The 144,179-nt window shown below is 42.4% G+C and overlaps 6 protein-coding genes across 6 annotated transcripts in view; 3 read left to right on the top strand and 3 right to left on the bottom strand.

Moving 5' to 3' along the window:
* The window catches only part of LOC311129017 (F-box-like/WD repeat-containing protein TBL1X), a 28,308-nt gene extending 6,211 nt beyond the window's left edge, over window positions 1-22,097 (top strand). Inside the window, exons 2-15 of the mRNA XM_084161265.1 lie at window positions 8,469-8,802; window positions 9,184-9,329; window positions 9,730-9,949; window positions 10,981-11,113; window positions 13,350-13,491; window positions 13,624-13,687; window positions 13,796-13,893; window positions 15,395-15,455; window positions 15,566-15,687; window positions 15,884-15,958; window positions 16,099-16,220; window positions 17,325-17,490; window positions 17,662-17,763; window positions 19,966-22,097. Of these exons, the coding sequence (XP_084017391.1) occupies window positions 8,745-8,802; window positions 9,184-9,329; window positions 9,730-9,949; window positions 10,981-11,113; window positions 13,350-13,491; window positions 13,624-13,687; window positions 13,796-13,893; window positions 15,395-15,455; window positions 15,566-15,687; window positions 15,884-15,958; window positions 16,099-16,220; window positions 17,325-17,490; window positions 17,662-17,763; window positions 19,966-19,992 (1,536 nt within the window). The 5' untranslated portion in view covers window positions 8,469-8,744 and the 3' untranslated portion in view covers window positions 19,993-22,097. The remainder of the gene's footprint in view (window positions 1-8,468; window positions 8,803-9,183; window positions 9,330-9,729; window positions 9,950-10,980; window positions 11,114-13,349; window positions 13,492-13,623; window positions 13,688-13,795; window positions 13,894-15,394; window positions 15,456-15,565; window positions 15,688-15,883; window positions 15,959-16,098; window positions 16,221-17,324; window positions 17,491-17,661; window positions 17,764-19,965) is intronic.
* A 234-nt stretch (window positions 22,098-22,331) lies between these two features.
* LOC311128865 (G-protein coupled receptor 143-like) lies at window positions 22,332-35,428 on the bottom strand (the record flags this gene model as incomplete). The annotated part of the gene is made up of 9 exons (XM_084161085.1): window positions 22,332-23,360; window positions 29,082-29,349; window positions 29,505-29,622; window positions 30,194-30,302; window positions 30,622-30,731; window positions 31,247-31,339; window positions 31,872-31,966; window positions 34,286-34,395; window positions 35,170-35,428. The coding sequence occupies 9 exons, from the start codon at window positions 35,426-35,428 to the stop codon at window positions 23,308-23,310; spliced, it is 1,215 nt and encodes a 404-aa protein (XP_084017211.1). The 3' UTR covers window positions 22,332-23,307.
* Window positions 35,429-37,284: 1,856 nt separating this feature from the next.
* LOC311129016 (ankyrin repeat and SOCS box protein 9-like) lies at window positions 37,285-45,364 on the top strand. Its single transcript, XM_084161264.1, has 7 exons — window positions 37,285-37,572; window positions 37,690-37,769; window positions 38,162-38,269; window positions 43,342-43,492; window positions 43,945-44,079; window positions 44,338-44,529; window positions 44,793-45,364. The coding sequence occupies exons 1-7, from the start codon at window positions 37,479-37,481 to the stop codon at window positions 44,942-44,944; spliced, it is 912 nt and encodes a 303-aa protein (XP_084017390.1). The 5' UTR covers window positions 37,285-37,478; the 3' UTR covers window positions 44,945-45,364.
* Window positions 45,365-51,222: 5,858 nt separating this feature from the next.
* LOC311129775 (motile sperm domain-containing protein 2-like) lies at window positions 51,223-79,222 on the bottom strand. The gene is made up of 15 exons (XM_084162214.1): window positions 78,703-79,222; window positions 78,538-78,595; window positions 77,637-77,789; window positions 76,292-76,378; window positions 75,956-76,110; window positions 74,171-74,231; window positions 73,892-73,930; window positions 72,179-72,303; window positions 71,413-71,583; window positions 65,657-65,778; window positions 58,652-58,745; window positions 58,424-58,520; window positions 57,540-57,669; window positions 57,176-57,284; window positions 51,223-51,849 (listed from the first exon to the last, which is right to left on the bottom strand). Exons 1-15 carry the CDS (start codon window positions 78,733-78,735, stop codon window positions 51,706-51,708), a joined length of 1,578 nt encoding a protein of 525 aa, XP_084018340.1. The 5' UTR covers window positions 78,736-79,222; the 3' UTR covers window positions 51,223-51,705.
* A 118-nt stretch (window positions 79,223-79,340) lies between these two features.
* LOC311129599 (Fanconi anemia group B protein-like) lies at window positions 79,341-94,790 on the top strand. The gene is made up of 9 exons (XM_084161940.1): window positions 79,341-79,616; window positions 79,843-80,839; window positions 80,914-81,069; window positions 81,220-81,312; window positions 81,500-81,628; window positions 81,761-81,924; window positions 87,803-88,206; window positions 88,442-88,682; window positions 90,550-94,790. The coding sequence occupies exons 2-9, from the start codon at window positions 79,910-79,912 to the stop codon at window positions 90,950-90,952; spliced, it is 2,520 nt and encodes an 839-aa protein (XP_084018066.1). The 5' UTR covers window positions 79,341-79,616; window positions 79,843-79,909; the 3' UTR covers window positions 90,953-94,790.
* A 9,265-nt stretch (window positions 94,791-104,055) lies between these two features.
* Window positions 104,056-115,783, bottom strand: LOC311129129 (glycine receptor subunit alpha-2-like; the record flags this gene model as incomplete). Its single annotated transcript, XM_084161421.1, has 9 exons — window positions 104,056-104,337; window positions 105,184-105,333; window positions 106,423-106,637; window positions 106,767-106,910; window positions 107,016-107,098; window positions 108,333-108,556; window positions 109,891-109,958; window positions 114,931-115,058; window positions 115,716-115,783. The coding sequence occupies 9 exons, from the start codon at window positions 115,781-115,783 to the stop codon at window positions 104,056-104,058; spliced, it is 1,362 nt and encodes a 453-aa protein (XP_084017547.1).
* Between the last annotated feature and the right edge of the window lie 28,396 nt (window positions 115,784-144,179).

The raw sequence follows: 144,179 nt of genomic DNA, 5'->3' as shown, positions 1-144,179 counted from the left end.
TAGATCCACACAGCCTGTATAAAGGATAATAGTGATGGGGGTAAAATGTATACACTAGAGTATCACAATATTATTTTTGACGCTATTATATAGATTATATGACTCCAAGTATGGAATCTCCCCCCCAAAAAATATTGAATTGCAATAAAATCCCAGTGTCGAATCGCAATACATATAGAATCGTGAGAATTGAAATACATATCCAGGCTCTGTCGTAGCCGGCCGCGACCGGGAGACCCATGGGACGGCGCACAATTGGCCCAGCGTCGTCCAGGGTAGGGGAGGGAATGGCTGGCAGGGATGTAGCTCAGTTGGTAGAGCATGGCGTTTGCAACGCCAGGGTTGTGGGTTCGATTCCCACGGGGGTATGAAAAAAATACTCACTACCTGTAAGTCGCTCTGGATAAGAGCGTCTGCTAAATGACTAAAATGTAAATGTAAATGTATATCATATCAGCATCTAAGTATCAGGAGATCCCTGGCAATTCCTAGCCCTAGAGATTAAAATTACAAGGTCTATTCCACAGCGCTGTAATTTCCCTGGCGGTTCTGCTGTCAGAACCATTCTACGATTCTCGTTCTCCCTCGGTTGCTCTGGTAAATGCCAAGAGTCTAAAAATATTGTCACCGGTAGACCTATACTATGCAAAGCAGTTGATTTTTTGTGTAGCGGATCATAGGTCATGCTCATAATGATAAGTCATGATGAATCCCTTCAATTAGCCTAAGTATCTGTCTCTATCCCATGTGTTCTCCAGGGAGCTACAGAATAAAGGCTATAGATAACTCAGGGATAGGGTTGCAAAGCGAGGGTATTTTACTGAAAACTTGCGAAGTTGATGAGTAAACTACTAGAATTTTGTGGCTCGTTTGGGTACTTCAGATTATCACGTGTCTAATCTCTGGCCCTCTCTCTGGCCTTATCACATGTAAAATATATGAAATAATTGAATAAGATTTAAAAAATTGAATGACAAAGCTGTCAAACATTATCCTAATAATAAACCATCAATTTAGTGAATACCATTGGTGTTTAAAGAAGGATTTTTAAGCTTTGAGACAATTGAGACATGGATTGTGTATGTGTGCCATTCAGAGGGTGAATGGGCAGGACAAAATATTTAAGTGCCTTTTAAACGGTGTATGGTAGGTGCCAGGCGCACCGGTTTGAGTGTGTCAAGAACTGCAACGCTGCTGGGTTTTTCATGCTGAACAGTTTCCCGTGTGTATCAAGAATGGTCCACCACCCAAAGGACATACAGCCAACTTGACACAACTGTGGGAAGCATTGGAGTCAACGGGGGCCAGCATCCCCATGGAACGCTTTCAACACCTTGTAGAGTCCATGGCCCGACGAATTGAGGCTGTTCTGAAGGCAGAAGGGGGTGCAACTCAATATTAGGAAGGTGTTCCTAATGTTTGATATACTCAGTTTTTATAATCATAATAAAAATGTTGACCAAACTCAATCTTTGGCATAAATGCTGCAATGACTGTTGTCAGTAAGTCACCTCTATCCAGGTAGGCAGGCTGAAGCAGGTGTGGGAGAAGTGGTTTCCCCTAGAGACAGTAGTGCTACCATCCCCCAGTCCCCACAGTTTCCCTCCTAGCCCACACCGCCTGTCGTTCAGTGAGTCATTGAGAAAGGCAGACAATAATGCACAAGTACTTGTTGTGACTACCTGATTGTGGCATCATTAGTTATCCTCCATCCCCCTCCTCCCTCCCTCTCTCTCCCTTCCACCAATGGTCAGGCGAGACTGCAGCCCAACCAAAGGCGGGTTTTACTCAGCAGAGCTGTTCAAGAGAAAATGGCTGCTGTTTCCAGGTCTTGTTTGCACATCTGTCAGGAGGTGACTGCACAGGAGAAAATGGGGTCCTCGGCATGTTGGGGTAGAATGTGCCTTCCTCTCTTTTTTGTAAACCTCTTTTTTTTTCTACATCAAACACTTTCAAAACCTAAACACAAACTCTACAGCCAGGCATTTTTCTTAGCTTTACTGTCTGTGTTTTATCTCTGAATACTTTGATGGCATGTTGTCTTCTAGCTTATGTCATGACTTATTTTTTACTTTTACACTTAATTTCTCTTCATATTGAACACGTTGTTGTGGTTGATAAGAAATGTATGTAAATAAGAAAGGATCCATTTGTAATTTGCTAGGGTTTTTTGTGTTTTTTCTGCAATGTTTGGATGTGGTTGTTTTGTATTTATTCTCTATATCCAATCAGTAGATGTTAATAATAGACTTCTCTAATCTGAGAGAGCATATTGCTCTGTATTTGAGTTTCACACCACAAACCATCCGCATCTATTTTAAGGGTAGACAGCAAAAATCTGCATTTGCGACTCAGGTTTTTCTGTATTACATCCACCCATGGTGACCTTATCATGAAGACTTATCGCAGCTTCCCTGCTTGTGGGTTGTCTGTTTGTTAGATCTAGGAGTATAGTTAAAGCAGTTCATATTTTTACAGTATGAATTTAAGTGGCTGCCAGTTCTGTTTGCAGTGCTCCAGAGTGCTTATCTACCATCAGTTGACCCTTCCCCAAATTTGAAACCTCACAGTTGGAGGGGGTAAGGAAAATCTGACCTTAGATCAACGTGCTGGAACGACTGGACGTGTTTGTGGAAACACCAGATTAAATACAGTTTTGAATGGGCTGGAACACTCATGAAATGCTTGTATGACAGCAACTACATTTTGGTTTGAGTCCTGAGATCCTTTTGGTTAAGCCATTTTACCTGCTGCAATGTGTTTGTATTTACGTGGACATTCAACCTGATGTGGTGCTTATTCCAATGACTTTCTGATTATTTTTTTCTTCAAACAATGCAAAAATACAAACGACAGCATATAGACTCACACAAACATCAACAACATCACACCTGCCCAGAATCACCTGCTCACACCCCTATCTCCACCGCCCGCATCGGTCTCTCCGCCACATGGTGTCAAACTGCACCATTTTGTTTCTCTCTGTCACACACGCACTTTCAACATTTAGATAATAAAGCATTTGACCTTTCCATTGTGTTAACGATGGAGGATTGGTTGATTTCCAGTTAAGTATATGTTTTTTTCAAGATGATTGACATGAAAAGTATCGTCCAACCCATCGGGTATCTCACTGCACCCTCATATGCCATGTCTTGAAATATGCAGACAGACGGAATAAAAGTACATTTACATTGTAATACTTCTGACAGCCAACTTTCTAACTCTGCCCATAACTTTTGGACTTTATAGAATTCCCAGATGGGATGGATTATTGAGTCATTGTTAGTTTTACACATAAGACATGACTCAGTTATTGTATAATACATTCTATACATTAGTTAAACTGGATTAAGCGTACATTTTAGTTAACCGTAATCTCATTAGTTATGTTCCAACATTCCCTCTCATCTTGTGCCAATATCAGTTATTTGTAAGTCTTTGTTCCAATAGTTTATATTTTTTTTCTAAGAGATTGTCAGTTGGATAGGCTCTCTGCAAGGTTTTGTATGTCTTACCTATCATATGAATATCCTTTTCTGACTCAAATAGGATTCCCTCAAGATTGCTCTGATGGACCAATTTATCAGTGAATTCTGAAAAGCTATCCAAGGATTGTTATTTTCCAATTAGTTTCTAATGACTCAGGCAGTTACTATAGCATTTGGTTCATAGCAACTACCAATTAATTGGACGTCCAGTTAAATTTAAATTGTGTTGTACTTTGACCACAGCTTCAGGCATAACACTCAGTTACAACCTAAACACCGTAGCCTGAGTGAATGGCTAGATGGTTGCTGCTGGTGTACTTTGACAGTAAAGTAATCACCTTAACTGTGCAGTAAACATGCTAATGATTTCCCTAATGAGTCACAGGGCTGACCACCGCTGGGAAGCTCATCACTGCCCAGTGGGATGTCCATTTGTCTTCTACTGCAGTGTGTCAGTCAACTCCTGGGATATGCTATGGAGGCTATATGCAACTGCTTGGGAACGCTGTGAATGCGCACATCAAGCTAGGACAACAATTTGGAACAAGACAAATAATGAATTTGAAATGGATCTGATGAATGTTACTACATTATGAATTTTGTACATACCCGATGTACACTTATTACAACCAGTTATGTTGCTTACTGGCTGTTTATGCTGTAATACCAACATTTTACATCTGCACTCAATAGATTTGTTGTATTAGAAAAATAATGATTTTTATAAAGAAATCCTAAAGGAAATATGTTTTCCTCTGCTGTTGTTTAAGATGTATATCCATTTATTAGTAATGTGTAGTGAATGATGCAAGGGGTTACCATGATGATATAGTCTGATTAACCATGATGATATAGTCTGATTAACCATGATGATATAGTCTGATTAACCATGATGATATGAGGGATGTGTCTGTCTTGAACTGGACACTGTCAACCTCACGTTGGGGTCTAACTCACTGGCTGTTGATGTGTGTGTCTAGTCTACAGTTAAAGGAGAAGTTCACTTTTTTTTACAACCAAATCTGTATTTTGGATGTAAATGACATGTTATACCCCAACACATGAAATTGTGTCATTCCGAACTTTATCCGCAACGTCATATTTGTGCGACACTAGCTGTTTCCTATACAGAGCTGTGCAGGCTGGGGGTGTCCGTATATTATACGGACACACCCGTCCTGCACAGCTGCGTAGGGGAAATGGCTCAAGTCACACAAAATGGAATATAACATTGCGGATAAAGTTCAGAATGACACAATTTAATGTGTACAACATCTAAAGGCCTACATCACTATACTTAGAGCGTGTTCGTTTCCAAAGCACGTTTGTTTTTGTTGCTTTTGTTCATTTGCTATTTTAGCCCCCATACTGCAGAACAATGATGAGGAAGTCAATCGCTGGTTGGGGTAAGTTTCTCAAAAACAAGTGTCTGTTCACCTCTATGACGTGCCATGTAAAAAGTAAACTTCTCTTTTAATGTCCATTCATCCTCGGGAATAAACTGTCTCATGCAATCTCTTAGGAGAGCATTGGAAAGCAATCTTGACTGGTGGGATGTAGGGTTCTATGATGTCAAAGGATAAATGTAATCCTTATCCTACATGTGGTATTAGAGCCCTGAAGCATATGGGCATTTCCATGTAAAAAGCCCTATGAGCACTAACGTGAAGTTCATAGGAGCACATAAAATTTGGTGTAAAATTAAAGGCATATATACATTTTTCAACCATGTTCCATCCTACAAATTAGGAATAAGCAAAGTCTTTGATTTCTGGTCAAACATGGTAAAAGGGGTCTTAGAAGACATCTGTCAGGAAAAAGTCTTAAAAAGTATTAGAAAGACACGACAAGTAAAAGTAGACCTACCAATTAGATAGTGTTTTTACTGATAACAATTTGGTTTATAATTTATTCAGTGATTAAAACATGTAATTCTGTTACCAAATCGGTAACAGAATTACACCAAAAATCTGTAACAGAATGACTGTAACTGAACTGGCTACAGTGGCAAACCACAGTTGGATCAGCTGCTTCTCTCCTCCCTTCCACTAGCATACTGTTATGTTAAGCTCATAACAGTTTTCTTTCTATTTCTTCTCCCAGCTCTTACTGACACCTACCCATGAGCCCCCTCTCTTTCCATTTACTGTAACCAGCCCTCTCACCCACTGAGCACCGACCAACACCCGACGTCTATGGACATTGAAAAGTAGTTGAAATATGGTCAGTCCAATCTGCACCAATCATAGATGTCTGTTTCACAAGTTTGGACAGCACAATGCAGTGAAGTACAGTAAAGAAAAGTATTATAGGTCAGTACAATATAGTACTGTACTGTACAGTAGAGTTTAGTACAGTACAGCACACTAGAGTACAGTATAATTTACTATTGTACTGAACTATACTCTACTGGACTGAACTCTACTCTATTGTACATGATGTGCTGTACTTTGCTGTGCTGAACTCTACTGTGCTGTGATGTCCAAACTTGTGAAACATAGACATATGTGATTGGTGCGGACCGGACCAACCAAATTGGTCTTGTTTGGGGGCGGAGCTCATTCGAATAATGGCCAGAGTGTAGAATAATACCCAAACATGCAAAGGAGGATATTAAAATGTTTTACCTTTGTGTACCTATTAAGGATACATCACCATGAAGAGAATGAAATTCATAATTCTGCATTTCTGTGTAGTACATATCAGGGACCCATGATGTCATTCTGTTACCATCCCTCTTACTGGGTGTTCATCCACTTCACTTACTGTAGTTCAATAACCAAAATAGATTTTCTCAAACTCAAGGTGTAATCATAGCTGACACCCCATTTTTTCTGCAGAAATCTTTTAATCTTCAGAGTAGATTGCCTATGTAGATTATGTGTACCGAAAGATTACATTAGGGCGGCAGATATATTCTTCCAATGATACTGTATCATAGCTGATACTCAAGTCAGTTTACATGGAATTATGATACCCAACGGATAACATTTGCACATACGCACAAAAAGCTTATTTCTCTCAAATGTTGTGCACAAAAAATCCCTGTTAGTGAGCATTTCTCCTTTGCCAAGATAATCCATCCACCTGACAGGTGTGGCATATCAAGCAGCTGATTAAACAGCATGATCATTACACAGGTGCACCTTGTGCTGGGGACAAAAGGCCACTCTAAAATGTGCAGATGTCTCAACTTTTGAGAGAGCGTGCAATTGACATGGTGACTGCAGGACTGTCCTACAGAATGTAATTTTAATTTCTCTACCATTGATTCTCACACCAGTTCCAAATCATAGCACCATCTCTTTTTGTTGGAGGAAAATTAATGTGAACATTCACACTTAGCCAATATTGGGGGTTATTTCATTTGAGCGCTGCAAGTCTGCTGTGCGGTGCAATAAAGCCAGAGAGTCCATGTGAAAGAGTATCCAAAGGTGAAGATGTGTGTTATTCATGTTGGGTAACATGTTCGACCCAGCTGGCACAGGGCCCACTGGTAATTGGGACAACACTATTCTCTGTGTATTTTGCCGCCGGTTCCTGCTTGTTGCTATGCTACCAAAGGGGGACTCTTCAGAGTGAGTTGAGCTCTGTGAGTGGTGTGGTATGGAGGTTAGAGAGGACTGCATTTCTTACTGACTGTCTCTCTACTCTGTATCTGGTCTGGAAAGAAGCTTGTCCCTCTTGTCCAGTTCTACCCCTCAGGCTAGACTGAAAGTACAAAATATAACAATGGCCATGATTCAGCATTCTAAAGGTTAGGTTTAGGATCAAGTTAGTGTATTGTTAATCTCTGAGGAAGTCTTAACCGTTTTAGTGGGGGTGTTAAAGGTTTATGATGGATAACTGGCAGTTTTTGAAGAGGTAGAGAAGTTTTCCAATGGTTGGCTTCAAATGTTGAATATGATTGGCGCTGCCAACATACATTGTAAAATGCTTCCCATTTATGGTTGTCTACATGGTATTGACTACATTATGTGTGGTATATCTAATATGTGTTGTCTGCTTTGCCTTCAGTTTGAGATTCAGCTTTACTCTTAAACAGACACATGGGCTTTGATACAAAATAATTTTTAACTGGTTGTACCTTCAGTTTCAGGATTTTCTCTCTCAATTATAAAAGTAAAGTTCCAGTCTCTCACTTTCGTATTTCCTACCCTATTATGCATAATATACTGTGTACTGCCAATTAATTCATATATTGTTAATGATTAATCATTCCATTGTAGCAAAGTGCTCATTAGCCTGAAGGCTAGCTCATCAGGGGGAACAATAACTAAATTGCTGTGATTCTAAATGTCTCTGTTTTTATGTTTCTCTTCAGCTCCCAGTAGTTTTGAAAGAATACCAAATTGAAATGTTCATGTAGGCACCAATAAACAGTGTTTTCGGAGAAAGCGATAATGATCTGAAAGTCCCACAACTTTACCAGTAATTATCCCTACGCAGTGTGCTGAGCTCTCCTCTGCAGTACTAGATAGTGACAGTAGGCATTCAATGGCCTGTGATGCGTTATTAGGCTTCTATCCATCTAGATCAGTGGCCAGGTCACTAATGGAATTGGACGCCGCAGTCGTGTCACAGTACAGAGATGAGGGAATACTTGGCCTGTGCAGTGGAGATGGATTCGCTGGCTAAGTGACCCAGTCATTGACATTCTCAGTGGGTCGAACAGTGCAGCCAATGGGCAAACGGGGCCCACACTAATGGAGGGAGTTAGTTGGGTTTTCCTGTGTGTGTGTGTGTGTGTGTTTGCGCTTCTAACCATGGACAGAGACAGATTTATGGTCTTGCTTTATCTCTGTATGTGAGGACACAGTAGCTGTCAAGTCATTTGAATATGTTGATTGGGGACCTACGAAACTACGGTAATCTACATTGTCCCACTTGTTGGGAAGCTTGTTGTCTTCTGAAATGATGTAGCTAGCTGTGTAATGAATCTAAAACTCAATGTCTTCCTCTCTCTCTCTTCCCTAGAGTGGGCCCATCTTTACTACATACAGTACCTCCTCCATCGAGGTGGGCTAAGATACAGTACCTCCTCCATCGAGGTGGGCTAAGATACAGTACCTCCTCCATCGAGGTGGGCTAAGATACAGTACCTCCTCCATCGAGGTGGGCTAAGATACTGTACCTCCTCCATCGAGGTGGGCTAAGATACTGTACCTCCTCCATCGAGGTGGGATAAGATACAGTACCTCCTCCATCGAGGTGGGATAAGATACAGTACCTCCTCCATCGAGGTGGGCTAAGATGAGTATAACCAGTGATGAAGTGAACTTCTTGGTCTACAGATATCTTCAGGAGTCAGGTATGTATGACTGCCAACCTCCTTGGCACACACTGTCTGTCTGTCTCTCATGCCATTCACGCTAACCTAATTTTCACAGGATGAATGAATTATTGAGTTCCTAGCCGCTCTATTTTATTACTCTTTTGTTGGGGCTTTCTTTGAAGCCAGTCATTGGAGAAACGCATGATAGCTCTGGCATTACAAAATGTATCCCGCTGACAAAGTATACTTGGTACGGATAATTGACTCGTTTTGCTGTCTGTGTTCACTTGTATTTTTTTGATAGCATAACATTGACCTAAAAAGTGTAGGAATGTCTGTAGATATGTTTGTGTAGGAGTGAGAGGTTTGTGTTGCAGGGTCTCTGATGTTGTCATTGTACTGACTGTTCGTTTCCAGGTTTCTCCCACTCAGCGTTCACCTTTGGAATCGAGAGCCACATCAGCCAGTCCAACATCAATGGAACACTAGTGCCCCCTGCTGCCCTCATTTCCATCCTGCAGAAAGGCCTCCAGTATGTGGAGGCAGAGATAAGCATCAATGAGGTGAGCCCAGGGGCTCCAGTCCAGGCTGCTGCCTTGGGTCACATTCATTAGTGCATACCGTAGCAAAACGTTTTGCAACAGAACACGAAAACGAGTGTTTTTTATTTATTTATTGTAAAAGTCCACATAGTCCCTCCCTGTTTCAATCAGTTTTCTATCGTTTGGTGCCTAGAGAATATGACCGTGGACTACCACTGTCAGAACAAACACACACTCTCCATATAAATCAATGAGGTTATATAAGACTGCCTTCACTAATACAGTGAAGTAAGTTGATCAAAATCATAAATCAGTAACGATACCAAAATCAATACACTATTGTACTTGGTAAATGAAAACAAATGAAATCCAGTTAATGAAATAGGGTGTAACCATGGCATGTTTGGTGTTATGTTGGCAGGATGGCACAGTGTTTGATGGGCGGCCCATCGAGTCTCTGTCACTCATCGACGCGGTGATGCCGGACGTGGTACAGACGCGGCAGCAGGCCTTCCGCGACAAGCTAGCCCAGCAACAGGCGGCCTGCACCATGGCAGTCGTCACTGCTAGCAACCAATTTAACGCACCAAAGAACGGAGAGGCCACCGTGAATGGGGAGGAGAACGGAACACACATTATCTGTAAGAATTACCTCCTCTCTAACTGAGCCATTTAGCTATTGCTAGCTGGCATTTTCGTGCTGTAATTTAGCAAATTATATCTATCAATTTTTCCTACATTATCTTGATACTTACTATGTGAGACAGCTGAATCTACATAAACTGGCAAACCCAAGCATCATCAACATCACATTGGTTTATTCGAGCACAGTGTTTAGTACAGTTTTAAGTGTGTGTGTGTGTGTGTGTGTGTGTGTTGGGGGGTTACTTCAGAGCAGTGTGGTTTTCACTGAATGTGAGGTCATTAGTGACATGACATTGAGTGTTTGTGAATTTGACCCTGCCTGCATTTACCTTTATTGTGCCTCCCTAACTGTTCAGATGCTTATAGAGTTCAGCCAGTGAAACCAGAGAGGTGTGGGTCAGGTGACGCATTAGACTAGGGAGAAACAGATAGCGGATGTTTGTGTCAGCCGATCCCACTGGAGTTTAAGTCTAATGTGTGGGTGGGTGGCAGAACATCAGGAAAGACTATCTTAGTGTAAATAATGATTACTTATCTGAACAGACAGGGATGCTGCAGCAAAAATAAGTCTGGAAGAAAAACACATTTAATCAATACTGCTGGCAGGATATGAAGATGATTACTGGATTAGCTCTTAGCTGGTTGAGCTTTGACCCTGCACAGATTGCTCCCTCTGCTTCTATTGGGTCAACAAGTATGTTTGATGCGGTAAATGAACATCTTAGATAACAGTTATTTAAAACTGTTTTTTGACTGTAATGTTTTAGAACTAGCCTAATTGAAATTCTCTGATTTTGAATGGTTATGATTTTGAAAGGTGAGAGGTTAAACACCTCAAATATTTGTCAGAAACGCACTTAATAGAGGGAAACAGTCCTGATAGTTTATGTTTTTGAAGCTGAATATGGCTCTGGATTAGAAGGAAATGGAACCATATTTTCAGTCTATGTGATCTCCTGAGTAGTACAGTAGGTACTGGGAGTTGTGTATGTGTCTGTAACAGAGTGTGGGTGTGATCTGATTACAGATAACCACAGTGAGCCCATGGAGATGGATCTGGATGTGGAGATCCCAGCCAGCAAGGCTACGGTCCTCAGAGGCCATGAGTCAGAGGTGTTCATCTGTGCCTGGAACCCTGTCAGCGACCTTCTGGCCTCAGGGTGAGTCTCACTGGGATTTTCTTCTAACTTATGGCCTATTTATTTATTTATTTATTTATATATATATATATATATATACACACACACACACTCACACACTACCGATCAAAAGTTTTAGAGCACCTACTCATTCAATGGTTTTTCTTTATTTTTACTATTTTCTACATTGTAGAATATGAAATAACACATATGGAATCATGTAGTAACCAAAAAAGTGTTAAACAAATCAAAATATATTTTATATTTGAGATTCTTCAAATAGCCACTCTTTGCCTTGATGACAGCTTTGCACACTATTGGCATTGTCTCAACCAGCTTCATGAGGTAGTCACCTGGAATGACATTTGAATTAACAGGTGTGCCGCCTTAAAAGTGAATTTGTGGAATTTCTTTCCTTCTTAATGCGTTTCAGCCAATCAGTTGTGTTGTGACAAGGTAGGGGTGGTATACAGAAGATAGCCCTATTTGGTAAAGACCAAGTCCTTATTATGGCAAGAACAGCTCAAATAAGCAAAGAGAAATGACAGTCCATCATTACTTTAGGTCAGTCAATACGGAAAATGTCAAGAACTTTTAAAGTTTCTTCAAGTGCAGTCGCAAAAACCATAAAGCACTATGATGAAAACTGGCTCTCATGAGGACCGCCACAGTCTGGAATAATCTAATTAATTCAGGGCTTGTAAAATTATACCTACACTAAATATAAGCCTTCAACCATAAGACCCACTCATTATTTAATTATTTTATCAAAATAGTTTAACCTGCTTTTTTGCAATAATCACTGATCTGGCTTTCAAGTTTGTCTATGAAAATGTAACCAGAACCATAAAAATTAGCACAGGTCTCATAAACAATCTTTCAAGCCCACTGCTAGTGAATAGCCAGCTAATCTTTATATTTAAAGTCTAGCATACTTGGATCTTTTTGCTTGCTATCAAGGTAGAACAGTTGAACTGTTATGAATACACCCTCCTGTCTGTCTCCAACTGTTTGAAGAACATAGCCTGTTCACTTTGTTTAGATGTTGAAATTAAGTGGCCTACCTGGATAAAAAATATGCTTATTTCTCAGAATGAGAACGAGTTGCCAATTCCTTATACAAATGTATCTTTTTATGCTCATTGCACATTTCTAAAACAGACTAGACAGCTAGCATGTAACAGTCTAAGGCTAAAATACTGCTAACAGTACGTGGTACCGCAATGCGACAAACTGAGCATTTATTTTCCAAAATCATGTTAATTGATACTCCCGTCGAGTAGGGTCCACTCTGTTCTACATTTTGTGAGTTAAGATATAAAAAGAGTACCGTTACAAAGGTTAAGTTCTTTCTATTACAGTAAAATAATGTCTCAATGTGGTTCTGTGTCCGTATGACCAATTTGTCGGACCAAACCTCAAATGCAGTGGTGTAAAGTACTTAAGTAGGACAGAAAAATTGTCCAATTCACGCACTTATCAAGAGAACATCCCTGGTCATCCCTACTGCCTCTGATCTAGCAGACTCACTAAACACACGTTTCGTTTGTCAATTATGTCCGAGTGTTGGAGTGTGCACCTGGCTATCCGTAAAAAAAATATATATAAAAAGAAAATGGTGCCGTCTGGTTTACTTAATATAAGGAATTTGAAATGATTTTTACTTTTGATACTTAAGTATATTTAAAACCAAATACTTTGACTTTTACTCAAGTAGTATTTTACTGGGTGACTTTCATTTTCTATTAAGGTATCTTTACTTTTACTCAAGTATGACAATTGGCTACTTTTTCCACCACTGCTCAAATGCAAATAGCGAGTTGAAACTGTGTGTTGTCGTAGAGGAAGAAGTTATCTTTTGTCTCTTTGTTGTTGTGAGTGGCAGGGGGAGGGGCTTGGTGTCTGTGTGCTAGTGGGAAGATGCACAGTGCATACAGCACAGAAGGAGCAAAAGAGACATGACCAAAAAGACATACACTCATAAAAAACGACAAAAATAATAATACTTGATTCTAGCGATACAGGCATTTAGAACATCGCGCTAAAACATACATTTGAATTAATTCGAATGAATTTCATATATCGCCCAGCCCTAGGTGAGTGTTATGAGCGGGGTGAGGGTGGTTTAACAGGGCTGGGTCAGTGCTGGGTTTAGCTTCTCTGGGACTTGGGAGGATAAAGCGACACACACACACACCGCCTCACACACTATGTATTTACTTTTTCTTCTATATTCTACGTGTGTGTGTGTGTCCAGGTCGGGAGACTCGACAGCCCGGATCTGGAACCTTATTGAGAACAGTAACAGCAGCTCCACCCAGCTGGTGCTCAGACACTGCATCAGGGAGGGAGGCCAGGACGTCCCCAGCAACAAAGACGTCACCTCACTAGACTGGAATGTGAGTTCTCAGTGGTCCATTCCATCCACGTCTACTGTATCTATTCTCACTTGACTGAAATGGTCTGGAACAGAACATTAGAAGCTGTCTACACTGAGGACAGTTAACTAACAGTTCTGTTTTACCCCACAGAGCGATGGGACACTCTTAGCAACAGGATCCTATGATGGATTTGCAAGGATATGGACAAAAGATGGTACGCCGAGTTTTGTTGCATTTTAATTCAATTATATTACAGTGCCCAATGCCCATTCTGATTCATATTGTTATCTATGCAGATACATTAAACTCTTGTCTTTCACAGGTAATCTGGCGAGCACCTTGGGCCAACATAAAGGGCCCATATTTGCGCTGAAGTGGAACAAGAAAGGAAACTGTATCCTCAGTGCTGGTGTAGATAAGGTATTTTTGATTGAATGCATCATGTCACTCATGTAGCAATCAATTAATATTCATTCAAGAATGCTGACAGAATGTTTTTGTATACCGCCCAACAATGTTCCCTCTAATTTTTTTTGGGCTCTGAGCAAATTTCAGGTCTGATGAGCGCAAACTTGAACGTTGTGAAAATTCTGTGCAACTTCCGGCGTGCGTTTACTGTGAACACTGAGGCTGTATCCTCTTTCATTTACTGTTTTAACAGTGGCCAAGTAGGCTACTGTGGCTATTTGATCATAATGTGGTCCTCTGTAGCTCAGCTGGTAGAGCACGGCGCTTGTAATGCCAGGGTAGTGGGTTCGATCCCCGGGACCACCCATACACAAAAATGTATGCACGCATGACTGTAAGTCGCTTTGGATAAAAGCGTCTGCTAAATGGCATATTATTATTATTATTATTATTATTATTATTATTACCAGAGTGGCCTACCATAAAAAACAATGGAGAAAATGCATCACATAACATTCAGCCTACAGTAGCAGCCAATGTGTGGTGTTCAATGTAGGCCTACATTCATGAGACCTTTGAAAAAAACATGCAGGGCTTGACATTAACCTGTTTATCCCACTTGTCCTTCAGACAAGGAGTTGACAGAACATTTAGTTGTGTTGTTTGATGCATTATTATTCCCATACCAATATTACAGAGAATCAGACAAATGATGCTAACCTCTGGCTACTGGCTACTTAGCTTATTCAAGCCTGTCTCAAAATACAACACTGCCCCTTTAAGACAGAAAAAAAGCTCTTTGCCTGACTCGCTTTTCAAAGATGGCTAGAAATGGTCACACTTTGTGCTCTTGTAGGAAGCAATCACTCCCACATTTCTGACTACAAATGAGCTATAACTGGGCTAATAACTCACCAACCAGCAAAGAATATGAACAAATGTGCACACGTTGTTACATGCAGCTCTCGCTTTGATCTCAAAACAAGCGCATAATAATCGCGACCGCTTATGCTGTAAAACAGCCCAGTTCAAAGCGAATGGTACAAATCCATATATGGCAATGGTCTATTTGCATATAGGCCTACTGCAGCTCTGATTGGTTATGGCGCACCGGTCTGTGTAGAGTATGGGCCTGAGTCATGCCTATCAATGCAATAGAATCCTACTCAGATGCGCTCTGCCTACAACAAAAGCACTTGCATAGTTCGTTTTTCATACTAAGTCTTGCGTGGTTCGTTTTTATTTTCGGTATGTTGCATTGAAAGTGGCTAATATCGAGTTGATTCGATCACAATTCCCACAGTAAAGGGAAACGTTGATAGTGTTAACTAACAGGGAAAACTCTAGAAAGTGTAGTGAAGTTCAATCTCGTGCTTCTCTGCGTGGGCTGATATTTCTTCTGCGCAGCAGTCAGTCCCGGCGGAGCTACGTGCTCAGCTTAGAGGGAACATTGCTCCCTAATTGTCAAGAGTTTGTACTGTGTATTTGCTATGTATCTATTGTCATTTTCCAGACGACAATCATTTGGGATGCACACACAGGAGAGGCTAAGCAGCAGTTCCCCTTCCACTCAGGTAAGCCCCCTGTGTCCCGAACAGAAAGATGTAGGACTTCAGCTTCCCGGCTGATGTGAGTTAACCCTTTGCTAACCCTCCTGTCCCTGTGTGTTGCCTCCTACCCCCAGCTCCAGCCCTGGACGTGGACTGGCAGAACAACACAACGTTTGCCTCCTGCAGCACAGACATGTGCATCCACGTGTGTCGACTGGGCAGCGACCGGCCGCTCAAGACCTTCCAGGGCCACACGGTAAACAGACAGCGTCTACATCTTACACTACTGAGGACATAGTCACACTTAGGAATTCTCTACTGAATGTATTTGCCCCAACTTCTGAAGTTCTGTAAAGTAAACAGGATTATGGTGTGACTAGTGGAAGGAAGAGCAGAATGTCTTCTGTTGGTTCTCTACAAGTCTACGTGATATCTGCCAATGTGTGTTTCAGAATGAAGTCAACGCTATTAAGTGGGACCCGTCAGGGATGCTACTAGCCTCCTGCTCTGATGACATGACTTTAAAGGTAAGGCCAGTGCTTCTACTTCAGGCAAGATTCTGGACACACAATGAATTCCACCTCTTTCCTATGACCATGATCTATATGTCAATATAAGAATGTAATGATTACACGGTGTGTTTAAAGTGTGCTGTGCTCTTCCCCAGATCTGGAGTATGAAGCAGGATTCATGTGTCCATGACCTCCAAGCCCACAGTAAAGAGATCTACACAATCAAGTGGAGCCCCACCGGCACCAGCAACTCCAACTCCAACATCATGCTGGCTAGGTGGGACACACACACACACACACAGCCCATAAGCTTGTTCTGGGACAACGTTGTGATTTATTAGTTGAAAATGGGCAGTGTGTGTGCCAGTGAAGGGGTCTCTTGTCAAAAAGTGTCCCAGACATCCTCCCGGGTCTAGTAACTGTCAGTGGCCCAGGGACATAAAGCCTATGACCCAAACATGCATGCATGTTACAGTTCAAATACCACCGGTATTTACAACCTCTACTGGCATCCCCTGGGATGGGCCTATATTTCACTCTGGATGTAAAACTGCCATTAGTGCTATGACTTGTGAGGAACTTGATAGTTATGAGGTAAATGTGGCTTTTGTACACCGAGATGTCCCCTGTAGCTCAGTTGGTAGAGCATGGCGCTTGCAACGCCAGGGTTGTGGGTTCGTTTCCCACGGGGGGCCAGTATGAAAATGTATGCACTCACTAACTGTAAGTCACTCTGGATAAGAGCGTCTGCTAAATGACTAAAATGTAAAAATGAGATACAGCACCTGTCTGATCCTGTGATTTATTCAGTTCTTTCCCAACTTCTTTTTAAATTTAGTTTTAATCTCCATATTTTGCTGTGTCTTTGTAAAGTGAGATTTGCAACCTAGCCAGATTGACTTACACTACCTAATAATACCATTTTGATGAGAAAGTGTTAATGAACGTCTTCTTCTCTTTTCATTAACACTTGCTTTCAACCGTGTCTCTCCTTTTGTGGTGACAGATGTTCACACCATCACCATGTCACTGATCCTACAAAATCACACGTCTTGTTTTGGCTCTGTGGATCAGCATTTTGAATGAGAGTTTGTGTCGAGCACCAAAGCAAACTTATTGACATGTTTCTTACATTTCATATCCTTCTTTCCATGTAGTGTTGTTGTCAACCTAAGGCTGGAAAAACTACCTTGTTGCTACTTTGTCATAAAGGTGTTAAATCGCCTGTCAAACCCTGTAAATTACCATTAGTATGGAAAGATCAATGATAGCTTGTTGATATGAACATAAACTTAAACAAAGTTTTCATATATTTCAGTTACAGTACGTCTTTGCATGTAGTAGATGGAGAACTGACCATGTGCTATGCTGTACCCCTTAGTGCCTCGTTTGACTCGACGGTGCGTCTGTGGGACGTGGAGCGAGGTGTGTGTATCCACACCCTGACTAAACACCAGGAGCCCGTCTACAGTGTGGCCTTCAGCCCCGACGGGAAGCACCTGGCCAGCGGCTCCTTCGACAAGTGTGTCCACATCTGGAACACCATGGTGAGTCACCCAGGCGGTCATAACAGTTTACAACAGTTAGTTAGTTGGTCATGGAAAACCCCTGGCCCCAATGCATGACCCAGACAATGAGATCAGTGATGTTGTAAGATCGAGCAAGCAACTATGGCCATCTAGCAGTCCTCACCAGAGTTGGTTGTGTTGTGGTTGCAGACTGGAGCCTTGGTGCATAGCTACAGGGGGACCGGAGGGATTTTCGAGGTGTGCTGGAACAGCACAGGAGACAAAGTTGGTGCTAGTGCTTCAGATGGATCGGTAAGTTGTCATATTTTAGTTGAATAGGATTATCATTTGTGTTTCAAGCTGTATATCATTTGTAATGATCTGTTTTCTTTCATTTATGCAAGTATTGTCTATCACACATTTTTGCATGTTAAAGGGATACTTTGAGATTTTGGCAATGAGTCCCTTTATCTACTTCTCCAGTCAGATGAACTTGCGGATACCATTTATATGTCTCTGTGTCCAGTATGAAGGAAGGTAGAGGTAGTTTCGTGAGCCAATGCTAACTAGCGTTAGTGCAATTACTGGAAGTCTATGAGCATCTACTAGTATGCTAGCAGATACCCATAGACTTCCAGTCATTGCGCTAACGGTAGTTAGCAATTGCGCTAGTGCTAGTTAGCAATTCCTTCAAACTGCACGCAGAGACATAAAAATGGTATCCACAAGTTAATCTGACTGGGGAAGTAGATAAAGGGCCTCATTGGCAAAATCCCAAAGTATCCCTTTAAACCAAAGTCATAAAAAGCAAAGCCCCTAATGCTTTAGTTTTCGGGACCAATGCTTTCAGAAGTGCATGGAGAGGAACCAAAATATTCAGAAGCATAATATGTACAGTGAGGGGAAAAAAGTATTTGATCCCCTGCTGATTTTGTACGTTTGCCCACTGACAAAGAAATGATCAGTCTATCATTTTAATGGTAGGTTTATTTGAACAGTGAGAGACAGAATAACAAAAAAATTATCCAGAAAAACGCATGTCAGAAATGTTATAAATTGATTTGCATTTTAATGAGGGAAATAAGTATTTGACCCCCTCTCAATCAGAAATATTTCTGGCTCCCAGGTGTCTTTTATACAGGTAACGAGCTGAGATTAGGAGCACACTCTTAAAGGGAGTGCTCCTAATCTCAGCTTGTTACCTGTATAAAAGACACCTGTCCACAGAAGCAATCAATCAATCAGATTCCAAACTCTCCACCATGGCCAAGACCAAAGAGCTCTCCAAGGATGTCAGGGACAAGATTGTAGACCTACACAAGGCTGGAATGGGCTACAAGACCATCGCCAAGCAGCTTGGTGAGAAGGTGACAACAGTTGGTGCGATTATTCGCAAATGGAAGAAACGCAAAATAACTGTAAATCTCCCTCGGCCTGGGGCTCCATGCAAGATCTCACCTCGTGGAGTTGTAATGATCATGAGAACGGTGAGGAATCCGCCCAGAACTACACGGGAGGATCTTGTCAATGATCTCAAGGCAGCTGGGACCATAGTCACCAAGAAAACAATTGGTAACACACTACGCCGTGAAGGACCGAAATCCTGCAGCGCCCGCAGGGTCCCCCTGCTCAAGAAAGCACATATACAGGGCCGTCTGAAGTTTGCCAATGAACATCTGAATGATTCAGAGGAGAACTGGGTGAAAGTGTTGTGGTCAGATGAGACCAAAATCGAGCTCTTTGGCATCAACTCAACTCGCCTTGTTTGGAGGAGGAGGAATGCTGCCTATGACCCCAAGAACACCATCCCCACCGTCAAACATGGAGGTGGAAACATTATGCTTTGGGGGTGTTTTTCTGCTAAGGGGACAGGAAGACTTCACCGCATCAAAGGGACGATGGACAGGGCCATGTACCGTCAAATCTTGGGTGAGAACCTCCTATCCCTCAGCCAGGGCATTGAAAATGGGTCGTAGATGGGTATTCCAGCATGACAATGACCCAAAACACACGGCCAAGGCAACAAAGGAGTGGCTCAAGAAGAAGCACATTAAGGTCCTGGAGTGGCCTAGCCAGTCTCCAGATCTTAATCCCATAGAAAATCTGTGGAGGGAGCTGAAGGTTCGAGTTGCCAAACGTCAGCCTCGAAACCTGCAAAGAGGAGTGGAACAAAATCCCTCCTGAGATGTGTGCAAACCTGGTGGCCAACTACAAGAAACGTCGGACCTCTGTGATTGCCAACAAGGGTTTTGCCACCAAGTACTAAGTCATGTTTTGCAGAGGGGTCAAATACTTATTTCCCTCATTAAAATGCAGATCAATTTATAAAATGTTTGACATGCGTTTTTCTGGATTTTGTTGTTGTTATTCTGTCTCTCACTGTTCAAATAAACCTACCATTAAAATTATAGACTGATCATGTCTTTGTCAGTGGGCAAACGTACAAAATCAGCAGGGGATCAAATACTTTTTTTCCCTCACTGTATTATTAATCATGTTATCTTTGCCCTCCAGGTATGTGTTCTTGATCTCAGAAAATAGCATCCTGGCAGTGACTTTGAAGATGGACCCTGGAATGTGCGGCAAAAATGCCTTCAGCCATCAGCAAACACACTCTCATAGCTCAAAGCAGGCCTGACAACGTGGAGGAAATCCCCATAGGGCGGACACAGGAGACCTTTTAACTACCACAACCTACTTAATGGCAGAGGCAATCCTCAGTTTGTGGATTTGTCTCCTGTTTGAGACCACAAAGAACATTTGCTGGGTGAATCAATTTACAGGACTGGACTTAATCCAGTTTATTTTGTTCAGCCATGTTTTAAGAGGTGCCTAAAGAGGAAGTGAAATCATGACCTCCTTCGTGGCCAGCGGCCCTGCTGTTATCTGAATAGGGTCTGAATCATGAGGAAGAGGGTTTGTACAGGGAGAGGTGTGAGGAGATACAGACCAGTGTTTTGGGTGTGTTTGACATCAAATTGTGAGAGAAAGGTTGTGTTTTAGAATTTATCTAAGCACATGTTAGTCCTATGGTGTCCTGAGTTGAGAAACTATATGGGAGACATGAGGAGAGTGACATTGTTAGTGCTGCACTGGCATTCTCAAATGATGTGATGTTTAAATTGTCCTCTGTGGAGAATGGTTCCTGTTTAAAGAGCAGATTTTTCACAAATTGACTTCTGAAAGTCAGAGTAAAAAAAAAGGTGCCGCTATGAGGTAGTTCTGTGCTCGCATTTTAATAACATCAAGGTTAAAAAAAATCAATAAACTGCCAAGTTGAACTTCTCTAAGTTTGAATGACATTTAATTCACTTTTTTTTAAAGATGCAAAAAGCGTGGTTTATAAGCATATATTCTCCCTTCTGGATGTACATTTAATGAATGTAAAGATATGTAAATTAGAAAAATACACAGACTTATATACTGTGTATATATGTTTATATACAGTACACTTTAACGTCATCTTCTAGACGCTCAATACTGGCTAAAGCGATCACATTTTCTTTGCTGATACTCAGTTCCAAGACCCTGACTCAATTTAATGCATGTCAGATAGATTTTTCTTTTGGCGCCATATGTTATTTTATAATGGCAATTATTTGTGTATCAGGTTGGTGTGTCAAGTCAGGTGGCGCTGAGGTGGACTGTAGTCATTTCACTGATGGCTCTTTACACTTTAAGCCATGGAGATCAGTGCCTCAACGTAACTGTGTGGACCATGGGTAATGATTAACGGGATAAAGATGGGATGTTACATTCTGTATGCTCTACCTGATTTGTCGTGGTTACCCCTGGCTCAGGTCTGGGATGTGAAACAGGACCTGTCTGTATTCAGCCCTAATGACAACCATTGAAATGGAAATCAGAACAGACAGAGAGCATGCTGACTGACCAGGAGAAGGATGCTGTGAACATTTGTATTATGTTGTCTTAATGTTGCTTTAGTAGCAAAGTGTCATCACTAGTCATCTACTGAGCTTTTCTAACAGTACTCCTCTGTTTGGCAGCGTGATCCTTCTGGTGGAAACCCAGGTTACATGCTGACTGATCAACCAGGCTCTGATTGGTCAAGTGGAAGTCCTGCTGTAGCTTCTAAGCTGTGATTGGTTGAGTTGGGTTGAGGTCCCGATGTTGCCACCGCCTGATCTAATTGGTCAGATTGGACTTATTATTTGACTTGCCTGTATGATGGATTTAGCTTTAATTGTGTGCAGTATGTCTACTTGTACTTATCGTGGTCAAACGTGACAGTCTTTTCAAACTAACAAGCCACCACTTTGAGAATGCCTTTTTTTCTGGTCCCTTCTCTTTCTTTCAGTCAAGCTCATTTTTAGAGCACTTTTTCAGAACGTAGGCTCAGCTTTTGTTTGGATTTGTGCTGAAAGAGGAAGGCCAGCATTTTTTCATTTTAATTTTTTAATAATCGGGCGTTTATGTTTTTTGCTGAGAGCCAATATTGTCTGTGTCAGACTGAGAATCGGGCTGTGGTTGGTGGCCATCTTGACATGTTGAGAAGCCCAGTGTGGAATAAAGTGCTGTGACTGACAGCGATCTCTCTCCCACCCCAGTCTAGGGTATGGTCATCTGTTTCCAAGACTAAACAATGAAGTCACACTCAATGTCTCTAATAAATCACCATATTTTGATATGAGAAAACACAGTGTCCGTTTCTTGTATCGTTGGGTTCTTGTCACTTGTGCAGCAGAATGTATAGCATTATTATGATCATGTACATAATGGTGAAGTAGACAGTGTGTTAGTGTAGCACTGTAGGAGATATTTCATGTTATCATTTAGCTCATGATACATTAGCAAACTTGAAATGACAATGTACTGAAGCCCTGCTTCAATTTGGGTTAAAGATAACGCCACAAAACCTCAACAATTGCTCAATGTTTAATACTGTATAAAATAGTACAATGTAAAAAATGTAACGTTCAAAACCCTAACTACAAATTGTTTGCCTCTAAACAGCATCTCGGGTAAGATATTCCCATTATTTTATGCTTTTTGGCGCTAGTTATGTGAACAAGGCATATGGGCATCTATACATGCTTCTGCAGTAATTAAAGCACAGTTAAAGGGCAGTAAATACAGATGTAAGATTAATTTGAGCCAGTTTGCTACAGCAGGAATATAATCCTGCAGCAACAGGAAATGTGAAATCTGTGGATTATAATTAATGGACATTTTTGTAGGGCTCTGTAGATTTTTCGTAAGGGAAAATCAAGTCTGAAGTGCAAATTACAAACTTCAGAAGTCTTTTTAAACCTCAAATACACTACGTTTAAACTTTCCCCCTCCAACAGGGTTATAAAATTAAGTAGGTTATATTGACTATCTGAACTGAACATGAGACACAGTGAGGTAGCCTTGGGGACTATTCCATTACTGTACAGGTGATAGTTCAATAATGTAACACCACACTGTCTTTTAGCAAATTGTGATTAAGAGGGCTGTGTGTGTTCAGTGCTGAGGCAAATTAACTGGCAAACCCTTTGGGTCCAGTCACGTATGGACACGGGGGAAATGAGGAGCAGACTGGCGACCAAATGTGTCATGTTCTGTGATAACATCCAACATTTGTGCTACAGTAATTAAATGGCAATTCTTAAGAGCGAAAGAACTGAAATGGTACAGGTAGACAGATCATTTTTAACACTGCTGGTGGATCTAAAGAGTTGTCTATGAGTTGAATGTTTTCAAACAGAGGACAGGGACAGGGTCTAAAACTCAGTGAGGGAGAAACAAAAACAAGGTGCAGGAGAGTGGAGGCTGGCAGCAGGTGATGCAGCAGCTTGTAACTCCTAGTGCCTTGCAGAACTTCCCAACGATTATCCATCTGCGTCTATATCCTCAGTCTTGGTGCTCAGTGGAAATGTGGATTTCAATTGTACTAGACTCTGAACCTAGCAAGACAAAATAGGGGATAAGGGAGATGACTGTGTTAAGGGGGTACATACAGTATATCCCTTCTCTTACACTTCAAATCAAAGTGCCTAAAATAAACACAAGTCCTCTGCTGCTGCTCTCTCTTCATTCAAGGCATGCACAACACCTTCATACAAATAGCATATCTGGCATATGTTTAAAATGATTGACAAATGTATTTTGGGAATTTTTGAATAGTTTAGACAAGACTGAAATTCAAATATATGTTTGAATCCTCTTGTTAAAGAAAACAAGGCCAACAATTTTCACCTCTATATTGAAACTTAATTCCCATGAGATAGAAGATCCTTGAAAGTCATAATGATTAACTTTTTTTTGTTGATTTTATAAATATGCAGGGCCATATTCATGAACAAGAAACACTAAAGCCTTGATAATTTATTTTTCTTAAGGGGTTTTTATTAAAAAGTAAGGATGACTGTCAGGGATCCTGAACATCAATCAAAAACATTCAATATCGGTGTACATCTTGAAATTGTGCACACAAACAACTCACTAAATCTGTTTAAATATTAGAAGATTTTAAATATTTGACATTATGGACTTAAAATATACAGCAGCACATCCCTGTTCAATACATGTTCTACTATACCACAAAAACAGAACAGTGCCTTCAGAAAGTATTCATACCCCTTGACTTATTCCACATTTTGAAATGTTACAGCCTGAATTCAAAATGGATTAAATATGTTTTTTCTCGCCCATCTACACACAATAGCCCATAATGACAAAGTGAAAACATGTTTTTACACTAGAAACACTATACAGTGCATTTGGAAAGTATTCAGACCCCTTGACTTTCTCCACATTTTGTTACGTTACAGCCTTATTCTAAAATGGTTTAAATAAAAATATATCCTCAATCTACACACAATACCCCTTAATGACAAAGCGAAAACAGGTTTTTTTTTTTTTTTGCAAATGTATTAAACACAAAAAACAGATACCTTACTTGTATTCAGACCCTTTGCTATGAGACTCGAAACTGAGCTCAGGAGCATCCTGTTTCCATGTATCATCCTTCAGATGTTTCTACAACTTGATTGGAGTCAACCTGTGGTAAATTCAATTTATTGGACATGATTTGGAAAGGTCGAAGGAATTGTCCATAGAGCTCCGAGACAGGATTGTGTCGGGGCACAGGAAGGGTACCAAAAAATGTCTGCAGCATTGAAGGTCCTCAAGAACACAGTGGCCTCCATCATTCTTAAATGGAATAAGTTTGGAACCACCAAGACTCTTCCTAGAGCTGGCCGCTCGGCCAAACTGAGCAATCGGGGGAGAAGGGCCTTGGTCAGGGAAGTGACCAAGAACCCGATGGTCACTCTGACAGCGCTCCAGAGTTTCTCTGTGGAGATGGGAGAACCTTCCAGAAGGACAACCATCTCTGCAGCTCTCCATCAATCAGGCCTTTATGGTAGAGTGGCCAGACGGAAGCTACTCCTTAGCAAATGGCACGACAGCCCTCTTGGAGTTTGCCAAAAGGCACCTTAAGGACTCTCAGACCATGCGAAAGAAGATTCTCTGGTCTGATGAAACCAAGATTGAACTCTTTGGCCTGAATGTCAAGTGTCACGTCTGGAGGAAACCTGGCACCATCCCTACGGTGAAGCATGGTGTTGGCAGCATCATGCTGTGGATATGTTTTTCAGCGGCAGGAACTGGGAGTCGAGTCAGGATCGAGGGAAAGATGAACGGAACAAAGTACAGAGAGATCTTTGATGAAAACCTGCTCCAGAGTGCTCAGGCCTCAGACTGGGGTGAAGATTCACCTTCCAACAGGACAATGACGCTAAGCACACAGCAAAGACAATGCAGGAGTTGCTTTGGGACAAGTCTCTGAACGTCCTTGAGTGGCCCAGCCAGAGCCCGGACTTGAAGCCGATCAAACATCTCAGGAGAGACCTAAAAATAGCTGTGCAGCGACTCTCCCCATCCATCCTGACAGAGCTTGAGAGGATCTGCAAAGAAGAATGGGAGAAACTCCCCAAATACAGGTGTGCCAAGAGATGGTTATAGCGCAGCTGGTGCTGACGAAGAAGACTAGCTCTTAGGAAACTTTGCAGTATTTTGTTTTTTTAATGTATTATTTTTTTACATTATTAGCTCAGAAAGTGTTTTGCATCATTACATACAGCCGGGAAAAACTATTGGATATCAGAGCGGCGGTAACTCACCAGCATTAAGACCAGGAATACAACTTTCCCGAAGCAGATCCTTTGTTTGCTCTCCCCAGGCAACTGAACTGATTCCAGCGGCTGACCCAAAACGTCGCCGGCGGAGGAGAGGCACTCGGAGCGGCCTGCTGGTTCGACTTAGGAGGCGCAAACACCACCCACCGCTTCCAAGTATTCTACTCGCTAATGTTCAGTCTTTGGTTAACAAGCTCAACGAACTACGGGAAAGGATTTCTTTCCAGAGCGACATCAAGGCCTGTAACATACTCTGTTTCACGGAAACATGGCTCTCTGGATATTCTGTTGAAATTGGTCCAGTCAGATGGGTTCTCAGTTCATCGCGCAGACAGGAATAAATATCTCTCCGGGAAGCAGAAGGGCGGAGGTGTTTTTCATGATTAACGACTCATGGTGTAATTGTAGTAACATACAGGAACTAGAGTCCTTCTGTTCACCCGACCTAGAATATCTCACAATCAAATACCGACCGTATTCTCTCCCAAGATAATTTTATTTGGTTATAGTCACGGCCGTGTATATCCCCCCCTCAAGCCGATACCGCGACGGCCCTCAAAGAACTTCACTGGACCTTATGCAAACTGGAAACCACATATCCTGAGGCTGCATTTATTGTAGTCGGGGATTTTAACAAAGCAAATTTGAGGACTAGGCTGCCGAAGTTCTATCAACATATCGACTGTTGTACTCGCGCTGCTAAAGTCCTCGACCATTGCTATTCGAACTTCCGGGATGGTTATAAGGCCCTCCCCCGCCCTCCTTTCAGCAAATCTGACCACGACTCCATTTAGCTTCTCCCTTCCTATAGGCAGAAACTCAAAACAGGAAGTACCCGTGCTAAGGACTATTCAACGCTGGTCTGACCAATCGGAATCCACGCTTCAAGATTGTTTTGATCACGCGGACTGGGATATGTTCCGGGTAGCTTCCGAAAATAATTTTGACGTATACACTGTAACGGTGACTGAGTTTATCAGGAAGTGTATAGGTGATGTTGTGCCCACTGTGACTATTAAAACCTACCCTAACCAGAAACCGTGGATAGACGGAAGCATTCGCGCAAATCTGAAAGCGCGAACCACCGCATTCAACCATGGCAAGGTGACTGGGAATATGGCAGAATACAAACAGTGTAGCTACTCACTCCGCAAGGCAATTCAACTGGCAAAACATCAGTATAGAGACAAAGTGGAGTCGCAATTCAACGGCTCAGACACGAGACGTATGTGGCAGGTTCTACAGACAATCACGGACTACAAAAAGAAAACCAGCCACGTCGCCGACACCGACGTCTCGCTTCCAGACAAGCTAAACACCTTCTTTGCCCGCTTTGAGGATAACACAGTGCCAGTGATGAGGCCCACTACGAAGGACTGTGGCCTCTCCTTCTCTGTAGCCGACTTGATTAAGACATTTAAGCACATTAAACCCCGCAAGGCTGCCGGCCCAGACGGCATCCCTAGCCGCGTCCTCAGAGCATGCGCAGACCAGCTGGCTGGTGTGTTTATGGACATATTCAATCTCTCCCTTTCCCAGTCTGCTGTTCCCACATGCTTCAAGATGGCCACCATTGTTTCTGTACCCAAGAAAGCAAAGGTAACTGAACTAAATGACTATCGCCTTGTAGCACTCACCTCTGTCATCATGAAGTGCTTTGAGAGACTACTCAAGGATCATATCACCTCTACCTTACCTGTCACCCTAGACCCACTTCAATTTGCTTACCGCCCCAATAGATCCACAGACGATGCAATCGCCATCACACTGCCCTATCCCATCTGGACAAGAGGAATACCTATGTAAGAATGCTGTTCATTGACTATAGCTCAGCATTCAACACCATAGTACCCTCCAAGCTCATCAGTAAGCTCGAGGCCCTGGGTCTGAACCCCGCCCTGTGCAACTGGGTCCTGGACTTCCTGACGGGCCGCCCCCCAGGTGGTGAAGGTAGGAAACAACATCACTTCGCTGATCCTCAACACTTGGGCCCCACAAGGGTGCGTGCTCAGCCCCCTCCTGTACTCCCTGTTCACCCATGACTGCGTGGCCAAGCACACCTCCAACTCAATCATCAAGTTTGCAGACGACACAACAGTAGTAGGCTTGATTACCAACAATGACGAGACCGCCTACAGGGAGGAGGTGAGGGCTTTGGGAGTGTAGTGCCAGGAAAATAACCTCGCACTCAACATCAACAAAACAAAGGAGATGATTGTGGACTTCAGGAAACAGCAGAGGGTGCACCCCCCTATCCACATCGACGGGACCGCAGTGGAGAAGGTGGAAAGCTTGATCCCCTCCCTTCGGAGTCTGGGCCGCAGGGCAGTATTCCAACATGATAACGACCCCAAACACACCTCCAAGACGACCACTGCCTTGCTAAAGAAGCTGAGGGTAAAGGTGATCGACTGGCCAAGCATGTCTCCAGACCTAAACCCTATTGAGCATCTGTGGGGCATCCTCAAACAGAAGGTGGAGGAGTGCAAGGTCTCTAACATCCACCAGCTCCGTGATGTCGTCATGGAGGAGTGGAAGAGGACTCCAGTGGCAACCTGTGAAGCTCTGGTGAACTCTATGCCCAAGAGGGTTGAGGCAGTGCTGAAAAATGATGGCGGCCACACAAAATATTGACACTTTGGGCCCAATTTGGACATTTTCACTTAGGAGTGTACTCACTTTTGTTGCCAGCGATTTAGACATTAATGGCTGTGTGTTGTGTTATTTTGAGGGGACAGCAAATGTACACTTATACTAGCTGTACACTCTACTTTACATTGTAGCAAAGTGTCATTTCTTCAGTGTTGTCAAATGAAAAGATATACTCAAATATTTATAAAAATGTGAGGGATGTACTCACATTTGTGAGATACTGTATGTATATATTCTTAAATCCCATTCCTCACTAGTTGTGTGTATTGGGTATATGTTGTGAAATTGTTAGATATTACTTGTTAGATATTACTGCACTGTCGGAGCTAGAAGCACAAACATTTTGCTACACCCGCTATAACATCTGCTAAACTCGTGTATGTGAGAAATACAATTTGATTTTGATTTAGCGTCATACCCAATAAGACTCGAGGCTGTAATCACTGCCAAAGGTGCTTCAACAAAGTACCTAGTAAAGGGTATTTCAGTTTTTTATTTGTAATACATTTGCAAAAACTTCTAAAAACCTGTTTTTGCTTTGTCATTAGGGGGTATTGTGTGTAGATCGAATAAGGAAGGGAACCTTTGCCTGGTGAGTGAGGCACATTCCCTATGAGTCTGAAGCCATCTATGACTTGATCTTGACATGATCTAAAACCAAACCTACGGTGGTATAATATGAAACGCACCAACAGCAGCTTTATTGGCAGCACCATGCACTGTAGAATCTAGATGATAATGATGACCAGTGTGGGTATTACAGGTTTCACCAGCCCTGATACGCTGGGGAGTTACTATTGGCATTTTCCCCGCTCGTCCACATATGCCCATTACCTTCTGATAGGACGCTGATGGTGTCTGAGGACGGCTGCCCATTGCCCTTGATGTTCTTGCCGGTCATGTTCTTGGCCTCCTGGATGTGGCTCTGGTAGAGCAGGGTGGAGCCCACGATGGGGTTGTAGCCCCCCACGTTAGCCGCCGAGGTGGAGGCTGAGTCCCAGGCCAGCTCCCTTCTCCTCTGCAGGCTGCAGTCCACGTCGAAGCCCGTCCAGCCATGGAAGGCCAACGTGTTGAGGAAGCCTGACATGGGGTTCAGGATTCCCTGGAAACAGTAGAACACAGAGACCCTCAGATATGAACAAACCTGAGCCTTCAGTGTAACACACTAACATTGGTGCTGGACAAGTTTGCTACACAAACAAAAGCTTTTGGCCAAGATTGAATCCATTTTCATTATAGTAAACAAAGTGAACCCACCATGATAAACCATGTGATGAGGGCTGTGTTTCGTATATTCTTCAGGTCACCGTCTTTTATGTCCATCTGCATCTCCAGGTAAAACAGCAGGCTCTCATTGATGATGTTGGGAAGCCAGCTGAAAAGTGGGAATCATGATACAGGTATTGTACATTAATGTCAGGAAAGCATACTGAACGTCAATACTTTTTAAAGGGATTTGTCAACAGATCTATTGTCGATTAGAGAATGAGTAGTGGTCTGATACTCGTTAAATGTTGAACATGGAGGAAACCTCTTCTACTGAGGCTTATTTTGTATTATGCAAATGAGTTTTGCCAGTTATTCCATTTGGAAACTTGGGTCTTCATAATGTTCTGAAAGTGTTTTTTAGAAATACATGGATTTACACTACAGCATTATAAGTATGACCTCTCTGAGGAAGGTCATGGGCTTTATGAAAGACGGTCAGGAAGGACAGTTGCCTTAATCAAATTTAAGGTGACTTTGTTGCCAAGAGCTGTAATATAGATTCCTCCATAACCATTTAACTTGCCATTAAGCTATTTGCATGCTGTTTGGCTAACAATACAACAGAACACAACACAACAGAACACAATACGACAGAACACAATACGACAGAACCAAGGAGAAACTGTATAGACTGCATACTGTGTATACCACAATGAAATGCAATATTCTGGTCTTACCAAATAAAGAAGACCAGCATGATTTTGAAGAAGCGTATTTTTATCTCTGTTCCCAGGCGTCTCTCGTTTTCTGTGTAGATCCCTTGTCGTCCCTTCAATAATGCTGTCACTGAATGGAAAATACAAATGTTCACTTTTTACTTTCTTTCTATTTTTATGATCATCACAAAACATTTATTTTGAAAAATAATAGCTATGAAAGATTAAACCGTTTAGAGATAAAATCACATTTCTGTAGGCCTTTACAGTTCAACAATAGAGCTGTTAGTATTTATCTCTGTATGGAATATCTGATATGAGTGTGCTGGGCCCTGGTCAAAAGTAGTGCACTAAATAAGAAATAGGGTGCCATTTGGGAAGCATCTTGCTTGTCCAGGGCTCTGTATCATAAAGAGCTAGCTGGGGCTGGAGGGGCAGGGTGAACTGACCTGCAGACACAGTCCTGGCGAACAGTGTAGGGTTGACTATAAGCACCAGCAGTAGAGGAGCGTAGGTAGTGATGTAGTGAGGAATGGCATGCTGCAGGCCATTCTCACAGCTGCAACACGAGAGAGCACACTGAGAGAAACGCACTACACATCACACGACCATGCACGTATCCTCCATGCAGGGAGGAAGGATCACAGGAGAAGCAGTACAGAGAGATGTTGGGTTTGCACACCACAATCCTCAGTTATTTAACTACAATATGGCAATTGACTGCCAGCACTGCACAGGTCTTGGAATGCACAGAAAACTGGTCTAACATCAAGGACAAAAGCGAAACATTGTGTTATTCACTGTATTCTCACTGCACAGAAAATAACAACCCACACCAGTTAGCACAATATCATACATTCCTTATCATCATGTATCCTGAGACAACGCTCACTCATCCCAGTATGTTGACAGTCAGCAGTAAAGTAAACAGTCACAAGTCTACATTTTCAGTGCATTTCACGACAACACAAACGTGATGTAACAGACACAGCCAACCCACTGGGCATGACATTGAACCAACGTGAAATAGACGTTGAATTGACGCCTGTGCCCAGTGGGAAGCTGTTGACATACCTGGAGATGGATGGGTAGTAAAGCATAGCCACACCCTCCACACACAGCAACACGGCCAGACCCCATGTGATCATGTGATAGAGGATGATGGTACTGATGGAACAACAAGACACACATCAAATGTCATCAGCCAGGCAGAGCTTTCAACAGACACACACATAGTATACTGCACACAATATTTCACTGATTACATATGAGATACACAGTAAAGCCCTGAGATAAGTGGTATCAGAATTGAAGAGCAGATGTACACATCCGCTGCCTAATGGAAGTGGCATATCATTAGGCCTGTATTAATAATTCAACACAATATTTGTTTTTGCACTACATCAGAGGCTGTGGTACTTTTCCCCAACTGGAAAGACAGGAGTTTTATATTGAGGAGTTGTAGCTATATTATATTGAAAGACTACAGATTGATGATAGCGCACATCAGAGGCTGTAGTACTTTCCCCCAACTGGAGATATAGTCAAGTGTTTTATGTCTACACTATATTGAGAGAAAACAGATTTGATATAGAAGTGATATAGCAATTTGTAAGTCGCTCTGGATAAGAGCGTCTGCTAAATGACGTAAATGTAAATAGCAGAATGTGATAGATAGCAGGAGGAGAGTATAGTCTACCTGATTCCTGCAGATCTTTTGACCACCAGGAAGACGTCCACAGCGTAACAGAAGGTCCACCAGAAGGATGCACTGAAGAACAGCTGGATCCACATCTGGGGAACACAAAACCAGACTCAACATCAGAACAACACACTATATATAAACAATACTTCAACAAGCATCATACATGATTATAAACAGAGTATAGAATCTCTCCTGAATAAGTAACTTGATGTAACTAATGTAGGTATAATCTATTTTATTTCAAATATGCCTATGTACAGTTGAAGTCGGAAGTTTACATAAACCTTAGCCAAATACATTTAAACTCAGTTTTTCACAATTCCTGACATTTAATCCTAGTAAAGATTCCCTGTCTTAGGTCAGTTAGGATAACCACTATATTTTAAGAATGTGAAATGTCAGAATAATAGTGGGTCAGAAGTTTACATACACTCAATTAGTATTTGGTAGCATTGCCTTTAAATTTTTTAACTTGGGTCAAACGTTTTGGGTAGCCTTCCACAAGCTTCCCACAATAAGTTGGGTGAATTTTGGCCCATTCCTCCTGACAGAGCTGGTGTAACTGAGTCAGGTTTGTAGGCCTCCTTGCTCACAGACGCTTTTTCAGTTCTGCCCACACATTTTCTATAGGATTGAGGTCAGGGCTTTGTGATGGCCAATCCAATACCTTGACTTTGTTGTCCTTAAGCCATTTTGCCAGAACTTTGGAAGTATGCTTGGGGTCATTGTCCATTTGGAAGACCATTTGCGACCAAGCTTTAACTTCCTGACTGATGTCTTGAGATGTTGCTTCAATATATCCATAATCTTCCTTCCTCATGATGCCATCTATTTTGTGAAGTGCACCAGTCCCTCCTGCAGCAAAGCACCCCCACAGCATGATGTTGCCACCCCCGTGCTTCACGGTTGGGATGGTGTTATTCGGCTTGCAAGCCACCCCCTTTTTTTCTACAAACATAACGATGGTCATTATGGCCAAACAGTTTTATTTTTGTTTCATCAGACCAGAGGACATTTCTCAAAAAAGTACGATCTTTGTCCCCATGTGCAGTTGCAAACCGTAGTCTGGCTTCTTTATGGCAGTTTTGGAGCAGTGGCTTCTTCCTTGCTGAGCGACCTTTCAGGTTATGTCGATATAGGACTAATTTTACTGTGGATATAGATACTTTTGTACCTGTTTCCTCCAGCATCTTCACAAGGTCCTTTGCTGTTGTTCTGGGATTGATTTGCACTTTTCACACCAAAGTACGTTCATCTCTAGGAGACAGAATGTGTCTCCTTCCTGAGCGGTATGACGGCTGCGTGGTCCCATGGTGTTTATACTTGCAACTATTGTTTGTACAGATGAACGTGGTACCTTCAGGCGTTTGGAAATTTCTCCCAAGGATGAACCAGACTTGTGGAGGTCTACAATTTTTTTTCTGAGGTCTTGGCTGATTTCTTTTGATTTTCTCATGATGTCAAGCAAAGAGGCACTGAGTTTGAAGGTAGGCCTTGAAATACATCCACAGGTACACCTCCAATTGACTCAAATTATGTCAATTAGCCTATCAGAAGCTTCTAAAGCCATGACATCATTTTTTGGAATTTTCCAAGCTGTTTAAAGGCACAGTCAACTTAGTGTATGTAAACTTCTGACCTACTGGAATTGTGATACAGTGAATTATAAGTGAAATAATCTGTCTGTAAACAATTGTTGGAAAGATCACTTGTGTCATTCACAAAGTAGATGTCCTAACCGACTTGCCAAAACTATAGTTTGTTAACAAGAAATGTGTGGAGTGGTTGAAAAACGAGTTTTAATGACTCCAACATAAGTGTATGTAAACTTCCGACTTCAACTGTATTCTTGACCATCTCTGCAAGTGTCTGTCAGTGTGTTCAAGCCCGAAAACTGGATCAAGGTTGTTAAATGCTCCCTGCAGAGTAATTTACTTATTCAGGGAATTTCACATGCTCTAAATAAAGGTGTTGGTTCAACACGCCTGACTCTCCTCAACACACTCTGCTGTGTGCAGTGAGATGGTTGTTATAACTCCTTTAAGCTTTAGGTATGAAGGAAGTTAGAGGTAGTTTCGCGAGCCAATGCTAACTAGCGTTAGCACAATGACTGGAAGTCTATGGGTATCTGCTAGCATGCTACCTCTAACTTCCTTCATACTGGACAGAGACATAAAAATGGTATCCACATTTTCATCTGACTCTGGGGAAGTAGATAAAGGGCCTCATTGCCAAAATCCCGAAGTATCCCTTTTACCACCATTTTGTCATGCGAGTGACTGTTTCAAATGTAAGATCATATCGCCTGCTAGCCTGTTACTCCCAGTACTGTATATTTGTTTCCTCTGCCAGGTCAGACGGTTTTCTTGGTCAGGTCACATGGTCAGGAAAACATCTATCATACATACTGCACTGCCGACACAGAACACCTCTGGCCACACGTCGCTGTTGTTGGCCACATTGATCCCTCTGACAAGGTTGGGCAGGCCCAGCCAGATGGATGACCTCACTATGATACCTGGAGGAGACAAACACAACAAGACCTCTCAAAACATCTGACCATCTTATAAAGATCTGTTTTACAGGGCTCCTGACTGTATGGATGTCAATGAGTATCCATTGATGATACACTGAATAGACCTAAAAGAAGTGAAGGGTCAAACAAATGCAACATGGCTCAGATCATAGAAATAAAATAGAAGGGCCATAATAAATAAAACATCTGTCTATTAAACAGTCATTTTTGTGAGGTGCAAAGTCAATGGAATTCATCATTGCATCAATCACACCTTACAGGGTGTTATAATGTTCAATCATTACTGGTTTCAATTAACACTGGAAACACATAATAAAGCTGTTGCTCATTTGGCTCAGGTGTTATTATACACTTTGTTAATGTGGTTCTGTCATGGAATCCTTTTTATTGCGGTTACATGTGTAATGCAAATACTAGAGGCCTCAGTTGATGGTTTATAAGGGCTTTTCTGCTTCCTGCATCTGTTAGGGCTGCCCTGCTGCACTGTGCTATGACGCTTGATTGATTGATGTCTCATTGTGTCGACTTTCATGTGAGACCTATTAGCCTACAAATTGAGCAATATGCCTATTGCATAACTTGTGTTTCACTAGCTACAATATCTGGTTCCATTGTCATAGGCAATCTAAAATTGTACAGTAAAGTAGGGTGACACAATTACAAACTTGGTGTATGCCTACAACTTTGATTAAATTCTCCATCGTTTAGACAGTGACGCGTAAGGTGTTGACGAAATGTAACGGGACGTAGCCTTACCTGCACATCCCAGTATATCACATATGCTGATGATAAACAATATTCTCGACGAAGACGCTGGCTTTGGAAGAGGGTACTGTCCAATGCGTCTGTAACCCCTACGTTTGGGCAACATTTGTAAAATGGAAAATATCAAACTTAAACTTGCGCTACCGATGCAAATGGCGCCAAAGAAGAGGGGCTGAAAAGTAATGACAAATTCGGTCGATGCGTCTCGGTTTGGGCAGCAGAACGTCTCCAGCCTTGGGGATGCCATCATGGACTCGATGGAAAGAAGCAGGCTACGGTGTCAGGGGAGAAAATTAAGGAAAATTCATTAATTTAGTCCGTGGCATGAGCTCTGTTTCAAGTGAAAATCACGGGTTGAATCATCATGTGCTTCTATTTAATCCTTCCAGTCAGGGCTTAACTGCCCCACATTGTTAAGAGCCGACATAAGAATGTTGTAAAAAGGCGTAGGTTACATTTAGTTCAGTTCAATTTTTCCACTAAATTGTCCATGCCTCTATAATATTAAGTATACATTGCATTATGAGTGTGAGAAAACGTGGAAATTAGATTGTATCAATGTGTGTTCTGGAAAATACTGACTCATAGATTTAATAAATAGCAGATGCTGTAGTCCTAGCAGAAAATATTAAATGCACAGTATGCAAACTTTTACCATTTCTACTACAACAATTGACCCAATAGTGATAATATGCAGTTGTTTGGAGTGGTTTGAATGTAGGTACGCTACATTAGGAAGTTGAAATACAGTAACAAAGGTACTAGGCCCTACCCTGTCCAGACAGATACATTATTAGTAGCCTACTGTACAGCACCTGACCTGAGTAGCTAGGGGAGCTGCTACATTCCAGCAGGTGAACCGTTGTAGAAATGATTTGTGGATCAATGAATTTGCATTGATTACAGACAGGGCATTCAGTGGGTTTATAAATTTACATTTTAGTCATTTAGCAGACGCTCTTATCCAGAGCGACTTACAGTTAGTGAGTGCATACATTTTTCATACTGGCCCCCGGTGGGAATCGAACCCACAACCCTGGCGTTGCAAGCGCCATGCTCTACCAACTGAGCTACAATGGTATTCTAATCCATGCACCTTCTCTGACAAGGCACAAAGTAATGTGTGTGTTAGGTTTACAGTGTAAGGGATTATATCAACATAATAGTGAATAGTAGGCTATTATGATTTTAGATTGTTGCAGCTCTCTCCCTTCTCTTTCATTATCTTGCACTGAACAAATCTAACTGCTACTGCCATCTGGTGGTGGATAAAATAACTTATATAGAGAATGTTTTCATTTGGACTGTCCTTGGGATAGAGAATCACCTTGTCGCATGCATGAAGAATGTATGTCACAGAATGTGCATGCAAAGGAGTGCCTAATGTCAATGTGGGGTAGCAATTCTGGGGTATTTAAAAATCAACTAACATGTGGATGATTAGTTTATTCTCATTGGCGGATCTCATGGCGGACCGGATGCAAGTGTACCTATGCCAGACAATGCAGTAAGTAAGTAAGTCTTTCTGGCGTGTTTCCTCTGGAAGACAACAGCTTATCCTCCAAATGGAAAAAGTAAGGAGCATAAATTGGTTTCTGGCAAATAACTCTCTCTGGCAAATCTCAATGAGCCTGGAATTCCTCCTTGTAAAGTTTAGGCATTTATAAGCCTATCCAGCCAGCTTTTTGAAATGAATTTCTTTCCAAAAATAGATTGGATTTTTGGAAACTTGCATGTAACTCTGTCTACAGCTGATGAATGACCAGGCATGGAAAAGTCCTCCACTTGAAGCATGGCTTTACAGTTTGTATCCAAGACTCAGAGGGAAAAGTGTCAGTCAGGATGTTGACACAATTACCCAAACTACAAAAAGAAACGTGTCCCTGCACATCTCCTATGTATCTCTATCTTTCTTTCTCAAGCCCCCTCCTTCCCTCTTTCCCTCCCTCTTTAGCTGGAGGTGATGGGTGTGGGCTGTCTGTGATGACAGTGTCAAGTTACAGACCTGCTCAACAGGATTCTACTCACTCTCTCTGCCCCACCATTGGTTCTAATGAACACCATGTGCAAGCCCAGCAATGCATTCAAAACCACTTCCTGCATGGCAGGGGAAATTACATCACAGGCTCTAAGTTGGGATGTGATGCCGAAATCACCCAAAAAACAGTTCAGGAACAGACAGGTACAGATAAGTTTGACACCAGCGACAGCTCAAAGTCCAGTTGCTGATGTTACAAAACCGATGGTGCAAGACAGACTACTAGACTGCTGTTTGATTTGGGGAACTCTATAGGTCAACAATGAGACAGGCTACAGGACACAGCAGTGACAACCCGAGGAACAATGCAACCCAGACTGGATCTGTTGTTTTTATCTCTAACCCTTTGATGACTGGTGAGTAGACTGCTTGGTGCAATACGCTAAAAGTTTCCACTTGTCAATATCCATGCTTTGGCCAATGAATGTCTGTATCTGTGAATGATCCTATGATTGTTGTTCTTCTCTTGTAAGATATTGAGTCAGATTGGTCCCCCATTCATGATGCAGCCTACAATGGACGTGTTCTCACACTGAGAAACCTAATAGCTCAGGTAAGGAAGGCACACCCGGACCCACAGGGCACAGACGTCAATTCAACGTTTATTCCCCGTTGGTTCAATGTAATTTCATTGAAATGACATGGAAACAATGTTGATTCAACCAGTGTGTGCCCTGTGGGTCTGTATTATGCAAGCTCATGCCTGCAGGCTTTAGTGTAACTGCTATTTGTTATTTCTGTTAATAAAGTAACAATAGCCTTACCATAGTCTGCAGAATGGGACTGTAGATGGAATGCATCACTTAAGCACAGTATTATTCAAGGGACAGCTTATCACACTGAACATTCAAAGCAATTTCAATATGGAGAAATGTCTGTCTATTGTTGGCAGAGGGAATAGGATAGTTTTTTTGTGTGTGTGTCATTTTTCAATCCTCTTCACAGGGAACGTGTGTCAACCTGGCCACTCTAGACAGAGTCTCTCCCCTTCATGGAGCATGTCTTCAGGGACACACTGATTGTGCCAGGTTACTGATAGAAAATGGTGCAAATGTGAGTAAGGAATTAAACTCTATCTGCACCACCTCTGATTTTGGCGGATTTTAAGACTCACACAGCACAAAGCTGTATACATTATTTACATGATTATGATTCAATTTGAATGTAGAACAAGCACAGGCCAAATACAGGCAGACCCCTCTGAATATGGGTTATAAATGTGTCTGTGAAGTTATTAGGCGATTAACCACACGCATTCCTTGTCACTTTAATATTACTAGCACAAATCTCTAGACAACAATACCTCAACTGTACGCTGAGTGAGTGTAAAGTCACCTTTCAATAGCTACTGAATCTGAGTGTAACAATTTATTTAACTGTTGAATAGTCTATATTTTAGTTTTTAAAAAGCACTGAGCGAAAATGGAAAATCAACAACATAGCTCAGGCAATAGGAAGCTCGCTCAACCATTTATATGCAGATGATACAGTCTTATACTCAGCTGGCCCCTCCCCAGTAGTCACCTCATACAAGTACTTGGGAGTATGGCTAGACAGTACACTGACCTTCTCTCAGCACATATCCAAGCTGCAGGCTAAGGTTAAATCTAGACTTGGTTTCCTCTATCGCAGTGGTGGAAAGTACTTAAGTAAAAATACTTTAAAGTACTACTTAAGTAGTTTTTTGGGGTATCTGTACTTTACTATTTATATTTTTGTCAACTTCTACTTTTCCTTCACTACATTCCTAAAGAAAATTATGCACTTTTTACTCCATACATTTTCCCTGACACCCAAAAGTACTAGTTACATTTTGAATGCTTAGCAGGACAGGAAAATGGTCCAATTCACACTTGAAGAAAACATCCCTGGTCATCCCTACTGCCTCTGATTTGGCGGACTCACTAAACACAAATGCTTCGTATGTAAATTAGGTCTGGGTGTTGGAATCTGCCCCTGGCTGTCCATAAAAAAACTGGGCCTTTTGGTTTGCTTAACATAAGCAATTTGAAATTGTTTCTACCATTACTTTTGATACTTAAGTATATTTTTGTAATTACATTTACTTTTGATACTTAAGTATATTCAAAACCAAAAACTTTTAGACTTTTACTCAAGTAGTACTTTACTGGATTACTTTCACTTTTACTTGTGTCATTTTCTATTAGGGTATCTTTAGTTTTACTCAAGTATGTCAATTGGGTACTTTTTCCACCACTGCTCTATCGTAATCGCTCCTCTTTCACCCCAGCTGCCAAACTAACCCTGATTCAGATTACCATCATACCCATGCTAGATTACGGAGACTTAATTTATAGATGGGCAGGGAAGGGTGCTCTCAAGCGGCTAGATGTTCTTTACCATTCGGCCATCAGATTTGCCACCAATGCTCCTTATAGGACACATCACTGCACTCTATACTCATCTGTAAACTGGCCATCTCTGAATAAATTTTTACATTTGAGTCATTTAGCAGACGCTCTTATCCAGAGCAACTTACAGTTAGTGAGTGCAGACATTTTTCATACATATAGAATACCCGTCGCAAGACCCACTGGTTGATGCTTATTTATAAAAGCCTCTTAAACCTCACTCCATTCATCTGAGATACCCGCATTCAACCCCCATCTTCCACAAACAACACCCGTTCTGCCAGTCACATTCTGTTAAAGGTCCCCAAAGCACACACATCCCTGAGCTGCTCCGTTTTTCAGTTCGCTGCAGCTAGCGACTGGAACAAGCTGCAAAAACCACTCAAACTGGACAGTTTTATCTCCATTTCAACTTTCAAAGACTATCATGGACACACTTACTGACACTTGTGGCTGCTTTACTTGGTGTATTGTTGTCTCTACCTTTTTGCCCTTCATGCTGTTGTCTGTGCCTAACAATGTTTGTACCATATTTGTGCTGCTACCATGTTGTGTTGCTACCGTGTTGTTGCTCTTGGTAGGCCGTCATTGTAAATAAGAATTTGTTCTTAATTGACTTGCATAGTTAAATAAAGGTAAAAAATATATATACACTGAACAAAAATATAAACGGAACATGCAACAATTTCAAAGATTTTACTGAGTTACAGTTCATATAAGGAAATCAGTCATTTGAAATAAATAAAATAGTCCCTAATCTATGGATTTCACATGGCTGGGAATACAGAAAAAAAAGTAGGGGCATGAATCACAAAACCAGTCAGTATCTGGTGTGACCACCATTTGCCTCATGCAGCGCGGAACATCTCCTTCGCATAGAGTTGATCAGGCTGTTGATTGTGGCCTGTGGAATGTTGTCCCACTCCTCTTCAATGGCTGTGCGAAGTTGCTGGATATTAGCGGGAACTGGAACACGCTGTTGTACACGTCGATCCAGAGCATCCCAAACATGCTCAGGGTGACATGTCTGGTGAGTATGCAGGCCATGGAAGAACTGGGACATTTTCAGCTTCCAGGAATTGTGTACAGATCCTTGCGACATGGGGCTGTGTATTATCATGCTGAAACATGAGGTGATAGCGGCGGATAAATGGCATAAATATGGGCCTCAGGATCTCGTCACGATATCTCTGTGCATTCAAATTGCCATCGATAAATGCAATTGTGTTCGTTGTCCGTTGCTTATGCCTGCCCATACCATAACCCCACCGCCACCATGGGGCACTCTGTTCACAACGTTGACATCAGCAAACTGCTTATCCACACAACGCCCTGCCATCTGCCCGGTACAGTTGTAACCAGGGTTAATCCGTGAAGAGCACACTTCTCCAGCATGCCAGTGGCCATCCAAGATGAGCATTTGCCCACTGAAGTCGTTCAAAATGCCGAACTGCAGTCAGGTCAAGACCTGGTGAGGACGACAAGCACACAGATGACCTTCCCTGAGACAGTTTCTGACAGTTTGTGCAGAAATTCTTCGGTACAAGTGGTCTGCGGTTAAGGCCGGTTGGACGTACTGCCAAATTCTCTAAAACAACGTTGGAAGCGGCTTATTAAATTCTCTGGCAACAGCTTTGGTGGACATTCCTGCAGTCAGCATGCGAATTGCACGCTCCCTCAATACTTGAGACATCTGTTGCATTGTGTTATGTGACAAAACGGCACATTTTAGAGTGGCCTTTTATTGACCCCAGAACAAGGCGCACTTGTGTAATGATCATCCTGTTTAATCAGCTTCTTGATATGCCACACCTGTCAGGTGGATTGATTATCTTGGAAAATGAGAAATGCTCACTAACAGGGATGTAAACAAATTTGTGCACAAAATTTGAGATGAATAAGCTTTTTGTGCAGATATAGAACATTTCTGGGATCTTTTATTTCAGCTCACGAAACATGGGACCAACACTTTATATACAGTGGGGGGAAAAAGTATTTAGTCAGCCACCAATTGTGCAAGTTCTTCAACTTAAAAAGATGAGAGAGGCCTGTAATTTTCATCATAGGTACACGTCAACTATCACAAAACAAAATGAGACATTTTTTTCCAGAAAATCACATTGTAGGATTTTTTATGAATTTATTTGCAAATTATGGTGGAAAATAAGTATTTGGTCAATAACAAAAGTTTCTCAATACTTTGTTATATACCCTTTGTTGGCAATGACACAGGTCAAACGTTTTCTGTAAGTCTTCACAAGGTTTTCACACACTGTTGCTGGTATTTTGGCCCATTCCTCCATGCAGATCTCCTTTAGAGCAGTGATGTTTTGGGGCTGTCGCTGGGCAACACGGACTTTCAACTCCCTCCAAAGATGTTCTATGGGGTTGAGATCTGGAGACTGGCTAGGCCACTCCAGGACCTTGAAATGCTTCTTACGAAGCCACTTCGTTGCCCGGGCGGTGTGTTTGGGATCATTGTCATGCTGAAAGACCCAGCCACGTTTCATCTTCAATGCCCTTGCTGATGGAAGGAGGTTTTCACTCAAAATCTCACGATACATGGCCCCATTCATTCTTTCCTTTACACGGATCAGTCGTCCTGGTCCCTTTGCAGAAAAACAGCCCCAAAGCATGATGTTTCCACCCCCATGCTTCACAGTAGGTATGGTGTTCTTTGGATGCAACTCAGCATTCTCTGTCCTCCAAACACGACGAGTTGAGTTTTTACCAAAAAGTTATATTTTGGTTTCATCTGACCATATGACATTCTCCCAATCCTCTTCTGGATCATCCAAATGCACTCTAGCAAACTTCAGACGGGCCTGGACATGTACTGGCTTAAGCAGGGGGACACGTCTGGCACTGCAGGATTTGAGTCCCTGGCGGCGTAGTGTGTTACTGATGGTAGGCTTTGTTACTTTGGTCCCAGCTCTCTGCAGGTCATTCACTAGGTCCCCCCGTGTGGTTCTGGGATTTTTGCTCACCGTTCTTGTGATCATTTTGTCCCCATGGGGTGAAATCTTGCGTGGAGCCCCAGATCGAGGGAGATTATCAGTGGTCTTGTATGTCTTCCATTTCCTAATAATTGCTCCCACAGTTATTTCTTCAAACCAAGCTGCTTAGCTATTGTAGATTCAGTCTTCCCAGCCTGGTGCAGGTCTACAATTTTGTTTCTGGTGTCCTTTGACAGCTCTTTGGTCTTGGCCATAGTGGAGTTTGGAGTGTGACTGTTTGAGGTTGTGGACAGGTGTCTTTTATACTGATAACAAGTTCAAACAGGTGCCATTAATACAGGTAACGAGTGGAGGACAGAGGAGCCTCTTAAAGAAGAAGTTACAGATCTGTGAGAGCCAGAAATCTTGCTTGTTTGTAGGTGACCAAATACTTATTTTCCACCATAATTTGCAAATAAATTCATTACAAATCCTACAATGTGATTTTCTGGAGAAAAAAAATCTCAATTTGTCTCTCATAGTTGACGTGTACCTATGATGAAAATTACAGGCCTCTCTCATCTTTTTAAGTGGGAGAACTTGCACAATTGGTGGCTGACTAAATACTTTTTTTCCCCACTGTATATATATCCGTATAGGTGTGCAACTAGCATTCCCAGACACACTAATATACTTGGAATGTGACAAACAGTGGAGTGTTAACCTTCTCAGCAGGCTACCACCAGTATTTCTGTTGGTTTGTGTAGGATGGTAGAGGTATGTGGCAAGATATATATGTTGTTGTCTGCGGTACTAGGTGAATGTCCCCACGTTGGAGAAGACCACCCCTCTGTCGGAGGCCTGTGCCCGGGGCCACACTGCCTGTGTGACCCTGCTCCTCCAGCATGGAGCCTCACCCCAGGGATCAAGCCTCTCAGCCTCCCCCATCCACCAGGCCGCAGCCAAAGGTCAGGGGTCACATTCTTAGGGACAGACTCGGATAGATCCTCCATGGTTCATCAGCCAAGGCAGTAGCCATGTGATTCATTGAAGACTGCATTGCAGGAAAATCCCTGTAGGGATGACAAAATGGAGAAACAATACCATTATGCATGTTTTTCACATAGCTAAGGTTCATATAGCTACAGCACTTTGACCGAGACAAAAGTCGAAACACGTCAGCTTTTATAAAATAAAAAAGAGCACCATGAACTCCATTTTTTGTTGTTATAGTTATTTATGGGAGATGTTGCAACCTTTCTTTTTTTGTAATACCTTGGAGCTACAGCACTTTGTTAAACCGTTGTCATGTTTTATATTTTTTTATGATAAAGTGTAATGAGATGTATCATTAAGTAAGCAGTTTTTCAAAGCAGATCCCACACACTGTTCTTTATTCCCTGATTATATCTCTGTCCAGGTCACCCAGAGTGCATTGAGTCTCTGGTTCATCACGGGGCAGATGTAGATCAGCACACTGACCAATCAGGCTCGCCGCTTTACACCGCCTGCACCAATCAGCATCTGAGTACTGTGAGGAAACTGCTTCAGCTTGGTATGAAAATGGAATCCCTTTAGTTTGTTGTTATTACGCAGAAAGGATGTATAGATAGATATAATCTGGATTAGACATTGACCAGTGTGCTTCTATCACAAGGTTCTCAAATATTATAATAAGAGTTATTTACAGTTTACACTTGGCCTGCAGTATATGATACCTTTTACCAAGGGAGCCACGGCACTCTCATGTGACATTTACTGTAGGCTACATACAAAATCCACACAATATCCACATATATACACTCTCTGTCAGGTGCTAGTGTGAACAGGAGTAAGGATGGGGACTCTCCTCTGCACGCGGCAGCCCGTCTGTCCAACCCTGAGCTGGTGTCTGTTCTCCTGGAGCACGGGGCTGACTGCAGCCGCAGAGACACACAGGGCAAGCAACCCCTGGACCTGGCCCCTCCCAACAGCCCCGTGGAGAAACTACTGGGCAACAAAGGAGGTAGCTAGACCCGTAATGGATCTATCTGATACACAACATTTTGGACAGAAGATTCTGTGGTGCTTTGAACTGCTGTTGTATACATTGAGTTTAAACCCATCATGGATATGTTTGTGTTTGTGAAAGGATTCTTGGTTCTTGCATGATATATTAATAGATTTGCATAGTATTTACATTGTGCTTGTGTTATTTACAATATCAAACCCTGAGAACATCTTTCTGTTATCTAAATGATGGCCGTTTCTCCTCTGATGGCTGACCAGGAGTGTCTCGTCTGATGCAGCTGTGCCGGCTGTCCATCAGGAAGGTTTTGGGAAAGGCCAGACTTATTTCAATCCATGGTCTTCAGATCCCCACAGAACTGAAGCAATACCTTCTGTACCAATCGGATCTATGGGGTACATCCATAAAATGAACATCTTTTTTAAATGTTCTATCTCAATGCATTTCTACTTTCGGTCAGTAGGTGGCACCTTAGCACCAGCATCTGTGGAGAGAGGACTTAAAAACGTATTGTGAATGTTGATTAGTGGGATGGTTTGTGCCACATTATCAGATTTGTTCACATGAAAGATATGAGAAAGAAGAGAGAACTTTAGATTTTATGCATTCATAAATGAATTAATAAATATGTACTGTTACTTGAAAATTGGTGTGAATATTGCTCAATGTGAGATCATGAATGTTTACCAAATGAATGCCAAATTAACATAATTATTTTGGTTCAAACAATGCTTATGGATTTTAAATGCTTTAAATGTAAGTATCCATTCATGATAGCAACGTACACCCATAAATGTATTCATCTATCCATACAATTACATACTCTACCGGTCAAAAGTTTGGACACACCTACTCATTCAAGGGTTTTTCTTTATTTTTACTATTTTTTACATTGTAGAATAATAGACAAGCCATCAAAACTATGAAATAACACATATGGAATCATGTAGTAACCAAAAAAGTGTTAAACAAATCAAAATATATTTTATATTTGAGATTCTTCAAATAGCCACCCTTTGCCTTGATGACAGCTTTGCACACACTTGGCATTCTCTCAACCAGCTTCATGAGGTAGTGACCTGGAATGCATTTCAATTAACAGGTGTGCCTTGTTAAAAGTTAATTTGTGGAATTTCTTTCCTTCTTAATGCGTTTGAGCCAATCAGTTGTGTTGTGACAAGGTAGGGGCGGTATACTGTAGATAGCCCTATTTGGTCAAATACCAAGTCCATATTATGGCAAGAACAGCTCAAATAAGCAAAGAGAAATGACAGTCCATCATTACTTTAAGACATGAAGGTCAGTCACTCCGTAAAATGTCAAGAACTTTGAAAGTTTCTTCAAGTACAGTCGCAAAAAACATCAAGCGCTTTGATGAAACTGGCTCTCATGAGGACCGCCACAGGAAAGGAAGACCCAGAGTTACCTCTGCTGCAGAGGATAAGTTCATTACAGTTACAAGCCTCAGAAATTGCAGCCCAAATAAATGCTTCACAGAGTTCAAGTCACAGACACATCTCAACATCAACTGTTCAGAGGGAACTGTGAATCAGGCCTTCATGGTCGAATTGCTGCAAAGAAACCATTACTAAACGACCCCAATAAAAATAAGAGACCTGCTTGGGCCAAGAAACACGAGCAATGGACATTAGACTGGTGGAAATTTGTCCTTTGGTCTGGAGTCCAAATTGGAGATTTTTGGTTCCAACCGTGGTGTCTTTGTGAGATGCGGTGTGGGTGAACGGATGATTTCCGCATGTGTAGTTCCCACCGTAAAGCATGGAGGAGGAGGTGTTATGGTGTGGGGGTGCTTTGCTGGTGAAACTGTCTGTGATTTATTTAGAATTCAAGGCACACTTAACCAGCATGGCTACCACAGCATTCTGCAGCGATACGCCATCCCATCTGGTTTGGGCTTAGTGGGACTATCATTTGTTTTTCAACAGGACAATGACCCAACACACCTCCAGGCTGTGTAAGGGCTATTTCACCAAGAAGGAGAGTGATGGAGTGCTGCATCAGATGACCTGGCCTCCACAATCCCCCGACCTCAGCCCAATTGAGATGGTTTGGGATGAGTCAGATGGCAGAGTGAAGGAAAAGCAGCCAACAAGTGCTCAGCATATGTGGGAACTCCTTCAAGACTGTTGGAAAAGCATTCCAGGTGAAGCTGGTTGAGAGAATGCCAAGAGTGTGCAAAGCTGTCATCAAGGCAAAGGGTGGCTATTTGAAGAATCTCAAATATACAATATATTTGGATTTGTTTAACACTTTTTTGGTTAATACATGATTCCATTTCTGTTATTTCATAGTTTTGATGTCTTCACCATTATTCTACAATGTAGAATAATAAAAAAAATAAAGAATAACCCTTGAATGAGTAGGTGTGTCCAAACTTTTAACTGGTACTGTACAAAAGTTACATGTAAATATATAAGTAAATACACAGGTACATACATAGCTTAATATTATTTTATTTATTTTAATACATAGGTACACACACACACCATAATTAGAGAATAAAGGGTTTTCTCCTGAATAAATTGATATGTTATAGCATGATTGCACTCTGGCTATTCCATTCCCCCTCAAATCAGCGTTCAATCAAGCCTTTGTGGAAGGAGATGCCGCCCCAGGGTCTTACCATTAATCAAGATAATCAAGACAAACTAAAGCCAATCACTGGGAGATAAATGGATGCTTGGAGACACAGAAGTGTGGGTCCTGTAAGAGGTGATACATTTAGCCAGAGTGATATATTGATTGCCTTCTCTCGCCGCTTTTGTGCGGTCCACTATATTCCTCATAATAACCCAAGAGAGAACACTGGAGATTTTGAAACAAAAGGTAAATGTAGCTAATGAAGGATCCATCTCTGATATCTATTCTTCCAGTTTAGAATGTGGAAATTTGACTAGAATCCCAGACTAACGCTGCCTAGTAATATGGTTTCTGGGACAGTGTGGGGTAAACACCTTTATATTCCCCCTCTGAAAAACTATTATTTACAATACAGTAGGGTGGTCATTATTTGGTTATTTCATAACCAGATAAAACTCAAAAATACTATTGCAGCTTTGGATAGATACAGAGAGGAACATTATTTTCCATAATAATGGATACTATGATGACCACATTCATTCCAATTACTTCTTATGAACAATTGATTATGAAACAAGCCCCAGAGGAGGTGTCATTCATGTCTATGGCTCATGACAACCTGTCTGTTATCATGTCTCTTCTCCATGTCTATAACTGCTCCTGCCCCCACCCCAGAAAGGCTGAAAGAGGCAACAGGAGGTAATGTGCTGCCATGAACATGAATATTGCCCTCTTCTGTGATGATACAGCAACAGCTGCTGAGCCACATCCAAGGCTTCTCATTATTCGCAATACTCATTACCTCTTCATCGATCCCCTCTCCCAGTTTGCTGCTTGAGGTAAATCATTGTCCCTTCAAACGTACAATGAGCATCTTGAGCCAGCCGCTTGCATTGAGCCGGCCTTCGATTTACTGGTGCTTAATGTTAAATCAATATTGTTGAGGATATTGTGATTTCTGAGACTCCCTGGTCAGACCTATCGGACCCATGTAATTAGTGGCATCTGGGAAATCAAGAAAGAGGATTAGTCTGTCACAGGGGAGAGAAGACAGTCGTGTGGCTACACACTTTCAAACATCTAATGAACAACTTTCTCTACTGTAATGACTGAAAGTAATGCATTAGTGGTGGGAGCAGGTGGGATCCTGCCTGGGAGGATGCTCATATTGGGTTTTGGACCACCTTATGTAACCAACAGGATCAATCTGTCTCTGAGTGGATTCTGACAGAGACTTGGTCAGGTACTGAAGGAGGTATAGCTGCACTTAGAGCTTACCCACCTGCATTTGATGCTAAAGCTTTTACCTAAAGCCCCCTAGAGAACCTGGCACTCCATTTAGCCTCGTCCTCCTGCTAAATGCACAGGCACTTACTGCCTCAAATAGCTGCGAAAGCGATTTTCAGTGAGAGCAAAAATACAACAAATAATGCAAGTTTTACATCCAGTGCACACATTCTCCCAAAACGATCCAATGACTAATACAAACAGTCCATTGATGCAGGGAGAGAGGTTTCTCGATCGTGTGGTGAAGACTCATACAGATGAACCCTTTAAGAGGAAAAGGAGAGTTCAAAACATCACAACATGTGAATGAGGAGAAACACGAGGTAGCTGAACGTGATGGCTAAAAGAAGAAAATGAAAAGGCTCCAACCAAAGCAAGACAAAAGCCAATGCACATGAAACACTGTCTTCAGTGACAGACCAAATATATAGCCACCAGACACCATATCGTTTTGCGGACAAAATGCAATCAACCACCAACAGCAGACCAGAAGGAGTATTTCTGTTTTTGTGGGGAAAAACTCATTCTGATTGGCTGGGCCTGGCTCCCAAGTGGGTGGGCCTATACACTCCCAAGCCCACCGATGGCTGCACGCCGGCCCAGTGATGGGAAATCCATAGATTAGGGCCTAATTAATGTATTTAAATTGACTGATTTACTGTAACTCAGCAAATTCTTAGAAATTGCTGCATGTTGCATTTCTATTTTTGTTCAGTATAATATTCTAAGTGTGATCCCCCTGCGCTGGCTCTGTGGTTGATTGCTCTGCACTGGATCTTGTTACAGATACCCAGTCTTCCCACTGAGCCCCGTGGGTTCTGCCATCTCCTCGTCCTCACCAGTAATTGCCTGGTATTTTTAGGTTGCCAGTGTAGGGTGATTAAACAAATGGAGGGAGATAGCACAGACAGAGATCTCCCTGGGCTCCCCAGGGGTAAGTGGGGAGAGGTTTAGCGAGGTCACACACTCTGATATTTTTTCAATTAGGCACCCCTTCATAACGCTTTTATCAAAGAGGGAGGGAGGGTGGCAAGGATGGATCACGGACACGGTTAGACTATTGATGTATACAGTGGGGGGAAAAAAGTATTTAGTCAGCCACCAATTGTGCAAGTTCTCCCACTTAAAAAGATGAGAGAGGCCTGTAATTTTCATCATAGGTACACGTCAACTATGACAGACAAATTGAGAAAAAAAATCCAGAAAATCACATTGTAGGATTTTTTATGAATTTATTTGCAAATTATGGTGGAAAATAAGTATTTGGTCACCTACAAACAAGCAAGATTTCTGGCTCTCACAGATCTGTAACTTCTTCTTTAAGAGGCTCCTCTGTCCTCCACTCGTTACCTGTATTAATGGCACCTGTTTGAACTTGTTATCAGTATAAAAGACACCTGTCCACAACCTCAAACAGTCACACTCCAAACTCCACTATGGCCAAGACCAAAGAGCTGTCAAAGGACACCAGAAACAAAATTGTAGACCTGCACCAGGCTGGGAAGACTGAATCTGCAATAGGTAAGCAGCTTGGTTTGAAGAAATCAACTGTGGGAGCAATTATTAGGAAATGGAAGACATACAAGACCACTGATAATCTCCCTCGATCTGGGGCTCCACGGAAGATCTCACACTGTGGGGTCTAAATGATCACAAGAACGGTGAGCAAAAATCCCAGAACCACACGGCGGGACCTAGTGAATGACCTGCAGAGAGCTGGGACCAAAGTAACAAAGCCTACCATCAGTAACACACTACGCCGCCAGGGACTCAAATCCTGCAGTGCCAGACGTGTCCCCCTGCTTAAGCCAGTACATGTCCAGGCCCGTCTGAAGTTTGCTAGAGTGCATTTGGATGATCCAGAAGAGGATTGGGAGAATGTCATATGGTCAGATGAAACCAAAATATAACTTTTTGGTAAAAACTCAACTCGTCGTGTTTGGAGGACAGAGAATGCTGAGTTGCATCCAAAGAACACCATACCTACTGTGAAGCATGGGGGTGGAAACATCATGCTTTGGGGCTGTTTTTCTGCAAAGGGACCAGGACGACTGATCCGTGTAAAGGAAAGAATGAATGGGGCCATGTATCATGAGATTTTGAGTGAAAACCTCCTTCCATCAGCAAGGGCATTGAAGATGAAACGTGGCTGGGTCTTTCAGCATGACAATGATCCCAAACACACCGCCCGGGCAACGAAGGAGTGGCTTCGTAAGAAGCATTTCAAGGTCCTGGAGTGGCCTAGCCAGTCTCCAGATCTCAACCCCATAGAAAATCTTTGGAGGGAGTTGAAAGTCCGTGTTGCCCAGCGACAGCCCCAAAACATCACTGCTCTAGAGGAGATCAGCAACAGTGTGTGAAAACCTTGTGAAGACTTACAGAAAACGTTTGACCTGTGTCATTGCCAACAAAGGGTATATAACAAAGTATTGAGAAACTTTTGTTATTGACCAAATACTTATTTTCCACCATAATTTGCAAATAAATTCATAAAAAATCCTACAATGTGATTTTATGGATTTTTTTTCCTCATTTTGTCTGTCATAGTTGACGTGTACCTATGATGAAAATTACAGGCCTCTCTCATCTTTTTAAGTGGGAGAACTTGCACAATTGGTGGCTGACTAAATACTTTTTTCCCCCACTGTAATAAGGGTCAAAAGAGAGAGAGGTTTGAGGTCTGCTTCAGGACTGAGATGGTTATCTACTGTATCAGGATGGAGAAGCTCATGTTGGGTGATGCCTTGTTCATGCCAGACACTTATTTTAGCTATTTTATAAGCCAAACAAAATGCAATTGGTTTAAACAAAAAGTGCACGTTTATTCTTGACCGGATATGTTTATACTGTATATATTTAAATTGAAATGTACATTAGGAACAGAAAAATTAACAAAATCTTCTTCATCATGTGACATATTACATATTGAATAATGAATACATTACATGTTACATATTGAAATAAATAGACTTCATATATAATTTCATGATTAGTAATAAAAAATACATTATTGATTTCATTTCACGGTGTCGAGAGTCTTTAGCTACGGTACCTCTCACAACGCCAAGGAGGCTATGACGAATCTCTCTGGGAAACTGACTGACAACTCCACAAGTTCACATGTCCCTAGTTCACTGCTACATAATAGAGCATCCCTTCATCTCCATGATGACAGACCTTGTAGAGATGAGAGTCTGCCTTCGTTTTTTTTTTTAATCACAGAGTCCAATACCAGCCCTGTCTGTTGGTTTAGCTTTAAGCTGCTGTAGACAAGGTTGAGTCAAGTCAGGAAGCCCCAGGAAGGTGGTAGAGAGTCAGGAAGCTGAACATCATGACGACCAGCACCAGACCAATCAGGACCTGCTGGACCCACAGACACTGGTCCAGCTTCTGCTCCAGCCGGGCATTACACACCATCACACGCATCAGCTGCAAAGGAGAGCATTTGGTTACTTCATCTTACTAATGTATTAACTTTTCAGTCTCCCATATCAATTTGACACCACTAAAATGTATCAGTAAACTACACAATTCACCATAATTATAACTCCATGGCTCTAATTGTGTAAAAAAAGATAATACAAAGAAAGTAAATAAAATACAGTAAATACATTGGTTAATATGCAGTGCCTATTGAAAGTCTAAACCCCCCTTGGAATATACAGTTGAAGTCGGAAGTTTACATACACTTAGGTTGGAGTCATTAAAACTCGTTTTTCAACCACTCCACAAATTTCTTGTTAACAAACTATAGTTGTGGCAAGTCGGTTAGAACATCTACTTTGTGCAAGACACAAGTAATTTTTCCAACAATTGTTTACAGACTGATTTATTTTACTTATAATTCACTGTATCACAATTCCAGTGGGTCAGAGGTTTACATACACTAAGTTGACTGTGCCTTTAAACAGCTTGGAAAATTCCAGAAAATGATGTCATGGCTTTAGAAGCTTTTGATAGGCTAATTGACATCATTTGAGTCGATTGGAGGTGTACCTGTGGATGTATTTCAAGGCCTACCTTCAAACTCAGTGCTTGACATCATGGGAAAATCAAAAGAAATCAGCCAAAAAATTGTAGACCTCCACAAGTCTGGTTCATTCTTGGGAGCAATTTCCAAACGCCTGAAGGTACCACGTTAATCTGTATAAACAATAGTACGCAAGTATAAACACCTTGGGACCACGCAGCCGTCATACCGCTCACGAAGGAGACACGTTCTGTCTCCTAGAGATGAACGTACTTCGGTGCGAAAAGTGCAAATCAATCCCAGAACAACAGCAAAGGACCTTGTGAAGATGCTGGAGGAAACAGGTACAAAAGTATCTATATCCACAGTAAAACGAGTCCTATATCGACATAACCTGAAAGGCCGCTCAGCAAGGAAGAAGCCACTGCTCCAAAACCGCCATAGAAAAGCCAGACTACGGTTTGCAACTGCACATGGGGACAAAGATCGTACTTTTTTGAGAAATGTCCTCTGGTCTGATGAAACAAAAATAAAACTGTTTGGCCAAAATGACCATCATTATGTTTGTAGAAAAAAAGGGGGTGGCTTGCAAGCCGAATAACACCATCCCAACCGTGAAGCACGGGGGTGGCAGCATCATGCTGTGGGGGTGCTTTGCTGCAGGAGGGACTGATAGCATCATGAGGAAGGAAACTAATGTGGATATTTTGAAGCAACATCTCAAGACATCAGTCAGGAAGTTAAAGCTTGGTCGCAAATGGGTCTTCCAAATGGACAATGACCCCAAGCATACTTCCAAAGTTGTGGCAAAATGGCTTAAGGACAACAAAGTCAAGGTATTGGAGTGGCCATCACAAAGCCCTGACCTCAATCCTATAGAACATGTGTGGGCAGAACTGAAAAAGTGTGTGTGAGCAAGGAAGCCTACAAACCTGACTCAGTTACACCAGCTCTGTCAGGAGGAATGGGCCAAAATTCACCCAACTTATATCTTTTTTTATTTCACCTTTATTTAACCAGGTAAGCCAGTTGAGAACAAGTTCTCATTTACAACTGTGACCTGGCCAAGATAAAGCAAAGCAGTGCGATAAAAACAACACAGAGTTACATATGGGGTAAAACAAAACAAAGTCAAAAATACCACAGAAAAATATATATACAGTGTGTGCAAATGTAGCAAGTTATGGAGGTAAGGCAATAAATAGGCCATAGTGCAAAATAATTAAAATGAGTATTAACACTGGAATGATAGATGTGCAATAGATGATGTGCAAATAGAGATACTGGGGTGCAAATGAGCAAAATAAATAACAATATGGGGATGAGGTAGTTGAGTGGGCTAATTTCAGAAGGGCTGTGTACAGGTGCAGTGATCGGTAAGGTGCTCTGACAACTGATGCTTAAAGTTAGTGAGGGAGATAAGAGTCTCCAACTTCAGAGATTTTTGCAGTTTGTTCCAGTCATTGGCAGCAGAGAACTGGAAGGAATGGCGGCCAAAGGAGGTGTTGGCTTTGGGGATGACCAGTGAGATATACCTGCTGGAGCGCATACTACGGGTGGGTGTTGCTATGGTGACCAATGAGCTAAGATAAGGCAGAGATTTGCATAGCAGTGATTTATAAATGGCCTGGAGCCAGTGGGTTTGGCAACGAATATGGAGTGAGGACCAGCCAACAAGAGAGTACAGGTCACAGTGGTGGGTAGTATATGGGGCTTTGGTGACAAAACGGATGGCACTGTGATAGACTACATCCAATTTGCTGAGTAGAGTTTTGGAGGCTATTTTGTAAATGACATCGCCGAAGTCAAGGATCGGTAGGATAGTCAGTTTTACGAGGGCATGTTTGGCAGCATGAGTGAAGGAGGCTTTGTTGCGAAATAGGAAGCCAATTCTAGATTTAACTTTGGATTGGAGATACTTAATGTGAGTCTGGAAGGAGAGTTTACAGTCTAACCAGACACCTAGGTATTTGTAGTTGTCCACATACTCTAGGTCAGACCCGTCGAGAGTAGTGATTCTAGTCGGGTGGGCGGGTGCCAGCAGCGTTCGATTGAAGAGCACGCATTTAGTTTTACTAGTGTTTAAGAGCAGTTGGAGGCTACGGAAGGAGTGTTGTATGGCATTGAAGCTCGTTTGGAGGTTTGTTAACACAGTGTCCAATGAAGGGCCAGATGTATACAAAATGGTGTCGTCTGCGTAGAGGTGGATCTGAGAGTCACCAGCAGCAAGAGCGACATCATTGATATACACAGAGAAAAGAGTCGGCCCAAGAATTGAACCCTGTGGCACCCCCATAGAGACTGCCATAGGTCCAGACAACAGGCCCTCCGATTTGACACATTTAACTCTATCTGAGAAGTAGTTGGCGAACCAGGCGAGGTTAGTTAAACAATTTAAAGGCAATGCTACCAAATACTAATTGAGTGTATGTACATTTCTGACCCATTGGGAATGTGATGAAATAAATAAAAGCTGAAATAAATCATTCTCTCTACTATTATTCTGATTCTTAAAATAAAGTGGTGATCTTAACTGACCTAAGACAGGGAATTGTTACTAGGATTAAAAGTCAGGAATTGTGAAAAACTGAGTTTAAATGTATTTGGCTAAGGTGTATGTAAACGTCCGACTTCAACTGTATATATATTTTTCATTATATTTTGTTACAAAGTGGAATTAAAATGGATTTTTTGTCAACGATCTACACAAAATATTCTGTAATTTCAAAGTGGACATTAAAGATGGATGAAAAATAAAACACTAAAATACCTTGATTAGATAAGCATTCACCCCCCCCAATACCAGCCCTGTCTGTTGGTTTAGCTTTAAGCAGACGCGTCTGCGTAGCCAGGCACCAAAATAGAACTTGGTTCTATTTTTGACGCATGACGCGCTGCAAGTCCCACCTCTCCCATCTCCTCATTGGTTTTTAGGAGCATATACCCACGTGGGTGATTGAAAGATAAACTGAGGTCTACACTCCAGTCCAGTTGGTGGTGGTAATACACCTTAAAGTTGGTTGCCAACCGCCATATAAAGTCCAAAGAAGAAGAAGACTGAAGGAGGAAATATTACTAGAAACTAACTCGGTTTACCCTTTTATCTGTGGTTTAATTGTCAGAATAGAGGAACTTGTGCATTTCAGGTAAAATAACAACCCAGTGTTTATATCCCAGGCCAAATTTGCTAGCAACAGCAAGCTAGCTAGCTAGATTACCATGAATGTTTCATGCGTTTCGACCAGTCTCCAAATTAGTTTGTTTTGATATTTTAACCTGCGTGTCCTGATCGTGTCTGGTGTGGATGGACAAAATCAACATGCGTGCGATGGCGCACGCGGACGCACGCAAGTGCCCGGTCTAGTCAGCATGTGAGTCATTACATGTTAGAAACACCTTTGGCAGCAATTACAGCTGTGAGTCTCCTTGACTCCTTAAAATAACTTTGCACACCTGTATTGTGCAATATTTGCCCATTATTCTTTTCTAAATTCTTCAAGCTCTGTCAAGATCTTGGGGATCATTGCTAGACACGCATTTTCAATTCTTGGCATAGATTTAAGCCGATTTAAGTCAAAACTAACGGCCACTCAAAAACATTTACTGAGCAACTCCAGTGTAGATTTGGCCTTGTGCTGTATGTTATTGTCCTGCTGAAAGGTGAATTCCTCTCCCATTGTCTGGTGTAAAGCAGACTGAAGCAGGTTTTCCTCTAGGATTTGTCTGGTGCAAAGCAGACTGAAGCAGGTTTTCCTCTAGGATTTTGCCTGTGCTTAGCTCAAATCCCGTTTCTTTTTTCATCCTGAAAAACTCCCTAGGCCTTAACGATTACAAGCATACCCATAACATGATGCAGCCACCACCATGCTTGAAAATAAGGAGGCAGTTACTCAGTGACGTGTTGGATTTGCCCCAAACATACAGCTCTGACATTTATGCCAAAAGGTTTATTCCTTTGCCCGTTTTTTTTGCTGTATTACTTTAGTGCCTTGTTGCATGTTTTGGAATATTCTGTATATTTGCATTCTTCTTTTCACTATGTCATTTAGGTCATTATTGTGGAGTCACTACAATAATGATCCATCCTCAGTTATCTCATCACAGCCATTGAACTCTGTAGCTGTTTTAAAATCACCAATGGCCTCATGTTAACATCCCTGAGCAGTTTCATTCCTGTCCTGCAGCTCAGTTCAAGAAGGACGACAGCATCTTTGATGTGTCTGGGTGGTTTAATACATCATCCACAGCATAATTATTAACTAGACCATGCTTAAAGATATATTCAATGTCTGATTTGTTATTGTTACCCATCTACCAATCACTGCCCTTCTTTATGAGGGTTTCGAAAAGCTCCCTGGTCTTTGTAGTTGAATCTGTGCTTGAAATTCAATACTTGACTGAGGGACCTTACATATGTTGCATGTATGGGGGACAGGGGAAGTCATTCAAAAACCATGTCAACCCCTATAAAGTCCATATAACTTATTATGTAATGTGTTAAGACAAATATTACTTCTGAACTAATTTAGGCTTGCCTAAACAAACAGGGTGAATATTTTAGTTATTAAATTTTTATTAATACAAAAAAAAGATAATTTTCACTTTGACATTACAGACTATTTTGTGTAGATCAATGACATTGTTTGTACAATTAAATCTATTTCAATCCCACTTTGTAACGCAACAAAATGTGAAAAAAGTTCAAGGGGGTGTAGACTTTCTATAGGCACTGTATAGGTTCATATAGTATTGTGGGTGGAGGTGTATATTCCAATCAGAGCTCACCGTTGTGTGCAGGTCTGGGTGGCCATTGGCTCCTCCTTCCACGGGGTTGTTACAGCCACTCGGATAGCTCAGAATGGGCTTAGTGCTCTCCAGGACGTGACATCGTAATCTACAGGAAGGACAGGAGACAGTCATGTCAGAAAGGGCCGGGGAGAGGGGATTATCAGCCTGCTAGGTCACTGACATTCACTAGCCATGCTGAGGCAATCTGTGATGTACACTGGAAGACCACGATGGGTTAAGTCAATCAAAGTTATCTTGAGGTCATTATAGATTTTGATAGTGGCATATCAATGACTTGGATAAAAAAACGTATTCACATATTCCCATTCCCGTTCATGATGAGACATTGATGGTGATGTACCTGTGATCCATGATCTTGGTTTTGGGCACGTCCTTCCAGAACTGAGCGAGCTCTGGTGATCCAGTACCAGCGTTCTGCTCCATCTCAGCAGCCATGACCAGGAAGCGGTCCTGCAGAGACGCCTGGTAGCCTGCATAAACACATCCAGGGCACTCGTTCTCTCATTGAACTCTGAATGATATTTAATCTCTGTATATTGTTCAGTTTATGTCTCTAGAGTCCTACATATGGATGGGATCACCCCACTGCTGTCACCATCAAAGACTCAGAGATAGAAATGAAAGAGCTGACTCATTTACAGAAACAGTGAGGGTTCTTATCCATTAGAGCTAAGTGAACAAGATGGAAGTGATAGATGGCGGCTCCCAAACATGTAATTCATGAGTTTCAAAGTTAAAACCCAGAGAGAGAGAAGAAAATCCTCAAACTTTGGAATAGTGCCAGAATTCAAATCTTCAAAAAACCCATGTCTAGTACATCAGAAGCCATGATTGACATTTCCATGCTTGAAGGCCTCTGAACTTCTTATCAGCCAAGTCCCTGCATCCCAACTCAATGTTGGTCTCAAGTGATTGACGGAAAAACATTGACCTTAGGGGTTTCAGCCTTCCAGGAGAGTACTGAGACTGGCTCAATAAAGTTAATTTACCCTCTTAGATTTCTGAAAGCCTCGGTTTAGGGGAAGATAAGAGATTATTATTTTATCACTCTTAAAATATGTATGTCGGGCAAAAGAAAGCTGCACTCTGTCAGCACTTTCCAAAGCGAATAGACTGGACCTTTTGATTATTCTGAAGTTTCTGCGGGAACATTTGGAAACATCCAAAGGAAGAAGTAGGTAAGAGGAGGAGAGAGAGTGCAGAGAGATAAGTTCAGTACTCTACCGCCATGTAAAGACACCACTATATCCACAGACGCTCCCGGTTCACAGCTGCTGTTGCTGGGCTTCACTCTGTACTTCTCAGGTGCTGTGGTTCGTACCTGTAGAGGGACACACACAGGTCAGCTTGGAGACTGACAACACCATTGTGTATTTTGTGCAAATGCACACCACTGTGTATCAAACACACACACACACAAACAGAAACACGCACACTGGGGCATGTACACACCTTGAAGGCCACTTGATTCTTGGAAATATTATCGAGGATGATAAGACACTTCCTCTCCGACTCTTTGGTGCCAAAGCTCAGCTCCTCTGCTGGACTGGAAGAAAGTGAAAAGACGTCACATTTTACAGAAGAAACAGCACATGAAGAAGGCGGCTACGACTGAATTTGTGTCTAACTAAATAAATGAATGTATTTTTCTTTAAGCCATTGGCCACAATTGCTATCTGGGTGTTCAAAACAACCCAATACATCTGTTAAAAGTGGATAGCAACAGTAGCTTGCTTTACAGCGTGCTGTTGTTGTTCCTCTCTGTGATATCTTAGCTTTATCGATCTGTTTGGCTAAGCATCGTGAGTTTAGATGAAGATGTTGCTTCCTGAGAGTGATTGTAGTATGATTACCCAGGGACGTGTAGCTTCCGTTAGTTTCTGTTGTTACACATTTACTAAACAGCTGCTGTACCACCATCTAGCTCAATATTCTTAGCTAACACATTGCAGATTATGTCCATCTGTGCAGGCATGTGGATTAATGTTTTTTAACCTTTGTGTAAACAAAAAGCCTTGTATCCTACAGAGATGCTGAAACCAGTGTGTGTGTGTATCTGCCATTTATCAGAATTATATTCTTCTCTCAACATAAGGAGAGCCTTGATTGACGTCAACATGTTCTTCAGCATATTTTTAAAGGAGGTTCTTTCCAGAGAAATAGCGCCTGACTGTATGTTCCTCTGGGCCAAACCCTCAGTCTCTGATGTGCTGTGTCTCCTCCTGACCCATATGGAGCTGTCTGTCAGGCCCCTGGGTACTAGGCTGGCTCTAGCCTAGCAGCCGTAGCTGAACCCATTAATGGAGAACATGGAGAATTACACCACATTATTAGCCAGGTTTAGGGTGAAAACTTCTATGATCAGGGTGAAAACATCTGTGATCTGGCATCAAAGCTATGAAATCTGGAGCAGCAGAGCAAAAAATCCATGGCCTGAGAAAGTAACCACGAGGTGCTCTGATTCGCTCTTCAACACTCAGCACACCCCATTCCCCCTCCTCTCCCTAACACGCCCGCCCCAGACTGCTTAAACAGGCTCAGGTTTAAGGGACATTTCTGTAATTGGATAATTCAGCCTCAGTGAACACTTCTCCAAAGCAGTGCTGTGGACTCCTGCTGGCCTGCTACAGTACCTACTGAAAACTCAGTGATATGGCCAACAGGATTAAAATCCCTGTCTAGCACACATAATCAAATCAAATTGTATTTGTCACATGTGCCAAATACAACAGGTGTAGACCTTACAGTGAAATGCTTACAAGCCCTTAACCAACAATGCAGTTTTCAGAAAAATAAGTGTTAAGAAAAATATTTACTAAATAAACTAAAGTAAAAAATAAAACCGCAACAATAAAATAATGAGGCTATATACTGAGGGTACCGGTACCGAGTCAATGTGCGGGGGTACAGGTTAGTCGAGGTAATGTAGGTAGGGGTAAAGTGACTATGCATAGATAATAGATAATAAACAGCAAGTAGCAGCAGCGTAACAAAAGACAGGGGGGGCGGTCAATGCAAATAGTCTGGGTAGCCATTTGATTAGCTGTTCAGCAGTCTTATGGCTTAGGGGTAGAAGCTGTTAAGAAGCTTTTTGGACCTAGACTTGGCGCTCCGGTACCACTTGCCCTGCGGTAGCAGAGAGAACCGTCTATGACTAGGTTGGCTGGAGTCTTTAGCAATTTTTAGGGCCTTCCTCTGACACCACCTGGTATAGAGGTCCTGGATGGCAGGAAGCTTGGCCCCAGTGATGTACTGGGCCGTACGCACTACCCTCTGTAGCGCCTTGCGGTCGGAGGCCGAGCAGTTGCCATACCAGACAGTGATGCAACCAGTCAGGATGCTCTCGATGGTGCAGCTGTATAACTTTTTGAGGGTCTGAGGACCCATTCCAAGTCTTTTCAGTCTCCTGAGGGGGAATAGGCCCTCCTTTTCCTGTAGTCCACGATCATCTCCTTTGTCTTGATCACATTGAGGGAGAGGTTGTTGTCCTCGCACCACACTTCCAGGTCTCTGACCTCCTCCCTATAGGCTGTCTCATCGTTGTCGGTGATCAGGCCTACCACCGTTGTGTCGTCGGCAAACTTAATGATGGTGTTGGAGTCGTGCTTGGCCACGCAGTCATGGGTGAACAGGGAGTACAGGAGGACTAAGCACACACCCCTGAGGGGCCCCCGTGTTGAGGATCAGCGTGGCAGATGTGTTGTTGCCTACCCTTACCAACTGGGGGCATCCTGTCAGGAAGACCAGGATCCAGTTGCAGAGGGAGGTGTTTAGTCCCAGAGTCCTTAGCTTAGTGATGAGCTTTGAGGGCACTATGGTTTTGAACGCTGAGCTGTAGTCAATGAACAGCATTCTCACGTAGGTGTTCCTTTTGTCCAGGTGGGAAAGGGCAGTGTTGAGTGCAATAGAGATTGCGTCATCTGTGGATCTGTTGGGGCAATATGCAAATTAAAGTGGGTCTAGGGTTTCTGGGATGATGGTGTTGATGTGAGCCATGACCAGCCTTTCAAAGCACTTCATGGCTACAGACGTGAGTGCTACGGGTCAGTAGTCATTTAGGCATTTTACATTGGTGTTCTTGGGCACAGTGTGGTCTGCTTGAAATATGTAGGTATTACAGACTCGGTCAGGGACAGGTTGAAAATGTCAGTAAAGACACTTGCCAGTTGGTCAGCACATGCTCGGAGTACACGTCCTGGTAATCCGTCTGGCCCTGCGGTCTTGTGAATGTTGAAGGTTTTACTCACATTGGCTACGGCGAGCATGATCACACAGTCGTCCGGAATAGCTGGTGCTCTCATGCATGCTTCAGTGTTGCTTGCCTCGAAGCGCGCATAGAAATCATTTAGCTCGTCTGGTAGGTTGTGTCACTGGGCAGCTCGCGGCTGGGCTTCCCTTTGTACATTTACATTTACATAATTTAGCAGACACTCTTATCCAGAGCGACTTACAAATTGGAGACTGTAATTGCTTGCAAGCACCGCCACATAGACAGCTACGAAAAATATAGATGAAAACTCTCTTGGTAAATAGTGTGGTTTACAGCTTATCATGAGATACCTCAGGCGAGCAAAACCTCGAGATATTGACAAATAGACACAGACCGCCACCCCTTGTCTTATCGGAGGCAGCTGTTCTGTCTTGCCGATGCACGGAAAAACCAGCCAACTGTATATTATCCATGTCGTCGTTCAGCCACAACTTGGTGAAACATAAGATATTACAGTTTTTAATGTCCCGTTGGTAGGATAGTCTTGAACGGAGCTCATCCAGTTTATTTTCCAATGATTGCACGTTGGCCAATAGGCCGGATGGTAGAGGCGGGTTACCCACTCGCCGACAAATTCTCACAAGGCACCCGGAACTGCGTCCCCTGTATCGGCGTCTTCTCTTCATGCGAATGACGGGGATTTGGGCCTGGTCGGGTATCTGGAGTAAATCCTTCGCGTCCGACTCGTTAAAGAAAAAATCTTCGTCCAGTTCGAGGTGAGTAATCGCTGTTCTGATATCCAGAAGCTCTTTTCGGTCATAACAGATGGTAGCGTCAACATTATGTACAAAATAAGTTACAAACAAAATAGCACAATTGGTTAGGAGCCCGTAAAACGGCAGCCATCTCCTCCGGCGCCATTCTTTAAAGTCTCTCACTGTAAATTCCATAGGCTACGGCTCCTCTAAACAACAGATTGTTCCAACTTCCTTCCTCTCCACATCCTCCTGTGTTTGTTCTTTGCCCCAGTAAAGTGTTGAGGAGCACAGTGCTCCCCTGGGCCCAGAATGACTCTCTAGACTCCAGGAAATCTTTTGACAAACATATTCAGAATATCAAAGCCTCCCCTCTCATGCCCCTCCCACTGCGTTCTGCCTTCCTTGTGGTCTCACTGGAATCAGGACTAACACAGCTCAGAGACATAATTGCACTTAAGGCTCATAAAAATCTGTTTATCACTAATACGTAGCCCTGAGCTGTCAAATCTCACATCAAAGAGTCAGCTCTCCAAAAAAACTGAACTAGACGGAAATGACTCGGGGAAAGAATACTCTGATTTGACATTAAAATAGCCATCAATGGAGGTAGCTCACAAGTACTGTACCTGAAGTCAACCTCAACTTAACAATGGCACCCCATACGGATCACCTTAAGTCAACACATTCTTATAAATAAAATAGAACACTGAAGAATGCCACTCTATAATCAACCTCAAGGTAAATGGATACATCAGCTTCATCACAAAAAAATCATCACAGTAAAATTAGGTAACAGAATGACCTTGAACTATGTTTTGCACAAAAGTGTCCCTCGATCACTAATGCAACATTCATTTAGCCATCCAATTTGCATGATGGGGACTACAGGCTGCTCCTTGGTCAATATGGGCAGTAATCAACGGAATGATCAATCAATTAATTCCATTGATTAGCACAGCACAGTAATTAACTGCACCAACTGATTTCCACTCAATGCACCATTGATCGCAGGCATCCTTTATTTCTGTTCAGATACAAGATCAATCGATCCGTCCAGGTACAAACATATCGATATCTTGCTCTGGGCTTGAGTGTATATCAATGATGTCACTCTTGCTGCTGGTGATTCTCAGATCCACCTCTACGCAGACAACACCATTTTGTATACATCTGGCCCTTCATTGGACACTGTGTTAACAAACCTCCAAACGAGCTTCAATGCCATACAACACTCCTTCCGTAGCCTCCAACTGCTCTTAAACACAAGTAAAACTAAATGCATGCTCTTCAATCGAACGCTGCTGGCACCCGCCCACCTGACTAGAATCACTACTCTCGACGGGTCTGACCTAGACTATGTGGACAACTACAAATACCTAGGTGTCTGGTTAGACTGTAAACTCTCCTTCCAGACTCACATTAAGCATCTCCAATCCAAAGTTAAATCTAGAATCGGCTTCCTATTTCGCAACAAAGCCTCCTTCACTCATGCTGCCAAACATGCCCTCGTAAAACTGACTATCCTACCGATCCTTGACTTCGGCGATGTCATTTACAAAATAGCCTCCAAAACTCTACTCAGCAAATTGGATGTAGTCTATCACAGTGCCATCCGTTTTGTCACCAAAGCCCCATATACTACCCACCACTGTGACCTGTACGCTCTTGTTGGCTGGTCCTCACTACATATTCGTCGCCAAACCCACTGGCTCCAGGCCATCTATAAATCACTGCTAGGCAAATCTCCGCCTTATCTTAGCTCATTGGTCACCATAGCAACACCCACCCGTAGTATGCGCTCCAGCAGGTATATCTCACTGGTCATCCCCAAAAAGCCAACACCTCCTTTGGCCGCCATTCCTTCCAGTTCTCTGCTGCCAATGACTGGAACGAACTGCAAAAATCTCTGAAGCTGGAGACTCTTATCTCCCTCACTAACTTTAAGCATCAGTTTTCAGAGCACCTTACCGATCACTGCACCTGTACACAGCCCATCTGAAATTAGCCCACCCAACTACCTCATCCCCATATTGTTATTTATTTTGCTCATTTGCACCCCAGTATCTCTATTTGCACATCATCTCTTGCACATCTATCATTCCAGTGTTAATACTAATTGTAATTATTTTGCACTATGGCCTATTTATTGCCTTACCTCCATAACTTGCTACATTTGCACACACTGTATATATATTTTCTGTTGTATTTTTTACTTTATGTTTTGTTTTACCCCATATGTAACTCTGTGTTGTTGTTTTTATCGCACTGCTTTGCTTTATCTTGGCCAGGTCGCAGTTGTAAATGAGAACTTGTTCTCAACTGGCTTACCTGGTTAAATAAAATAAAATAAAAAAATTCATCCTAAACTCTACAACCCATTCAAATCTGCCCATGTGGATAAGGATTAGCTATAGCCTAGTCACTGTGCTATCAGTCCTGCTATTCTTTAAGCGTTGAGTGCAGCTGAGAGATATGCTGAATTCTAGGAACTCTTGTATATCTGCAACTATTGGATAAACAATATTGTGTAAATTCCACCCAGAAGGCAAGGTGAAATAATTACCATATTGCTTATACTATTCTGATCCTTTCAGCGATACAGGAGTACCTAGTGTCTCCTATCATGGTCCAAACACACCAAGACAGTCGTGAAGAGGGCACGACAAAGCCTATTCCCCCTCAGGAGACTAAAAAGATTTGGCATGGGTCCTCAGATCCTCAAAAAATTCTACAGCTGCACCATCGAGAGCATCCTGACTGGTTGCATCACCGCCTGGTATGGCAACTGCTTGGCCTCTGACCGCAAGGCACTACAGAGGGTAGTGCGTACGGCCCAGTACATCACTGGGGCAAAGCTTCCTGCCATCCAGGACCTCTATACCAGGCGGTGTCAGAGGAAGGCCCTCAAAATTGTCAAAGACTCCAGCCACCCTAGTCATAGACTGTTCTCTCTGCTACCGCACGGCAAGCGGTACCGGAGTGCCAAGTCTAGGTCCAAAAGACTTCTCAACAGCTTCTACCCCCAAGCCATAAGACTCCTGAACAGCTAATCATGGCTACCCGGACTATTTGCACTGCCCCCCCACCCCATCCTTTTTACGCTGCTGCTACTCTGTTAAGTATTTATGCATAGTCACTTTAACTCTACCCACATGTACATATTACCTCAACTAGCCGGTGCCCCTGCACATTGACTCTGCAACGGTACCCCCCTGTATATATAGCCTCCCTACTGTCACTTTATTTTACTTCTGCTCTTTTTTTCTCAACACTTTTTTTGTTGTTGTTTTATTCTTACTTTTTTTGTTTAAAATAAATGCACTGTTGGTTAAGGGCTGTAAGTAAGCATTTCACTGTAATGTCTGCACCTGTTGTATTCGGCGCATGTGACCAATACAATTTGATTTGATTTGATTTAGTGAGTAGGGTTTGATTTGGTATTCAGAAAGAGATGACTAAGAGAGGGAGCTCTGAGAGAGGGTTGAATACCTGACGTGTAGAAGAGGGCCCTTGAATGTGGTCAGTGGCTTCCTGGCTCCCTTCGTCCGACAGTCTCCTTTGTCATTGTCATCCAGCTTCAGACTGCTCTGACTCTCCTCAGAGAAATACACCTGAAACACCACAACAGTTGCTTCATGAGACAAGTGCTTTGTTTGGAGAGGTGTTCTAAAGATACAAATTCTCATAAGTAATATTTATTCATTTATAAATAATAGTATTAAATGCTGAACTATAGTCTATTTCAAATTATATCAGTTAAAAATAGGGAGTGTGTGTGTGACAGGTCATTTCATAATCAACACATCAATCCCCATGACAACCCCTGAACCTTGTTCACAATACAGTGAGGCAATAAGAAGAGGAACCCTACAAACATATGTCCTGCGAGAACACATGGTCCCATGACAATGGCCAGTCAGCACTTTCACTTCACTAACCGTAAACTTTCGCCCACATCCAACTCCCTCCCTCATACACCCACCCACACAATGAGTTCACAAGAGCGCAGAACAGCCGATATAAAAACACATGGTTTGTTCAACGTTGGCAGAAAGTTGGGGAAAGACAGATGAAAGGTCAGTTGTGGTGGGACGAGCGTCATTTGGCCCCTATACCATATTGACCAAGGCCAGTCCCACAGCTTGTGTGAACCAGATGGGAGATAGGGAGAGCAGCAGGAGAGAGAGAGAATGTGATAGGATGAGAGAGCTGGAGGAGAGGTGACTGGGGTCTGCCTGTGATCCGTGTACAAGCACTAATGAGTCAGATGGGGAGTGTGTCTTCTACTGTGATAAGCAACACACACAGCTCCAACTTCAGCAGGCCGCTGCGACACACACAGATGACACAATAAAGACATTAAGAGACACTTACCGAGCTGCTTCTGAAATGTCTATTTTTATTCAGTGTTCAAATCAAGTGCAATACACAACTGAGTAAGATATAATGGGGATTAATTAGCTACTGTTGAAATGTACATGAGCATAATTGACTGGCATAGACTGATTTATTGATTAAATAAATAAAAACTACAGCATTTCCATTGATTAAATAGACTATCAAATAATTGCATAAAAGTTAAAATCATAACAAAATCAATTGTTAATCAAACATTACTAGTGAAAAACAAATGTTCCATTTATCATTGTGGTTAATCAAAACCAGGATCAAAATACTCTTGTTAAAAACACAGTATTGAGTTAAGATTGAGATTAATCCTACTGACTAAAATTTGAAAATCACCTAAACAAAATTGCACAGGATCAGGAATAAACATCCGGATCGATAACTTTAGAAAAACTGGGCCCTGGAGTGGTTATTGACAGTAAGGCACAATACAGATGAATTTTTAAAAGGTGCTCTCTCGTTGTTTGAAAAGGTGTCGATACACAGAGGTAGGTCTTGCAATTACAGGTATATCTGGCATAAGAAAAGTGAAAATATGCTAACATGAGTGCTGGTGGTAGTAAGAGTGTAGAATACTCTTTCCCTAGTATTATAAACATTGAGTACATTCATCATTATAATACAAGTTAATTTGAAATGAACAGAACAGTAATGATATAATACAGTATGCTTTTGGATTAAAAGGTCAGTACAACATACTTGGCACATTTGCTTTCCTTTCACTACAGAAACACAATTTCCCTAATGTTATATTAAGTAAGATAAAATACCCAAGTTGGATAAAATAACACCATGTTATAAAGCTGGTCACTGGGACAGACATCAAGGTTGGCGAACTTTTCTTCTTTTATGATGCAGTATTGTGAGTAATGTATCCGATAGCCTACTTGATTGGCTATGAATCTCTTCAAAAACGTAATCAAATTCCAAATCATCTCACTGAGTCCAAAAAGTGCAACACATTGTAGGGGTGAAATTTGAAATGTTTGATCCAGGTCCATTTTGGATTCAATCAAAGGCTAAATGTGTCGATGATGGTGATTAGATTGCGAGGGTGCCGTACTCACACATTCTACATGAGTAAAACCCTCAGACTGCCCTTTCAGACGGCAGAACTCTCCAGGACTCAGTGCTTCTGCTGGTGAGGCTAAGAGCATAAAATGCCTTACCAAGACCAGCCCTTGGTTCAAAACAGAGAGAAAGGCAATTAGCTGATTGCTCTGCGAAGCTACTGTATCAACACACTGTTGAGACTCACAGGTATTGATTCAGGAGGGAGGACAATGTTTATGTAGAGAGAGGAGCAGCAAACATGATCATGACAGTGGAATGTGTGCAGACAGACAAGCTGTAAGCAATGGGTATCATGATTGGAGTTAGGACCCTAACCTTAATCACAGCAAACCAAGAGATTAGCCTATAGCCTATGTAAATCATTAGTCAGAGGCAACAAAGACCACATTGTGCTCACTCACGCGTATAAATGGGCTCATTCACATACCACTCAATCTCACATAGGCCTACACACAAAACCATACACACTTGATAAGGCTCAGGTTCTGGTTTGTCAAACTGATTTATCATCATCAATTCCAAGTCTATGCTATGAGTTGGTCTATTAGCTAACAGACATTCCCTGATCATGTCAAAATAACTACACAGGCTGAACCTGAACCATACACCAACCATACCGTTCCCTCTGGGGTTGCGCAAGGCAGGCTGACCCTCCCTGACCATAAATACATAGCTACACTCCAAGGCCACAGCAGTGTTACAACACCGTCAGCAGGCCTTTCCAAGGACAGGGGTTGTGTGTGAATTATTGGTCCTTGCTATCCGGGATTCTTGGGACCTCCCTACCCCACTGAAGTTGACATTTTAAATGGTTAAGGTTAGGTAAGGGTTATGGTTGAAGTTAGGGTAGGGGTTAAGGTTAGGGTAGGGATGTCCCAAGGATTCTGGATACCACTAACCAAAGTATTTACAGACTAATTTGCATATCTCCATTTTGTAAATCTAAATCTGTTGTGCATGACTAAGGTGGTCTTAATTTACAATGGGGGCTTCGCCGCTTTAGGCTCCAGGCACTTAAGAGGCTCATACGAGCAGCTTTGTGACGCGTAGCTGACGGGGCCACTCTGGAGCGTAGGTCTGTGTATCTGCGTGTACGCACGTGTGTGTGTGTGTATATGTACAGAGTCCCCTGTGAGCTACGACAGTGGTGCAGATTACCCAAACGGCTTACATATAGGGTTGGGTGATCTCCAGATTTTCATACTGTAATACCGTTTCTGTACCATACCGGGGTATACTGTATTACCGGAAGTGCACACAAGGGGCGCAATAAAAAATATATATAATAATTTAGGCAACAGGGATCTTGATCCAGGAGGGGATTGAATGTCTCTGCTGTAACCATGAAGCTTGATCTTGACATCTAGAGTTGCAAAGAAAAAGCCATATCTCAGACTGGCTAATAGGGCCTCCCGAGTGGCGCAGTGGTCTAAGGCACTGCATCGCAGTGCTAGCTGTGCCACTAGAGATTGTGGTTTGCGACCGGCCGTGACCGGGAGACCCATGGGGCGGCGCACAATTGACCCAGCGTTGTCCAGGGTAGGGGAGGGAATGGCCGGCAGGGATGTAGCTCAGTTGGTAGAGGGTTGTGGGTTCGATTCCCACGGGGGGCCAGTATAAAAAATTTAATAAAATAATGAATGCACTCACTAACTGTAAGTTGCTCTGGATAAGAGCATCTGCTAAATGACTAAAATAAAAAAATTAACACAAAATAATAATTAATAATTAATCAAAACTAAAAAAACTTTACAAAAATGATTAAGATGGGCAGTCTGAGATATGGCTTTTTCTTTGCAACTCTGCCTAGAAGGTCAGCATCCCGGAGTCGCCTTTTCACTGTTGACGTTGAGACTGGTGTTTTGCGGGTACTAGTTAATGAAGCTGCCAGTTGAGGACCTGTGAGGCGTCTGTTTCTCAAACTAGACACTCTAATGTATTTGTCCTCTTGCTCAGTTGTGCACCGGGACCTCCCACTCCTCTTTCTATTCTGGTTAGAGCCAGTTTGCGCTGTTCTGTGAATGGAGTAGTACACAGCGTTGTACGAGATCTTCAGTTTCTTGGCAATTTCTGGCATGGAATAGCCTTCATTTCTAAGAACAAGAATAGACTGACGAGTTTCAGAAGAAAGTTATTTGTTTCTGGCCATTTTGAGCCTGTAATCGAACCCACAATTGCTGATGCTCCAGATACTCAACTAGTCTCAAGAAGGCCAGGTTTATTGCTTCTTTAAATCAGCACAACAGTTTTCAGCTGTGCTAACATAATTGCAAAAAAGGTTTTCTAATGATCAATTAGCCGTTTAAAATGATAAACTTGGATTAGCAAACACAACGTGCCATTGGAACACAGGCTGATAATGGGCCTCTGTACGCCTATGTAGATATTCCATTAAAAATCAGCAGTTTCCAGCTACAATAGCCATTTACAACATTAACAATGTCTACACTGTATTTCTGATCAATTTGATGTTATTTTAAAATTGACAAAGAAATTGCTTTTCTTTCAAAAACAAGGAGATTTCTAAGTGACCCCAAACTTTTGAACGGTAGTGTATATATGACAGTAGCCTATATCATAGGCTACAATGTGTGTTTGTTTTGCTTGTCACACAAAGTAGAGGCTAAATAGATGGCGCTGTGGATGAACAGTGAAGACCCCTACGGGAAGAGGGAGAGAGGGGAATGTGTGCAGCATATACCAGTAATGATGTGCTGTCCATTGCTAGGGTGCAGCAGCCTGACGACAGCAGAGAGCACTAGATGGTGTCTGTGTGCAGGTGTGTTAAATCCTAGAGCTGCAGGTTGCCTCTGTGATGGGCCCTGGCTGCATGGGGGCCGGCTGGAGACAAAACCATTAGTGGCAACGCAAAAGAAAGTAGGCCCCGCGGGTGTATTCTGGGAACTGCTTTAAACACTGCTGTGAAGTCAGGTAAGCCGAACGACGCATGCGGGAAAAAGCGGTCTCTACCGCAGCTAGGAAGAGCTTCTTTGACGGCAGTCAGACTTAACACATTCTCAATAGCCTGATGAGAGGAGCCATGGGTTGAGTGAGGGAGACTGTAAGTGAGACCCAGAGAGTGGGACTGCGATGCGTGGGTACAGTCAGTCAGTCGACAGGAAGGATTAAGCTGCAGCTGGAGACATGGGGAGTCACCTTGACCGAGACAATGAGGAGGAGCTTAACAGCTGCCAAATCAGGGCATTAGCGCCTCAACCATTCACAGCTCTCTCCACAGAGGACCCCGATTACATACTGTAATCTCACACTAAACATTGAGAAATGAAAGGGTCTGGGAGTAAAACTGCACATCAAAGTGAGGAGGAACTCGACGGAACTTCTTCTAACGTCTTATTTGACTGCAGAGTGTGGACAGGGTGTGTTTAATGGTAATTAGAGCTAATGATGATGAGAAAATGTGTCTGCTGTTTCTAAGAGAGCCCCATGCAGGGTTAAACCGTGAGTAATTCAAGTTTAGCTCACTGCAAACTATATTCACTCTACAGTTAATGAGTAATAGCAGCAGCCTTAATCAGATTTAATGGCAGGCTACCTTAGAAACATGACAGACTATATTGTACTACTTCTAAAAATCAAATGGAAAAGTAATAGACTATTCAAGCCAGATAAGGAGTTTATATGCAGCCACAGCGTGAATATATCATGTGTTTGTACGTGTTGTTGTCATCTTCCTTGCTGTACCTACATTTAGAGTAACAGAAAATACCAGAGTTGGTAAATAAATAAAAGGGGAGGCTTTGTACCTTTTTGGGTTTGACAGCGACCTCGGAGCTAAAGCTTGACTCCAACTCCTTGCCCTCTGATTCACCCTCCTTGCTCTCGTTGTCATCCTCGCTGACGATTGGTCCATTCTCACAGATGGGTGTTTGGAAGTCATCGTCAGGAAGGGGGGGATAGCTGTATTTGAAGGGGTCCTGGAATTAAGTCAGAGATAGTATTACGTCAACCATCTGAAGTAATGTGATAATGGCCAAATATTGACTAGTCACAGGTTAGTCACATTTTCTCATGTAAAGTGAGCGAAGGAATAGAGTAAAACCTATAAAATGTTGACATTTGAAAATTGAATTTATCAGCTGAGATAGTAAGATGAAAATGTATGCAGCCAGGTAGATTTACATTTTAAATTTTTGTCATTTAGCAGACGCTCTTATCCAGAGCGACTTACAGTTAGTGAGTGCATACATTATTTTTTTATTTTTCATACTGACCCCCCGTGGGAATCGAACCCACAACCCTGGCGTTGCAAACGCCATGCTCTACCAACTGAGCTACATCCCTGCCGGCCATTCCCTCCCCTACCCTGGACGACGCTGGGCCAATTGTGCGCCGCCCCATGGGTCTCCCGGTCGCAGCCGGCCACGACAGAGCCTGGATTCAAACCAGGATCTCTAGTGGCACAGCTAGCACTGCGATGCAGTGCCTTAGACCACTGCGCCACTCGGGAGACATAGATAGATGGATAGCGTCACTGCCATCTTCAGTGAGGTGAATACTGCAGGTACATACCGTTCCATTCATGTGAAAAGGCAGGTACTCGGGGTCAATAAATGTCTGGATCTCGTTTTTGGATGCAAACTTGAGCTTGCTGATGGCTTCTGGACCCAACCATGTCTTCACAATCTTCCATGCAGCTGGGGAAAAAAACACATACAGTGGGGAGAACAAGTATTTGATACACTGCCGATTTCGCAGGTTTTCCTACTTACAAAGCATGTAGAGGTCTGTAATTTATATCATAGGTACACTTCAACTGTGAGAGACGGAATCTAAAACAAAAATCCAGAAAATCACATTGTATGATTTTTAAGTAATTAATTTGCATTTTATTGCATGACATAAGTATTTGATCACCTACCAACCAGTAAGAATTCCGGCTCTCACAGACCTGTTAGTTTTTCTTTAAGAAGCCCTCCTGTTCTCCACTCATTACCTTTATTAACTGCACCTGTTTGAACTCGTTACCTGTATAAAAGACACCTGTCCACACACTCAATCAAACAGACTCTAACCTCTCTACAATGGCCAAGACCAGAGAGCTGTGTAAGGACATCAGGGATAAAATTGTAGACCTGCACAAGGCTGGGATGGGCTACAGGACAATAGGCAAGCAGCTTGGTGAGAAGGCAACAACTGTTGGCGCAATTATTAGAAAATGGAAGAAGTTCAAGATGACGGTCAATCACCCTCGGTCTGGGGCTCCATGCAAGATCTCACCTCGTGGGGCATCAATGATCATGAGGAAGGTGAGGGATCAGCCCAGAACTACACGGCAGGACCTGGTCAATGTCCTGAAGAGAGCTGGGACTCTGATGAGACATGTGCTCTGATGAGACAAAAATAGAGCTTTTTGGTCTAAACTCCACTCGCCGTGTTTGGAGGAAGAAGAAGGATGAGTACAACCCCAAGAACACCATCCCAACCGTGAAGCATGGAGGTGGAAACATCATTCTTTGGGGATGCTTTTCTGCAAAGGGGACAGGACGACTGCACCGTATTGAAGGGAGGATGGATGGGGCCATGTATCGCGAGATCTTGGCCAACAACCTCCTTCCCTCAGTAAGAGCATTGAAGATGGGTCGTGGCTGGATCTTCCAGCATGACAACAACCCGAAACACACAGCCAGGGCAACTAAGGAGTAGCTCCGTAAGAGGCTTCTCAAGGTCCTGGAGTGGCCTAGCCAGTCTCCAGATCTGAACCCAATAGAACATCTTTAGAGGGAGCTGAAAGTCCGTATTGCCCAGCGACAGCCCCGAAACCTGAAGGATCTGGAGAAGGTCTGTATGGAGCAGTGGGCCAAAATCCCTGCTGCAGTGTGTGCAAACCTGGTCAAGACCTACAGGAAACGTATGATCTCTGTAATTGCAAACAAAGGTTTCTGTACCAAATATTAAGTTCTGCTTTTCTGATGTATCAAATAATTATGTCATGCAATAAAATGCAAATGAATTACTTAAAAACCATACAATGTGATTTTCTGGATTTTTGTTTTAGATTCCGTCTCTCATAGTTGAAGTGTAGCTATGATAAAAATTACAGACCTCTACATGCTTTGTAAGTAGGAAAACCTGCAAAATTGGCAGTGTATCAAATACTTGTTCTCCCCACTGTATGTCCCAACTACGATGTCCAAACTACGATGATTAGATTATCATAAAGACTGGTTCCTCATGGGCACTAACATTTCTATAGCAAATAAATTTAATAACTACATGACTCACCATTCATGATCCATGGCATGTCAACAATTATCATTTTGGCTGAAATGACAAGACAAAACCATAACTGAGGGGTGAAATGTCATAGACAATCTTGTAGCATTAGCCACAACACAGAATCATATGATTCCATGTACAGTTTTTTTAATAAATTTATTAAAACTAATTTCACACAATGTGTGTCAATGATAATACTAATTATGTAGGCCATCTGTGTCGCACAAAGTTGATTGATCAACCTGTGAATGAACTCCATATTGTTACACTTTTTTATATACTTACATAGAAACTTTGGATAATACACTTTGAAGCAATTAATGATATACTTCACAAAATCCATGTCCTGAAAAAGAAAAAAGAAAATGAATATGACTCAGAAAGTACAGTACTATACAGCCTCAAAGCAGGCTTTGACTAGAAAATACGTTTTATGGGCTTTCAATAGGGAAACTGTTTACTCAGCCGAAGATATTTACTGCCTCAAGCTGTGCAATGACCCAATTCACCACCATTGAAACGGTCACAAGTTCTACTGAACAGTGCTGTAGTCAATCCATTTCATACAATCAAACACCTTCCCTCAAATCAATCATATGAAATATAATTCAGGGAAAAACATATGAGACAAAAGTAAACTCAGCAAAAAAAGAAACGTCCCTTTTTCTGGTGGCCACACCAGATACTGACTGTTACTTTTGATTTTGACCCCCAGGGACACATTATTCCATTTATGTTAGTCACATGTCCGTGCAACTTGTTCAGTTTATGTCTCAGTTGTTGAATCTTGTTATGTTCATACAAATATTTACACATGTTAAGTTTGACAGTGAGAGGACGTTTCTTTTTTTGCTGAGTTTATGTGTGCACTGCCCATGGCACCCCATGAAACACCACATCTAAGGCAAAGGCTAGTCTACTTATATTACGCTGATTGTATTAATCACAGTATTTGCTGACACGTTGCAGTTTGGTTGTTTACTGTATGATTGAGGAACCTTGATCTTGATAAAAAGGTTGTATAAACTCGCTCTCCATATCAAGCCTTGGCTACGATAACTACGGACAGCTTTGAAACTCAAAGGTTTCCTTTTGGTGTGTGCAAATGTGTTCTCTAAACAAACCAATGCTATCTCTCCTGAGGCCTCTGAAACAAGGACAAAGGTTGAATTAATACAAACACACAAGACTACCGGTATCTAAAACTCTCCACAGTCAGTTGAATGGATTACAGCTACCTTTAAAAGCCTCCTTCATGAGAATTCACTCAGTCATGTTTGCATTACCATATTGGCCTATTATCGTCAGACAACACTATCAATCTACTCAGACCCTTAGGAGGAGCCTGTCTAGATCCCATGCCCTACAGACAGATTCATTTTCAGCCACTACACTCCCTAAGAAAGTTAATGAGATAACACTGCCTAGGCCTGTTCCAGCCCACACAGAGGGCTATTTCAGCAAACTTCATTAAGACTGCTTCCCAAACTGATCTACTAATCTACAAATTTCATATTTGGGATTTGTGAAGTTATTTATTCTCTCTCTGGCTCGTGTGTGTGTGTTTAATTGGGGCATTTCTCCAGGAGAGAGTTTGGCCTGTGAAGCGAGCTGGCTGACTGAGAGGAGAGTGCCTGCTGGGAGGCTCCGACAGAGACAAAGTCAGTCTATGGATTAGGCAATCAGTCGACTTGGATTGACCAAACGGATTTAAAGGTCACTTTAATCTCCAACGTGCTAAACACTGAAGAACATCAATCCCTTCAAATCCCCGGCTCAAACAGCAAGCAAAATTAGGATGCTCACCAGGGATTCAATGACACTCATAACCACGCACAGAGTTAGGCCACATCTTTTTGAAAAGGGGGCAAACATGTGAACCAAAATAAAGCCCTCCTTTAACCTATGTAGAGTGGATCAACAGTGACATTGATTGAAACCAGAGCTATTGACGTACTGTAGCCATGGATGAAATTACAGTGATTCTTCAAACACTATCAAATAATAAGGGCAGGTGACAAATACAAGAAAAGACTACAATGTTAATCAAACAGGTAAGTGTTCACTTACGATATTGCTGATCCCTGAATCGGCCATGTCGAACACAACAGTGAGTGGCATCCCTGGCTCTCTCTTAGCATAGCGCTCCAGCCAGAAGGCAACATACTTCTTCTTGTCCATAATGGTCTTTGCATCCTTGGTATGTAGCTTGACTTTGAACCAGACTGAAAACAGACAAAAGTATTGCATTCAATAATCTCAACATGTGGTAAACATATTATAGAACAATGGCTGAACATTTTCCGTATCCTTTTGTAAGGAGTATCAATATTGTGTCAGTGAGCAATTATTAGAGAGAAATCAATTATACATATGGTACCGTATGAGTATAATGAATCAACATACAGAGCTTGTTGCCTTCCTTGTCGTAGCCGTGGAGGAAGACAGCCCCCGTCTCAAACATCCACTTTGGAATGCTGCTCTCAGTGAGGTCTGAAATAAGACAAATCTTTCTCAGCCAAAAATCTAATAGAGCATTCAATAAGAAAGTTTCATAACATTAACAATTACTGGCCAAAATAATTATCTTAAAAAACCAAAGTATTCCTACCTCCTCTCCTCCATCCAAGACAGACAAAACTTGTCAACAAGGGACAATAACTCATATCAGATATCCAATTTCTGCATGACACCGATTTAACAAACTGACTGTTGTCTGCCTTAAAACCCTGTAATTGCATGAGTAAAATGCAGCAATTTATAAGTGAAACTTATAGAAGATAGTCCATCCGTACAGCCCGGAGACAACGAAGCCTTCTCTGAGAGAAGGCTATTTGTAAGTCGCTCTGGATAAGAGCGTCTGCTAAATGACGAAAATGTAAGAAGGCCAAGAATCTATCCGACATTGGCACACAAAGACAGCCCACCCCACCTCTTTTACACTGCTGCTATTCTCTGTTTATTATCTACGCATAGTCACTTTAATAACTCTACCTACATGTACATATTACCTAAATTACCTCAACTAACCGGTGCCCCCGCACATTGACTCGGTACCGGTACCCCCGTATATAGCCTCACTATTGTTATTTTTACTGCTGCTCTTTAATTATTTGTTACTTTTATTTCGTATTATTTTATATTGTAGTTTGTGATATTTTTGGGGTATTTTTTCTTAAAACTGCATTGTTGGTTAAGGGCTTGTAAGTAAGCATTTCACTGTAAGGTCTACACCTGTTGTATTCGGCGCATGTGACAAATACATTTTGATTTGATTAATCGTCAGAGTGTGGTGATGCTGATAGGCCTACATAAAAATGCTCTTTATAACTTGCCTGTATTTGAATATAGTTAGAACACCACTTTAGCAGGGTGTGAGAATGTGTGCTGTTCCTGTTTTCTACACTCAAACTTAAAAAGGATAAGTTAACTTTTTAAAACCAAATCTCTATATGATGCAAATGGCATGTTATAGAAGGGTCCAGACACTTTTTTTGTGATTTAACTTGGTTTTGAGGAACCTACCCCACTTGCGATACACTTCCTCATTTCTCGTTCTGCAGTATGGGGGCCGCAGATAAACATGAACAAAGGCTCCAAAAACACCCACATATGTCCTTTTAGAAACGGCAAAGCTCTCAGTATAGTGATGCAGGTCTTTAGATGTTGTACACATAAAATTGTGTCATTTCGAACATTTATATGCAACGTTAAATTAAATGTTGTTGTGACTCGATCCCAGTCTCCTCACCATTCAAACCAAATTCTTTCCTCCACAGGAAACTGTCGTCAATCATCTTCAAGGCATCGTCCACTGAGTATTGTCGCCATGTCAGGTATGCCTCCACCAGAGCGTCATCCTTCTGTATCCTGTCCACATCTCTGGAGTCATATTTGTCAGATTCTTTGAGGGATAGAGAAGTAAACAACTTACATTACTCATATATAAACTGAATACCTACTCCAACAACACACCTATGAGTTTGTTGCTTCTAACCTTTTACGACAAGACCCTACCATAGAGTGATGACAGCAATTAGCCTACTGTATGCAAAACAAAACAAGGGTACCTAGCTACTTCAGCTACCTCATTTACTAAATGTAGCTGTTTCTGAAACAAGTGTTCTGTCAAAGAGGGATTGGTCTTTCAAGAACGCTTATCAGGGGACTGAAAGGCATAGTATGGCAGTCTTCACTTCAAGTAGGCTACTCAAAATAACAGGCTTTTCTATTACAAAAAAACTAGTTTACATTATAATCATGGTGTGAACACAGACATGTCATTGCCAGTAGCCAAACCAATATCTATTCATCAATGAATTAATGTATCAGAACAATCTGTCAGACAACTGAATAGCTATGATGATGATGATTATGATCATTATTGTTTACAAGTGGCACATGACATGTGAACATATGGCAACAGGCAACTATTTCAAAAGTATTATCTGTTCCCAGTCAAATAGGTAGCTAACTAACGTTAACGAGCTAAGTAAACTAGATTGATGGACTGAAATCGAACAGCCAGCCCATAGCTGTCTGGCTTTTAGCTAACTTGTTAGCGAATGACGTTAGCTGTTACAGTAGCTAGATTATTGGGTGTTGTTGTGTCAAATGTTATTTTGCTAACTAGCCTGTTAGCATGCACTTACCTTGGACGTACTCATTCTTGAACTTCTGTCTTGTCTCCTCAATTTTCTTCTCAATGTCCTGTTGTAAGAGAGATAAGTTAGCCATGTGTAACGTTAATTCATCTTTTCATAACAAATAGCCAAGCAAAATATATGTATTCTTGCTCAAATAAGCTGGTGAGCTACCTGCTCTGATTCGAGCTGCCCAACTTCCGCCATGTTCAAGTGACTCTGTTCAAGTGACTGCTCCTGTGCTGGCTAGCGTGGCTACATGGAAGTTGATGGATGAATCAGTACTACCCAATGATATACAGTATATGTTGCCAATTAGGCTCTTGACTAGATCATCAAAGATATACATAAACGTAAGATATATCAGGTCCATATATGCAAATGTAAGGAACATTGCATGGGTTAATTACATCTTTATCAACGTAAGCATTGATGACAAAGCATGTAAAAAAAAAAAAAAAAATGTTTACACTTGGTGCTTTCAAGACAACAGGGAATTCGGAAAAACGAGGTCAAATCATGACGTCAGTGATCTTCAGGTTGAAAAGTCGGAGCTCTAGAAAGATGCCCGAGTTTCCGACTTGGAATTCCGAGTTGGATGACCTTTCAAAACGATATTTCCCAGTCGGAGCTCGTTTTTTTCCAGAGTTCCCAGTTGTTGTGAACGCACTGAAGTCGGAAATTTCCGACTTCCGAGTTACCAGTTGTTTTTGAACTGTACACGTGTATGTTGTTGGAGACGAGACTGGCTATCCCACAATGCAAAGTTTCTTACGTAATTAAAAGCGTTAGATTTGGGTCACGTTCTGCGCAGGATGATCGGCAAATGCCGAGCAAAAGTAGTTGCAGAGGGTTGAAAACCTTATATGAGACGTATATAACAGTATAACCTTATATATAGCCACATCAACTTATATGAACAATTTTGGTAGTTGGCCATACAAAAAATCCACCAATCTGTTCTACGCAGGCGACATGAATCGAGGGCACCCTGACTGAGTCTGCTGGCGCGATGTTTTGACATGAGCAGTAAATGTTTGATAGCCAAGTTAGCTAAGTATTTGACAAACGTTGCCCCATAACTGCAGGTAAGCATCGCCGGTTCATCTTTTATAATTGTATCGCGAAATCATGTGTCTAGTTAGTTAACTACATGTTTGTTCGTTGCAATTTGGGGGTTTATTGCAAGTAAGTTAGCTACAGTAACGTTAACTGGCTAACTACAGTACACCAGCTGAGCATTTCAGCAAGCTGATTAAGCTACCTAGCTAGATAAGCTAAACTCAACTAGAGTCATGTGCATATACTTTTCAGGTGACGCAGAGGGGACACAGATGACACCTGCTGAACTCTTCCTGCTACTGTGGATAAAAGTACCACAATGACACAAGACAGTCCCAGCCAACACACGAAGCTGCTCTCCTTCCATGGTGATATTCTCACATTTCAGTGTAAACTCTCCAATCCCAGAGATGGCGAAAGTCGAAGAGGATCAGAACTGGCTTTCAGCAGACTGACATTTCAACGGGATGGCTGCACTTTCTCAAAGGGGAATGGTGGTATGGCTGTCATCAACAGAAAGAGTTCATCAGATGTTGATATAGTGGCATGCGCCTTTGCACTACATGTGAAAAACAGAGTCACTTCGCCATGCATTTTACTGATACAGAGCAAGAAGGGAGATGTCTTCAAGTACAGCCTTCTCACTCTGAGCAGCTCAAATAGATTAGAGCCACATATGGAGTTTAAACTGCCATACCGAATGAAAGACAATGTTACTATCTTGCAGGGCCCTACTGTATTATGGAGCCATGAAGGTATTGTCTTCTACACATCCCTGCAGGCAGGTGAAGTTAGACAAATACCTATCAAGCTCTCTCTGAACTTTATTGGTGAGTTTCCCCTCAACAAAAGGAAAATATTCATACTAGGTTCCCAAACACAATCAAAAGAATGCCTGAAAGATCAGTTGGACGCTCCAGGCGGGAGCAAAACCCTGGGGTATTTTGTAGAGGACGGACAAGTATTGAACGCAGCTCTGATCTTACCTCATGCCTATAGTTCCATCACACAATGTGTATTTGTGATCTCAGCTGAAGAGGTGAACAGTGTGTTGAAATCAACTGTGGTGGCAGCGACCAGTAAAAAGCAGTTGGTGTATTTTGAGAATGGCATTCCCAGAGAGGTATGTCTGCTTCCCTTTGAAGAACCTCAACACATTCAGATGGTCAACACTGGACGGAATGGATGTCTGTTTGCCATCTCTTTCAACCATGGACATGTCTGTGCAGTGTGGAAAGATACTTTTCAGGTAATGGAATGCTATTTTGGGTGAGCTATCGTGCTTACTGTATAATTCTCATGGCCCTGCTCTGTCTCCCACAGGTAGCATCATGCTGGTCAGGTGTGAGCTCCCTACATGTGGATGACTTTTTGGGCTGTGGAACAGATCAGATGCTGCTGGTCTTTGGAAGCCAGAGCCCTCCTGTGGGTCCAGTGGATCTTTTCCTCATCACAGATCTCTGCGGTACAACTTATTCTGTGAGACACTACTATTTTGTTTTTCTTAAGTTTTATAACACCCCACTTATACCCCTAAATGTTTTATGTAGCAAGGTTCATATCGGGTGTTTTGTTAACCAGATGCCTAAAGGTACAGTTCTGATCTTTAAAGACTGTTGTATGTTTCAGCATGGACAGGAGAGCAGTGAAGGACAGCAGGCATCTGACACAGCTCAGGAGAACTACCTCCTAACTGTCCAAGCTCTACAGTCCAGACTACAGGTATATTATTACATTCAGGAGAACATCACCACAGCTGTTATTCTGTAGTTGTGTATTTGGGTGCTAATGAGAACAATGTGTCAATTATTAAACAGTAGTCATGTTTGGAGTGTATTGTCCAGATGCATCGATATTCCAGTTTATCCAACATGATGTTGTTATTTTCCCCTATGTTGTGTTTCTATAGAGTGGCCTGACCTTGCTCCAGGATCTTCAGAGAGATGTGAGGGTGAAAGAGAGGGTTCTACGCCAGTCAGTCCAAGCCCTCACAGACATGGTCTCAGGAAGAGAACACATTCTCACCCAGACAGAGCAGGTGATTGGTCATTATCCTAGTCACGCTTATCTTTCTTACATGATCTTTCTGACATGACAATTCAATATATGCCAGATGTAAGTAACTGTTATCATATTGGTGTTGATGGTAGTCTTTGATCCTCTCTAACAGGAAGGCCTTGTTTCTCTATGGGATGATGAGCCAGAGGACGAGGCCATGCATGAGAAGATGCAGGTTATGCCAGTGGTGCCACCACCTCTAGTGGACAAGCTTTGGCACCGTGTCATTGAAGACCGCTTGATTGTGGGCGTGATACTAACCACAGAGAGTGCCATGTAAATATACTTCTCTCTCTATATCAGTTGATATTTTCACTGTCAAGTGAGCTCGTTTGAGAGTCCTATGAACATTGCATCTTATTTTCCTCAGTTACACGTCATTAAACATCAATTGTTAGTAGTGAATTTTGGCACTTCTAATTTTCTTTATCGTCTTAATTTTATGGAGCTGAGGGCATGTCCATGGTAATGATAGCGGCAGTGTTCATGTAATGATAGTATGTGTTAATGGGCTTCAGTCAACCATGGTTCCTGCCTGGTGAGAGCCACTTACCAGCTGTTAGATCCCACAGTGTCTGACCAGATTTCTTTATCTACCAACAAGAGCAATTCCCCAAAGACAGAGATAAAAAAACAGACAGAATATTGATCTTTAAAACCACTCACTTAAATCACACCCGAAAGAGAATGTTTCCCCTCTGGACATTTGTCTCACTAGCTAGGTTTCTATCCAATTGGCGACAGATGTTCATGCAAATATTCTAAGATCTGCATATGCGCAAAACAATATGTGCATTTTCCAATCAGAGATGTGGTTTCATCCAATTGACTTTTTGCGGATAAAAGGCAGTTTCTCATGACAGTGCACATAAATAACTTTTGCAGTTAAATTCCCATGTACCGAATAAAAAATAAAAAATAAACTTAAATGGGTTTCCATCGCGTTTTCAACTCTACTGATGGTTTTGTCACACCAGAAATTGTGTTTCAAATAGTGAATGTGCTCATTCTGTCCTTGGCACCTGCGCTCTAGCAACCGCTTGCAGATACAGTGCAGGTATAGCCTACATCAGTGGTTCCCAACCTTTGTCTGTTACTGTACCACCAATTGAATTTAGCTCTGCTAGGAGTACCCTGGAAGTACCCCCTCGTGCATTTTATGATCTAGAGTCTTTTATTTTACATTTACGTCATTTAGCAGATGCTCTTATCCAGAGCGACTTACAAATTGGTGCATTCACCTTATAGCCAGTGGGATAACCACTTTACAATATTTTTTTTTATTTTTTTCGGAGGGGTGGGGTAAGGGGGGGGTAGAAGGATTACTTTATCCTATCCCAGGTATTCCTTAAAGAGGTGGGGTTTCAAGTGTCTCCGGAAGGTGGTGAGTGACTCCGCCGTCCTGGCGTCGTGAGGGAGCTTGTTCCACCATTGGGGTGCCAGAGCAGCGAACAGTTTTGACTGGGCTGAGCGGGAACTGTGCTTCCGCAGAGGTAGGGGAGCCAGCAGGCCAGAGGTGGATGAACGCAATGCCCTCGTTTGGGTGTAGGGACTGATCAGAGCCTGAAGGTACGGAGGTGCCGTTCCCCTCACAGCTCCGTTGGCAAGCACCATGGTCTTGTAGCAGATGCGAGCTTCAACTGGAAGCCAGTGGAGTGTGCGGAGGAGCGGGGTGACGTGAGAGAACTTGGGAAGGTTGAACACCAGACGGGCTGCGGCATTCTGGATGAGTTGTAGGGGTTTAATGGCACAGGCAGGGAGCCCAGCCACAGCGAGTTGCAGTAATCCAGACGGGAGATGACAAGTGCATGGGTTAGGACCTGTGCCGCTTCCTGTGTAAGGCTGGGTCGTACTCTCCGAATGTTGTAGAGCATGAACCTACAGGATCGGGTCACCGCCTTGATGTTAGCGGAGAACGACAGCATGTTGTCCAGGGTCACGCCAAGGCTTTTTGCACTCTGGGAGGAGGACACAATGGAGTTGTCAACCGTGATGGCGAGATCATGGAACGGGCAGTCCTTCCCCGGGAGAAAGAGCAGCTCCGTCTTGCCGAGGTTCAGCTTGAGGTGGTGATCCGTCATCCACACTGATATGTCTGCCAGAGATGCGATTCGCCACCTGGTTATCAGAAGGGGGAAAGGAGAAGATTAGTTGTGTGTCGTCTGCGTAGCAATGATAGGAGAGGCCATGTGAGGATATGACAGAGCCAAGTGACTTGGTGTATAGCGAGAATAGGAGAGGGCCTAGAACTGAGCCCTGGGGGACACCAGTGGTGAGAGCACGTGGTGCGGAGACAGATTCTCGCCACCTCACTTGGTAGGAGCTACCAGTCCGGTAGGACGCAATCCAAGAGTGAGCCGTGCCGGAGATGCCCAACTCGGAGAGGGTGGAGAGGAGGATCTGATGGTTCACAGTATCAAAGGCAGCAGACAGGTCTAGAAGGACAAGAGCAGAGGAGAGAGAGTTAGCTTTAGCAGTGCGGAGAGCCTCCGTGACACAGAGAAGAGCAGTCTCAGTTGAATGACCAGTCTTGAAACCTGACTGGTTTGGATCAAGAAGGTCATTCTGAGAGAGATAGCAAGAGAGTTGGCTAAAGACAGCACGCTCAAGCGTTTTGGAGAGAAAAGAAAGAAGGGATACTGGTCTGTAGTTAACATCGGAGGGATCGAGTGTAGGTTTTTTGAGAAGGGGTGCAACTCTCGGTCTCTTGAAGACGGAAGGGACATAGCCAGCAGTCAAGGATGAGTTGATGAGCGAGGTGAGGTAAGGGAGAAGGTCTCCGGAAATGGTCTGGAGAAGAGAGGAGGGGATAGGGTCAAGCGGGCAGGTTGTTGGGCGGCCGGCCGTCACAAGTCGCAAGATTTCATCTGGAGAGAGGTGGAGAAAGAAGTCGAAACATAGGGTAGGGCAGTGTGAGCAGGACCAGCAGTATCATTTGACTTAACAAACGAGGATCGGATGTCGTCAACCTTCTTTTCAAAATGGTTGACGAAGTCATCCACAGAGAGGGAGGGAGGGGGGGATTCAGCAGGGAGGAGAAGGTGGCAAAGAGCTTCCTAGGGTTAGAGGCAGATGCTTGGAATTTAGAGTGGTAGAAAGTGGCTTTAGCAGCAGAAACAGAGGAAGAAAATGTAGAGAGGAGGGAGTGAAAAGATGCCAGGTCCGCAGGGAGTCTAGTTTTCCTCCATTTCCGCTCGGCTGCCCGGAGCCCTGTTCTGTGAGCTCGCAATGAGTCGTCAAGCCACGGAGCAGGAGGGGAGGACCGAGCCGGCCGAGAGGATAGGGGACATAGAGAGTCAAAGGATGCAGAAAGGGAGGAGAGGAGGGTTGAGGAGGCAGAATCAGGAGATTGGAGGGAGAAGGATTGAGCAGAGGGAAGAGATGATAGGATGGAAGAGGAGAGAGTAGCGGGAGAGAGAGAGAGAGTGAAGGTTGCGACGGCACATTACCATCTGAGTAGGGGCAGAGTGAGTAGTGTTGGAGGAGAGTGAGAGAGAAAAGGATACAAAGTAGTGGTCGGAGACATGGAGGGGAGTTGCAGTAAGATTAGTAGAAGAACCGCATCTAGTAAAGATGAGGTCAAGTGTATTGCCTGCCTTGTGAGTAGGGGGGGATGGTGAGAGGGTGAGGTCAAAAGAGGAGAGGAGTGGAAAGAAGGAGGCAGAGAGAAATGCGTCAAAGGTAGACGTAGGGAGGTTAAAGTCACCCAGAACTGTGAGGGGTGAGCCATCCTCAGGAAAGGAACTTATCAAGGCGTCAAGCTCATTGATGAACTCTCCAAGGGAACCTGGAGTGCGATAAATGATAAGGATGATAAGCTTGAATGGGCTAGTGACTGTGACAGCATGGAATTCAAATGAGGAGATAGACAGATGGGTCAGGGGAAAAAGAGAGAATGTCCACTTGGGAGAGATGAGGATTCCTGTGCCACCACCCCGCTGACCAGATGCTCTCGGGGTATGCGAGAACACATGGTCAGACAAGGAGAGGGCAGTAGGAGTAGCAGTCTTTTCAGTGGTAGCAGTGTTTTTATGGTCTCGAGTCTTCTCAAGTAACCCTTGTGGATAGGCCAAATACCCACAGTGGTCATAGTACCCCTGGTTGGGAACCACTGGCCTACATGAGATTATTATGGACAAAAAGAGCGAGATGATCATTTTTATTTGTCAATCGACAGCCAAGCATCGATCATAATGTCACCAGAATAAGACCGTCAATATTAATTGGAAAGGAGCATCAAGCTCATCACTGTGCACTTTCACCACCCTGTGAAGTTCATAATTTATTTAATCTGTAGCCTAATAAACTGCAAGCTTTCCCGAGTTGTAGTGAGAGGACCACACAACATATCGTTGTGACTCCCAAGTTTACTTCGATATGATGGTTATTGTATCAATATGTGCACATGAAGTCGTTTCCACTGCCATTTCTCGCATAATTGATTTTATCGACACAAAAAGATCCCACCTTGTCTAGTGTATTTTGTTTTGTCGACATTTGAAAGGTTTACCGACAAAATTTGCTGTTTCCATCAGGCCTGTCGTGACATTTTTTTTTTTTTACTCGCATAAAAAGGTTTGATGCAAACCTGGTTAATATCACAGAAAAATTTGACAACTTTGATCATGATACTATTGATGATGATATATAGCAAACAAACATAACATCAAATGCTGTTTACGCCTGTGAAGTGCACTCAAAGCAAGACACTGAAGGGGACGTCAATAATGTCTTACCTTCCACCCAGCTGCCTAGCCTCAGCCTCCTGTAGAAGAGCTGCTGTTAGGCGCCGGTCGTAGTCTTTCTCTCTCTCGAGCGATAACTCTCCAGACTTTGAAAAATTACTATACAGCAGCCACATGCCTGTCTGGTCACCATGGCAACACACTCTCCAACAGCCCTCAGAGCGGTTTCTGTGGGAGCGCACACCAATCAAGAGTCCAAGTTGTGCCACCTGTTCTGTTTCAACTTGGGCGCATGTCTTGAGGATGGAGAACATCATCCTTATGGTGGAATTGCTTGGGGGCCCTCAGTGCTGCTGCTGTGGGTTAACATGGCACTGGTACAGCCCCGTGTAGCTCATTTGGTAGAGCATGGCGCTTGCAGCGCCAGGGTTGTGGGTTCGATTCCCACGGGGGGCTAGTATGAAAATGTATGCACTCACTAACTGTAAGTCGCTCTGGATAAGAGCATCTGCTAAATGACTTAAATGTAAATAGTACATAGGCTCTCCAGACAGTTTGAGATCACTCATCTGTTTGTTCTTTCACGTGTTCTTTTGGTCTTTCATTTATTTGCTCACTCACTCACTTCATTAATGCTAAATGTAATTGATTCCCTGTGCAGCAGCCTACTGTGTCCAAGTGACTGTTACTGATGCGTTATACACTGAACAAAAATATAAACGCAACATGTAAAGTGTTGGTTTCATGAGCTGAAATATAAAGATCCAAGAAATGTTCCATACACACAAAAAGCTTATTTCTCGAAAATGTTGTGCACAAATTTGTTTACATCCCTTTAAGTGAGCGTTTCTCTTTTGCCAAGATTATCCATCCACCTAACAAGTGTAGCATGTCAATAAGCTGATTAAACAGCATGATCATTACACAGGTGCACCTTGTGCTGTGGACAATAAAAGGCCACTCTGAAATGTGCAATTTGTCACACAACACAATGACACATATGTCTCAAGTTTTGAGGGAGCATGCAATTGGCATGCTGACTGCAGGAATGTCCACCAAAGCTGTTGCCAGAGAATTTAATGTTCATTTCTCTACCATAAGCCGCCTCCAACATCGTTTTAGAGAATTTGGCAGTACGTCCAACTGGCCTCACAACCTCAGACCACGTGTATGGCGTCATGTGGGTGAGCGGTTTGCTGATGTCAACGTTGTGAACAGTGCCCCATGGTGGGGTTATGGTATGGGAAGGCATAAGCTACGGACAACGAACACAATTGCATTTTATCAACGGCAATTTTAATGCACAGAAATGCCAATGACGAGATCCTGAGGCTCATTGTGAGGACCATTTCTTTTAAGTTATCTGTGACCAACAGATGCATATCTGTATTCCCAGTCATGTGAAATCCATAGATTAGGGCCTAATTAATTTATTTCAATTTACTGATTTCCTGAACTATAACTTCTAGCTCAGCCGAGAGTGTTACTTTATCCATCCTGAGAGAGGGAGGCCGGAGCCGGGCGCCTGCAGTCATCCAGACCCACAGCCAAGCGTCCTGGTTCCCCACACCCAGACCCCCGTCTCCCTGCTCTCACCCAGAGCCAGCGGCTAAGAGGAGCAGGCGGGACTGTGCCAGTGCCAGTGGAGCCCGTGACACACACAGACTGGCAGTGACCGCTGTGACTGACCTGACCCCTCTGCTGACCTCTGGCAGTGTCAAATGCCCCATTATGCTCCATTACGTCCACAGACAGGGATCTTCAGCCTCTGTAACCGCCCCAGGACCAACAGTGGTCCAGTGCGGTCAAGTCCTAGTCGATATCCAGGTCAAACACCACCCCCAGCTGATGACCAACAGTCAACTCACAACAGGTAAAACTGTGACCCTTCATTTCAGTTAATGGTCAATAAGTAAGAACTCTGTAACTCCCCTGTATGTTAATTGATAGTCGTTTGTGTATGCAGTTACATACAGTATGTCACGTCTTTTCTTAACAGTACAATAGTGTTGCTTACTCATTGAATATATGGGCTATACAGTTAATACAGTATGTATGTATTGTATTCACTATTCTATTGCATTCTATTTTCTTTCCTGTCTTTCTAGATGAGGCTAGAGAAGACCTGCTTAGCCTATTGGCCGTGCTGGATGCCTGGACCTTCCTGATCCACTCCCCTGACCACACCCTGTGTGACGTGGCTGGCTGGATCCAGACAAGCATGCCCTGTGAGAGGCTAGAGATCAGCCCACACTACCTACTGGCCAATCCTGCTGGGCCATCTGCTGCCATGCTGTTTCACTGGCAGCACAAAACACCTTTCCAGGGAGAATTATCCGTCCACTGCAGGTAGCTTATCTTTGCTTACAATGCCATTTGATATGTTCAAGGAATTAGGAAATTATATATATATATATATATATATATATATATATATATATATATATATATATATATATATATATATAGGAAATTACCCACAAGAGTGATTCAATTACTTGGTAGTGGGGCATGCATGAATGTTCCTTAATCCAAATATACTGGAACATTTAATGGCACAGTAATACTTCAATGGTACAGTGAGTTTTGTAACAGATGAAACGCTAATAATAATATTATATATATATATATATATAATATTATTTGCGTTTCTAATAATAATAATATTATATATATATAAAATATTATTATTATTATTCGCGTTTCATCTGTTACAAAACTCACTGTACCATTGAAGTATTACTGTGCCATTAAATGTTCCAGTATATTTGGATTAAGGAACATTCATGCATGCCCCACTACCAAGTTATTGAATCACTCTTGTGGGTAATTTCCTAATATATATATATATATATATTAGTACCAATCAAAAGAGTTTGGACATACCTACTCATTCCAGGGTTTTTCTTTATTTGTACTATTTTCTACATTGTAGAATAAAGGTGAAGACCTCAAAACTATGAAATAACACATATGGAATCATGTATTAACCAAAAAAGTGTTGAAACGAATCAAAATATATTTTATATTTGAGATTCTTCAAAGTAGCCATCCTTTGCCTTGATGACAGCTTTGCACACTTTTGGCATTCTCTCAAGAACTTTGAAAGTTTCTTCAAGTGCAGTCGCATAAAGCACTATGCACTATGATGAAACTGGATCTCATGAGGACCGCCACAGGAATGGAAGACCCAGAGTTACCTCTGCTGCAGAGGATAAGTTCATTAGAGTTACCAGCCTCAGAAATTGCAGCCCAAATAAATGCTTCACAGAGTTCAAGTAACATCTCAACATCAACTGTTCAGAGGAGACTGTGTGAATCAGGCCTTCATGGTCGAATTGCTGCAACTAAACCACTACTGAAGGACACCAATAAGAAGAAGAGACTTGCTTGGGATAAGAAACACGAGCAATGGACATTAGACCAGTGAAAATCTGTCCTTTGGTCTGATGGGTCCAAATTTGAGATTTTTTGTTACACCCGCCGTGTCTTTGTGAGACGCAGAGTAGGTGAACGGATGATTTCTGCATGTGTGGTTCCCACCGTGAAGCATGGAAGAGGAGGTGTGGGGGTGCTTTGCTGGTGACACTGTCAGTGATTTATTTAGACTTCAAGGCACACTTAACCAGCATGGCTACCACAGCATTCTGCAGTAATGCGCCATCCCATCTGGTTTGCGCTTAGTGGGACTATCATTCGTTTTTCAACAGGACAATGACCCAAAGCATACCTCCAGGCTGTGTAAGGGCTATTTGACCAAGAAGGAGAGTGATTGAGTGCTGGATCAGATGACCTGGCCTCCATTATCACCCAACCTCAACCCATTTTGAGATGGTTTGGGATGAGTTGGACCACAGAGTGAAGGAAAAGCAGCCAAGAAGTGCTCAGCATATGTGGGAACTCCTTCAAGACTGTTGGAAAAGCATTCCAGGTGAAGCTGGATGAGAGAATGCAAAGAGTGTGCAAAGCTGTCATCAAGGCAAAGGGTGGCTATTTGAAGAATCTCAAATCTCAAATATATTTTGATTTGTTTAACACTTTTTTGGTTACTACATGATTCCATGTGTGTTCTTTCATAGTTTTGATGTCTTCACTATTATTCTACAATGTAGAAAATAGTACAAATAAAGAAAAACCCTGCAATGAGTAGGTGTGTCCAAACTTTTGACTGGTACTATATATATCTCATGGTATTTACATAATTGTTCACCTGTAGCCAGTTCAAGGTGCTGCAGTTCCTAGACTCCCTGTGTGGTTTCCTGCCAGCATCCTGCTCCATCCTGCCTCTCAGACAGGGGGGAGGAGATGGGACGGCACCACGACTGGCCCATTCCCTGGAGAAAGAGGTACTGTCACTCAAACAGGGCCTGTCGTCTCTGTTCCGTGGTGAGGAGGAGATGGAAGAGGGGAAGAAGATAGAGCCCCCTGATCCAGGCTCTGCCGAGGGACTCCAGAGGTGCAGGGAGGAGTGGCAGAGGGACAGGGAGAGGAGCAGGAGGTTGTTGAGCCCCCTGGTGGGCGTGGACTGCTATCGCAGGCTGACCCAGAGCCTAGCCCAGGTACAGCTGGAAGGAGATGTAGCCGCCCTCCTAGAGACACAGACTCACACACTCATTTAGCTTTGCACTGCATTGACATGTACACTCAGTGGCCAATTTCTTAGGTATACCCATCTAGTACTGGGTCGGACCCCCCTTTGCCTCCAGAACAGCCTAAATTCTTTGGTTCATGGGAACGTAGTTCAATTGGTATCAAGGGACCTAACTGGTGCCAGGAAAACATTCCCCACACCATTATACCACCGCCACCTGCCTGTACCGTTGACACCAGGCAGGATGGGGCCATGGAGTCATACTGCTTACGGCAAATCCTGCCTCTGCCATCAGCATGACGCAACAGGAACCGGGATTCGTCGGAGCAGGCAATGTTTTTTCTGCTCTTCAGTTGTCCAGTGTTGGTGATGGCGTGCCCACTGGAGCCGGTTCTTCTTGCTTTTAGCTGATAGGAGTGGAACCCGGTGTGGTCGTCTGCTGCAATAGCCCATCTGTGACATGGACCGACGAGTTCTGCATTCCGAGATGCTGTTCTGCACACCACTGTTTTATTGCACCGTTATTTGCCTGTTTGTGGCCCACCTGTTAGCTTGCACGATTCTTGCCATTCTCATTCGACCTCTCATCAACGAGCTGTTTTCGCACACAGGACTGCCTCTGACTGGATGTTTTTTGTTTGTCGCACCATTCTCGGTTAACCCTAGACACCGTCTTTTCTCAGATACTGGAACTGGCGCACCTGGCACTGACGATCATACTGTCGCTTAGATCACTCGTTTTGCCCATTCTAACATTCAATCGAACAGTATCTGAATGCCTCAACGCCTGTCTGCCTGCTTTATATAGCAAGCCACGGCCACGTTACTCACTCTGTAGAAGCGAGCCATTTTTGTGAAAGGGATACCTAATAAACTGGCCACTTAGAGTATAGTAGTTACTTTTTATTTCTATGCTTTCTACAGGATTGTATGGTTACGTTCTTTCGGTTTCTAATATTCTGTATGTGCCTATTATCAATGAAATGTTGAGATTCAGTCCAGATGATCCCTCTCTTATGAACTGAGTACTACCTTATGCATTGTCATTGGTAATGAGAAGTTACAAACCAGAGATAAAATTCACCCTGTAGGTTACTGTAATTATTATGTTGAAATCTCTGATACTGTAAACCTGCCTGTACCTATAGTGCCTTCAGAAAGTACTCATACCCCTTGACTTATTCCAGATTTTATTGTTACAGCCTGAATTCAAAATGGATTAAATATATTTTTTGTCTCACCCATCTACACACAATACCCTATAATGACAAAGTGAAAACATGTTCTGAGAAATTGTTTAAAATCTTTTGAAAATGAAATACAGAAATATCTAATTTACATAAGTTTCTCCCTTAGTCAATACATGTTAGAATCACCTTTGGCAGTGATTACAGCTGTGAGTCTCTCTGGGTAAGTCTCTAAGCGCTTTGCACACCTGGATTGTACAATATCTGCCCATTTTTATTATTTTCAAAATTCTTTAAGCTTGTTCTTCATTTAAGTCTGCATTGATGGGATGGAGCATCGCTTTCTCTACAGTAGTTTCTGTTTCGAGAAGGGGCTCAGCCTAAACGGTTATGGCGCTTTACAACAAGTAAATAGTTTCACTTCCTTTTATTAGCATCTCAAAACCAATGGTGCTTTATTTCTACTGAAGTAGCAGTATACAGTGCCTTCAGAAAGTATAAACACCCCTTGACTTATTCCAAAAATTTTTGTGTTGCAGCCTGAATTCAAAATGGATAAAATAAATAACAAAAATCTCACCCATCTAAACACAATACCCAATAATGACAAAGTGAAAACATGTTTTTAGAGATGTTTTCTAATATTTCTTCTCATTTACATAAGTGTTCACACCCCTGAGTCAATGCATGTTAGAATAACCTTTGGCAGTGATTAAAGCTGTGAGGCTTTCTGGTTAAGTCTCTAAGCGATTTGCACATCTGGATTGTACAATATTTACCCATTATTTTCAAAATTCTTCAAGCTCTTCAATTAGTTGTAGATCATTGCTGGACGACCATTTTCAAGTCTTTCAAGTCAAAACTGTAACTCGGTGTCTCAGGATAATTTACTGTCTTCGTGGTAAGCAACTCCAGTGTAGATTTGGCCTTGTGTTTTAGGTTATTGTCCTTCTGAAAGGTGAATTAATCTCCCAGTGTTAAGGTAGAAATCACACTGAACCAGGTTTTCCTGTATAATTTTGCCTGTGCTTAGCTCCATTCCGTTTATTTTTTGTCCTGAAAAACTCCACAGTCCTTAATGATTATAAGCACACCCATAACATGATGCAGCCACCACTATGCTTGAAAATATGGAGAATGGTACTCCGTAATGAATTATTGGATTTGCCCCAAACATAACACTGTGTTCAGGACAAAAAGTGAATTGCTTTGCGTAATTTTTTTTGCAGTGTTACTTTAGTGCCTTATTGCAATTTTGGATTCTGTACAAGCTTCCTTTTCACGCTGTCAATTAGGTTAGTATTGTGGCGTAATTACAATGTTGTTGATCCATCCTCAGCCATTAAACTCTGTAACTGTTTTAAAGTCACCATTGGACTCATGGTGAAATCCCTGAGCTGTTTCCTTCCTCCCCGGCAACTGAGTTAGGAAAGACGCCTGTATCTTTGCAGTGACTGGGTGAAACATCCAAAGTGTAATTAATGACTTCACCTTGCTCAAAGGGATATTCAATGTCTGCTTCTTTTTTTTTTTTTGGTGAGGCATTGGAAAACATCCCTGGTCTTTGTTTGAAATTCACTGCTCGATTGAGGGACCTTACAATTATCTGTATGTGTGGGGTACAGAGATGAGGTAGTCATTCAAAAATCATGTTAAACACTATTTTGCACACAGTGAGTCCATACAACTTATGTGACTTGTTAAGCAAGTTTTTATTCCTGAACTTATTTAGGCTTGCCATAACAAAGAGGTTGAATACTTATTGACTCAAGACATTTCAGCTTTTTCATTTTTAATTATTTTGAAAATATGTCTAAAAACATAATTCAATTTTGACATAATGGGGTATTGTGTGTGTGGGCTTGTGACAAAATATATGTTTAATCCCTTTCAAAATCAGGCTGTAACCCAACAAAATGTGGAAAAAGCAGAGCAGTGTGAATACTTTCTGAAGGCACTGTATGAGTGTATGCGTGTGTGAATGCTTGTCTCCCTTGGACCACCTCCTGTGCTTCACGCCTCTAATCTGTGTGCGATAGCTACTCCTCTCTCCCCTCAGACCGGCAGCCTGTGAAACACTGTGCTGCTGCTGTGCCCACTGGGAGAGACTGGCTTCTTACTCTGATCTGAAGTGTGAAACACTGTGTGTTCAGAATGAAACTTTAGGAGGTAACGGGTTAGCAAAGGTCTACACCTACCTCCCTGGTTAGTAGCTGAGAAAGCTTTTAGTGTCTCTTCTTCCCTTTATGGCTCTGTTATGTTCTCTGTAAGATGCTATAAAATAAACTCATATTGGATGTTGTCTTGTCATGACCACATGTAGTACAGTTACTATTACGTGTCCTTCGTCCAAGGGAACATCAATGGTGTTTATTTCTAAATGTGCTCAAAAAGCAGCTTTCCTAAGAGTCCTCATCCCAGGCTGTTAGATCGGTGAGTTTTGTGACAGCTTAGGATGGGGATGTGCCGTTTGGCTGTCGGCTAGCCAGGAGCTGCTGTGTCTCCATCTGTCTGTGGCACTCCGTCTGATCAGAGAAACTCCCCTTTTTGCTCTCTCACAACTATGCTTTCTGCTCCACTGCCTCAGGCAGTTATTGGATCCAGGGCTCTTGGACTCACTGTCACAATACTTTTTGTCTAGAAAACATACTTGGACAACATTGTTGTAGGCACTCTTTGTTTTCACTATAATGGGATTTTTTGGGCAAAATAATAACAATAAAAAGCCATGTAATTCAAATGATTCAGCTTTGAACCTGTTTTTGGAGAAATGTATCCTCTGGTGATACCTGCCATTGCGTTTTGCGCTGTCATTTTCACAACACTCCCACTAATTCACTCCCCCTCTTGTTTAGCACCTTCACACCTTTGGCCTCCTTCAAACCCACAGGTTTTTAGATTATCATCTGGGGTTAGGTATACAGCGACTGCGCTGTGGCACCTGCTCGATTTATGTTATCAGCTGGGGATGGTTTTCTGCCTGGAGGCCTCTTCAAACCTCTGCCTGGCAGGCTGAGGAGAATGTGTGGGATTTGTTTTGTCATCCCGTTATTGCATGCTAACTTTCATTACATTTGAGAAGGATCACTGCAGGGCTTCTGCCCTCGATCCACAAAAGTGTTTTGATCAGAATGAAGAATGCGGTTTCTGACAGGTGAATGTCATCAGGCGCCATTGCAGACAAGGACCAGACATGAAGCTTGCATGAATGCATCTTTCTTCTCCGGAGCCAAAATATACTTTACAAAAATATAACAACAATTTCAAAGATTTTACTGAGTTACAGTTCACATAAGGAAATCAGTCAATTGAAATAAATTCGTTAGGCCCTAATCTATGGATTTCACATGACTGGGAATACATACATTTATCTGTTGGTCACAGCTACCTTACAAAAAAGGTAGGGGCGGGGATCAGAAAACCAGTCAGTATCTCCTTTGCATAGAGTTGATCAGGCTGTTGATTGTGGCCTGTGGAATGTTGTCCCACTCCTCTTCAGTGACTGTGCTAAGTTGCTGGATATGAGGTGATGGCGGCGGATGAATGGCACGACATTGGGCCTCGGGATCTCGTCACGGTATCTCTGTGCATTCAAATTGCAATAGATAAAATGTAATTGTGTTCGTTGTCCATAGCTTATGCCTGCCCATACCATAACCACACTGCCACCATGGGGCACTCTGTTCACAACGTTGACATCAGCAAACCGCTCGCTCACACGATGCCATACACGTGGTGTGCGGTTGTGAGACTGGTTGGACGTACTGCCAAATTCCATAAAACGACGTTGGAGATGGCTTATGGTTGAGAAATTAACGTTAAAATCTCTGGTAAAAGCTCTGGTGGACATTCCTGCAGTCAGCATGCCAATTGCACGCTCCCTCAAAACGTGAGACATCTGTGGCATTGTGTTTGTGTGACAAAACTGCACATTTTAGAGTGGCCTTTTATTGTCCCAAGCACAAGGTGGCACCTGTGTAATAATCAGCTTCTTGATATGCCACATCTGTCAGGTGGATGGATTGTCTTGGCAAACTAGAAATGCTCACTAACAGGGATGTAAACAAATCTGTGCACAAAAATGAGAAGAATAAGCTTTTTGTGCATATGGAAAGTTTCTGGGATCTTTTATTTCAGCTCATGAAACATGGGACTAACACTTTACATGTTGTGTTTTTATGTATTTTTTCTAGTGTTGTTTATGAAGGTTATTATTCAAGGGCATTTCTGCCACTTTTCAAACTCTTATCTCCAGCACAATACCAGAGTCTACATATGTGAAAATATTGCGTTTCTATGATCTGTGGTTAAAAAGATATGATGAAGGTCCTAAAAAATGTCATCAAGTGTCATCAAGACAAAATACTTTTCAAAACCTGCAACGAGTTTCTAGCCAGAGGGAGGGTATTTTCTTTCTCCCCAAGTCACTGTGAATCTGTTAGTGTTTGAAAATCACTGTTTATCAAATGTTGATAATGTCATCGGGTAGAACTTTTTCACGTATTTATTTTTCTACAAAATGTAGATATGTGCCATTTCACAGATGTAGACACTGATTGTTCTGGATATGATGAACATGAGCTTGAAAAATGGTGGAATTGGCCTTTAAGACATGAAGGCAATTTGCCAGTCATTCCAGATTTACAGTTGAAGTCGGAAGTTTACATACAGTTAGGTTGGAGTCATTAAAACTAGTTTTTCAACCACTCCACAAATTTCTTGTTAATAAACTATAGTTTTGGCAAGGCGGTTAGGACATCTACTTTGTGCATGACACAAGTAATTTTTCCAACAATTTACAGACTGATTTATTTTACTTATAATTCACTGTATCACAATTCCAGTGGGTCAGAAGTTTACATACACTAAGTTGACTGTGTCTTTAAACAGCTTGGACAATTCCAGAAAATGATGTCATGGCTTTAGAAGCTTTTGATAGGCTAATTGACATCATTTGAGTCAATTGGAGGTGTACCTGTGGATGTATTTCAAGGCCTACCTTCAAAGTCAGTGCCTCTTTTCTTGACATCATGGGAAAATCAAAAGAAATCAGCCAAGACCTCAGAAAAAAGATTGTAGACCTCCGCTAGTCTGGTTCATCATTGGGAGCAATTTCCAAATGCCTGAAGGTACCACGTTCATCTGTACAAACAATAGTACGCAAGTATAAACACCATGGGACCACGCAGCCGTCATACCGCTCAGAAGAAGCCACTGCTCCAAAACCGCCATAAAAAAGCCAGACTACGGTTTGCAACTGCACATGGGGACAAAGATTGTACTTTTTGGAGAAATGTCCTCTGATCTGATTAAATAAAAATATAACTGTTTGGCCATAACGACCATCGTTATGTTTGAAGGAAAAAGGGGACACTTGCAAGCCGAAGAACACCATCCCAACCGTGAAGCACGGCGGGGGGTGCATTGCTGCAGGAGGGACTGGTGCACTTCACAAAATAGATGGCATCATGAGGAAGGACTTATTATGTGGATATATTGAAGCAACATCTCAAGACATCAGTCAGGAAGTTAAAGCTTGGTCGCAAATGGGTCTTCCAAATGGACAATGACCCCAAGCATACTTCCAAAGTTGTGGCAAAATGGCTTAAGGACAACAAAGTCAAGGTATTGGAGTGGCCATCACAAAGCCCTGACCTCAATCCTATAGAACATTTGTGGGCAGAACTGAAAAAGCGTGTGCGAGCAAGGAGGCCTACAAACATTGACTCAGTTCGACCAGCTCTGTCAGGAGGAATGGGCCAAAAATCACCCAACTTATTGTGGGAAGCATGTGGAAGGCTACCCGAAACGTTTGACCCAAGTTAAACAATTTAAAGGCAATGCTACTAAATACTAATTGAGTGTATGTAAACTTCTGACCCACTGGGAATGTGATGAAATAAATAAAAGCTGAAATAAATCATTACATTTACATTACATTTTCGTCATTTAGCAGACGCTCTTATCCAGAGCGACTTACAAATTGGTGCATTCACCTTATGATAGCCAGTGGGACAACCACTTTACAATTGTTTTTTATTGTTTTTGGGGGGGGGGGGGTAGGATTACTTTATCCTATCCCAGGTATTCCTTAAAGAGGTGGGGTTTCAAGTGTCTCCGGAAGGTGTTGAGTGACTCCGCTGTCCTGGCGTCGTGAGGGAGCTTGTTCCACCATTGGGGTACCAGAGCAGCGAACCGTTTTGACTGGGCTGAGCGGGAACTGTGCTTCCGCAGAGGTAGGGGGGCCAGCAGGCCAGAGGTGGATGAACGCAATGCCCTCGTTTGGGTGTAGGGACTGATCAGAGCCTGAAGGTATGGATGTGCCGTTCCCCTCACAGCTCCGTAGGCAAGCACCATGGTCTTGTAGCAGATGCGAGCTATTCATTCTTTCTACTATTATTCTGACATTTCACATTCTTAAAATAAAGTGGTGATCCTAACTGACCTAAGACAGGGAATTTTTACTAGGATAAAAAATTGGGAATTGTGAAAAACTGAGTTTAAATGTATTTGGCTAAGGTGTATGTAAACTTCCGACTTCAACTGTAAATCTGTTGACAAGACAAAAACATGTAGCCTAGTTTCCATCTTGTACAGTTTATTAGAATTACATTTGTTTCTTTTTTTACATTTTGCAGACGCTCTTATCCAGAGCGACTTACAGTTAGTGAGTGCATACATTTTTCATACTGGCCCCCCGTGGGAATCGAACCCACAACCCTGGCGTTGCAAGCGCCATCCTCTACCAACTGAGCTACACGGGAGTTGCTATGTTACTGAACATGAATCATCATTTAATATTCTATTAAGGGACAAACAAGCCCCAGATACTTGATTGACTATTTCCAGAGGCATCGTTGTGGTAGTGTTGACACCAACAATGATGAGTGATGTTGGTGGAGAGAAGTCATTGTTATGCTGATTCTGAGTGACAGGAGGTCAACCTTGATCGCTCTGCTCCTGGCCTGCTTGCTACAGCTATTGACTAAGTTTCCTCTCACTGCAGGACTATGTCACAGGTTGAAGTCTATTGGGGTGAATCTTGTCCTGGAGGCAGAGCTGAGCGATTTACACTAGATGGGCCAGTTTCAAAGTCAAAATTGGCTATATATCGTACAAATTCATGGAAACAAACAAAAAAAACATTTTTGGTCATAAAAGGATACTTCGGGAATTTGGCAATGAGGCCCTTTATCTAATTCCCCAGAGTCAGATGAACTTGTGGATACCAGTTTTATGTCTGTGTCCAGTATGAAGGAAGTTAGAGGTAGTTTCGCGAACCAATGCTAACTAGCTTTAGCACAATGACTGGAAGTCTAAAGGCCTCACGAAGTATCCCTTTACTTTATGGTTAGGGTTATGCATAAGGTCAGCAGTGTGGTTAAGGTCAGGGTTAGGTTTCAAATCAGATTGTATGACTGTGGCTGAGTCAGCTAGTGACTACCCTGCTGAGCTGCCTCCAGTACATGAGTCATCCCAATAAATGCCTGTGACTGTCAAATCTATGTGAAAATACACAGGCTTATTTACATTTACATTTTAGTCATTTAGCAGACGCTCTTATCCAGAGCGACTTACAGTTAGTGAATACATTTTTTTTATACTGGCCCCCCGTGGGAATCAAACCCACAACCCTGGCGTTGCAAACGCCATGCTCTATCAACTGAGCTACATCCCAGCCGGCCATTCCCTCCCCTACCCTGGACGACGCTGGGCCAATTGTGCGCCGCCCATGAGTCTCCCGGTCGCGGCCGGCTGCGACAGAGCCTGGATTCGAACCAGGATCTCTAGTGGCACAGTTAGTACTGCGATGCAGTGCCTTAGACCACTGCGCCACTCAGGAGTATTGATTACAATAGAGAAGTATCTCTACGCTGAAGATGTATTTCGACTGTACCTTGACTAGTAGTCGTCGGAAGTACTCTCTCTCCCTGTGTTTGACTACAATTCCAAGTGGCACACTTGCAGTATTCAATTATTATAAAAAAAATGTATGCAGATACTCTCAAAAATAAATACTCTTAAAAGCGCTTCCCAGTGATGTTTGAATGGAACATCACAGACACTTTTAAAGTAGACCTCCGACGTAAATCCCAATTGCGTGACTTTATCAAATATCAATCATGTATTATGATATTTGTTCAACTTAGCAACCCGTCGACCTTCATCGGTCCAGTTGTTTTTAGTGTTAGGCATCTAAATTTCTATTTTTATCTTCTAATTTGACTTGCTCTTCTGACTAGAGTGGGTGGGAAGTTCAGTCTGAAGGGTTGTCGTATAATTCCTAGAATTGTTCATGTCCCATCAGGAGCATAACAGTGTTTATCAGTTCTCGTTAGTAACCATATTTCTGAGCAGTACAACTCCGTGATTAGAAATTGATATTTATTTATGCACTTTGGAGTAGGATTTAGAATGATAGAATCATTGTGCTTTGAAAAACATTTCCTAAGACAGCAGGGAAACCAGTCATGGAAGAGCTGGAGGGGAATCGAAGCATGCACAGACAGTTCAGTCTCATTGATTATAGACTAGCTACATAGAGCCATGACAAAGGAGCTGAGATCAATACTCTGTAATATCAGCAGCATCCCACACAAGTTCCCATCTACAGTAGTAGCACTGGGTTTTAAGTCTGTGTCCAACCTCTAAAGGTGGGAATTGTATTGACATTAAGTGGTTTTGTTAGTTAGAAAGTGTAGAGTTGGGGCTGTTTTGCAGTTCCAGAAAGGATCATGGGTAAACATCGGTTTGAGTTGGATGACAATGATTATAGCTTTGTTATGGTCATCTATAAGGCTGGGTTAATCACTGGAATAACATAAAACAGTTTTCATTTGTAGAAACGTTCATCTCCCAGGCTTTTAAAGAGGAGAAAGACAAAATATATTCTGTGAACAAAATGATCCACCAGTTTTCAAACTCAATCAATCCCCACTTTCCCCACACACTGGCCTTTACATTTCTGTGCAGTTGCTATGGAAACCCTGTAATTTATTTTTTTCTCCCTCCCAGACTGTCTAGAAGCCTAATTAATGATTGGAAGTCGTATTTCCTCTCTGAGACCATTAAGATGCTATCTATTTTTACTCTTTATTCTGAAAATAATTGTATTTTTAATAAGCTGTCACTGCTTGGCTGTTTCAATAAGACTGCATCCTTGACTTTTAGACCAATAATGAACAGTGATGAAAAGTGTCACCTACAGTAAATGTGAGATATTATATGTAGAGTATTAACATTATGGATCAGTTTAGAATCCTGATGTGAAACACTTTCAACCGCAGTTGTATGCAATATTCTGCTTGGATATAATACCACATACACTAACTACATCACAATAATCTCCAATAGCACACTTTGTCTTGGATGTGGCTCAATGTTGATCTCTGTCATTCATTTCCAGCATGATAATAATAATAAGGTCCAGTGAATTGACTAGTGGGAAAGGTAAGTCCAATATACAGTAGAGCAATGTTATCTTTTCTGTCTAATTACAATTATTCACATGGTCATTTGGTGTCAGGGAGCATAGCATGATGCTCTCTGGGCAGCAGTGATATCCATGGTTCTCACATTAAACAACTTCAGAGACAATTACATTGAGTGGAGACCGTTTAGGAGGTTCTACCACTTAGCCCCGTGTGTGTGTCTAATAGAATGTTTTTGACATGGCGGTGAAGCTACCCTGGCATTTTCTATTCAGGTGGTGTCCACACAGGTAAACGCTACCTGCTGTGATGTCTCGCCAACACACCATGAGGTCCATTATCCTGCATTAGCGGAAGCCCACTGTCGCCCCGGGTCTGTGTCACACGGTGTGACCTGGATAGAGAGAGAGCTCAGCCAGGCTTCAGCAGTCACCCTGAGTCATTGGCCAGGTAAGAAGAAAGGACAGTTGTTGTTTTTTCTCTCTAACTTTGTCCCAAGTCACTATAGAGATGTCTGTTTTAGTTTATTTTTCTTGGTTTGTCTCTAATCATTATTTACAAGTAATGATTCCCTGTTGCCATCCCAATAGAAATATTGAACTCTGTAGTCTGCATCATCATTCTACTTCTAAAATGTGGTCAGCTAGTTCCATACGGTACACATCATGTGAAGTTCTGACAACCTGATGGGACAATACAGTAACACACTACCATGATGAGCGAGAGGGTTTATGTGGTGCACACTCAACTTTATTGATGTACAGTTTAACACCTTTTTCAGAAACAGCATCAGTTTCCCATAGGAGGGGGGGGGGGGGGGGGGGTCTTACTGCGGTGTGAGGCGGATGAGATCTTCCTGGGGAATACATCTATACATCTACATTGCGCCGCTGCTAAATGCATATAGTGGAAACACTGAGCATTCAAGAAAATACTTTCCTCATAGTATGTCAGGAGTGCAAGGACCAATAGCTGCTCTATACCATTGTGTTATGAGGATATCCTTCATAGTGGCAATACTGTATAGTATACAATGTTAACTGTAATACGTACTGCCCAAAGAGGGCACTGCCGTGTGGAAGTGAGGGGATGCATTCAGCAGTCCTCAGAGGAATCTTAAGAAGTAGAATAGAAATCTCAGTTTTTAGAAACATCATCTGCCTTCATTACAATAAACGTTTAATTACAGTTAAATCTACAAAAACGTACACCCCAACTCTAAATATTTATCTGTGATACAAACAAATCAATTGGCAAAAAGGGAATACTGAGTAGTGGGATATTGTCTGTGTGTCAGTAGTTTGTCATGTACCCTGTGTGGCATATTTAAGAATAATAAGAAAATTAAATGCAAAAGATGGAGTTTGAAAATAGCGATGGTATGTTGAATAATTAATTAGATTAGATGACATGTATGTAATAATAATGACTTGATATACATTGAAGGGGAGTGGAAAATACAAACCACTTTCAGGCAAAATGTAACTAACTGATTTTAAATAAGTGCATTAATTTCTGACAGACAGCTGAGCGAGAAGAGACGTTGCTTTGTGAAAGCTAGGGAAGCATGCCATTTATCTCAAAATCCATGATATCTATGGCTTTGGGTAGCTCATAAAAATGCAGTATCCAACTGTCAATCTGGATTTAATCTCTTCACACATGTAGGCCTTATAGGACGTGTGTGTGTGTGTGTGTGTGTGTGTGTGTGTGTGTTTGGTTTTACTATCCTTGAGGGGACCAGAAGTCCTCACAAGGATAGTAAACCAAGTGGGGATATTTTGCCGGTCCCCACAAGGAAAATGGCTATTTTAGGCTTAGAGGTTAGGGTTACAATAAGGGCTAGGGTTAGGTTTAGGATGAAGGGTTAGGGAAAATAGGATTTTGAATGGGAATCAATTGTTTGGTCCCCACAAGGATAGTAAAACGTGTGTGTGTGTGTGTACATTGTGCTCGTTGCCTAATAAATAGAAGAACTGCTGCTTGTAGAAACAGTGAGGAACTGCAGTACAATTGTATAAAACTGTTCTAAATCAACCTTCATATGAAAACTTTTTTTTTCACCACACAAAAGTCTAACCCTAAAGCCCAGACTACTCCACATACAAATCTATGGAATGTTGCTCCATTGCAAGGTTGCACAAATGCAAAGGCAGTATTGTCTCATAATTTGGTCCACCTTTTTACATCATTGCTCTGTGCCTTGAGTAGAAACCCATTAGAATCTCCAGGATGCATTAACGCATAGGTACACATCGAAAACATACATCTGTGCCTCACCAATTGTTCACTTGTTCATCTAAAACATGTGCATTAGTCTATTAGATTTTGCATGAACACCTATCAATTATCCCTGAAAGAACACCACCCCCAGCATCACTGTGACTCTCCTCCATGTACAGTCCCACAACATACAGTAGACTCACTGTGCTGTCAAACATTTCTCATTCAGAAAAATGACAGTGAGAGAGAGAGATGAGAGTTCCATAGGTAAAACCTGCAGGGCAGAGTGACTACCCTGACTGCATGCCAATGTCCTCATGCCTGATGACCTTGTATGTTATCCAGTAGAAGATGTTGAAGAGGAGGAAGGCCATAGGGAAGGCTGCTCGGGACACAGTGTCAATCCTCTTGGCTCTGTCCACAAACCTCTTCCTTATCACCTCTTTGTCTTTAGGGGTTGGTGGTGCTGGGCTGGGGTTTGGGACAGCGTTTTTAACAGCCGACCCATCCTTCAGACACTGAGTCATGCCGTAACCAGAGAAATTGAAGCGGCCATCCCTGATGTCGTCATCCTGGTGAAACAAAACAAAGACAATACAGAACCATGGTGAGTATGCTTCTGTTCAATGGAGAGAAAGAGTTTCAGACACACTCCCATGTGCACACACACTATGACATTGTGGTGTATGGCCAGTAGCCATGTACTTGCGTCCTTTTCTTGGCCCGTGACTCAGGTGTTGTACCCTTTACCTGAGGATGCCTCCAGGCGACATCTACGGCTGCTTCATTAACACTGGGGACACAGCTGTCTCCCAGATACAGATACACCCTCCCTACATCCATCCCTCCCTCCCTCTGCTGCAGCAACAACAACAAGCTGACACACTTAGATAACCTTAGATAACCTGACACACTTTGCCTTCAAAATGGCCAACTTGAACTTCAGGCAAAAAGTCTCTGACTGCCCTAAATGTTCATTCAGCCCAGTTTCATCATGTCACACTTCCTTTTGAAAGACACCATTCATATGTTCAGCCATGAGGCCCTGGGATTTGGTCTAGCAGTTACTGGCACCGCCTGCCTTTGGGGCATGTAAGCCTCTGTGAGCATGGGATTGATCGAATCCCGATCCCATGTCGCATTTTCAACACACATTTTCTCCATCTTTCCAGTCTCTCCCCATCTCTTCAATATCAATTTAAAAAATACTAGAGTGGAACTCCCACTCTTTAAAAATGGTTCATGAGTCTTGGCTTTGCAGTGACTGACTGTTCTAAAGGCAATCCCACTGGACACAGACGTCAATTCAACATCTATTCCACGTTGGTTCAATGTAATTTCATTGAAATGGAGTGGAAACAACGTTGATTCAACCAGTGTTTGTCCAGTGGGATGCTCCTCAAGACCAGAGTGTTTACCTTGTGAGTCCGCTTCTGTCTTCGCCTCAAGCGAAGTAAATCCTTCTGTTGCCTGGAGACAAAGTTAACCCCAGCATATTCCAGTAGGGCAGCGAATACAAACAGGAGACACACGGCCATCCAGATATCAATGGCCTTCACATAGGACACCTGTGACAAGAAACACACAAACAGTAGTTTACTGGGACTGATTCATCCTTGTATGTGGTGGCGTCACGATGCATCGTTCAATTAACATTTCAATGGGAATATTATCTTCCCTCATTGTGCTTTGTTATGTTAATCAGAGTTGCTGAAAATTCTAAATCACCATCATTAGAGGGGTGGTATTTGCTAACGAGTGCTTTAAACTTTCAACACTCATGTTGATATGAGTGATTTCAGCGATAGCACTGGAAGGAAATAATTGCTGCTTCAATTACCAAGGTAACATAAAGGAAACAGTAGCAGCTGGACTGAAGCCTTTATCGCCCTGCCGGAGGTGAGATGGAGGCTAGAATCTGAAGGATGCCCTCTTATTCATCATACAATGACCTCGTCTGTCTCTCAAAATGACAGGTAATTTGCATGGAGAGAAAACAACTCAACGTTGTTGAGTGCTCTTTAGGCATATAGAGCTTTTGTTGTTCTGAGTTGGGCCTCTCAAAGTCATCTCTCTAAATATTTATCAGCGTCTCTTTCATGCGGGCCTCTTTGACGTGGCCGGTCCCTCTGTGGTCGTGTGCAGTCCAATGTGTAGGAAAATGATTGATCTTCAAGAGATGACTCACACCGAAGGCCTCTTGCTAGCGTAAGTTTGAATAGCAATTTAGTGTTTGACAGTGTACAGTCGTTGTGTATCCACTCCTGTTTAATTTAGTAATGTTATATCACCACCTAAATCACTATTGTAACAAGTTAAATAGATTTCTAAAATATATTGTGAAAAGGTAATGTTTAATGGTCTTCTCTGTTTTACAACTTATTAATTTAAAAATGAAAGACTTCACAAATGCATTGATATTCGCTTGATATAAATCAATTGATTGCTTATCTATTGCCCTAGGACACTTGAATCAGAACTCAAAATTCAGGGAAGCATGGAATCTTAGGCATATTTACATTTCATGAACAATATTTGATTATGTATGACATCTAACATGAGTAGAAAACGGAAGATTGATTGATCTGAACATGGCCTATTATCCCTCTCTCCTCCATCAGATTGTCCACTCACCCTGCTTGGGTTAACAGGATTACCTTAGGAAGGGAGGCTCGGGAGCCGGAGCTCTGGGTTGTCATGGTGAGCACAGTGGTGATGCCCAGCGCCACCCTGGCGGGCGCGGCGTCCATGTTGATCCAGAAGGAGACCCAGGAGAGGATGACTATGAGGAGGCTGGGGATGTACATCTGGATCAGGTAGTAACCCATCTGTCTCTCCAGGTGGAACTTCACCTCAATGCAGGTGAATTTACCTGGAGAACAAAACACACTGACACCTCAGATCAGGGACGGTGTGGTGAGAGGTGTGGTGTGTGTGCGTGAGAATGTCGGTGTGTATGGTGTGTGTGTGTGTACAGTATGTGTGTGTGTAGTTCTCTGACCGGTGTTGTAGCTTTTGGTACAGTATCCCAGCTCCTTCTCATCTCTCATGATGAACTGGGGGAGGGTCAGCCCTGCAGCCACCTGCACAGGATTTTTGTCCTTGCTCTCCCACTCGAAGATCAAATCATTCATGGTGTAGCCAACTGAGGAATTCATGAATACAGCAAAGATGTTTGAGATGTTATTGCATTTTTACAATCCATATTGCATGTGCTCTACCATGTGGGTTGTAAGGAGCAGTCACTTACAGCTTTCCAGTTGCATGGTACAGATCTGCATGTCCATGGGAAAGTTCTTCAGATCCATCGGACAAGATAGAATGAGTGTCAACCTTTGAGGAAGAGACATGTCAAAGTAAGGAGTCAACTGTGCAAGCATTCTTTGTGAATGTACAAATAAATTATATAAATTCTGTAGATACTGGGATATTACATTATCGTGTTCTATACCTCACTCAACAGATGCATGTAATGGTAAAGCAAAAATCTTACATGGAACCTAATTGTTACTGTTTCAAGTGAGACTTAAATACAAGCTCCCTACAATGTATGCCTATTGTGTACAGTATGTGCCAAACATATGCTCCTCTCCTGCAGTCAATGCTCTTTCTCCTTCCCCTCTGAGAGCCTCCTCCTCCCACACAGCACGTGGGATTCCTTTCAGCAGGTTCTTATCACACTTTCATTACTGGACCGTTATTGCGTCTGAGATGTATTGTCGTCTGCAGTCTGCTCCCTCTCTCATCTCTTCTCTCATGAATGGAGCGAGCGGCTAACCACCTTTCATCTGTTCTCTCAGAACCCCCTGCCTCCCTCCACACCTGGGCTCCCCTGCCTGAATCAGCTCTCCAAATAGACAAAATTGAGAGGCATTATTCCACTGCCTCAAGGTTTAAGTCTGAGGCTGAGTTGTGTGACTGAAGTGATATTGAAATGAAATGTAATGTAAGTGTAGTAGTGATTTTTGTAAGAGGTGGCTATTGCATGAAGGTTACCCATGTCTCATCTACTATGAGTGGGCTGCATCTACTACTCTAAGTGATTCCATCTTACTGATCTCGTGCAACGCTAGGGATGAAGCATATATACTTGTAGCTAATGCCCAATGGAAATGAATAGCCTACATGAGCAGCTTTTTTTCCATACTCCTTCCCTGAACGTATTCTAAACATCTTTGGAGAAAATGTCCCTGTAGCCTTTGGCTACTCTAGTAGTTTGTGTTTCTATGGAGACTCTTAGTGGAGACCATATTGCAGCAAATTCCTCCAGGTGAAGGAATGCTTTATTGAGATGAATCCCATGAAACCAGAGAGGTTGTCTTTGATGTAGAAAGGTGTTTCTTACGAAAGTAATTACATGTGGGTTAAGGGCTTGGAGGTAGACTAACGTTAAAGGGAATCTCTGATTGTCTGCTGAAATCTCACTGGATTTGAATCTTTTATTTGTTTGGATGTTTCCAACAGGACATTTTCAGCATGACCTTGTTCTACATCTTTCCAGCCTATTGCATTTATTTCCCCAAGCAATAGAGTTGAGTCCACCATTCAATGCAGCCCCACATCTGACCTGATACTGTACAGGACGGTACCATCCTTGAAGACCCTCAGGAGCTTGTTGTCTGTGGTGACATCATGGAAGTTGGCGCCTTTCTCATTTGCGAAGAACAGGTCAGGTTTCCAGATAGAATCCAACATGGACGGGTCCAGGTCCAGAGAGGAGTCTGGGTATTTGCTATACGCCAGCCGAGGGTCTCTCCACTTCTGTCGCAGGAAGATGTTCACTCTGTAATCCTTGAGGAAATAGTGAAATTAGCTTTACAACTGCTTTGTTTATCTCCATTAAATATAGAGTACTATACTTTTGATGACCAGAATATGTTGTGTCACACAGTCAGTGAATACAATGACTGGTCACTTACTCATGAAAACATTATTTTGCAATGGACTTTTACATATTTAGAATGATAGCGCTACTAATACAAAACAACATTGTCCTCTTAATATGTAAGCCAAATGCCTGCCTCAGGTTTTTGGTTCCATCGTAGTGACATGCAGTATTACCCCAAGACATTTGGTACTAAGGCGCTAATATTGCACCAATGATATTAATATTAATATCAATAGTAAAATGGTAATAGAATACTGACACTAACTGTGGCACTACCACAACCTTAACTAGAGAAATTGCTCAATTTCTTTTTTACATAGAATTGTAATATGATAAACAATAGCATGAATGAATGGATGCAATACATGGATTTCAATGCATATTTGTACGTTTGTAAATCACCACGCAATACCATCATCTAAAATCCAAATTACAATTTAAGAGTAGATTCAAATTTGTTGAAAGGAGCCATCATCATTTAAGTTTGAAGATGCATTTAGTATTGAATCATGCAGGTTTTAAGAAGCTACATTGATTGCAGATGAACAGATCGTATCAGATGAGATGCCTTTTCTCACCCTCTCAGAACAGACCTATTTGGTAGGCAGCAGTGTATTTGCGGTCAACAGCCTATTGGCGGTCCCAGATGTGTATGCTTATGTGTGAGAAGTTATTGAACAACTGTGAGCAAATGTTTGAAACCCGGCTCAGCTGGCAAAGATTGTCATTGCGATATAGCTATTGAATGGGATCTCAATGCGGATTCCAGGTTTGCTATTGTTTACCCCTTGGGCAGTTGGATGTCTTCAAATATTACACCCAATCAATCTGCTTGAATCTCACACCTACAGCTATTGGCTGCAATTAAAGTGAATTATGTGCTTGCATTCACTGTGTAAATTATTAAAACAGAACTAATCTAACACTTGCACAAGGGAGTGTCATGGGAATAGCAATCCAATATTGCCTTGAGTATAATGGGAAAGATATTTGATTACATTGTGGTGCTCAGTGTCTGTGTGCTATACTTGCCCCCTGGAGTTGCCAATAGACTATGGGGATGGGACAAAGTGAATCATCGCACATGAAGAAGCAAACGTTTTAAACATCCATAAACTAAAAGGAAAATTAGCTCATGAACAGTAAAGAAATTGAATTATTTAAATCTTAAACTCCAGATGAGCAAAACACATTCCAGGCTGTAGATAACATGACCAAGCACAACACTCCAACTCACCATTGTAGTTTCTGCTATAGAACCAAAGCTGTTGATAAATATGTTGCAGGTAACATTAACTGGGGGACCTGTAGGTTGGAGGATAGATAGCACATTGACATGTTTGACAGGGAAGAGGTAAAGCAAGAAGACGTTCGGGACACTTACCATGGTGTTCTCTGTGACCGAGCTGAAACTGTTGGTAAAAATATTGCATATAATGTTTACAGGGGGACCTGTGAAATCGAATGAGAATGAGGTGACAAGAAAAAGTAAATACGTTTTTTAGCCCTTAATTATCATGTGCCATCTTTAGCAAATAGAGGTGAGGAAAATAGTGGTGCAATATCTGTTGGACGTGACTTGAGTGTAATAAATGTATTTTTTTTATGACCTATCTATCACCAAAATATGGGCTATATGTACAGTGGCTTGCGAAAGTATTCACCCCCCTTGGCATTTTTCCTAGTTTGTTGCCTTACAACCTGGAATTAAAATTGATTTTTGGCGGGTTTGTATCATTTGATTTACATAACATGCCTACCACTTTGAAGATGCAAAATATATTTTATTGTGAAACAAACAAGAAATAAGACAAAAAAACAGAAAACTTGAGCGTGCATAACTATTCATCCCCTCAAAGTCAATACCTTGTAGAGCCACCTTTTGCAGCAATTACAGCTGCAAGTCTCTTGGGGTATGTCTATAAGCTTGGCACATCTAGCCAATGGGATTTTTGCCCATTCTTCAAGGCAAAACTGCTCCAGCTCCTTCAAGTTGGATGGGTTCCGCTGGTGTACATCAATCTTTAAGTCATACATTTACATTTAAGTCATTTAGCGACTTACAAATTGGTGCATTCAACTTAGGATAGCCAGTGGGACAACCACCACTGGGGGAGGGGGGGGGGGGGGGGGTGTAGAAGGATTGTGTTGGACTATTCCAGGTATTCCTTAAAGAGGTAGGGTTTCAAGTGTCTCCGGAAAGTGGTCAGAGACTCCGCTGTCCTGGCGTCGTGGGGGAGCTTGTTCCACCATTGGGGTGCCAGAGCAGCGAATAGCTTTGACTGGGCTGAGCGGGAACTGTGCTTCCGTAGAGGTAGGGGGGCTAGCAGGCCAGAGGTGGATGAACGTAGTGCCCTCATTTGGGTGTAAGTTCTGATCAGAGCCTGAAGGTAAGGAGGTGCCGTTCCCCTCACAGCTCCGTAGGTAAGCACCATGGTTTTGTAGTACCACAGATTCTCAATTGGATTGAGGTCTGGGCTTTGACTAGGCCATTCCAAGACATTTCAATGTTTCCCCTTAAACCACTCAAGTGTTGCTTTAGCAGTATGCTTTGGGTCATTGTCCTGCTGGAAGGTGAACCTCTGTCCCAGTCTCAAATCTCTGGAAGACTGAAACAGGTTTCCCTCAAGAATTTCCCTGTATTTAGCGCCATCCATCATTCCTTCAATTCTGACCAGTAACCCAGTCCCTGCCGATGGAAAAACATCCTCACAGCATGATGCTGCCACCACCATGCTTCACTGTGGGGATGGTGTTCTCGGGGTGATGAGAGGTGTTGGGTTTGCGCCAGACATAGCATTTTCCTTGATGGCCAAAAAGCTCAATTTTAGTCTCATCTGACCAGAGTACCTTCTTCCATATGTTTGGGGAGTCTCCCACATGCCTTTTGGCGAACACCAAATGTTTGTTTGCTTATTTTTTTCTTTAAGCAATGGCTTTTTTCTGCCCACTCTTCCGTAAAGCCCAGCTCTGTGGAGTGTACGGCTTAAAGTGGTCCTATGGACAGATACTCCAATCTCCGCTGTGGAGCTTTGCAGCTCCTTCAGGGTTATCTTTGGCCTCTTTGTTGCCTCTCAGATTAATGCCCTCCTTGCCTGGTCCGTGAGTTTTGGTGGGCTGCCCTCTCTTGGCAGGTTTGTTGTGGTGCCATATTCTTTCCATTTTTAAAATAATAATAATAATATGCCATTTAGCAGACGCTTTTATCCAAAGTGACTTACAGTCATGTGTGCATACATTTTTACGTATGGGTGGTCCCGGGGATCGAACCCACTACCCTGGCGTTACAAGCGCCATGCTCTACCAATTGAGCTACAGAGGATTTAATGGTGCTCCGTGGGATGTTCAAAGTTTCAGATATCTTTTTATAACCCAACCCTGATCTGTACTTCTCCACAACTTTGTCCCTGACCTGTTTGGAGAGCTCCTTGGTCTTCATGGTGCCGCTTGCTTGATGGTGCCCCTTTCTTAGTGGTGTTGCAGACTCTGGGGCCTTTCAGAACAGGTGTATATATACTGAGATCATGTTACAGATCATGTGACATTTAGATTGCACACAGGTGGTCTTTATTTAACTAATTATGTGACTTCTGAAGGTAATTGGTTGCACCAGATCTTATTTAGGGGCTTCATAGCAAAGGGGGTGAATACATATGCACGCACTACTTTTCCGTTATTTATTCTTTTGAATTTTTTGAAACAAGTTATTTTTTTCATTTCACTTCACCAATTTGGTGAATGTCCATTACATGAAATCCAAAAAAAATCAATTTACATTACAGGTTGTAATGCAACAAAATAGGAAAAACGCCAAGGGGGATGAAAACTTTTGCAAGCCACTGTATTTCTGTCAACATAAACAAGGTATGTTGTTCTCCAAAGTACACCATGCAAGTCATAAAGCCACAGATAGTGGTTGACTAATCTCATCACAGCAGGCCTGCTACAGTAATAAGAGCAGGTTAAAAATGGCGGGATCAACTCCAATATTCAACAAACAATGGTATCATTCAGAAATACTGACTTACTTCAAAAGTATGTTGCCTGGTAAGTGGGGCTAGTCATTGAATACATCAATAAGGATGACAAGGAATGTTTTACTGGATGGGGTTAAAGGACAGACAAATAAAAACGAATGCCGAAAGACACACCGAGAGACACACGTTGACACACATACACACTCAATGGCATTACAAACAGTGGCACATGCAAACGCAGAACAGTTCATTTAGTGTTACAGGCATTATGCTGCTATCTTTGAGGAGTGGTGGCAGAATGACTGGTAAATGCATTAGCAGTGGAAAAGCAAAATCAGGATTAGACACTTTCTATCCAAGACAGTAACAATGTCTTGAGAAAAAACAATTGTGTCAGCTGGAGAGAGAGAGAGCCTTACAATGGGTGGGTCGGTCGGTCGTGCATTTTGTAAGAAATAGTAAACCCTATGTCATCTCAACGCCCTTCACTGACGTGAGTTCTCCTAGCAGGCTCAGACAACGTTGACCCTTTAAAGCAGCGCCAAATCTTGGTCTCTGTGTTAATTTAAGATGTGAGCACAGTGCCCTTCCCGTGTGTATTCCTCATCAATATTCCATGTGACGTGGTGGTATTAATATTTGCCTCCGTTTGTAGTCGGGCAACTACATTTAATGTCAGTAACATAATTTTTGTACGGAATAACTCTGCACAACAACCTCGGCAAGGAAATGTAGGTCAGGCTCCAGCAGCACTGTGGGGTATAGTTGTGACACAGTATGGTTTGTAAGTGATAAACTAGCATCATCTATGTGTATCCCTGTATACTGTACATGGATGTGCAAATGTACTGTAAGTATGGGGGGTGGGGTGTGTGTGTGTGTGTGTGTGTGTGTGTGTGTGTGTGTGTGTGTGTGTGTGTGTGTGTGTGTGTGTGTGTGTGTGCATGCATGTGTTTTGTGGTATTACACCTCATTAGACTGGAATACTCTATCCGCCAGAGACTCTATCCATCATCAATGTACCAGACAAGGTAAGATCGTGTTTTTCACTCCAGCCTTTTTATCACCTCTACTCCAGAATTCTCCCATGTCCATATACTGATTCAAATTGTTTCTGCTTTTCAGAACAGACAACTCTTCCCCTGATCTTAAGTCCATTTCTGAGGTCTTGTCTACACTTGTTTTCCATTCTCCCAGACGGAGTGGATAGATCTGGGCCAGTGTTTCTGGGTTGAGGCTGAGTCTTGCTGACCAATCTCAGACTGTTTCCTGTGCTACTCTCCTCACGGTGGCCTTCTCTCCAGCATGGTTCCACCACTAGTCTCCCAGCCCTCCTGACCCAGCCTGGGGTCTGCCTGCCTCCCTGTCTGGGGTGTGCCCCTACCTGCCTGCCGTTGACGTTTATTGTCATTAATCTTGCCATGGAGGCAGAACTGAGCGATTTCCGCTAGATGGGCCAACTGCAAAGTCAAAATTGGCTATATTGTAAAATTCATGAAAACAAAAATTAGCTTTTTGGTCTTAATTTAAGGTTAGGGTTAGGCATTAGGCTTAGCAGTGTGGTTAAGGTGTAAATTAATTGTATGACTTTGTGGCTGTGCTACAAAGCCCCACCAATGAGTTCCCTTCCCTCTCCTTACTCAGCTCCATCACAGTGACATATGCTGTGTCTCTCCCCCTCACCACAACACAACAATAGAGGAACTCAACAGCCAGCAGTCTAGCCAGAGGGAACCCATCCATCATCTGTGGCTGTCACTGTGGCACCACTGTTGACTTGGGGCCAACATCTATAACTTTAAGCTCATTATTGTTTTTCTAGTGTTGAATACTGATGGTAAATATAGCTGTTGCACACTATAAATGACAATTGAAGAAATAGCTATAGCTATTGGGTGTTGTGATGGTGGGCTGAGATACAAAACTATTTATCTAGCCTACTGCTTGGTTCTGTTGTGAGCCCTTCATGTTCGATATCTCAATCCCATAAATCCTACAGGGATGATGATGTCACTGTCTACAGGCATGATTGATAGCCATTCTTCTTTAAATCAGTAAGGGGTGGATTTGCTCAATAGACAAGTACATAATTCATGTTCATAATGGGCCTTATTGACTATTGAGGGGGTGTTAAGTTGAGAATGTATACACCTACATCATATGTAAGGGATGTCAATACTTTAGTAATATAGATATAGCCATATACTGTAGGTGGATACACTGATATCCCAGATGCATTTTATGCGAAGGTTTTGTAATCCACACTAAACAACTCATAAGAAAGTCAAATAAAAACCAACCTTTGAAGTTCGGTCTTATTCGTGCATCATAACCTGATGTTCTACCCATCAATGAGTCCAGAAAGTCTGAGGGAGACAAGTTAGTAGTAGATCCTGATCTGGATTCATGCTCCTTGGCATCCACCACCCTGTGAGAAACAAAGGAAAAACACCTACTTACTTGGTCAGAAGTCACAAGTGTGGTGAAAACATTTCTACTTAAACAACCAAATATGATCCTGATCTGAATAGGCATGCAGAGAAACACAAATGCGATTCAAATGATATGATTAGGAAGGATTCCAATAGTGTGGAACACCTTGGCAGACAAGGTGTGCTATAAGCTTATTATCACTGTAATGGAGAATTGGCATCGTGACTCTCCTCATTGTGTACATATAGGCTATGCACATTTTGAATTAAATCACTCCGGCATAGGCTACTATAATTTCACGTTTTGACAACGCCCACAGAGTTAGAGGCAGTGATTAACTTTGCAAAATAGGCTACACATCCTAAGCTATATTTTCAGACCACTGACTGAACATTAAAGTTTTATGATTTCTACCTTCCATTAATAACATTGGAACTTTGAGGTCCATGAGGAAAGAATGTGTTCATTTTTAGGTAGGTTCAAAATCAAATTCCTAAACTTTGTTTTAATGGCAACGCACTTTGCCTTTTCAAGCAATTAACATTACAGTTGAATAGGCTACATATACATACATCCAAGAAAGTATCTCATTCTATTTGGAATAGTTTTATTTGTTTATGTTAAATGGCCAATAAAGTAGCCATTCACCTACCTGCTGTTGTTGGTCTCCATTAAACATGCAAATAAAGCAGTCAAGACTTTGATAAAGGGGCGATTCATTCCTCTAGATTTTTTTATTTCTTCACTTCTTTATTTCTTCCATATGTGAATGTTGGTCAAACACACAATCCAAGCAGTAGTATCGCTTTATTTCTGACCAAAGCGCGGTTGGGTGTTCTCGTGGCACACAGAGAATACGCAGGTGGCATTCCAGTCCGTAGGATCATAGTTTAGTTTGATGAAACACTGATTCCCTGGTGCGGTATTGTTGTTGATAATCTGTAAAGAATCATACATTCTGAGCCATTGCCACCAAAAAATAACCTGTAGAAAAAACGTCGTGAGGTGACACAATTCGCCAAGCCGTGGAATATGGAGCCTTCAAGGAGACGTTCTTACTTTCATTCAAAAACTCACTGAACAGATGTCTGTTCTCTAAAACATATAGCGATGTTGAAGCATAATGTTTCCTTGCGATGAAGATGGTCCACTGCTGGAATGAGAGACAAGTGGACGCCTCTTCAGATTCAGCACTTGGATAGCTCCCGTTTCCTTTGTGCGCAAGCGCACAATTAAGAACTGGAGGACGCGAGGTGATTTTCAATATGTCATATAAATGAGGAATAGAACCTTTTAAAAAGTATTTTCAAACTAGCCATGTTTATGGTCCAAACTCCTGTATTTCGAGTAAGATTCTCTTGAAAGCTGTCCATAAATAGGTATGGATATGGAAGTGCTCAGGTCAGAAGGGACTGCACACAGATGTTGTGTGCCAGAACATCTTGTTGCCAGACAATAGTTTTCTAGAATGTTTCATCACCTGACACTTGCTGGCTGGCTGGCTGCAACCTGGTCTTAGAGCACTTCGTATTATTGTGTAAGTAAAGACACTCCATTTAGTATGATATGTTAGGTTTCATATAGTATGTATTAATATGTAGATGTCCATCACCCATTTCGTATGATATTATATGAATTACAATTCGTATTATATGTTAAGAATTTGCTAAATGTACTATATGTTACGAATTTGCTAAATGTACGATATGTTACGAATTGTAGTTAGCTGGCTAACGTTAGCAAGCAGTTATCAACAGATAGTTTGTTGATAGTATAACCATCTGTAGATCACCTATATGGGACTATCCAAATAAAGTGTGACCCAAATTACTGTTTTCCAATGGAGACACATATACTGCAATTAACCACCTAGAAAAGAGAGGAAAAACAGCATCCTCTGTGAGCAGTAACAGGTGCACTAACAACCTTTGGTTTGGTGCTGCAAAACCATTTTAGACGGCAGAGTCTAAATGGATTGCACTATAAACCAGGCGATGTAAAACCTTCAATCCCCATAGAGCAGCAAGCAACAGCGGCCAATCTAATTTACATTACATTTTAGTCATTTAGCAGACGCTCTTATCCAGAGCGACTTACAGTTAGTGAGTGCATACATTTTTCATACTGGGCAGTTTTTTCGTATCTGGGCAGTTTTATGAAAGAGAGGCTTGTCATGCATTGTGCCATTATTTTAATGGTTATAGGAAGTCCTGGGTGAGTGAAAGAGAGCTCTAGTCGGGGGATTAGGGTGTTTTATTATTGTTAAACCCACAGATGGATACATCTCTCTTTCCCTTTGGCGACGTGCAGAATGGAATTTCACTTCCTTAATTATCTTATGGTTATCTGACCCACCTGCCCAAAGTCCTTACTGATGGGATCTAATGACCAGTTGGAGTGGGGGCTGGAGGTTTGAACATAGTCAAGCCAATTGTAGCTGTCTTTGAGATGGACTCGGAGTGACCACGGACAAGGTCAGTGTGTCTTGATCCTCTATACCCTGTCTCATTACTCATACATCATACATCCTGTCTGGGTTTATTTAATGAGATATGGGAAGAGTTTCTGGTTGATCTGTGAAACCTTCTCTAAGATGATGTTTGCTAAGATGAGGGTTTCTCAATAGGGATGTTAAGAGATTTTTACTGGGATCTGAGGCAAGATATGTTTTGAATGGTATTTGTGTTGTACAAAACTCTTCTTATTTACATAAAAGGGTATGGGAACTATTGCAGCTCATTACAATAGGTCAAGGCTAGTTTAATTAAGATTGGGAAACCCCCCCCCGGGTGCACATTTTGGTTTTTGCCCTAGCACTACATAGCTGATTCAAATTACCAACTCATCATCAAGCTTTGATCGTTTGAATCAGCTGTGTAGTGCTAAGTAAAAAAAAAAAAAAACATGCACCCAGGGGGGGCCCCAGGACCGACTTTGGGAAACCCTGACCTAGGTGATTCAATATTGGTCTGATGACTCAAAACATACTAAATTTTTTCCTCAAAATGTTCTCACTTGAAATATTACTTTTGTAATGGCTGTGACTGGACTGTTTATGTATTTTATACTCTGTTGTGCAAATAAAACTGATTCATCCATTGAAAGTCTCTTTACCTTTCGGTGCCGTTGGGGAATAGAGCATGTCAATTCGCAGGCGCTCTAATGAAAAAGCAATGATACACCTCAAACCAGAGCAAGTCATACATCCTGTACCATGAGATCCAATGTGACACTTGCAATTTGGTTCATAGAATTAAACAGGGGAGGAGGATGGAGTGGATTATTTCCTCCTGGGCCTCAGACAGTCTCTCACAGCAGAGCAGCACAGCAGAGGAGATGGAAGCTGAGCCAGTCAGTAACAGAGTGCCAGACTGAGGAGTAATATTGCCCCAGAGCATGTCACAGCATTCAGCCATGTGTTGTACCAAGAAGTAATCTCACAGCCTATGGATGGCTCGACATGAATGACAGAGAGACTTTTTCACATTGTTGTTGTGTCTCCTTGTGTGCTCTCCAGTCTTCCCAAGTGGAATGAACATCATTCATGCATTTGGACCATGATGATAAGGTACTTGCAGCCTCCTAAATGGCTTACACAGTTTGAATTGAGGACAGGTCCATGCTCTTATATAAATACTTAAGAAATGAGCTATGCTAAATATCTAAATCTGATTCGATATGTCAATCTCATTCTGTGTGTGTGTGTGTGTGAGTGCATGCGTCTCTCTGTCAGTCAGTCAGTTATCCCCTTATCCCCTGCCTCCCTCTGGGTGGCCAACCTTTCAGCATTTACAGTGATGTGCCTCTGAAATCTGTTTCCAGGGCAACCGGGGCACCAAATACATTCCCAGAGGCATCTTGCTGGTGTGTCTTTTGTTTATACTATTCATATCTGAGGGACAATTTATCCACTCCTACTTACAATATATGAATATGCTAACTGAAAAAGACGGTGAATGACAAAGGGAAAATATATTCAGTGACAAACGATTTTCTAAAAGATTAATTGAATAACCTCACATTGTCCTTATTAATACATGCTGTTTTATCCAACCTGGACTCAGGGGTAGATGTAACATAGTAAAAGTAAATCTGTCTCCCTTCATTTAGTATGATATGTTACGTTTCATATGGTATGTATTACTTTGTAGATGTCCATCATTCATTTTGTATGATATGTTACAAATTACAGTTTGTTTGATATGTTACCAATTGCAATTCGTAGAATGTGTTACGTATTTGCAATTCATACAATATGTTACGAATTTGCAACATGTATGATATATTACGAATTCCAATTTCTTGTGGGTAACGTTAGCTAGTGTTAGGGTAAGGCTTGAGTTTAGGGTTAGGGTTAGTGGATAGTTAGTGGAAATGTTGTTGACAGTTATTGAACATCTACAAAACATCTACTTGGGACTAGCCAAATAAAGTGTTACCGTCATTTGATATGATTTAAGATATTTCTTCACAAGGAAATTACTCTATGTACTCTAAATATAGCATTTTATCAAATTGATTGCAATGTTAAATACGTTATCCATCATCTGTTAATTGCACCGTCTTAATCAAATTCGCTCTGGTTTGCATAGTTGGGTAAAAGGACATCCAGGATCTGAATAATGAATAAGTGAATGTGTTAGCTCAATCACTGTTCTCCAGTGCACCAATATAGTATGCCCAGGTTGATGAGCTATTATGAGGGAACAGGCTGTCACTGCGGGGCATGTCCACTTGATGGCTGTGGCTTTAAATCGACATGACATTATCTTCAGAAGAACATACTTGAGGCAGTCACCTGCTGAAAGCCTCTACTCTCTCCCCAGTCAGGGTGAAGCAGTTCCATCGACCCTCTCCAATAAGCAGAGAGAGAGAGAGAGACACAGAGAGAGGGAGATAGAGAGAACACAGACTGAGGGAGAGAGATAGAAAGGGAAAGCAGAGAGAGAAAGAGGGAAGCAGAGAGACAGAGAGAGAAATAGAAAGAGAGAGCGAGCGAGAGATTGGGTGGAGAAGAGAGACAGAGAGGAGAGAGAAAGAGAGAAATAGAGAGAGAAGAGAGAGAGATAAAGCTGGGCTAGGGAGCTCACCTGGAAACAACAAGCAGGCTTGAGCCTCCCTGATGCTCATGTTCAGTGGAGTGGAGCATCAAGCGTTGGGGAGTATCCATTGCACCATCGATCCCTTGTATTTTTATCCCACTTAATGACTTTCTCCCTCTATCATTCATCCCATGGATTTAAACAAAGAGAAGAGATGAGGTGGATTGTCATTGGTGGTTATAGCTATATTGTGGTGGGCTTTACTAACTGGAAAGAGGAAACATACAAAGATTTAATTAGAGGATTCATGAGGAGAGGGGATGGGTTGTGAATTCTACACAGAGACAACATCACTCAATAACATCCCTGATCGTTTTCTCATAGTAAAGTAATGTGAAGCTATTTTGCAGAATCTTACCATATCCACTGAAGATGACAAACACAATATGAAAAGACAGGGGCCCTGGTTTCACTGTGGAGATATGGAGCTTCCATGGGCTTTCTAATATATAACAATAATATATATGCCATTTAACAGACGCTTTTATCCAAAGCGGCATAAGGGTCTATCGGAGTACCAAATGTATACGCATACGCACAGCAGTGTTCTAGAATATTGGACCATTGGCTTTCATACTTTTGGAATTTTCTCAGCGCAGCTCAAGCAATTTCTCCAACTGTCATCACTTTTAAATGAATAGAGGACGCGTACCAGAGACGCATTGGTTGGGAATTTTTTTATTTATTTTTATTTATTTTTTTGTCATTTAGCAGACGCTCTTATCCAGAGCGACTTACATTAGCAATTAGGGTTAAGTGCCTTGCTCAAGGGCACATCGACAGATTTTTCACCTAGTCGGCTCGGGGATTAGAACCAGCGACCTTTCGGTTACTGGCACAACGCTCTTAACCACTAAGCTACCTGCCGCCACATTGTGGGGAGGTGCGCGTTCGGACTGTGCGTCACCCATGGATGGTGGTCTCAGAGCTGCATAGCTCTACCAACTGAGCTACAGAGGACCGCTTTCTGAGCGAGCAGACAGTCTGTGCTGTGCATGGTGGATCCAGGTTGAGTGACCCCCTCAGGGCCTATATGAGGATGCTGATCTCAGGGTCATCTCTCCCCCTAGGGCAGGTGAGGAGCGGGGGACTGGTGAGGAGCCCACCTGTCAATCACAGCCCTCCCCTCCCCATCAGTGGGACCAACCTGGCAGTCCCTCAGCCTTCCTTTCTCCATCACTGAGCACTGAAACCCCACTGATCCCCAGTCTAGACCCTCAGTAGGCTCCACGCTCCATACTCACTCTGGTCAGTCACAACAAAGCCCTCCCCTGTCTGTTTGTCTATCTGTGTGATTACAGTGTCTCTGTAGCAAGGGCTTACTGAGCTGAGCTCCCATGCCATTAGGGGCTATATGGAATAAGACGGAGCACAAAAATACAAGGTAAACAATGTTATTGGGATTCATGTGGTAGAAGGGGCACACACATTGAATTGAGTGTATTGCCTGTCTGTTCTCCAAAAGTAATTTGGGGTTACCTGTTGATACAGAGTCCATTGCATGGATTAGTTTACCTGCATGCCTCATTGCCTCTCCTGTCTATGTCACGACTTCCGCCGAGGCTGCCTCCCCTCCTTGTTCGGGCAGGCTTCGGCGTTCGTCATCACCGGCCTACTAGCCACTGCCGCTCCATATATCATCATTCCATTTGACTTGTCTTGTCAATTACACACACCTGGTTCATATCCCCTCATTAGTCCGTGTATAAATGTTCCCTCTGCCCCCTTGTCCTTGTGGGTGATTGTTTTATGTGAGTTGAGTGTAGCTCAGTGGAGCTACTCGTACCTTGTATTGCCGGGGTAGATTCTTTCCCCTGCGCCTGTATTTTGTTGTCGCTATCCAGCGCAACTGTGTACGATGGAATAAACTCTGTATTCGGTGATTTGCCCTCCTGCGCCTGACTCCTTCTAATCACACTCATCACAGTCTAAGGTTGGAATCTCTAGATGCAGTCACCCAAAACCAAAAGGCAGACACACTCCATTTCTCTTGTCTAACGTCTGCTTGATGCTGACACTGGCTCACAATTCATCTATTTCTGGCTGGCAGGCTTGTCTCACTGAGCAATGTCACTGGAGCTGTACATGGCTGTCAGAAGGATGAAGGGGGAGATTGAAGATTGAGCACAATTCTCAATTGCTTAACTTGTTTACATCAGCTCTCCCCTCATTGGAGCTTAGCAATATGTTAAAGGCCCAATTACCAACAAGACGGAGACTGACAAAGGAAGTTCACTTATTTTCATGTTCTTAAAATATATTTTATTTGAGTCTCATCTCAAATATTCAGCGGCTTGTGTAGGATTTTACTGTGTGTTGAGATTCCAACCCAGTTTGACTCATATTCCATATCTCTGGTTGGATATTCCCTGTGGTAAGGAATGTTGGCTGATGCAACTGCTTGTTACATCCGCTGTGGTGTGTCAGAGGAAGCTGGGAAATTCCTCCCTTGATAGTTGCTGTCACTCTATTTCAGCAGTTCTCAAACCTCTCCTCGGGGACCCCCAGAAGTTTCACAATTTTGTTGTAGCCCTGAACTAACTCACCTGATTAACCTAGTCAAGGGCTTGATGACTAGTTGACATATTGAATCAGGTGTGCTAGCTGTGGAATAGTTAAAATACATGGAATTGTCGGGTTTACCTGAGGAGAGGTTTCAGAACACCTGCTCTATTTTATAGTGGAGCCAGGGGCTATAAAAAGTATGTATGTGCAAGAAGTATATATATGGGCTGTAAACACATAATACAGCACATGATGTGCTTGCACAAAACACTGTTTCATAAAAGTGATTAGCATGCATTCTGTCAAATAGAAGGCTATGCTTAAGATGACTGACTGTCAGACACTGAATATGCTCCCATACATAGAGTAGGGTTTAAGTAAGGGTTGCGGCTATATGCGGTATTAAGAAACTGAACTAATGCGTAAAATCAATTTGTACCTGCACTGATATTATGCTGTATGTCACTAATGCTATATTACACAATATCATCATCATTCATGGTTGTATTTTATTAATGTATATTAAATTAATGTATAATGCTGAGTCCTGTATAGGGGTTTAAACTAATTGCAGTAACAGGGCCAACACTGCTTTCATTATTCAACATCAGTGTCTGGCGTCCTCACTTGTCATGTTTTCCTGCCCACATGTCATGTTTGTCATGGTGAGAACAGTCAAACAATGACTCATCCTGCTATATTAATCTAACAAACTGCATTTAATTGACAAAACTCTGCGAGAATGCATGATAAATAGATCAGACATGTTATGCAGACCAGGCAGAGGATTCTCTACGTATTTTACTCATTATTCTAACAAGATTCTAACAAGATGGCGCAGTATTTTGCAGTATTTTTTTTGTGTGTGTGTTATTTCTTACATTACTAGCCCAGAACTTTTGTATATCAGAGCGACGGTAACTCACCAGCATTACAACCAGGAATACAACTTTCCCGAATTGGATCCTTTGTTCGTACCCCCCAGGGCAATTGAACTTATCCCAGAGGCTCGGGATATACTGTCCCCGTCCATACACCCAGCTGGGTTCTCAGTTCATCGTGCAGACAAGAATAAAGAACTCTCCGGGAAGAAGAAAGGCGGGGGTGTATGTTTCATGATTAACTACTCATGGTGTGATTGTAACCCCTCATAGCCTGGTTCCTCTCTAGGTTTCTTCCTAGGTTTTCGCCTTTCTAGGGAGTTTTTCCTAGCCACCGTGCTTCTACACCTGCATTACTAGCTGTTTGGGGTTTTAGGCTGGGTTTCTGTACAGCACTTCGAGATATTAGCTGATGTAAGAAGGGCTATATAAAATAAAATTGTAAATTGATTGATAACATACAGAAACTCAAGTCCTTTTACAGAAACTCAAGTTATTTTATATTGTAGATTCTTCAAATAGCCACCCTTTGCCTTGATGACAGCTTTGCACACTCTTGGCATTCTCTCAACCAGCTTCACATGGAATGCTTTTCCAACAGTCTTGAAGGAGTTCCCACATATGCTGAGCACTTATTGGCTGATTTTCCTTCACTCTGCGGTCCGACTCATCCCAAACCATCTCAATTTGTTTGAGGTCAGGGGATTGTGGAGGCCAGGTCATCTGATGCAGCACCCAGATGGGATGGCGTATCGCTGCAGAATGCTGTGGTAGCCATGCTGGTTAAGTGTGCCTTGAATTCTAAATAGATCACCGACAGTGTCACCAGCAAAGCACCCCCACACCATAACACCTCCTCCTCCATGCTTTACGGTGGGAAATACACATGCAGAGATCATCCGTTCACCCACACCGCGTCTCACAAAGACAAGGCGGTTGGAACCAAAAGTCTCCAATTTGGACTCCAGACCAAAGGACACATTTCCACCGGTCTAATGTCCATTGCTCGTGTTTCTTGGCCCAATCAAGTCCTTTCTTCTTATTGGTGTCCTTTATTAGTGGTTTCTTTGCAGCAATTCAACCATGAAGGCCTGATTCACATAGTCTCCTATGAACAGTTTATGTTGAGATGTGTATGTTACTTGAACTCTGTTAAGCATTTATTTGGGCTGCAATTTCTGAAGCTGGTAACTCTAATGAACTTATCCTCTGCAGCAGAGGTAACGCTGGGTCTTCCATTCCTGTGGCGGTCCTCATGAGAGCAAGTTTCATCATAGCGCTTGATGGTTTTTGCGACTGCACTTGAAGAAACTTTCAAAGTTCTTGAAATGTTCCGTATTGACTAACCTTCATGTCTTAAAGTAATGATGGACTGTCGTTTCTCTTTGATTATTTGAGCTGTTCTTGCCATAATATGGACTTGGTCTTTTACCAAATAGGGCTATCTTCTGTATCCAGGTGACTACCTCATCAAATCAAATCAAATCAAATTGTATTTGTCACATACACGTGTTTAGCAGATGTTATAGCGGGTGTAGCGAAATGCTTGTGCTTCTAGCTCCGACAGTGCAGTAATATCTAACAAGTGATATCTAACAATTTCACAACATATACCCAATACACACAAAACTAGTAAGGAATGGGATTTAAGAATATATACATATTGAAGCTGGTTGAGAGAATGCCAAGAGTGTGCAAAGCTGTCATCAAAGCAAAGGGTGGCTAACACTTTTTTGGTTACTATATGATTCCATATGTGTTATTTCATAGTTTTGATGTCTTCACTGTTATTCTACAATGTGGAAAATAGTAAAACAATTAAGAAAAACCCTTGAATGAGTAGGTGTTCTAAAACTTTTGACCGGTAGTGTACATAGACATGGAATCACTGGCCACTTTAATAATGGAACACTAGTCACTTTAATAATGTTTACATACTGCTTTACTAATCTCATATGTACTAATCTCATATGTATGTTAGTCAATGCCACTTCGACATTGCTCGTCCTAATATTGATATATTTCTTAATTCCATTCTTTTACTTTTAGATTTGTGTATTGTTGTGAATAGTTAGAAACTACTGCACTGTTGGAGCTAGGAACACAAGCATTTCGCTACACCCGCAATAACATCTGCTAAATATCTGTATGTGACCAATAAAATGTGATTTGATTTGATTTTCTCGTCAATTGAACCCCTTCATGATCAGTATCTTTATTTTTATTCTACTGCAAAAACAATCCTGATTCACCTTCATATCTAATCACTAAATTTAAACAAAGTTTAAAAAGCACCTCCACAAAGTACAGGAGCTACATTGGAATGTACACTATATATACAAAAGTATGTGGACACCCCTTTAAATGATTGGATTCGGCTATTTCAGCCACACCCGTTGCGGACAGGTGTATAAAATTGTGCACACAGCCATGCAATCTCTATAGACAAACATTGGCAGTAGAATGGCCTTACTGAAGAGCTCAGTGACTTTCAACGTGGCACCGTCATAGGATGCCACCTTTCCAACAAGTCAGTTCGTCAAATTTCTGCCCTGCTAGAGATGCCCCGGTCAACTGTAAGTGCTGTTATTGTGAAGTGGAAACGTCTAGGAGCAACAAACACTCAGCCGCAAAGTGGTAGGCCACAAAAGCTCACAGAACGGGACCGCCGAGTGTTGAAGCGCGTAGTGCGTAAAAATCGTCTATCCTCAGACGCAACACTCACTACCAAGTTCCAAACTGCCTCTGGAAGGAACGTCAGCACAATAACTGTTAGTTGGGAGCTTCATGAAATGGGTTTCCATGGCCGAGCAGCCGCACACAAGCCTAAGATCACAATGCCAAGCGTTGGCTGGAGTGGTGTAAAGCTCACCGCCATTGGACTCTGGAGCAGTGGAAACACGTTCTCTGGAGTGATGAATCACACTTCACCATCTGGCAGTCCGACGGACGAATCTGGGTTTGGCGGATGCCGGTAGAACGCTACCTGCCCGAATGCATAGTGCCAACTGTGAAGTTTGTTGGAGGAATAATGGTCTGGGCCTGTTTTTCATGGTTCGGGCTAGGCCCCTTAGTTCCAGTGAAGGGAAATCTTAACACTACAGCATACAATGACATTCTAGATGATTCTGTGCTTCCAACTTTGTGGCAACAGTTTGGGGAAGGTACTTTCCTCTTTCAGCATGACAATGCCCCCGTGCACAAAGCGAGGTCCATACAGAAATGGTTTGTTGAGATCGGTGTGGAAGAACTTCACTGGCCTGCACAGAGCCCTGACCTCAACCCCATCGAACACCTTTGGGATGAATTGGAACCCCGACTGCGAGCCAGGCCTAATCGCCCAACATCAGTGCCCGACCTCACTAATGCTCTTGTGGCTGAATGCAAGCAAGTCCCCACAGCAATGTTCCAACATCTAGTGGAAAGACTTCCCAGAAGAGTGGAGGCTGTTATAGCAGCAAAGGGGGGACCAACTCCATATAATGCCCATGATTTTGGAGTGAGATGTTTGACGAGCAGGTATCCACTTACCTTTGGTATGTAGTGTATTATTACTTGACAAACAATTGTAAGCCTCACTAACTTTATCGCTACATAATTATTATAAGCTTGAAATGTTGCAAGTTAAATTGGCTGCAAATGTATTCCTTTGTGTGAATAAAATGTGTCTTGAAAGCACCAGTCTTTAATGATACGAAATATATTGAAAACCTACATTTTGAAAACCAATTCCAGAGCCATGCAGCTACTGAATACACAATTATTACATAGATAGAAAATTGGTGAGTCTTACAGTGACTTGTCTTTGAAGTAAAGATAGTCTCCCCCTATGAAAACAAGCACCTCCAGGTACCAATTTGACAGCAGGTAATTACCAATTCATTTAACTTACCACCTAGTTTCCTATGAAATGCCAGGTAAATACTAATGGACACATACGGTGTGTTGTGAGATGGCAGGTACTGTAATTCCTGGGCTGTGGGGCCTGGGCTGTGGGGAGCCCAGTGACGTGGTATGTTGAAGGGTAGGATCTGACAGGACATTGATCTAGTCTATCAGGCCAGGTCCAGGAGACAGCCAGGTGAGCTCTGATTACTGAAGGAGAGGTTGCTATGCTTGGCTTCACTCCACAGAGTTGGGACTAGCCACTGGTCAGTGCCAATGAATAACTGAATATATCTGTGGAATCATTTTCTTTACTTTAAATGTATAAGTCCTGGAGTTTTAGTTTGGATAATATTATCACTTTTCTCTATTTTCATTTCTCTAAAGTTACTGTCAATCAATCAAGTCAAATCAAATGTATTTATAAAGCCCTTTTTACATCAGCAGATCAATCAGTAAGATACAGTATCTATATGAAGACATATGTCTACACTATATTACTTCATTGTATTCTGGTCTTGAAGAGGAATTAAGATAATTTATTATTTTCATAAGAGCACAGTTATTTTACCAATAGCTGTTGTGTGTCTGTGGAAAGCTTCAGTATCCCTTAGGGGAAAACCACATGAATTTCACATGTGACCACGTGATCTCGTGTGATCTCATGTGAAGTTAATATGATAACGTGACAACATGTGAAGCAACATGTGACAGCAATTGAATCAACATGTGATAACATAAAATTACACGTGACAACATGTGAGCACATGTGAGAACATGATCTCATATGAAATGTATGTGAAATACAGTAAATGTGACAACATGGGGATGCAAAATTTCAACATGTGACAACATTTGAGCACGTGAAAACCCAGGTGTCACCACAGCATCTATTTTCTGTGATTTACATTCCATTTCTGCGGTACAATTAATAACCATGGCTATGAACGCTAGGAAACCAACCTTACTGAAGCACCTGTTATTCCTATCACTCTCTATTGACCTCTGCCTACTTACAGGGATCCTCTTAGGATCCCTCGCCCTGTACCCATCCTCCTCTACTACTCTCTTCACTGCCTCAGCATACAACACCTTCTGTACTACTCGGATCCTGGCAACCTCAACCTGCCTTTCTCTCACAGGAAGCTTCTGATCTCCAGCACCATGGGTACCCCTACAGTTCACACGCACAACTTTTTCCAAAGATACTACACATTCCTTTGTCTCATGCCCTCCTGTACACTTCTCACATCTAGGAATCTCCCTCCTACACACTGCTGCAACATGACCATAAGCTTGGCACCTAAAACACCGTAATGGGTTCAGGGCAAAAGCTCTTACAGGATAACTGACACATCCTACAGTAACTTGACTTTGTTGGGTAAAGACTCTGCATCAAAACTCAGCAGGACAGACAGTGTCTTTTCTGTTTCCAAAAAGTCTGTAGCATTCCCCTAAACATTCATTACTTATAATACATATCTGCACTGAACAAAAGAGTGCCATCTGCACTGCTATTTTAGTTAACAGTTATTCTGACTATTCTCTCATCATTGATTTTATTTACTTATTTCAGCAATTTGTGGGTTTTCTGTATAGTTGTTTAATGGTGGTGGGGCATAATCTGTTTTAATGTTACTCCTGAATCTCTATTACAAATATAATAGTTTTTCTTTTGTGTATTTTAAACAAAACTGTGATTGACTTTGAAGTCAAAGTATACGAATACAGTTGAAATCTGTTCTAGACACAGACATGGTGGTGTAGCAGGAAAATCAGAATGCTGTGAACCAAGCGGTTGTGAGTTCAAATCCCAGGTAAGGACATGTTGAATAATAAACAATGTAGTCAAATATGTAAGTTGAAAACACTATGTTAAAAGCACTGTGTGTGTATTTTGACAAATTTTTGTTAGCAGGGCATCACCTGTTAAATCTCATATGAAATCTCAGTATGAAAAAAATAAAATAATGTATACACTCACTAACTACTGTAAGTCGCTCTGGATAAGAGCGTCTGCTACATGACTAAAATGTAAAAAATGTAAACATTTGAATCCACATGTGAAAGGTTACGCGATCACGTGAAAATCCACATGTGCAAAACATGTGGAAATGTCACATGAAATCATGTGATTTTTCTTAAGGATACAGTATTGTATGTACTTGTGGCCGTCAGATTGCTAAAAGGCATTTTCATGACAGAAAAATGAACAGAGTCAGGCCTGTAGCACCATGTGTGTCTCTCTCTGGGCACGGGGAATCCCATCATATTTGTTTTATTTCCTACAAATGTGTTGCCATGGAAACAGGGAGGACATACCTGGTAGGCTAGATAAAATAGAGATATTTGTTCAATGTGAACTCACCTCACATGTCCCCTTACCTTCTGATGAGTCATGAGAGGCCAAGTCCCTGGACCTCACAGGGTCGTTTTGACCCCTGCATCCGACAAGCGACATTGAGCGAAGTCATAGGCACTTATGGGTACTCCATCCGGTGGAGGTATGGGTGTGTTGCTATCCCACTTCTGACACCAAAATAAAGAAATTGATTATGCTCATAATGGAATGATAATATAGCTCTTATAGTGCATTTGCACGTACATAAGCTATGAAATGGCTTCAGACCTGGCAGTGAACAAGATGAACATTTATTGGCATAACACAACAGAACACTTACGCTGGAACTCTCACACACAGTTGCACAAAAATAACTGTGTGTAAACCACACCCCAAAATATACACTGCTACAATGAGAGAATCTCAATTTCATACTCCTCACGTCCTCTCTTCTCTCCTCGCCTTCTCAAAACCTATTGGAGGAGAAGGTCAGAGGGGCGGGACCTCTGGCTTTCTCATCCAATGGGTTTTGAGAAGGAGGTGAGGAGAGAGGACGTGAGGAGTATGCAATTGAGATTCTCCCATTATGTTGTAAGAAAGGGGAAGGATAAAAATTGAGGAAATTAAGCAATTATAATGACAACGGTTCCCCTTGGTAAGAGTAATTTAAAAAGGCAAACTATCTCTTAGTGTCCATGTTTGGGCAATGTGCCAGTGAAATCCACATTGTGAGGAAGGGAAGGAAATAATGGCTTTCATTAACCCTTTTAATTCTACAATAGGCACTCCACACTAATACTGTATATGTTTCTAATTTGCTTCTATCTAAATTAGCTCTCACCAGCTCTCACTACCCAGTGCCCCTCCCCTTCAAAGCTGCCAGTTATAATATCCATGGATACAGGACTAATAGAGACACAAAAGGCATTATTCTATAATAAGTATTCACTTCTTCCAGTTCCAATGCCGAATACAATGCTCTCCCTAATTAGTTGATTTACCTTACCTTGCTAATCTTAATTGATTATCAGTTCTCATCTTATTTAAAGGAGAAATGTTACAATTGATAAAAACCTATCAAAGACGAATACAATCATTGGTTTGTGTGCATTCATTTGGATCCACCTGTTACATTGTCCGACTCTCAGTACACCCCACTTACAGGTATGACTCCGTTCTCACTTTGGTACCATTTCTAGAACACAGCTGGGAAACATCACCCAGACACATTGATAAGCGGATTGGTGCGCACTGCACTTCTGTGATGACGAATGAAGCCTCAAAAGCTGAGAATGTTTCAGTTGGAGAACACAATTAAACATTGACTATGTATTCAAGGGTTGTCACTAGTTACCACAGTAAAAATTCATGAAAACAAACTTTGCTTTTTGGTCTTAGTTTAAGGTTAGGGTTAGGAATAAGGTTAGCAGTGTGGTTAAGGTTAGGGTTAGGAATAAGGTTAGCAGTGTGGTTAAGGTTAGGGTTAGGAATAAGGTTAGCAGTGTGGTTAAGGTTAGGGTTAAGGTTTAAAATCAGATTTGAAGAAGATAAATGGTAGAAATAGGTGGGGTTTAGACATGATTATTACTTTGTGGCTTTGGTAACTAGTGACGACCCTCTAAGGAAGATCCACAGAAGTAGAGGTTGATTCTTCGTATTATCAGTCACAGATTATTATTATCAGTCACAGATAACAAGCAGCTAATGTCAGCATAATGTGGACAAATTCATTTCAAATTAAACATTAATTTACAATATTTGAATATCATTTCAATTTCGATTAGCCTACCGTGATGCCTGAGAGAAAGAAAAAAAAATAAGACAACCATTACAGTACATATACTGTATTTAGTCAATACCCTCTGTAATATTCATGTATCTGAAGCACTCAGCATTTACATCACATTCTTGTTGCAAACAATGAAAAATAAGATAAATCAATAGGTCTACATGGATGGTACACAAAATTCAAGAGTCAGAACATACACAGTCTTGGGGGGCTCTTTACTGAGTCTCAGCAGTAGAGAAGAGGACATTGATGGACAAACCTGGCTATTCTGCAGCCTGTGATAACCTGAAAGAGGCTATACTTGACGGCAGCACAGCTCCCCTTAGTGATTTCTGAATCTCCCAGGAGTCTGAGCAGTGCAGAAAGTACAAGAGCACTGACCTAAAAACGGACTTCCGCCATTCAGCTCTCTGAAGCACTAAAAACCCAAACTGGGAGAACATACAGAAGTGGCTATGCATTAAAAAAATGTATTCTTCATGGAATGGGTCTGTGAACAAGGAGGGCACGCCACCTTAACATGCCAAAGGGGCACAGGAAGTTCACAAAGTGATGCCAAGTGTATGCGAGCTGTTGTTGAAGTCAGAAGTAGAGAATAACATAGTTCACAGAGTGGTGAGGAGGCAGAGGGTGAGAACCCGTAAACATACCACAGGCATGTCACCTCCGTTTACACCTGCAGCAAAGTACACAGGACAACCTATTAACTGAGGGCTTTCAAGCTACTCCTGACACGTCACACACAAACACATACAGTGTGACACTCACATACGTGCACACACACATGCACGTACATACACACAGAAACAATAACAAGGACACTGAAACTATGATAAGGACACTGCCCACTACACATCTGTGTATGCGCACACACAGACAACACACACACACACAGACAACACACACCCCTTACGGAAAAACCTCATACATTTTACGTGATCACATATGTTTCACATGTGATTTAATTTGATCATGTGCTTTTATGTGAAGTTAATGTGACAACATTTGAGCACATGTGGAAACATGATCTCATGTGAAATAAATGTGTTAACATGGGGCTGCACATTTTTTACACAGGTGTCAAATTGAGAATATTTAACTTGAAAAGGCATCATTTACATAAATTCTATTTAAACAGTCATGGTCCCCTGCAGGTTTTTGTATTTTCCCTGGTTTGTTCTAGGGACGTCCCCAATAAGCTTTTAAGGACGTTCCTAATATGTTGTGTCATGGTCCCCTGGAGGTTTTTGTTTAGTTGCAGTGAAAATAAAGTAAAACTACAAGTTACTGTATTTTTACAGCTAAATTAAGGCGTTAATGTTAAAGAACAGTATGCTGATTACTTGGGACTCAATCTCACTTGGGATTTGAACTCATAACTTCTTGATTGCGAGCTACCTGAAGTTCCTGCTGTGCCACCAGGTCTGTAGACACAATGCAGATTTGCTCGACATACTGTATATTGCCAAGAATATATTTTTGCACTTTGCCTAATGTATATACAACAACTTGAAGGTGTTATTTCTATAAAATAACAGTATGCTGCTGTATTCTGATTTCAATTAGAGTAAAACATCTTGTAGCATTTTGTACTGTGGCCACACATGGGACTCAAACGTATAACGTCTTGGTCGCTAGCAACCTGAAATGTCCTGCTACATGTCCTGCTACACCACCAGGTCTGTGAGCATAAAAGAGATATGGCCACAGACTTATTGGCAAGAATGCATTTCTGCAATTTGCTGAAAGCTGCAGAAAATCAAGTAAATAATTGGCCAATGTAAAACTAGCAGTGTGCAAGGACACTTAACATAGAGTATACATGAATGATAATGGGATATGAACTTGCAACCTTTTGGTTGAGTGCATCAATCTTTCTGCAGTGCCACCAGGTTCACACTTATTGCTTGGAACATGTATTAACATAAGGGTATGGTTAGGGTACAGCGTTGTTCCCTGGGCTACAAAAAAGTAAAAGGTACACTTCACAGACACACATATGAACTCACATGGTACAGTTCGGTACCTTGTAGGTATAATGGAACATTTTACTACCCAATATTTTGAATATAAGGTACGATCATCACTGCGCTTTGATACGTTGGGGCAATGTACTGGTGGGGCTCATTAGCGTATTTGGGGGTGTTGTCAAAAATGTGTGTATTTGTGCCAATCATCAGTGGAAGTATTGTAGAAGTTTAAGTGTTTGCTGGTTATGCCAATGCAAGTTGAGCACCTTCTTTGATGTTGTATGTGCTGCAAACTTTGTAAGAGCATGTGTCACAAACTGGAAACCATTTGTCAGAAATGTATTGTAGAATTCACAATAACTTACTGGCAAACAGTTGCTAGTAACCTACAGGCAACTTGCTGCCACTAGCAATACATGGCAGTAACCTACTGTGCCTTCACTGACTCTTCTGTTGACAACATGCAACATTACTTGCTGATTGGCAGCATGCTGTAGCGGCGGCCTATCAGTATATTGCAAGTGTGGCTTTTATTGGAGGCGTTGCTTTCAGTTAGCTCATTTTTGTTTCCCATGAGAGGGAACGTCATCCCAGTTAATGTGCTGTGTTTTATATACACAAAGCTTGTACACGGTCAGTTATCCAGCCTTGTTAAAGGGTGAAGTAAGTGCATGTGATACTAAAGAGCCATACAATATTTCATTTATAGCTAGTCACCATGTCATTGTAATATTCACTTCCCTGCTACACCATCTGGTCATGGAATGGGACAGATTAGCTACAGTAAATTACTGTGAATTTTACAATAACCCACTTGCAGCTAGTTGAAAGTAAATTATCAAAAATTAAACATTAACTGTCTGTCAACCAGATGCCATTAAGCTACTGGAAAATGCACAGTAATCTCTTACCAGTGCAGCACTTGATTGTCACAAGTTCTTACAAAGATTGCAGAACAGATAGTGTCAAAAGATGTGCTCAACCTTCACCAACATAACGATAAACCCCTTAAACTGGTACAACTTTTCCACTGACTATACACCCAAATATACTAATGAGCCCCCGTCAGTACATTGCCCCCACCTACATTTCAAAGTGCAGCAATGATTGTGCCTTATATTGAATATATTGGGTTTAAAAATGTACCATTATACTAGATTATCCGCACATTATCCACACATGTACCCTAAAAGGTACCTACCAGCACGATGTGAGTTCCTATGTGTACCTCTGAAGGTACCTTATGTGTATCATTGACCTTTTTCTTAACCAAGGAACAACATTGTACTGTAACTTATTTTTGAGAGTATGTGGATATATGTTCTTGGTAAAAAAATAAAATAATCAAAAGTATCTGGTGGCCCTGCTGAAAAATGAATGCACTACAGACCAAAAGGTTGCAAGTTAAAATCCCCAGAGCATTTATGTGAAATCATGTTATGCCTTTGGAACCCTTCACATGTTACATTTCCAGTGGTGATTTTAGCATGTAAATCTTGGTGGGGCAAAAAAATTATAATGTGGGATGCATGCCAGCAAAGCCACTACACAACACAACACTAAACAATACATGAATTGCACTATAACGGTGACAAACAGTGCCCACAAACTGTTAGGGCCTACATAAAGCTGTCCCAACAGCAGTCCCAACATCTTACCACTGCTACACCTGGCTATCAGCGGAGCCTTGTCTGGCAGCGAAACAGTTCATTCAGCCTCATTTACTGCCTTTAAAAAAACATAGCTGATATGGCTGACTTGCTTAAACAAATGTGGTTTCTAATGACAATTGAGATGTACAAACTATGGCATAAGGGGACGACAAGCGGATAAGAGGCAATCTGTAATTTCGATTAAGACATTAATGAGTGAGCTAATCACGGCGCAACTAGAGAACATTACCAACACCTACACTCCGTATTCTCCGCTGGCTGCCTCACCACAACAGAAACCACTGAGCTAGGCTGAAACACCTGCATTTTGGAGCTTCCTTACTCAAGAAAACAAAAGGAGACCATGTTTGTATACGGCTTTATTAACTGTTTTACCAGTCGTCAGAACGTCACATGATGGTCCCAGATGGTCCAAAATCATAATAAGTAAAGTGACGGTGTTTTAAAGTAGGTGGTACGCTGTTCAGCTAAAATATGACCCCTTCTGGGATTTGAACTCACAACCTCCAGGTTTGAGATGCACTGACAAAGTCTGTAGCATTCCCCTACACATTCTTTACCTATAATACATCTCTGCACTTAGCAAAAGAGTGCTATCTGCACTTTTATTTTAGTTATCAGTTATTCTGACTACTCTCATCATTGATTTAATTAACTTATTTCAGCAATTTGAGGGTTTTCTGTATAGTTGTCTAATGTTGGTGGGGCATATTATTCTGTTTCAATGTTACTCCTGAATCACTATGATAAATATAATAGTTTTTCTTGAGTGGATTTTGAACAAAGCAGAGATTTACTTTGAAGTCCAAAATGTAGGAATACAGGTGAAATCAGTTACTGGCACAGATGTGGTGACGTAGCAGAAAGTCCAGGTGAGGACATATTGAATAAGAATTACTGTGTAAATAAACATACACAATGTAGTCATGTGTGTCAAATATGTACATTTAAAACACTATGTTAAAAGCACTGTGTAAGGACTCATTTTAGTTTTCACATGTGAAATGTTCCAAAAATAAGTTTTCACATGTGAAATGTCACGTGAAGTGTTCCAAAAACACATTATTTCACATGTGAAATGTCACAAGCAAAATCATGTGGTTTTTCCATAAGGGACACACACACATACACACACAAATGCACCGAGATGTACACACACAAATACACACACACTCACTCATACAGACCCCATTGGAATGTATGCTTCCTGTTCTCATGCTGTGTAGAGTATGAGCAATGTTCTTTGGGTTTGGAGTGAACTCAGTCAGCATTGGTAGCAGCCTGATGCAGAGGTGTAGGCATAAATTGCCATGTGGCTGGGCAAGAGTAAAAGTGACTGGGCCAACATTTTCCAGAAAAATACTTAGACATCAGTGGTGTAGTCGTGGTGCATGGCGAATGAAAGGCACCCTGGGTGAAAAATTATATGAGAAACAGATGTAGGCTACTCTGAATGACCTAAAATCATGGCAATGCGAAATACATCCACCATGATATCCAGAATTAAATAATAGGCCTAGCCCTTATGGCTGATACACTGAATGTACAACACATTAAGAACACCTGCTCTTTCCATGACATAGAATGACCAGGTGAATCCAGGTGAAAGCTATGATCCCTTATTGGTGTCACTTGTTAAATCCACTTCAAATCAGTGAAGGGGCTTCCATTAGCTGGTTGATAAGCTGAATCAGCTCAGTTACAACCTGGGTTGGAGTGAAAACCTAGGAGGGTAGCTCTCCAGGAACAGGGTTGGAGAGCCCTGCCTTAGACCACATGAGGCTGATGAGGGGAGGACGGCTCATAATAATGGCTGGGAAAAATGGAATCTCATCAAACACATAGAAACAAGGATGTATTTGATACCATTCCACCCATTCCGCTCCAGCCATTACCACGAGCCCCTCCTCCCCAATTAAGGTGCCACCAACCAGCTGTGCCGTTAGACCCAGGGTGACATCTACAGTAGAGCATTATCCCTGAGGCAGATCAGCCTGAAAGGGGCCAGCGCTCCTGTCAAAATACCAGAGGATGAATAAAACGGGTAAGAGTAAGAGAAGCAAAGCACACACGCAGTATGAGTACATGGGCATTGGAGCAGGATCAAGTATTTACAAGATTAACAATGCATTCAACAAAATGCTGGGCAGGCTCAAAGTAAACAGGTAACTGATTTTTTTTTTAAACTAGTCAACTGAAAAGAAAGACTAACAATCAGTCCTGACTAGCCCTAGGGCTCAAAGTAGCCCAATGAACCCCTACAGATACAGGTGGACATTTTGAATTCAAATCTCAACTACCATAAAGCGCTACACCTGAGCATACCCTCCAGCGACGCTACGGGTTGAAGTTTCCCCTAGGGTCAGATTCCCCTCCCCAATCCTAACCTTAACCATTAGTGGGGGAAATGCTAAACTCACCCAAGAACAGCATCTAGGGCCAACTTTACTCCCTCCAGCTGCTGGCAGAGACCAGCTGATTGTAATCAAAGCACTTTGTCAAACTAAGCAAATATTATTTTTTTATCTCACACATGACAGCAAACAATCAAACATTTGTAAGTACTTCTTGGTACAACAATTATGCCAAAATGTATTGAGAAATGGTACCATTGAGGAAGAATAAATTAGCTTTCTCACAGGCATCCGCTCAATACCTACAGTAGCCGTTTTTTTCATTAATTCATCCACAAAATGTATGAGAATGATTGATCTGATCATATCTTGGCTTATTCATATTTGAAAGTATGTGAATAGTGACATGTTTGGCTTGGCAGTTGGCAGATCATTTCACGCCTGCAACATGATTGTAAAAAGAGCAGTCAAATTCCTATATGGATGTGTGCTGTTGTTCCTTTAGCTTCTTTCATGCTGCATATCAACACAGAATCCCCTCCATATAGTTACTGAGCATAGCTAGGGGTGGCAATCTCAAACTGTCAGATGACTGTCACTGCTAGATTTGTATGGCGCTCAGAGATCCTGAGCTGTTTCCCTCTGTTGTACTCAAGGCAGTATTCTTTATCATGGTGAATGAAAGATCCTCACAAAGGGGCATTGCTTGCAGTGCTGTGTTCGAGACCATCTAAAGCGAGACCAATTCAAGACCAAGACCGTAGCAAATCGAGTCTGAGTCAAGACCAAGACCGGAGTGGGGGCGAGACCGAGTCAAGAACGAGACCGAGAGGGGGACGAGGGGTCCGAGATGAGTCAAGACTGAGAACAGAAAAATATGAGTCCAATTCAAGACCATGATGGTAATTTTGTAAAATCGCCACCATAATAAGAGTTCAAAATGTCCAGTATTTCTGTGTTCATATTTCAGAAGAACATATGGATTCTTTAGACATTCAAAATGGTGAAAAAAATGCATGCTGAGGGCAAATAGAGCCACTCTACAAATTATTACTAACCCAAACACAGTGGGGAACAATGAGGGCCTTCTACGCCTTCAGAGAAGGGCTAAGGATTTATAAAATAATAATAATACTTATTATTATAATTATATTATTATTTTCAATGATGTTCTGATTTAATCTCTTCAGTTTTAGTTTGAAAGGAAAGGGTTAACACTGAAGCGAAAAAAAGAACCAATCAGAATTTTTCTTTGGTTGTCTCTGGGGAGATAAATCTAGCTAGCTCGAAGGCATCTGCCAGTCAATTGTATTAGGGCAACATTTTGGAGTGACAGTGGAATCAACCAATCACATTGACTTGTAATGGGTGGGACTGTTTTTACAAAAGATTATGCAAAGTTCTGCCTTCTCAAAGGCCAACAGGCTACTGCACAATAACGAGCAGTAGTTTTCCCACGGTCTAGCTAGCTAGCATTTGTTGTAGGCTAGTTTGCAGCATGTTATCGAAGAGGATGTTGTTGTTAATTTGTTAGCTTCTCCATTTTCAAGAATAACTTTCAACAAGAAGTTAAGTTTCAAATGAACTGTGCAGCTCACTTGCTGTTGCAACTCGCTTGATATTGCAGCTCGCTTGCTGTTGTTAGCCATCTCTTTGAAAATAACGTGTGTGAAACATTGTCGCATTGAAACTTTAGATCACCGGTTACTTTGTGTGCTAAGCGTGAAATGTTTTTTGCAATGGGAAGTAATAGTTGTACATTTTGATTGGGAAATGCTTAGCCTAATGTCAGAGTTTATGGACTGCTTATCCTTTAACATCATCATGTGTGTGACTGCTGTCTTTCCATCACCCTATGCAGTGGTGTAGTGCTGCCTAGAGAAGTGGGTATAATCAAATGTTGCTAAACATTTCCCAAACGGCCCGCCCGCCGAAAGAAAGGCACCCTGTGTGAAAAATCCTATGTTTTCTTATGGTTTTTGATGAGTTTTCCTATAGATTGATCAGTTTTTCACTTTCAAAATCACAATTTTGTAATAGATAAATTACAAAAATGTGATGTTCTAAGTCCACAACAATGCTTAATGTCACGTCTCCTCCCGTTGCTCCCCTCCGGCGCTCTGATTCGCCGGTCTAGTGAGCCACCGGTCTGAGCGCACCACCTCGGCAAACACAGGAATGGAAACCCAACGCACCCTAATCACCTCCAGCACACATGCACCTCATCATCTCATCACCACCACTATATTGCCCTGGACTGTTCGTTCATTGTTGTGTGTAATTGTTAGCGTCGTGTCGTTTACTCGCTCGTTGGTATTCTCTTTCTCATTGTTAAGTAAACCTTTAGCTTGTTAATTCCTGCATCTGCGTCCTGCCTCTTCGTATACTCAGTACACGTCACAGAATTACATACCACTCACGAAAATGGATGCAGCAGGAGTTTCCCAGTGCCTCGACCAGCACCAGCAGCAGCTTGCCCAGTTGAACCATGCAGGAAGTGCTCCAAACTCTGCATAATCTGCCCAGCGCTCTGGTTCCACCTCAGGGAGCGGCGAGTGCACCCAATCTACCTGTTCCCGTGCTATCACCCACTTCTGAGGGAACCCTCGCCCTACCGGAGCGCTATGATGGTAAAACTACTAAATGTAGCGGCTTCCTGCTACAGGTTTCACTTTATCTGGCGCGTCAGCCTGGGGCATATCCATCTGACCAAGCCAGGATAGCGCTGGTGATTTTGCTACTTAAAGGAAAGGCGCTGGATTGGGCCACGGCAGTCTGGGAAGGAGGTGAGGCCGTGGCGCTTCCTTACTCCACCTTCCTTGCTCGGTTCAGGGCGGTGTTTGATCATCCCACGGAGGGAAAGGACGGGGGTGAGCGTCTCCTCCAGCTACAACAGGGAGCTTTCGCACGGTGGCGGCGTCTTCCGACTGAAATGAGCGTGCTCTGCGAACGGCCTTCAGGATAGACTTACGGGAGGACATCAAGACGAAACTCGCATGTCGGGATGACGAGATGGACCTTGATACCCTCATCGCAACATCCATCCATCTTGACGACATGTTGAGAGACCGACGGCGTTCCCAACACCTCCCGGAGCCTTGACGCTCACCCCATCTGAGCTATGGAAGCCGCCCTGCCTCCGAGTCCTCACCCATGGAGGTGGGCAGCACCCCCTACAGCACCACGGACCACATATCTCCTGGCGGCTCCCAACCTAGGTGGTATGACTCCCGTAGCTGTTCCGTGAGTGTTACGTCATCTCCTATCACAAAACCATTGTTTTTAGTTCCCATAATGGTGACTGGTTATTCCTTCTCTTCCATTTCCACTGCAATGATAGATCCCAGATCAGCGGGGAACCTTATAGATAGGGAGCTGGTCTCTGAATGGGGGTTGCCCACCGTGTCACTGCCTTCTCCGCTACACGTCACCTCGCTGGACAATAAACCACTTGGATCAGGCACCATTACGCACGTCACTTTCCCCATCACCATTACCATTCCCACACTACCGGAGCACCACGAGGAGCTGTCATTCCACATCGTAATGTCACCCCTTCACCGGATCGTCTTGGGATTGCCCTGGCTCAGACTACACAACCCCACCATCAATTGGATCACCAAGAGGATCACAGCCTGGTCCACCTCATGCCGGAAGACCTGCCTGCCGGTGGTTTGTTGTTCCACGCCAGTGGAGAGTCCGGAGTCCACCCTCCAGCCCAACATTCCACGTGAGTACGCAGATCTCTCCGATGTCTTCTCTTCATCAAAGGCTACGTGTCTCCCTCCTCACAGGCCCTGGGACTGCGCCATTGACCTGCTGGAGGGACAACACCCCCCGAGGAGTCGCATTTACCCCCTTTCCATGGCAGAGACTGAGGCCATGGAGAAGTATGTGGCGGAGACCCTGAAACAGGGGTTCATCAGACGCTCTACCTCTCCTGCCTTCGCCAGCTTCTTCTTCGTGGCCAAAAAAGACTGAGGACTGAGGCCGTGCATTGACTACATGGGGCTGAACACAGTCACCACCAAGTACCGGTACCCCCTCCCTCTGGTTCCATCGGCCATCGAGCAGCTACGAGGGGCTCGGTACTTTACCAAGTTGGACCTGAGGAGTGCCTACAACCTGATCCGAATCTGGGAAGGAGACGAGTGGAAGACGGCATTCAGCACTACCTCAGGCCACTATGAATACTGCGTCGTGCCCTACGGCCTCGCCAACGCACCTTCTGTGTTCCAGTCCTTCGTCAATGACGTGTTCCGAGACATGCTGAGTAGACAGGTGGTGTACATCGACGATATCCTGATCTACTCAGCTACGTTCAAGGAGCACGTCAGGGACGTCAGATCTGTCCTACCGCCCAGAATGTGAAAGCCGACGCACTCTCCAGGATGCATCATACCGGAGAGAGGAAGGGGGTCCTATCCTGCCCCCGTCTCTCACAGTTGCCCCTGTCGTTTGGGATGTGGACGAAGACATCCGCCTGGCGTCTCAGGAGGATCCAGCGCCTGCCAACGCCTCTCCAGGGCGCGTGTATGTACCCCCCAGTATCCGTGACCGCCTGCTTTCCTGGAGAAGATCAGGGCCACGGCCAGCCTCACTTCCGGGTATAGGACTCAGTCAAATGGGCAGGTGGAGTGCATGAACCAGGAGCTGGGGAGGTTTCTTCGTTGCCACTGTCAGGACCGGCAGGGTGAGTGGGCAAGGTTTCTTCCCTGGGCAGAATATGCCCAGAACTCCCTCGTTCAGTCCTCCACAGGGCTCACTACCTTCCAATGCGTCCTGGGTTACCAGCTGCCCTGGCCCCTTGGACACCAGGTTCCGTGGGGGATGGCTCCGTTATCTGGTGGACTGGGAGGGGTATGGCCCTGAGGAGAGGAGCTGGGTTCCGGCTGGGGACATTCTGGACCCCAACATAATTTGGGACTTCCACCGTCGCCCTGACCGGCTCGCTCCTCATCCTCGGGGTCGGCCTGAAGGCTGGTGACGTCCTGCGGCGGGAGTACTGTCACGTCTCCTCCCGTTGCTCCCCACATTGAGCCCACTCTCAATGTTCAAAATACACCACAGAGCATAATTTAGCCACAGAAGATCAATAGTTTCTAAAACAATAACAGTGGCTTGCATTTTATCATAAGCACAGGTAATTGCCAAAATAAAGGAAACACCAACATAGTGTCTTAAAAGGGACACCACGAGCTACCAGAACAGCTTCAATGCGCATTGGCATAGATTATACAAGTGGACCTAAACCATGCCAGGAAAATGCTCATCTTGAGTTAGGCTATTGCCAAGACGCGCGCATCGTCCATAACCATGAGTAGTAGCCTATGGCTTCATCTTCATCATTAGGTGAGTCAGTGTGCCACTGGACATTTGATTTAGTAGCCTATAATATAAATATATATGGCTTTATTACAAAGGGGCGTTTTCTTCAACAGTAAATTTACCACGCATCGAATTGCATCTTGGTGCACAGATTTGTTTACAGAAAATGATGATGTGTCTGGAAATGGTGGGGGTGGGGCTATAAAAAATAAAAATAAAAGCCCCAGGGCCTATGATTTCTTAATCCGGCCCTGGTAGTTGCCCTTTAATAATAATAATAATACATGGGACTTATATAGCGCTTTTCAAGGACCCAAAGTCGCTTTACAATTATAGAAATGAAAAAGAAAAACAACAAAACAGGACGGGGGCCTTAAGGGTAGGCCTTGTCAAAGAGGTGGGGCTTTAGGAGGGACTGAAAGATTGTGATAGACAGGAGTTCCGATCTGGGGATGACAAGGTGGCCTGCTGTGGTGCGCGTACTCCCGAGTGGCGCAGTGGTCTAAGGCACTGCATCGCAGTGCTAAGCTGTGCCACTAGAGATCCTGGTTCGAATCCAGGCTCTGTCGTAGCCGGCCGCGACCGGGAGACCCATGGGGCGGCACGCACAATTGGCCCAGCGTCGTCCAGGGTAGGGGAGGGATTTGGCCGGCAGGGGATGTAGCTCAGTTGGTAGAGCATGACGTTTGCAACACCAGGGTTGTGGGTTCGATAAAATAATGTATGCACTAACTGTAAGTCGCTCTGGATAAGAGCGTCTGCTAAATGACTAAAATGTCAATGTAAAATGTGTGGGTTGGTGGGGGAGAAGAAGGTCTGAGAGGTAAGGGGGGGCAAGGTGGTGAACGGCTTTGTAGGTCAGAAGGAGGGAGACAAGGAGCCAGTAGAGTTCACGGAGGACAGGGGTGATGTGCTGCCAGGACTCATTGTAGGTGAGGAGTAGGGCTGCAAAGTTTTGAACCAATTGGAGCTTATGGAGGGAGCTTGAGTTGATGCCTGAGAGTAGTGAGTTGCAGTAGTCAAGACAGGAGGAGATGAATGCATGCACAGTATGAGGGTTTCAGCGGCAGGACGAGAAAGGGAGGACCTGACTTTGGCAATGTTGCAGAGGTGGAAGAATGAGGATTTGACAGTCTGTCTTATGTGGTGGTCAAATGAGAGGGTGGAGTCCAGAATGATGCCAAGGTTGCATGCATGGAGGGAGGGAGGTAGAGACAGTGGTGTCATCAATGGTGAGGGTGAGGTTGCCAGGTTTGGTGAGGGTGGATTTGGTGCCTATGAGGAGGAG

This window comes from Coregonus lavaretus (genome assembly GCF_964263955.1).
Source record: "Coregonus lavaretus genome assembly, chromosome: 5".
Lineage (NCBI taxonomy): Eukaryota > Metazoa > Chordata > Actinopteri > Salmoniformes > Salmonidae > Coregonus > Coregonus lavaretus.
Note: the sequence above shows the minus strand (reverse complement) of the source record. Positions and strands in the feature narration are given on the sequence as shown.

Excerpts from the sequence above, each read along its gene's own strand:
- LOC311129599 (XM_084161940.1), top strand. The coding sequence starts at position 79,910 with ATGACACAAGACAGTCCCAGCCAACACACGAAGCTGCTCTCCTTCCAT. Across the intron at positions 81,925-87,802 it reads CTAACCACAGAGAGTGCCAT|CTCAGCCGAGAGTGTTACTT; the intron begins GTAAATATACTT and ends TATAACTTCTAG. Across the intron at positions 88,207-88,441 it reads CAACAGTCAACTCACAACAG|ATGAGGCTAGAGAAGACCTG; the intron begins GTAAAACTGTGA and ends CTGTCTTTCTAG.
- LOC311129775 (XM_084162214.1), bottom strand. The coding sequence starts at position 78,735 with ATGGCGGAAGTTGGGCAGCTCGAATCAGAGCAG. Across the intron at positions 57,670-58,423 it reads AGTGGTGTCTTTACATGGCG|GCTACCAGGCGTCTCTGCAG; the intron begins GTAGAGTACTGA and ends GTGTTTATGCAG. Across the intron at positions 51,850-57,175 it reads ACCCAGACCTGCACACAACG|CTGATGCGTGTGATGGTGTG; the intron begins GTGAGCTCTGAT and ends TCTCCTTTGCAG.
- LOC311129016 (XM_084161264.1), top strand. The coding sequence starts at position 37,479 with ATGAGACAGGCTACAGGACACAGCAGTGACAACCCGAGGAACAATGCA. Across the intron at positions 37,573-37,689 it reads CTCTAACCCTTTGATGACTG|ATATTGAGTCAGATTGGTCC; the intron begins GTGAGTAGACTG and ends TTCTCTTGTAAG. Across the intron at positions 44,080-44,337 it reads GAGGAAACTGCTTCAGCTTG|GTGCTAGTGTGAACAGGAGT; the intron begins GTATGAAAATGG and ends ACTCTCTGTCAG.